General features: G+C 41.2%; 9 protein-coding genes and 2 long non-coding RNA genes across 16 annotated transcripts; 4 read left to right on the top strand and 7 right to left on the bottom strand.

Moving 5' to 3' along the window:
- Positions 1 to 14011: 14011 nt before the first annotated feature.
- LOC124118686 (serine/threonine-protein phosphatase 6 regulatory ankyrin repeat subunit A-like) lies at positions 14012 to 36938 on the bottom strand. 2 transcript variants are annotated; one of them, XM_048394931.1, is made up of 9 exons: positions 36707 to 36938; positions 26052 to 26111; positions 22460 to 22744; positions 21354 to 21465; positions 21033 to 21089; positions 20733 to 20746; positions 19650 to 19688; positions 18962 to 19021; positions 14012 to 18688 (listed from the first exon to the last, which is right to left on the bottom strand). In XM_048394931.1, exons 2-9 carry the CDS (start codon positions 26080 to 26082, stop codon positions 14769 to 14771), a joined length of 4518 nt encoding a protein of 1505 aa, XP_048250888.1. In that variant the 5' UTR covers positions 26083 to 26111; positions 36707 to 36938; the 3' UTR covers positions 14012 to 14768. The 2 variants fall into 2 exon arrangements, with proteins under 2 accessions (XP_048250888.1, XP_048250887.1); XM_048394930.1 differs by lacking the exon at positions 36707 to 36938 and adding an exon at positions 30944 to 31131.
- A 3185-nt stretch (positions 36939 to 40123) lies between these two features.
- LOC125378957 (extensin-like) lies at positions 40124 to 43788 on the bottom strand. Its single transcript, XM_048394948.1, has 3 exons — positions 43758 to 43788; positions 40915 to 41551; positions 40124 to 40775 (listed from the first exon to the last, which is right to left on the bottom strand). The coding sequence occupies exons 1-3, from the start codon at positions 43786 to 43788 to the stop codon at positions 40124 to 40126; spliced, it is 1320 nt and encodes a 439-aa protein (XP_048250905.1).
- Positions 43789 to 46221: 2433 nt separating this feature from the next.
- On the top strand, positions 46222 to 63924 carry LOC124118685 (multiple epidermal growth factor-like domains protein 10). 2 transcript variants are annotated; one of them, XM_046480902.2, is made up of 8 exons: positions 46222 to 46324; positions 53914 to 53973; positions 54613 to 54897; positions 56440 to 56608; positions 56902 to 56940; positions 57213 to 57226; positions 58426 to 58461; positions 59138 to 63924. In XM_046480902.2, the coding sequence occupies exons 1-8, from the start codon at positions 46252 to 46254 to the stop codon at positions 59257 to 59259; spliced, it is 798 nt and encodes a 265-aa protein (XP_046336858.2). In that variant the 5' UTR covers positions 46222 to 46251; the 3' UTR covers positions 59260 to 63924. The 2 variants fall into 2 exon arrangements, with proteins under 2 accessions (XP_046336858.2, XP_046336859.2); XM_046480903.2 differs by having other exon boundaries at positions 56433 to 56608; positions 59138 to 59276.
- Positions 59273 to 63082, top strand: LOC124118689 (ankyrin repeat and KH domain-containing protein mask-like). The gene is made up of 4 exons (XM_046480908.2): positions 59273 to 59550; positions 59942 to 60063; positions 60943 to 62246; positions 62471 to 63082. The coding sequence occupies exons 1-4, from the start codon at positions 59273 to 59275 to the stop codon at positions 63080 to 63082; spliced, it is 2316 nt and encodes a 771-aa protein (XP_046336864.2).
- A 4133-nt stretch (positions 63925 to 68057) lies between the features above and the next one.
- Positions 68058 to 92136, top strand: LOC124118703 (ankyrin-3-like). 2 transcript variants are annotated; one of them, XM_046480938.2, is made up of 11 exons: positions 68058 to 68183; positions 82117 to 82178; positions 83167 to 83451; positions 84136 to 84171; positions 84314 to 84349; positions 84446 to 84542; positions 85827 to 85916; positions 86104 to 86117; positions 87341 to 87379; positions 87760 to 87819; positions 88096 to 92136. In XM_046480938.2, exons 2-11 carry the CDS (start codon positions 82145 to 82147, stop codon positions 91821 to 91823), a joined length of 4419 nt encoding a protein of 1472 aa, XP_046336894.2. In that variant the 5' UTR covers positions 68058 to 68183; positions 82117 to 82144; the 3' UTR covers positions 91824 to 92136. The 2 variants fall into 2 exon arrangements, with proteins under 2 accessions (XP_046336894.2, XP_046336893.2); XM_046480937.2 differs by lacking the exon at positions 68058 to 68183 and adding an exon at positions 77300 to 77325.
- LOC125378950 lies at positions 69072 to 70239 on the bottom strand. Of its 2 annotated transcripts, none has more exons than XR_007220542.1 (3): positions 70202 to 70239; positions 69967 to 70016; positions 69072 to 69096 (listed from the first exon to the last, which is right to left on the bottom strand). It is a non-coding gene; the product is annotated as an uncharacterized LOC125378950 (long non-coding RNA). The 2 variants fall into 2 exon arrangements; XR_007220541.1 differs by lacking the exon at positions 69072 to 69096 and adding an exon at positions 69573 to 69596.
- On the bottom strand, positions 71676 to 72180 carry LOC125378949. The gene is made up of 2 exons (XR_007220540.1): positions 72084 to 72180; positions 71676 to 71778 (listed from the first exon to the last, which is right to left on the bottom strand). It is a non-coding gene; the product is annotated as an uncharacterized LOC125378949 (long non-coding RNA).
- Positions 92137 to 95271: 3135 nt separating the features above from the next.
- On the bottom strand, positions 95272 to 98317 carry LOC125378951. Its single transcript, XM_048394933.1, has 3 exons — positions 97810 to 98317; positions 97022 to 97185; positions 95272 to 96869 (listed from the first exon to the last, which is right to left on the bottom strand). The coding sequence occupies exons 1-3, from the start codon at positions 98313 to 98315 to the stop codon at positions 96775 to 96777; spliced, it is 765 nt and encodes a 254-aa protein (XP_048250890.1). The 5' UTR covers positions 98316 to 98317; the 3' UTR covers positions 95272 to 96774.
- Positions 98318 to 114414: 16097 nt separating this feature from the next.
- LOC124118710 lies at positions 114415 to 117892 on the bottom strand. The gene is made up of 3 exons (XM_048394932.1): positions 117381 to 117892; positions 116311 to 116474; positions 114415 to 116177 (listed from the first exon to the last, which is right to left on the bottom strand). Exons 1-3 carry the CDS (start codon positions 117884 to 117886, stop codon positions 115621 to 115623), a joined length of 1227 nt encoding a protein of 408 aa, XP_048250889.1. The 5' UTR covers positions 117887 to 117892; the 3' UTR covers positions 114415 to 115620.
- A 6605-nt stretch (positions 117893 to 124497) lies between these two features.
- LOC124118704 lies at positions 124498 to 127690 on the bottom strand. 2 transcript variants are annotated; one of them, XM_046480939.2, is made up of 2 exons: positions 127537 to 127690; positions 124498 to 125570 (listed from the first exon to the last, which is right to left on the bottom strand). In XM_046480939.2, exon 2 carries the CDS (start codon positions 125529 to 125531, stop codon positions 124854 to 124856), a length of 678 nt encoding a protein of 225 aa, XP_046336895.2. In that variant the 5' UTR covers positions 125532 to 125570; positions 127537 to 127690; the 3' UTR covers positions 124498 to 124853. The 2 variants fall into 2 exon arrangements, with proteins under 2 accessions (XP_046336895.2, XP_046336897.2); XM_046480941.2 differs by lacking the exon at positions 127537 to 127690 and adding an exon at positions 127087 to 127183.
- Positions 127691 to 130371: 2681 nt separating this feature from the next.
- LOC124118683 lies at positions 130372 to 135265 on the top strand. Its single transcript, XM_048394949.1, has 5 exons — positions 130372 to 130546; positions 131553 to 131639; positions 132166 to 132332; positions 134423 to 134509; positions 135053 to 135265. The coding sequence occupies exons 1-5, from the start codon at positions 130372 to 130374 to the stop codon at positions 135263 to 135265; spliced, it is 729 nt and encodes a 242-aa protein (XP_048250906.1).
- The last annotated feature ends 8914 nt before the right edge of the window (positions 135266 to 144179 follow it).

Consider the following 144179-nt stretch of genomic DNA (forward strand, 5'->3'; position numbering starts at 1 on the left):
TTGGTTGGTTGTTTAACGCCGCACTCAGCAATATTCCAGCTATATAAAGGTGATCTGAAATAATCGAGTCTGGACCAAACAATCCAGTGATTAATATCATGAGCATCAATCCACGTAATTGGGATTGATGTCGTGCATCAACAAAGTCAGCGAGCCTGACCACCCGATCCCGTTAGTCGGCTTTTACGACAAGCATGGGTTGCTGAAGACCTATTCTACCCCGGAATCTTCACGGGTTCTACGTAATTGGGATACGATGAATTGCATCAACCTTGTCAGTGAGCGTGACCACCCGATCGTAGAGAAAGTGACATTATGAGTAACGATCCGTCGGTTTTTTTTTTAAAGGCAATCAACCAACCCAACTGGTCGCCTCGTACTGCCAGCACAGCGTGATTGGGGCCAATGATAACCCAGACATTCCCAACTGGTCGCCTCGTACTGCCAGCACAGCGTGCTTAGGACCAATGATAACCCAGACATTCCCAACTGGTCGCCTCGTACTGCCAGCACAGCGTGCTTAGGACCAATGATAACCCAGCATTTCCCAACTGGTCGCCTCGTACTGCCAGCACAGCATGCTTGGGGCCAATGATAACCCAGACATTCCCAACTGGTCGCCTCGGAATGCCAGCACAGCGTGCTTAAGACCAATGATAACCAAGACATTCCGAACTGGTCGCCTCGTACTGGCAGCACAGCGTGCTTAGGACCAATGATAGCCCAGCCTTTCCCAACTGGTCGCCTCGTACTGCCAGCAAAGCGTGCTTGGGGCCTATGATAACCCAGACATTCCCAACTGGTCGCCTCGTACTGCCAGCACAGCGTGCTTAGGACCAATGATAACAAAGACATTCCGAACTGGTCACCTCGTACTTGCAGCACTGCGTGCTTAGGACCAATGATAACCCAGCCTTTCCCAAAGGGTCGCCTCGTACTGCCAGCACAGCATGCTTGGGGCCAATGATAACCCAGACATTCCCTACTGGTCGCCTCGTACTGCCAGCACAGCGTGCTTAGGATCAATGATAACCAAGACATTCCGAACTGGTCGCCTCGTACTGGCAGCACAGCGTGCTGAGGACTGATAACCCAACCTTTCCCAACCGGTCGCCTCGTACTGCCAGCACAGCGTGCTTAGGACCGATGATAACCCAGACTTTCCCAATTATGTCGTCTCTTTCTAAAACCAAGTTCTACTCTTACTCCTCACGCGTGACCACCCTGAAGACGACGAATGATTTTTTTTTTCCCAACATGGCCACTAGCAGCCATATTTGATTCCATGACGCCTTGCGGCTCCACATAACAAAATGACCATCCCGTCCCCCATGTTTTAGGCATCAGGCTATTTAAGTTTTGAGAAGAAGATTTATTATGTATGTTTTTAAATCAAAGATGGCTCCCTGGACGCAATATCGAAATTCCAAGGTGAGGTGAATTGGTTATAATAAAGGTAATAGGCAACTTATAAGGTTGATGTACTCACATTAAGTACTATACAGCTTGACTTGTGCATCAATCCTAAAGCAATACAGAACATATACACTTGAAATATAAAACCTGCTCGCGCATAAATATTTAAGCACACACAATGTGACATTATTGATCTTACATTTCGTGTAGAAACAATGAAAGGTTTGGCAATGAAAAAAAACCTATGTTGATCTTTTAGATCCTGAATAGCCGAAGGCAAACTGTTTACTTGTGCAGGTACAAAGTAAAATGAAACTGAACCGTTTTCGAGTTTTGTTTGTTTGTTGCGTAACACCGCACTCAGCAATATACCAGCTATATGACGGCGGTCTGTAAACCTGGACCAGACAATCCAGTGATTGATCTGAGCATCGATATACGCAATTGGGATACGATGACATTCAGCAACCAAGTCAGCAAGCCTGATCACCCGTTCCCGTTTGTCGCCTGTTTGGCCAAGCAGTGGTTGCTTTAGACCTATCATCACCCGGATATTCATGGGTTTTATGAGTTATGTTCCAGAAATCAAATCTACCTAAATTTGAACGAAGTCGAGCTTTTCTTTAAAAGGATTTAACGAAGTGGGAATCACAGCTCTTTGGAAAGTGGTGTGTTTGCGCCTAAAATTAACAAAAACAATATGAATACAGATGATTCATTCGGGTCATATTTGTTGTTACATGTCACACGATGTTTCAGTTCTATGTTTTCCCCGTATACATTGGCGCACAAAATAAAACAGGCGAACCTTGATGCCAAACGTCACACCCAGCAAAACTCATGCCATGAGACATCGGTATGTACTCGTAAATAAAAAGAACAAAAACCCGTTTCATAATAACACACATTGTACCCATTTCGGAAATCGAACCCTTTGTCATCGGTGTGACGAGCGAACGCTTTAACCACTAGGCTACCCGACCGCCCTCATGATAATGATAAATCTCTGCCAAAAGCAGAATCGATTTACAATTCCATGAATCGCGTGGTGTGCTCTCTGAATTATCAACAACTCAGAACAAACAGCATTCGTCATCTGTATCCTAATCTGTGGCTGACAATTATAGTAAGCTTGTGTGACTTGTCTGCATGCATGTCCACAGTCGCTATGCAGATAATGTGCTATGTGTCTTGTGTTTCAGATGTGATGATGCTACAGTTATTCGTAAAAGGTGAGTGTAAACTTAAGTTGGTTGGTTTGTTGTTTTACGCCGTATCCAGCAATAGTTCAGCAATATCTAGTGATCAATATCACGAGCATCGATCCACGCAATTGTGATCGATGACATGCATCAACCAAGTCAGCGAGCCTCACCATCCGATCCCGTTAGTTGCCTTTTACGACAAGCATAGTTGCCGGGTCAAGCATTGGTTGCTGAAGACCTACTCTAACCCGGATCTTCACTAGTAAAGTGTTCCGAAGGAGAACTATTTTGAAATACAACTAGATTTTAAACCATTAGCTCTTCGTCTCCATGAAAATTCCATGTAAAAAACACAGATCAGTGTGACACCTGACAGTTTCAGGAATGTTCCTGTGCAATTTTTTTCAGTTTTATATGAAATGCTATTGGAGTTGAAAGCATTCGTAAGTCCTCTGCAAACCTCCATACGTAAATGGCTTGACAACAAACAGTAAAAGAAGAGGAATAAAAGCTGAGAAATATTTCCGTGCACATCCTTAATGTTGCGAAATCACAAAGCCAAGTTGAGACAAACCTGACCTGTGCTCATTTTGTGACGACCGCCTCCGTGGTCTAGAGGTAGAGCGTCCGCCTGGAGAGCGGAAGGTCCGGGGTTCCATCCCCGACCGCGTCATACCAAAAGACGTTAAAAGATGGTACTTGGCATTAAGGGGCTAAAACAAGGACTGTTCGGCTCGGAGTCAGTGTACTGTGTCTGAGTTGGGTCTTCATGTTAAACTGCGGCATGGTATCTCAGTGTGCTAGCACAATACATCGGCATCAGTCAAGACTAGTAGAAACAGCCACACACACACGTGCATGCTCGTCACGTGCATGCTTTCACCTCACCTGATTTTGTGAAACTGATACTGAATCCTTACTTCATGTATATTGGGATTGTGAACATGTCAAATAGTTTTGGAAGCTGAATGTTTTCTGAATGCAAAATGTTCAAAACAATTTACATTTACCAAATGCTCTGTTTTTCTTGGGTACAAATCTAACATTGTGTTAACCACATCATAGTGTCATGCAAAAAAATATATACACTTTTCTAGTATTAAGAAAAATAAATTGTATCTTGAAAGGTTTATATTATTATATATGTCGGATAGAGAAACCATTTGCACAAAAAAAACAATGCAATAAGACAGTTTGAAAGAAAATGGCAAAAAAAATGGCAAATGAATTGTCTAGTTAATACGTCTCTATTTTTTTAACATGAACAATTTCATATAATGTCATGTAAGGATTTAACTTCACAATTAGTCAATAAACACGGCAAATGTAGCCTGCCCGTTTCACCATTTGTAAACATCGGTGGACACATGTAGCCAACATAAATTTGCAGTCTGCTGTATAGGTATGTAACCTACACCTAATAAGTATACCACATGACGTGCTACTCTATGTATAACTCTGTAATATCATGTACTGAATTGAATAAAAAAGGTCGAGACGTACATGTAACAAAATAAACGTCAATCCAAAAACACTTTGTATCTAAGATCATTTCCTTCACACCCGCGTCCAAGTTGCGGAGCATGCTTCAACAGATAAAGGGGGAAAGATCCAAATCTGGAGTTCACCATCTCAAAGATGGTAATACACTTGTAACTACTAAATCCGAAATTGCCAACAAACTTGGCGACACATTGGCAAAACGTTCCTCATCATCAAACTATAATCCTCAATTTCAGAGGTTTCAAAAACAGCAGGAAAGGAAAAAAAGTCAATTTTAACTTATCCCTCTACATATATCTGATTACTGTGTGGTGGACGCTCTGGAGACTGATATGAGGTTATTAAAAATTGGATGTATAATTTGATATCGTTTGACGTCTGTAAAATGTTCACGACTGATTGTTTTGTTCACCTAAATTTGTGAGAATTGATCCTCCTGATGAGGGCCGTAAGAGGCGACTAACGGGATCGGGTGGCGTTGACGTGTTCGATGCATGTCATCGATCCCAATGAGTGGATCGATTCACATGATGTCAATCACTGGATTGTCTGATCAAGACTGACCGCCGCCATATAGCTGGAATATTGCTGAGTGCGGCGTTAAACAACAGATAAACAAACAAACAAACAACGAAGGCCGAGATGACACCTCTCAGGGAGTTGAACCAAATAATTTGGAATATATTTTTTTACAACAGGGTACAATGTTCAAGGCCTCAGTAAATCTTTAAAACAGATTTAGGGTAGACATGGAGAGAGCAATTCCGTATTTCGACTTGTACCATATGTTCTCGTAGGGGTTATTTCAGCTGAACAATTGACTTGCCTTTGCATGTGTTTGTGACGGGTGCAACCGATGGGGCATGATGCGCTAACCTTTTTGCAAACACGGGGTATCATCGCTATTCATAGTGATTCCTAAACCTGGCTCTTGATAAAGTCGGAATCGAACAAGCGACTCTGATTTTAGCTGAGAAATTCTGGTGGCAATGTGAATCGATTTTTCGCTTTTATTTGCAGCTGGGGAGACCGATATGGCCACATTTGCAAGAATTTAAAATCAACGTAAGACCTAACATGAGCACCTCGATCATAATGAAAAATACAATGTTCGGTTATGTATATACAGGATTGTCCTATTCCTTTGAAATTGCTGGAATGTGCGTCTGGTTCTCTACACAGAAGAAACCAGTCCACAGGGCGGAGGAAGCCTGCAAATATATGAATGGAAAGTTGGTCCAGCTTGACGACCAAGAGGTGTTCGAGATAACCACGGACAAGATTCTCAAGACCAAGCATCAATTCTGGGTTGGTCTGACCTTAGGTAGGGAGGGAGAAAAAGAGTACGTACATTTCATTGTTTATATCTAAGTTTGTTTCTTGTTTAACGTGGAACTAAGCAATATTCTAGCTATACGACAAGGGTCTGGAAATAATCGAATCTGGACCAGAAAATCCAGTGATTGACATCATGAGCATCGATCCACGCAGTTGGGATGCGATGACAGTGCCCCTGACCACCCGACCCCGTTAGTCGCCGACGAGCGTAGTCGCCTTTTACGGCAAGCATGGGTTGCAGAAGACCTATTCTACCCGGGATCTTCACTGCTTTAGAAGTTGAAAAGCACAGGCCGATAAATCAGGGGCAAAACTCAGTCCTCATAGCAATTCAAATTTAGAATCGGTTGCCAGGCAACATGCTAGTCCGGGGTCGCGATTGATGACTTCGTTGACTGGGTACATAGTATATGAATATTTAGGCATTCAGTTATCAAGTTTAGGATCAAGGAATATTGCACAAAAGGATTTTAGCGCTGCAGGGCTAAAGAGATAATGTCATGTTGTAAGCTGGAATCAACTTCCTGTTCAGGTTTTACAACATAATTTTGACTAAAAATACTTCCTGTTTTGATATACCGTGCAGACACATGCGGATTTCCGTCATCACCAAATATCATGCTTGCACAGGAAATAAATCGTAAGGAAGATTATCTACAAACCAGTTACCCAGAACGACAGTTGTTGCTCTTGCTTCGCCATGTTCGTCCCATGGGTGACGCTATATCATGCCTCAAGTAGTGGATTCGTTTATTTATTTGTTTGTTGTTTAACGCCGCACATTGGCACAGTAAACATATGTAATAATGTAGAAAGTGAAACTGTTTTGTCTTTAAAGTCGGCCTCCATCACAGTAAACAAATGTAATAATGTAGAAAGTGAAACTGTTTTGTCTTTAAAGTCGGCCTCCGTCACAGTAAACAAATGTAATAATGTAGGAAGTGAAACTGTTTTGTCTTTAAAGTCGGCCTCCATTAACCATTCAAAATAAACAAATCCAATCAACTGACGTCAAGAAGAAGTTTGGACTAGAGTTACCAGATGATCATGTCTCTTAACTAATAAACTAGCCTGGCAATAAATGTAGCTTAACGAGAATGATTTTGTCACTTTGTATTATGCAATCCAGTGATTGACATCATGAGCATCGATCTACGCACTTGGGATCGATGGCATGTATCAACCAAGTCAGCGCGCCTGACCACCTGATCCCTTTAGTCGCCTTTTACGACAAGCATGGTCGCCTCCCTCATTGTGAGTAACCCGCCAGCAAACCGAAAGTGAGACGAACTTGACAGTCCCCACAGCATGCTTAATCGGTTAAATAGTGAATGAATAATACCTTTCACAGTAAAGGCATATCATCACTGTACATGGATCCTTCTACCAATGCATCCTTTCAGCTTTCAGATGGGGCAACAACGCTTCGACCAACAAAACAAACTGGCTACCCAAGGAGCCGAATTATACTGGTGGCTGTGTGCGCCTGTGTCGAACATATGGAGAAAGGCAATTCGAAAGACATGGTTTGGCCGATCAATCATGTAAAGAAAAATACCATTTCATTTGCCAGAAACGGTATGAATTTGGTAAGCGGGACATTTACTGTATTTCCTCGCCATCTTGAGCAGCGTTGGCGTTGATCACATTTGATTTCAGATAATGATCATGATGTTTAAACACTGGATCGTCTGGTCAGTCACAGGCCGTCATCATATAGCTGGACTATTGCGGAGTGTATCGTTAAACAACAGACAAGTCAATAATCCTGGAATTATAAAACATGTTCTTCTGAAATCACTTGACAGACGCCACATATGCATAAAAGTGGCATGCGTGTGTATTCTGTAAATGTGTATACACGTCAATGGCTATAAGTAGTCCAATACTTCGTCATTAACGACACACAGCATGATACCCTAATAGATTAAGTTTGGCTTTGCAGAATATTCAACATAGATCGTTATCACCATAAGAACACTGAATATTTTTTATTTATTACATGTTAAACAAATAAATAAAACACGTACAATTTGAATAGATGTAAGCAGCATGCAAATGAAAGGACAAGGTCATTGGGGATGTATATACTCATTGTAAGAGAATAACCAGTTTAGATTATACTCCGAAACAGATTCCATTTGGCGTAAAGGGCAAAATAGCTGTCAAAATTATTTGAGTGGAGACCGAATTATTGATTGCCAGGTGCGTGTGCTTAGTTCTCAATTCGGAAATTACAAACTGGAACAGTTTATGAATCTCTCATTTCCTAACCTGTATATTATATATGTTTTTTTGAGCCATAAACGAAAATTGAAGATTAAAGATTGATATGCATTGTAGGAATTGAGTGACTTGTTATACCCCGACCTAAAAGAGCGGAGTTGTATAGTCATACTAATGAATTCCGCCTGTCCTTCCGCCCTTCTGAGGGCATTTTGTTGGGCGACCTAAAACTCAAAGCTATATATATATATATATATACTTTTCAAACTTTGTGAACACTTTCTATTCCAATGGGAATATTTGGATTTTGGATAGCTGCAACTATGTTTCACTCAGAACTGTTTCACTTAAACAATTGTGCGACTTATAACTTGAAAACTACTGCGTTGATTCTTTTCAAATTTAGAATTTGTTTTTGAAACTAATAGAAGAGGTCCTGTGCAAAAATTAATTTCGGTCTGTGGAATTTCTGAGAAAAAATGATGTTTTACATGTTTTGAACTTAGTAATTCGTGCGACCTCTAACTTAAGAACTACTGCACAGATTGCTTTCAATTTAAAGAAACAATTTATGTTCTAAAAGGAGGGATGCAGGCGTTTTAGTGACCTAGCTCACCTTTTGTCTTGTTTCATATTTGCCAATTAGTCCTCGAAAACTATTCAGCAAGATTTTGAATTTCAATGATGTGGGCAAATCTTTGTCTGCTTACCCTTTAAACTGTTTCCTACTGCGGCATGGTTCTAATTGTATACTGTTGAAACACTACATTCACGGGCATCTGCAGGGTGATATGTTCTGCGGATAACATAGGGACAAATATTCTGTTTCATACCCATGATCGTAGATTTCAGGAAAGTGGTAAACATCTAATTTTTTCATCATTTCGGACGTTCCTCCACGTCATGCTGACACGCTGTGATGTAACTAATATAGCTGATAGGGGCGTTGAACCAAACTCTGTCACCTTAAGTAGAATAGGTCTTCAGCAACCCATGCTTGCCGTAAAAAAGGCGACTATGCTTGTCGTAAGAAGTGACCAACGGGATCGGGTGGTCAGGCTCGCGGACTTGCTTGACGCTTGTCATCGTATCCCAATTGTGTGGATCGATGTTCATGATGTCAATCACTGGACTGTCTGGTCCAGACTCGACTGTTTACAGACCACCGTCATATATCTGGAATATTGCTGAGTGCGGCGTTAAACAACAAACAAACAAAACAGTCTCCTTAATTTACATTTTGAATTATTTTAGGTGAGTTTAGCATCGCAAGGGGAACACAGCAGGCTGCCAATGAATCCCATCACTGTCCCTTGACGTCAGTTCGTCTTGATGGTAGTCGACTGAGGTGCGCTGAAGCTAGCATTAGGAAACCGACATGTGTGGGGTTTGTCTACAACAAAACGATGTCTTCCTGCACGATGTTCACGGTGTCTCAAAGCTGTCTTGATAACAGGACAGGAATCGCAGTCACGGCCGTAGAACGACAGTGTTCCTGGAACGCAGAAACCTGACTGATACATGTATATATTACACTGCAGGAGTAGTCCATCGATGTGGGTTGTGTTCGTATTAGATGATGACTCTTTACTGGGAGAAACCATCCGAAACGTAACTGAAGAATATATGTTGTGTCAAATAATGTGTGTTTTAACTGTTGCTGAGCGATTTCAATTAATCCATAAGATATGGCACGTATTGATGCTTAGATAGTGATATAATGGGTTTTCAGCAACCAACGTTCGTCGAAAGAGACCCGTGAAGATCCGGGGTGGAATAAGTCTTCAGCAACCCATGCTTGCCATAAAAGGCAACTATGCCTGTCGTAAAAGGCAACTAACGGGATCAGATGGTCAGGCTCGCTGACTTGGTTGATGCATGTCATTGATCCCAATTGCTAGGATCGATACTCATGATATCAATCACTGGGTTGTCTGGTCTAGACTTGATTATTTACAGACCGCTGTCATGTAATTGGAATATTGCTGAGTGCGGCGTAAAACAACAAACCAACCAACCGACCGAAAGAGGAGACTTACGGGATCGGGTGGCTGGTCTTCGTTGATGCATTTCGTGGTATGCAACCTTCGTAGATCAACGCTCATGATACGAATCACTGACATGTCTGATTCAATTTCCATTATTTACAAGCAACCCCCATGTAGCTGGAGTAATGTTGAGTGTGGCGTTAAACAACAAACAACATTTAGCATAGCAAATTTATTATTCACACGTGGTTTTAACAATACAGATTATACGCAAAAGACTTGTTGATATTAATTACGCTTTATTATATGACCGTGTATTTTATTGTTTGACAATGATTGTAACTGTGTTGCATTGTTTCTCTGGAATTCGGTAGACGCTCGTTGCATTGTGTTTCGACAGTTATCTGTCGTCACGAAGCTACTATATTAAGATGCTAGTGTGGTGTGAAAACTCCCGGTCCAGTATACCACGGACGGTGATGGTATGTTATGGATACTTCATAAATAGTCCAGTGCCCATGGACTGGTGAAGGCACTTTACAGTGGCTGGGTAGGTTGTATTTTAGGGGACAAGAACGCGTTTACGATCCCTCACGCACTTTATCGCTTTGGAACCAGCTTCCATGTGAGGATCGCTCATCATCCCTGATTCCCCAGCCCATTTTGGAAGCTTGACCTCTGTCGCCCGCTGGGTGAATATATATTATTATCACTAACTTTTATTCTCACCATAGTATTTTTGTATCTGATACTGATCTCTGCCATCACAATATACTATCACTATATTGTGTAATGCCATTGTGATTGCTGTGCAGTAATTTGAATTGATTTGTAAACCTTGTTAATTTTTTGTAATATATTTATTGATTGTACACCACGTGTTGTGTGTTTGTTGGTTTCACACAAGGTTATTTTAAGTACAGATTTCTTTGTTAACATATGGTTTAAATTTTGGAACTTAACAGCTTTAAAGATTAGATTTCGTAAAACCAACTTGTAAATATCCACGTTAGAATAATTTTTAAGCAACCCCAGCTTGCCCTGAAAGGCGTCCATGCTTGTCGTAAGAGGCGACTAACAGAATCAGGTGGTGAGACTGACTAATCGAGTGAATCAATGCTCATGATGTCAATCACTAGAATATTTACTGACTGACGTCATGCAGCTGGAATATTGCAGAGAACGACGTTAAACAACAAGCAAACAAACGTAAAACCAATGATTTGAAGTTCATGTTTTGTTTGAAAAACAGAAACACTAAAACCGTTAGCAAAGCGTTCATAAAATGTATTGAGAGAGTTAACTTATTAATAACGTTTAAATGTCTCGGAGGGGAATCACATTGATGCATGATTTTTAAAAAAAAGATCATACTCATCTTTTTGTGTTTTTCACCTCAACCTCAATTAGCAGAAGAGCGGGGAGGCGACCTAATGTTTGTTACAAAAACTGGTTAACACTGACATATTGAGGTTTAGAACACTGAAAAGTGATGTATGGCACTATTGGGTGAGAGTGTGGGTTGGCATCCCGCACGGATCTCGAGAACAAAAGTACTGTATTGTAATTGTAATCCCAAACTTAACAAAATGTTACATTGTCACACCTTTCAATGTCCTTGTATGTACGGCAAACTAAATTACCTTCAGTGCATGCAGAGGGACCGGGAAAGTCTTCTCATGAAGAGGCCATTTGAACACATGTTGATATTATTTGGTGAATTCAATGGGCTCAATATATACAGTACTAATGTAGATAAAAGGGGCAAAATCCAAAGTGATATATTTCTATAACTTTATAAATCAACCCACCATCCCCCGATACTAATAAAGCCCTTGGCTAAAACACGATCAAATAAAAGCAACACAACCCTTCATATCTTGTCAATAAATCTCTGCTGGAAGCAGAGTCAAATGGACGATTTTGATTCTATCATGAGCATGTGTCTGTAGATCACTATCAAATAGTGATGATACCAGGAGTGATCATCCGAAACAAACAGAGGGAGATATATGGCCCAAGTCAAAATAGAATTGCATCGGACATGGTATTTGTCAATGCTGCATCAAATCTTGAATTTCCTCCACACGTCTACACGTTTTTGAAAGCTTTACTGAAGCCTTGAATGTTGTAACCTTGACCAAACAAGTATTCAGAAGGAGTCGTTTGATTTTGTTTGAAATTGTGTTGGAAAGACATTGCTCGATTGCACTTCCAAAGTTGGGATATGTTGGCACGAAAGATCTGCTGGAAAATGCTCGACATCAAGTTATCTTGTGGAGAGTTTTCTGTCACTCTGAACTGTATAGAGCTAAGTATGAAACAGACAATGCGGTCGACCTCATTGGTCTTCTTTATTTCTGGTTCACTTCAGTATATCAGTCGTGGGCATTGGTTGTTTGATGGCTATAAGACGTATAAGATCATTGATATACCTGAAGCTTAAATTAAACTTCTTGATCAAAATATCTTGTTTTCAATATGACTCCGCAAATAACAGAAATATGAGAACAAAAGCTTATGAATATATGTATCTTAAATAAACGGTTACAGTCTTGAGTGGGCGATATCTTGATGCCTTGACGGTCGCCCGACAACTGGACGAGAAGGCAACTGGCTGTCAAAGGGTGTCTCGGTTCACCATCGGTCTTCACTTCCGACTGTGGAGCAGCCTAAACGTACGTTTGATCAGCTGGACTATTCCTGCTTGTTAGCAACCAGAGTCCTGGTGCATTAGGAAAAACGTTTTCCTCGTGGAATACGCTGCACCTTCACCAGCCTTCACATGATATGAGCGAGGTGTGTTGACATAACATTTGGTATCCAATTTTCTCCTTGTCTCACTCATACATCATGCGTATTTGAGGCATTCCTTGGATGTGGTTACCTGTCATAGTAATGCATAGTAATGCCTTAGATTCAGTTTTAGAATCCACCAATACTTTCACAACTGGTGATTGCTGGGTAAGTCAGTCCTGGGACGTCTAAATCCCTTGAAAGGTTGGTTGGTTGGTTGGTTTGTTGTTTAACGCCGTACTCAGCAATATTCCAGCTATATGACGGCGGTCTGTAAATAATCGAGTCTGGACCAGACAATCCAGTGATCAATATCATGAGCATCTATCCACGCAATTTGGATCGATGACATGCATCAACCAAGTCAGTGAGCCTGACCACCTGATCCCGTTAGTCGCCTTTGTGTCACCTTTTACGGCAAGCATGGGTTGCTGAAGACCTATTCTACCCCGGAATCTTCACGGGGCCCCTTGAAGGAGAAGATCCAATGTCACTTAATGGATCTTTGTGCACTGAATGGATCTGTGTGATAAGCAAGTGGAGGCCAATCGGAATTATCGCCACTCTGCTTATCCCTAAGCATGTGTACAGACATTAGCTTGTTGATATAAGGATGAGAAGTTATATGTTCAGTGTTGCACTTTTGAAGAATTCGTACTGAGGCATATTGCGGCCAATTATCAGAGACACCTTGTGGGGTACATCATATCGATTGTTGGCTGATATGACAGAACTTTACATTGTATCCAAAATGAAAGATCAGGGAGTCTATGTCAGATATTTACAACCCGCAGAAACAATGAAACCACTCAAACAAACACATACCTGTTTTCGTTCGAGGGTATGTTAGACGACGCCATTCAAAGTAGTTTTATTTCTACACATTTTTAATAATATAATATGTGTTCATTTAAGTTTGGCTACATTTGGCTAAAATCGCCGACAAATTAAGGGATGTAAATCCGCCTAGGGTCCATGCATGTAGCAAACGTACTGTAAGTCCCCATGGTAATCTACTTCAGCTGCTGGCGATCTATAACCCGTTTTTATATTGTGTTTTGATATTGTATTGTATATTGTATTGATAATGTATTATTTTAGAATCTGTGATATTCTCATTAGTGTACTGTCCATCGATGAAAAGATTCTATTTAGTCTAAATATATGTATTTTTGGCCTTAATGTATGTATTATCAAAGGATAACTTCTCGTCACGATATGGCTGAAATATTGCCGATGTGACGTTAAATATTAACTCACTCACTTACGACGTTTGGGAACAACAATGTTCCTCACTGGACAGCAGTAGCAGGTTTTGTAGGTGATAGTTATTTAACGCAGCCTGTGATTTGACGCCATGATGTATCATATTATTAGTTGTGTCATATATCACAACAATTTCATAACACAGAGAAGGTTGCCAGCAGGAAGTTATACAAATCGTAGGTCCTTTGGCAGGACTCACGGAATAATTTACATTAAGAACTTCATTTCTACTCAGAAGATGCTACAGCATAAAAACACTTCACAAACAATGTGTTAAGTTCACACACTGTTTATTAAACAATACTAACAATATCCATGAAATAATGTAATTCAATGTACATCTACAAGTCTTTACAATTACAAGGATGTATTTCATCACAGGTAAATAAGTAAGAACAAATTCAAAATTTGATGAAGGGATTTGATGACAGATGAAGGGCAAAATTATTGATGACAGATATTGTCCAATACATTAATGACCAAAAACATTCCATATCTTCTCTTTCATGGGTGTTTTCATATGGTAATACCAAAGACATCAGTAGATTCAAGTATTGTTTGACAATGACACATACACACAATCGGGTGAATACATAATTTTGATATTTAATAACACTGATAACTGTCAAATCTAAAATAATACAATTGGAATGTTAAGCAGGATTCTAAACTTATTCACTTTTTAAGAGATTTGAAATACCCAACAAGTCCTAATTTTTTTTTTATCTATCACTATTGCTAATACAGTTTTCAAATTTGTTAAAGTTTTCTGTCAAGAGTGTTTCTATGTGCACACATGTTCTATCCTATGCATCAATCGTATGCATGTATCTGCTTGCAACAAAGCAGTCACTGGTGTTGCTTCTTCCAGATAGTTTATTGACATCTTCTCCTGAACAAGGTTATGACTCTTCGACTGTAGGTCTTCAGGCAACTTACTTGCTCCGTTATCAGGAACATTGTCAGTTCGTTTGTCATTTTCTTGGCTTGTTTTATTCCTGGCTGTTTTATGATTTTACTGCTTCCGAGTTTAAGATCTGTTTGCCTTGTACATGTTCAGATGATACACGTCTGACCTCACAATTGAAGTCATTATATCATGCCATGGCATGATGTTCCTGTCTGACTCTCCACCGGATGACAGTTTTTCTATGATTTGTTTGCAGTCCACTTTAAGGGCAAGATCTAAGGCGTCATCCCCTGTGTTGTCAACTAGTTTCAAATCTGCGCCTCTACTTTGCAGGTATTCAAATACTGCAACTTTACCATGCAGTACTGATGTCATTATGCATGTTAAACCAGCCTTGTCTTTAGTGTTTATATCAAACCTGTCTGAGATGTGTTTCACAACATCGAGGTGACCATATTTACAAGCAAGATGTAGAAGGGTGAGCCCATCATTGTCCACCAGAGTATGGTTAGCTGAACGAGACATCAGGAACTTCAGCACACTAATGTGGCCTCCAATAACAGCCCTCATCAGAGGTGTGGAACCATTCCTTCCCCTGGTGTTGATGTCAAATAGGTCAATGACCTTCTTCATGATTGCTATGGTACCACCCTGACTTGCTGCATGAAGAACATTATCATTCTTTGGAGTAATCAATGATACAATACCCCCATTTGATGCAATCAGATCATAAGCATCTTTGTTTCCACTGAGAGCTGCCATCATTATTGGCGTCCACCCGTCTTCACCCGGACTGTTGATGTCAAACAGTGGCAGGAGGTACTCTACGATGAACGCATTCCCACCCTGACACGCAAGATGCAGTAAATTGTTCCTGTGATGATCAAGCAGTGTCAAGTCAGCATTTTGTGACACCAGCAGGTTGAACACATTCTTTTGTCCTGCCCAAGCTGCAAGCATCAATGGAGTGAAGCCGTTCCGTCCTTTAATATTAACGTCAAACATCTTCAGGAGATATGCCACAATTGCTGTGTCCCCTCCTTGACATGCAAAATGTAGAACATTATCATTGTAGTCATCAATCAGATTCAGGTCAGCTTCCTTTGACACAAGAAGGTCAAATACATTTCTTCTGGCTGCCAAAGCTGCCTCCATCAATGCTGATCTCTTGTTGTATCCCAGACAATTGATATCACTCTGTTGCAGGAGATGTTCTACAATAGAATTATTTCCACCAAGACAAGCTAAATGAAATACAGAGTTGTTGTAATCATCTTTCAGTGACATGTCAGCGCCATTTGAGACAAGCAGGTCAAACACACTCTTCAGTCCATTGACAGCTGCATACATCACAGCCGTCATTCCATCTTGTCCCCGACTGTTGATGTCAAACAGTGGAAGCAGATGCTCTATGCTCAACCTGTTTCCTCCCTGACATGCAAGGTGAAGAATGTTGTTATTGTAGTCGTCTGTCAGGGTGAGATCCACATCTTTTGAAACGAGCAAGATGAAAAGGTCTCTGTTTCCACACCGAGCTGCAACCATGACTGGGGTCCTGCCATTCCTTCCACGAATATTAAGGTCAACTGTTGGCAGAAGATGTTCCACAATGGCTGCGTCTCCTCCCTCACAGGCAAAATGGAGCACAGTGTCCTTATAGTCGTCAGCCAATTCCAGATCCACATTCTGTGACTCAAGAAATTTGAAAATATGACTTTGTCCTGACCAGGCAGCATTCATAACTGCAGTTCTCCCGTGGTCACCCCGACTGTTGATGTCAGAATGTGGTAGCAGATCCTCCACAATAGATATATTTCCACCTACACTTGCGACATGAAACAGGGAACTGTTGTTGTCATCCTTCAGGGATAAATCAGCCCCCTCTGCTACAAGGAAGTCAAACACCCTCTTCATTCCATTGGCTGCAGCGTACATCACTGGCGTCCATCCATTATTTCCACGACCGTTGATCTCAAACCTTGTCAGTAGATACTTCACAATGGAGGCATGTCCACCATGGCATGCGAGATGAAGGATATTGTTGTTGTTGTCATCTTTCGGGTAAAGTTCAGCCTTTGCCTCCACAAGCAGGTGAAATGCATGTGCTGCTCCATTGACAGCTGCCTTCATTACAGGTGTCCAACCATGACTTCCTGGAACATCGATGTCAAAGTCTGTAAGTAGAATTTGGGGTATATCATCAAGGAGGCAGGCCAAGTGAAGGAGGCTGTTGTTGTCCCCATCAGTCAAAGAGATGTCTGCATTGTGTGACATGAGAAGGTTGAATATGTCCCTCCTCCCAGACAATAGTGCACTCATTATAGGTGTCATGCCATTTTCCCCATGACAATCTCTATCTGTTAATGGCAACAACGAATTAACAATGGACTCATTTGCATACATACATGCCAGATGAAGAACAGTGTTGTTGTTCCTATCTCGTAATGTTAAATCAGTTGTCTTCTTTTTTAGAAGAAAGTTTAAGAGACCATTCTTGCCTGAGCAAACTGCACACATAATTGGTGTCCATTTATTCATCCCTCGACTGTTGACATGCCAAGCAGTACTTTGTTTCAGCAGCCTTTCCATACATTCCACAATAGGAATATTCCCATATTGACAAGCCAAATGAAATAGGTCGTTGTTCATAGTGTCACGTAATGTGATATCAGCTTGATGCTTTACGAGAAGTTTCAAGGTATTCTTCTGTCCACCAGTAACAGCGAACATAGCTGGCGTCCAGCCATTCACAGCACGTCTATTGATGTCACAGTGAGGGAGAAATCTTTCAATGATGTCATTGTTCCCAGAGAAACAGGCAAAATGGAGAACGCTGTGCTTAGAATCAGAAGACATAGTGCCTACTTCTTTAAGCATTTGGTACACTTTATCTTCTATGTCTTTCCTTTTCCAAATGGGATGCATGATGTACCTACTGAAAGTGCCAGCAACAACAGCTTCAGCCAGCCTGGCAGCAATGGTGTCACTGTAGGCATCTGAGAAATGCATGGCATTCTGTTCTACATGAGCAGTGTTGTGTTGCTGATCATGTACATGCTCACAAATGAACTTTATACTGCAGTTATGAAGGACAAGCTCTGGCTTAGTATTCAATTGGACAGACATGAAGGTATTGTGTATGAAAGGATGGGAAAATGAGACAAGCGCTAAAACATCCTTCAGGTGTGCATCGAGTTCTGGGTTGTCAGATTCAGTCTGCAGTTGTCTGAGTTTTTGTTCACCATCACACAGTGACTTCAGCAGGAGTTTCAATGATTGGTCTTTCAATTGACTCGTGTTCATACCAAGGTCGCGCTTAAGAAAGAAAAGAGGTTTTTCGAAAAACGATTCTTTGACTTTATGAAAAGGGGTGTGCATTGAGAAAAGTTTGCATACCAGGGGAAAACCAACAGTTTCATCATATGCAATAATTTTGTTCACGTCGACGTCAGTTTCACATTTATAGTGAGTTTTGTGTTTCAACCATATCGCCTTCTTCTCTTCACTTCTCTTTGATTTTGTCAAGTCTACCACTGAAGCTTTTTGGAAAAGAATATGACCTCTAAGTTTTGACATTGCATATTCAAGGTTGTTGGTGTCTGTGGTGAATATGATGTTCAGGTTTGGCTGGTCGCTGCTTCTTTGTTCTGCTCCTGGTGTCTTCTGCAGGATGTGGTACCTTGTTTCTAACATGGTTCTCCACTGTTCCAGGTGCCCATGGAGCTCATAGAGAACTTGTCTCAGGCGATGTACATCCATAGATCCAACGTTCTGAAATATGTCATCGAATATGACACACACGTCCTTGCCCTGACCTAGGCAATCAGACAACTGAACAGTACCAACATCCTCAACCAGTACCAGCTCATACCCCTGCTTCCTGTATTCAGCTCCAAGCATCAGGGCCATTGATGTTTTACCTTCTCCTGGAGCACCGCTTATTGTCACATGGCCAAACGTCTTCAGCTTCTCTTTCACTAAGTTAAAACTCTCAGTTTCAACAAACAGGTCATTGATATCCTCTGTGTGGTTTGGCCGATCTGTGAAGTTTGAACAAATATCACACATGCAAAGTGAGAAGCAGTAGCTCAGGGAATTATAGATTCTTGAGAAAAAGATTTATCGTTAGGGACACATATTTCCTGAAGATAATTGTCTACTTTTGAAATATATCCAAATGTAATAACTAAATGGAATAATGTTAAATCTTAAGATTTGTTGATTACCCACATTGCAAATGTAAGACTGGTATGTACAAATGCGTTCATGCAATGTATACTGATACTGTTACAAAAACCAAAAGGAGCTAATACCTGTGGGTAGTTTATCTCTGTAGGAATGACTTTTGCGAGTATCCTCATCCTTTGGTGATGCTGTCAGGATAACAAACTCAATGGATTCACTGAACATATCTAAAGCTTGTGCATTACAACATTACTCATTTGTTCAAAGTCTAGAAGATAATTTCTGTGTTGAACATTACCCTGTTATGTTTTATTACAAAGCTAAGTATTTGAAGAATTTGAAACAACTTTACGTCTGATGAACCTAACAACGTTTACAAGAGATCAACTTTGTCACTTGACAATTTTTTATATGCATAAACCTCAACCACCCTGCTACTTTCAGAGGTATCAACCACCACACAATCAGGGTCGGTCGGGTAGCCTAGTGGTTAAAGCGTTCGCTCGTTGCGCCGAGGACCAGGTTTCGATTCCTGACATCGGTACAACGTGTGAAGCCCATTTCTGGTGCCCCCCGCCGTGATATTGCTGGAATATTGCTAATAGCGGGGTAAAACCTTACTCAGCCACTCACAATCAGGCACCCGAAGGCCATCTATACTCACTCACTCACAATCAGGCACCTGAAGGCCATCTATACTCACTCACTTACAATCAGGCACCCGAAGGCCATCTATACTCACTCACAATCAGCCACCTGAAGGCCATCTATACTCACTCACTCACAATCAGGCACCCGGAGGCCATCTATACTCACAGAACTGCCAGGCCTCAGGCTGCTCCTCAATCAAGGAAACTGAAACATATTGTTTGAGGTCCAATCAAGCACATCAAATAAGCCACATGTTTTGACAAAAATATTCGTTCTATATCTCCACCGACCTCTTTATTGTTGAAGCATGTTGATCTTCATTTCCACAATTGGCATTGACGTATGCTTTTGAATAAACATGTGACCGAAGTACCCGATTTATGTGTAAACACATCACCATAAATATATATATATATATATATATATATATATATATATATATATATAGTCCTCCAACTCAAAAGAAGATGCAAACAACATTAATTCAATACTGTAAAACCTGGATATACCGAACTCGAAGGGGTCTCGAAAAGCAGTTTGTTATATCCGTGGTTCGTGAATCACAAAAGAACAGATTCTGTCTACCGCCTTGAAGTGAAAAAGTGAAAAGAAATCGCGTGAAATCTCAGATTCCTTCAAATAACCCAACACTGCTTATGTTATTCACAGCTAATTTGAGGCGAGTAATGTTAATTGCAGGTAACACTGAGTTTTTTCCAGATCACTTTATTTAGCATTAATTAGGGGTATTTGAGTCCAAGGGAGATTAACATTGTTCTCCCTGCTTCCAGCAGAGTTGGCCTAACATTTAGATATGCTGCTGCCACATATTTGACCCATTGTCTTACATTTGTGATTGTAAACCTAATCCTTTGTATTTCAATTTCGTTTGCTGATTGTTCATTTACATTTTGTGGTGACTGACTGATTTCACAAAATTAGTGTATAGAGTTAACGTTTGTTCTTCAGTTTGGGAATCAACATGTAACACATTCCTCATTTTCAGTGATCCATTCATACAATGTTCGTCACCGTTAAATTATGATTATCCTCTAGAATTGATGTGTCATATATACAGAACCTTATTTGTGGCAAAGGGAAATAAACTGGCAGGTTAGTGGTCATATGAAACAAACCAGTATGTAGCAAGAGGCTTATGTTTTACGTTCATCAACATATTCTAGAAGTATTTACCATGGCAAATTTCACCAACTAAATTTTAAATGCTTTTGAATTATGTATACTTACGGGCTTCATCAGAACTGCAAAGGAAAGTATACATTTGATATACAAAGTGTGTTGTACTCAGTTGTATTTCATTGGCGTTAGACACACTAATAGCATGGAGCAACACTAAAGTACGATTTGCTCATTTATCAATCCTGTTCCTTTACCCAAATCATTTAGTTGAGGAAGCTGCACTGTCACATAATTAAACTTTGACAACAATGCACTCCTTTATAATTCATATATTTTGTGTGTCTTTAATCCTAATGGAATATGTTTCGGTGGATAATGGGACTACTTATTCTGTGGTTATATATTTACCTGATATACGGATAAGTATGCCCTCTTTTCGAGTTTGTTCTCGATTTGGTCTTCCTTCTGTAACAGAATCAGAAGCAAAGACAAAGTATTTTAACTATTGTTTATGAGCACAAACACAAGGTTTTCTATATTTACTGGTTCACATGAAATGGTAAGAAAGCAAACTTGGTTGCATTAGTACTTGACCATGGCGTCTTTCCTGATATTATCTATACACAACGATATACCTTTAATCGTTCACATGATATAGTGTGACAGCATTTGTTATACTTGAATATAACTTTGAAGTATGTATACTTATTGAGTAAAATATACACTTGCCGTCTGAGTATCGACACAGCAAGGATGATAGCGACGACGATGATAGCGAGGAACACAGGGACAAGAATCGCAGCAAGATTCGTCGGTTTTGTTGTGGTAGACTCAATGGGACCTATCGTGGAAAGAGAAAATATGTTTTTAAAAATAACGACCATCAATGATGTACCCGACTACAGCTCATTCTACAGCATGATAAACAATTTTGATTATTGCATATAATGTGAATATATGTCTGATTTTGGAGACTTTTTTTTGTAAACCCAGACTGTGTTTAGGGAATATTGTCTTGTATATTAGCCTAATGTAAAAGAATCCCAAACAATACCAAAGCCAATGTCGAGTGTACATAATGGGTAAATAGCGAATTGAATCAAGTAAAAATACTCCATGCTTATCCCTATAATTGCAACGTTAGGGAAAGCAGAAGCTTATATTTCTTAAAATGTACGTGTCTTTTCGGTTGTTGCCACACGATATACAAGGGATTGTCTGATACAGGTAATCGAGTCGGGCCATGTTCCCGACATGGGATAATGTGTGAAGCCCATTTCTTGTGTCCCCCGCCGTGATATTGCTGGACTATTGCTAAAAGCGGCGTAAAGCCATACCCACACTCTGTTCCACTGACATGTCACATTTGTACAAGGCGGAAGAAAAACGTTGATGTTTGATTATTTTATGCTTGAAACACCTGTCACATTTTCAGAAGTTTACATAGTAATCATTTATTTTGATTGTATGTCCTATTGTTCGTCCTGTACAAAATGGATGTAGTTTCATGAACACTAGGATATTGCAAAGCGAATTGATCAGTGAAACTGCCGGCACGGTGGAAGGAGCTGTAGCACCATCATTATGTACTCATTGACGTCTCCAACCTTTTAAATTTGTAACCTCGTAAACGATTATTAACTGACAATTATTTGGCATATGTTGTAGCATGTTCTGCAAGTTTCAGTCTATGTGTACCGGCATTGGGGCATGTATGTCTTTCTACCATTTCAAGAGAGGCCATTGGAAGTAAACATTTATGGTTCTTTTATATAGTTTCAAGCATGTTTAAGGATGACTTATTTTAAAATATGTCCTGCATGAGACTACTATACCTGAAGTGATGTTGCAATAATCCCCGCTGTAGGAACTTTTGCAACCAAATGTACACTGTCCATTTCCTTGATTGCAGGTTTTCTCCAGACAGCGTCCGCTACAAAATCTATTACATTGATCCCCATGATGTCTAGGAACGCATCCCTCAGAACACTTCCCAGTGTACTTATGACAGTGCCGGAGGTTTCCCACACGGTCGGTGTTGCAGGTCAAAGGGCAGCCCTTGTCGCAATTCTCGCCGTATGTTCCCCATGGACATTGGTCCTCACAGAGCACTTGTGATGCTGGAATAGAATAATAAGTGCCATATTAAAATAGAAAAATACTAAGTTAATTTCATTTGAAATTTCAAGATTTGAAGTCATAGTGTGGCGGCTGTAAAATTTCCGAGTCCTGTGATGGGATTCGAACCACGGACCTTCTGATCCGAGGTCGGACGAGGTGGCTGAGTGAGTTAGATCGCTGACTTTGTGTGCTGGCTATAAGGTGCCTCACTCTGGCAAGTGCGGCTCGAATCCTGGACGGGACTCATTTGTTACATGTCATGCATTGTTTATGATGTAGCGGCAATTTATAATGTCATGCATTGTTCATGATGTAGCAGAAGATTATAAAGTCATCCATTGTTCATGATGTAGCAGAATATTATAATCTCATCCATTGTTCATGATGTAGCAGAAGGTTATAATAGCATGCATTGTTCATGATGTAGCAGAAAATTATAATGTCATGCATTGTTCATGATGTAGCAAAATATTATGTCATCCATTGTTCATGATGTAGCAGAAGATTATAATGTCATACATTGTTCATGATGTAGCAGATTATAATGTATTGCATTGTTCATGATGTAGCATAATATTATAATGTCATGCATTCTTCATGATGTAGCAGAAGATTATAATGTCATGCATTCTTCATGATGTAGCAGAATATTATAATGTCATGCATTCTTCATGATGTAGCAGAATATTATTATGTCATGCATTATTCATGATGTAGCAAAATATTATAATGTCATGCATTCTTCATGGTGTAGCAGAATATTATAATGTCATGCATTATTCATGATGTAGCAGAAGATACTAGATTTTAAATGGTCAGCAAGAGCTTTCAGATCAAAATAACGACTCAAAACAGTTAACTTGATGACCCCACCAACGCGGAAGCTATTGTTCTCCATTATAAAAATACTACCTTTTCTTAATCATTGTAAGAATTCACTTTGACATTATGATATGTGCTGGTGTCAATTATCCATGGTAAACTATGACAGGGTATGTCGGTGGTCTATCACTTTAAAATTATCATTAGTCCGAACATGTCCAAGCAGCCACAGACGCATCACAATGCCATCCAAGTCGCTCTATAAGTTCAATAATCAATAACATGATGAAAGTCGATCATGGGGGAATATGCCAGGTTTCAGGGACAAACACTTCACAATAAGGCACATGTATCATCATACCTACGATTTGCTTACTTTTTCAAATTTAAATCAACGCGGTAAATCTACAGGTAGCCAACCTAGCTCCTACATAATTTAAAGATGCAATGTTCTTGACTTCACAAAACTTAGATTTGAGGTGCAATAAAATAATGCTGTTTTTGTTGTTTGTTTTGCTTTCTGGAAAACAATATTTCAGTTATATCAACGAGTGTCAGCCGGTACCTGGGGCGCTCTCACATAGAGGACCCTCCACCCGTGGATACCCGGGAGAAAGGAGACTACAACCCTCCACCCGTGGATACCCGGGAGAAAGGAGACTACAACCCTCCACCCGTGGATACCCGGGAGAAAGGAGACTAGAACCCTCCACCCGTGGATACCCGGGAGAAAGGAGATTACAACCCTCCACATCAACACTGGTAGTTCAAGTATGTACGCATCATAATCTTAATATCACTTAAGATCCGGGATAGAATAGGTCTTCAGCAACCAATGCATATCGTAAAAGGCGACTATGCTCGATTATATACAGACCGTCGTCATACAGCTGGAAAATTGCCGAGTGCGGCGTTAAACAACAAACAAACAAACATAATATCACTTAATCCCATTATTCCAAGATTGTGCAGACACAAAGCCTTTTTACCCAAACAATCCTTCTGTGAATCCACTCTTGAGATCAAATGGAGTGACATTGATCCCACTCTACTATCAATGACTTTTCATGGAACACCTTCTTGGCCAGAGAGAGGTGATAGCTAAATACGTTTATTTATTGGATATCCTTGTGTCTGTTATCGCGAGCATATATTCATATTGGGATTTTCATTTTTCTCTCCAGAATTGTAAATGCCGAGAGAGGGGAAGCCACTCAATTGTATGATCTCAATATGACCGATTTCAATGGTCATTGTTTCCGGTCGGTGGTCGCTTGAGGAGGAGAAAAACATAATGAATGCACGTTTGTATCACAAGAGCCAAGAATGGCATTGAAGATATTAATTTGAAGAACAGTCTAACCCACCTTTATGCAAACACACACGATCTGTGCTAACATCAATTCTCAAATACAAAGTCATTCTACTTGATATTGACAGCCTAGATCACCCCAAACGTATATATAATTCAGATGGAAGCATCTCATATGACATGATTGCACAAAGAATTAAACCAGGAAAGGAACTACTCAATTTTGATTTAGAGGTTTCAAAGCTAGATTTGATTTGCTGTTATATTTTATTTGAAACCTCTCACTTCCTTGCTAACATCTAGCTTACCTCTCGACATTCGAATAGTCATTTGTTTTTACCTATATTTATACAAAAATACTTGTGTACTTGTGTCTGAAGTATAAAACATGAAATGTGAGCAATCAAAATATGTGTTGCGTGTCATTTTCTGTATTTCTAATGCTTGACTTGTGTTTTTCTGCATAGTTACATATCATAAATGGATATTATATATTATTTCATTTAATTGTAAGTGGGGGCACGGGTGGCCCAGTCGCCTTAGGCACCGCGATTCGCTGTGCAGAGTTGCGTCCCTTGGGCACGCCAGAAACATGCAATCCTGGTTCGCCCCAATTATGTTTCTAGGTTTGTCAGCACCATACCCATGCTCGTGGGTTTCACCGAAGTGGTAAACGTCCGAGACCTGCATCACTTGGGGCTTTCCTCCCACATTAAGCTGACACGCCGTGATATAACTGGAATACTGTTAAAAGCGGTGTTAATCCCAATTTACTCACTCACTCACTTTAAATGTAAGTCTACCAGACATGTCTAATTCCCTGTGATTTTTATACTAACATATCATAAACGAACATTATTCTACTACAAGATACATTCTTTCTTTGAATTCATGTCGTCTATATACTTCCACAATAGGGGGCGGTCGGATAGCCTAGTGGTTAAAACTTTCGCTCGTCACGCCGAAGACCCGGGTTCGATTCCGGACATGGGTACAATGAGTGAAGCCCATTTCTGGAGTCCCCCGCCGTAATGTTCCTGGAATATTGCTTAAAGCGGCGTAAAAACCATACTAACTCACTTCCACAATAGTACAGCAGGCTCGACGAGCCATAATAAGAAACTGTAAAGATGATTGGGAAGGTCTGTTATGCGTTTAAGGCATGTACTCACTGATTAACAGCAGGACTATTTGCGGCCACATAGCTGAAAGTTGTCTGGTTGTTACCGAACCTGTTGAGAAACAAAACAATTGATAGTTACTGCAAACAAATGCAGCAGTTGACAATTCCAATAACCAGGCGTGACTGTTGTGCAGAGGACACATGTAACATTTTGAATGTGGTAGGAGAACGTTTCATTTATAAAAAAAACCAAAAAACAGTGTGGACGTTCTATAATTCGTGGGGGCACGGGTGGCCTAGTCGTCAAAGGCGTCGCGATTCGCTGTGTACAGTTGTGTCCCTTGGGCACGCCAGAAACCTATGATTGTGGGTTGGAATCCCGGTTCGCCCCGATTATGTTTCTAGGTTTGTCAGCACCATACCCGTGCTCGTGGGTTTCACCGAAGTGGTAAACGTCTGAGACCTGCATCACTTTGGGCTTTCCTCCCACATAAAGCTGACACGCCGTGATATAACTGGAATACTGTTAAAAGCGGCGTTAGGCCCAACTCACTCACTCACTCACTATAATTCGTAGTGTAGTGACGGACATCTACATCAAATCAGGCGTTATTCAAGAACAGCTGAATTGACATGCCGTTAGACATGTACCCATCATATAATGCCAATTTGTGTTTGTTTTGTAACAGCACACTCAGCAATAATCAGGCCGTTTGATCGTGGCTTGTAAATAATTAAAGCTAGACCAGACAAGCCAGTATTTTGTGTTTTGCGTTGTGTTTAACGCCACACTCTGCAATATTTCGGTTAGATGACGGTCTGAAAAATAGAAGAAGTCTCGACCAGATCCACGCAATTGGGATACGATGACATGCATCAACCTAGTCAGCGAGCCTGACCACCCTATCCCGTTAGTCGACACTAACGACAAGCATAGTCGCCTTTCATATGGGTTGCTGAATACTTCTTCTAGCCCGGATCTTCACGGGTCGCTTAACATTATAAACACATATTCATGTCGTCAGCGGACGGTGACACGCAGTTAACTTACACATAATGACAACTTAAAGGTTATTAAATAATGGTTAGCGGTGAGATCTAGGGCGCTCAAAGTTCGCTATTCATCAATAATGTTGTGTGTGTATACGCATAGTATCGTTAAGCAAAGCGACAGCATAGAGGCACAACGTTCACCTCGACTTGTATTATACATTCAGACAACATAAGGATACTAGCTGTGTTCTCTATCGAGTTACCTATTTTAACCTTATATCCCTCGGTTAAGATTTTGGTTTTGGTTTGTTGTTTTATGCCGCACTCAGCAATATTCCAGCTATATGACGGCGGTCTGTAAATAATTCAGTCTGGACCAGACAGTCCAGTGATTAACATCATGAACATCAATCTAAGCAATTGAAATCGATGACATGCATCAACCAAGTCAGCGAGCCTGACCACCCGATCCCGTTAGTCGCCTTTTACAACAAGCTTGGTCGCCTTTTACAGTAAGCATGGGTTGCTGAAGACCTGTTGTGATACCTAAACGTAGCCTCAAAAGGATGTTTATAATATTTTGTAATCACCCGTCTCTCAAAACTGCAAATAAACAACATACTAATGTGTGTTTTATTTTGTCAATGCCAGGAGACTTCCTGGGCTGAGATTGTTAGTGGCTGCATACTCGAAGAGGGTTGAATTAAAATTACTGTCCTCCTATGAGGATATCGCAAGTCGATGTCATTCAAAGACTAGATATGCCTACTGCTCTTTTAAAAGTAGAAAATTTGTAATTTTATTTGTTGCTGATATTGGTTGCAATCGCCAGCGACTGAAGGGATGGTGTTTATCCTGCTTGTGTCCATGCAGGTAGCAACAATGATCCCGAGTATGGTGATCTACCTTCAGTGGCTGGCGACCTGTAGCACTTTTTATATTGTATTGCTGCATATAGAGTGATATTTTTATGGTTCTATGCTAGTTTTAAATATTAATCTGTGATGTTCTCGTTAGTTTACTGTCCTTCATTGACGGGCTTTTACTATGTTAAAGTGTATGTTACGTATACCTCTTGATCGTCTGAAATAATGCTGATGTGACCATGAATCTTACCTGACTGACTGACTGACTGACTGACTGACTGACTGACTGATTGACTGACTCACTGACTCACTAACTGACTCACTCACTCACTCACTCACTCACTTCGGCAGCATATCACATGACTCATGATCATTCGCATGACTGGTATCATCACATCCCCGCGGATGTCATATATTTTTTCACCACTATTTTGCCGTTTCCGCCCTGTGGAAACTGTGTCGTCTACAGGGACGTTTCACATTTTGATTTTGATTTTTCCCCATCACGAGATAGGAGAAACATGCTATTTCACTCGACACATGGAATATCCTATTTATTATATGCTTTTTGTGTAGTTATTTACCGCAAAAATTAAATTATTTCATTGCAAACCTTAAAAAACGTAAATTCTCCATACCTAACAAGTGTTTGCAAAATCATAACAAATATAAACAAACGTTATAAAACATATTTAGCCTCTCTAAAATTTTGTATCATACATATAAATATGATTATATATAAAATCAACTTTAACAAAAACATATTCCTCGACACCGTTGTGGAAAGCGAAAGAATACACGTTGTTCAAGTAACAAAAATGGCGCTTTGAGAAACGAACGGTCTCGATTGACGAGATGACGGAACATTTTCAAGAGAAAAACACATCCTACACCTATCCAGCTCTATCCCACCCCTTCCCGCCATACCCACACCTACCCAGCTCTATCGCCCCTGTCCCCGTCATACCAACACCTACCCAGCTCTAGCCCTCGCCTCCACGCCTCCCCACCACATCCCACACCTACCCAGCTCTATCCCTCCCGTCCCCACCATTCCCACACCTACCCAGCTCGATCCCTTCCTTCCCATCATTCCCACACCTACCCAGCTCTATCCCTCCCGTCCCCGCCATACCCACACCTACCCAGCTCTATCCCTCCCCTCCCCGCCATACCCACACCTACCCAGCTCTATCCCTCACCCCCACCCCCACCCGCCATACCCACACCTACCCAGCTCTATCCCTCCCGTCCCCACCATTCCCACACCTACCCAGCTCGATCCCTCCCCTTCCCATCATTCCCACACATACCCAGCTCTATCCCTCCCGTCCCCGCCATACCCACACCTACCCAGCTCTATCCCTCCCCTCCCCGCCATACCCACACCTACCCAGCTCTATCCCTCACCCCCACCCCCACCCGCCATACCCACACCTACCCAGCTCTATCCCTCCCGTCTCCGCCATACCCACACCTACCCAGCTCTATCCCTCCCGTCCCCACCATGCCCACACCTACCCAGCTCTATCCCTCCCGTCCCCACCATGCCCACATCTACCCAGCTCTATCCCTCCCCTCCCCGCCATGCCCACACCTAAACCAGCACTATCCCTCCCGTCCCCATCATACCTACACCTACCCAGCTCTATCCCTCCCCTCCCCGCCATAACCACACCTACCCAGCTCTATCCCTCCCCTCCCCTTCCCGCGATATCCAACATCTACCCAGCTCTAGCCTTCACCTCCCCACCATATCCAAAAATGAATTCAGGCAAGTACGTACACTTACATGATATGATGTCAAAATGTACACACAATTTACAAACGTTACACTGATGTAAGTATGTGTTTATTCACATGTGGTACATGCGTTCAGGGTTCCTCTTCTGGCCCCAAATCCCAAGCGGCCTACATGTAAACCCACATAGACCCGAACAAAACGTTACATAAAACTAAACTGCTTCCCACTCAAGTTATCAAAGCTTCCCCTACAAACAGTTTTGCCAGTACTGTTTCCTGTTGCACTTTCAATGTTATCGAAACATAGTGTTTTATGTTTCCTGTTTTGTAATAGCCTAAACAACGAAAATAATTCACATATCATTTATGTTTTGATACTAAAGGAGTTTTGATATATTTGATATCAAAAGACACGCGTTGAGATTTTATTTATCATCCAACATCATTCTTCCAACTTTTTCAGTAATAAGCAGAGTCTTAAATGTAAAAAATACTTCTAACAGCTTCAGTAGCAGAGCCAATATTGATGTCATTTGATTACGACGTCATGGTAATCAATGGCGTCAAAATGGTCTGCAAAGCCTTGTGATGCAATTTCATTGCACCAATATCTACAATGTAGATATCACTTGATCTTACGTAAGTAATATATCTTGTGGGAGCCAGTTTTGGATGAAAAAATATGTAAACAAATAAGCTATAGAGTGTATTATTGTATTAAGCCTTGTGTAATCCCTGCAGTAAACAAATCTGATCAAGTTGGTAATATGATTCGATAAACATGCAAACGAGGCCGCCCACCAGGAACTATTTTCAGGGTCCATGCATCAATGCGAAGCCTTCTTTCTCAATAAACTATTGACTAACGTCCCCATTATGCTAAGATAGTTGTTTTGTCCAAACACGGTGACGAACATCGCTGCTTGTCATTTGGCGCTATATGATAAATTAGGCGGTTCACTAAAAACGTATGTTCATACACAATTTCTTTTGCTTCTTCATTGAGTGAAATTATGTCTTAACAGCTGTTATTTTAAAAATGACATATGAAACAGATAGTATTATCCACGTGTGTTTCCGTGTCGTAAATACAATATATTAGGAATAAAACGACTCGCGTAATACATTTTCAATTTCTATTATAAGATATACGACAACACACTTGACTAATAATCCATGAAGAAATAAGTGACTGTCACAGCAGGCACAACGAAACATTGTTGTGGGTTCATGTTTGTAGAGACAAACATTACGGTCGAAGAGAAGATTTTCCTGCAGCCATGATCAGCGAATCACATGATGTTACAGCCACAACAGTTATGAATATAATAATAATTACCTCGCGTTGAGTCACATCAGTTGACATTTGCAAGCAGCAGTCCTCGTGTCCAAACACAACTCCCTCAAGTTGGTACACACACCAGTTATCAAATGCAAGCAGCGGTCCTCATATATACACACAACTACATGAATTTGTAGGTAACTTTCCAGACAGTACCACACTTCTCCCTCTGACACCTGTACTGCGTGATATGGGACACATTCAATCACTTGATATGAATACCGTTAAACGAAGGTCACTTTGTTCAAGATCAATGCAAGTGAATAATCCCCGCCTTTGTCACGGCGACCCAGTCGTCCGCGCCGTCAAGGTGTACTATTCCTTTCATATACAACCTTACCACTATCAATACCTTAAGTATTTGTTCTGTATAGAGAGACTATCTTCTGACAGCAGGTTAACGACGTTTCATTGAAAGTCAATCATGGTGTATTGGTTTCGTGAATAGTCATGCTGACATAGTTACATTGATATATTAACCTAAAATCTCTCTCGGGTGACATTTTCCTTGTGAGACGTTGAATAAAAATAATATAATCCGTTTAGGACGAGGGATTTAAGGCATGGGGTAGCAGATGAAGGAATGGATAAGCTAAAACTAGCTCACTACTTTAACATATTGAAGAAAAGATATATGGGGACCCATATAGAAATAATCAATAACACTTTATAAAATCATAAAGTACTTTAAATTGTCTGCTTCAAATGTGCAGTTTAGTTAGAAGTTATTGTTAGATGGATTAGAAACACACAGGACAACAGACACATGTGAATACCTAGTTTCTTGTAAGGGAACTATTTCTGTAGCCACGAATGTTTTTACAAAGGAGAGGGTCTGATCGATTTTAAGTTCCCAATCAAAGGAAGTGATAACTGGTACATTTTCACCTGGACGGTAGAACAAACTACATGTGTGTGTGTGTATATGTATGTATATATATGTATATATATGTATATGTATGTATACATGTGTGTTTAGGAATACTTAATGCCTATCTCATTGTGTCATGCCAAAACGACACATAGTGGGTGAGTGAGTGAGTTAGTATGGTTTTACGCCAGCTTAAGCAATATTCCAGCCATATCAAGGCTCGAGACACCAGAAATGGGCGTCACACATTGTACCCATGTAAGGACTCGACGAGCGAACGCTTTAACCACTAGGCTACCCGGACAACCCCGACAACCCCGACACATAGTGGAAATGAACAGGAGTCTCACACTAGGCTACCCGGCCGCCCCCGACACATTGTGGAAATGAACAGGAGTCTCACACTAGGCTACCCGGCCGCCCCCGACACATAGTGGAAATGAAGAGGAGTCTCACACTAGGCTACCCGGCCGCCCCCGACACATAGTGGAAATGAAGAGGAGTCTCACACTAGGCTACCCGGCCGTCCCCGACACATAGTGGAAATGAACATGAGTCTCACACAAGGCTACCCGGCCGCCCCCGACACAAAGTGGAAATGAACAGGACTCTCACACTAGGCTAGCTGACCCCCGAGACATAGTGGAAATGAACAGGTGTCTCACACTAGGCTACCCGGCCGCCCCCGACACATAGTGGAAATGAACGGGGGTCTCACACAAGGCTACCCGGCCGCCCCCGACACATAGTGGAAATGAAGAGGAGTCTCACACTAGGCTACCCGGCCGTCCCCGACACATAGTGGAAATGAACATGAGTCTCACACAAGGCTACCCGGCCGCCCCCGACACAAAGTGGAAATGAACAGGACTCTCACACTAGGCTAGCTGACCCCCGAGACATAGTGGAAATGAACAGGTGTCTCACACTAGGCTACCCGGCCGCCCCCGACACATAGTGGAAATGAACGGGGGTCTCACACTAGGCTACCCGGCCGCCCCCGACACATAGTGGAAATGAACAGGAGTCTAACACAAGGCTACCCGGCCTTCCCCGACACATAGTGGAAATGAACAGGAGTCTCACACTAGGCTACCCGGCCGCCCCCGTCACATAGTGGAAATGAACAGGGGTCTCACACTAGGCTACCCGGACGCCCTAGACACATAGTGGAAATGAAGAGGAGTCTCACACTAGGCTACCCGGCCAACCCCGACACATAGTGGAAATGAACAGGGATCTCACACTAGGCTACCCGGCCGCCCCCGACACATAGTGGAAATGAACAGGAGTCTCACACTAGGCTAGCTGACCCCCGAGACATAGTGGAAATGAACAGGTGTCTCACACTAGGCTACCCGGCCGCCCCCGACACATAGTGGAAATGAACGGGGGTCTCACACTAGGCTACCCGGCCGCCCCCGACACATAGTGGAAATGAACAGGAGTCTCACACTAGGCTACCCGGCCGTCCCCGACACATAGTGGAAATGAACATGAGTCTCACACAAGGCTACCCGGCCGCCCCCGACACAAAGTGGAAATGAACAGGACTCTCACACTAGGCTAGCTGACCCCCGAGACATAGTGGAAATGAACAGGTGTCTCAAACTAGGCTACCCGGCCGCCCCCGACACATAGTGGAAATGAACGGGGGTCTCACACTAGGCTACCCGGCCGCCCCCGACACAAAGTGGAAATGAACAGGACTCTCACACTAGGCTAGCTGACCCCCGAGACATAGTGGAAATGAACAGGTGTCTCAAACTAGGCTACCCGGCCGCCCCCGACACATAGTGGAAATGAACGGGGGTCTCACACTAGGCTACCCGGCCGCCCCCGACACATAGTGGAAATGAACAGGAGTCTCACACTAGGCTACCCGGCCGTCCCCGACACATAGTGGAAATGAACATGAGTCTCACACTAGGCTAGCTGACCCCCGAGACATAGTGGAAATGAACAGGTGTCTCACACTAGGCTACCCGGCCGCCCCCGACACATAGTGGAAATGAACGGGGGTCTCACACTAGGCTACCCGGCCGCCCCCGACACATAGTGGAAATGAACAGGAGTCTCACACAAGGCTACCCGGCCTTCCCCGACACATAGTGGAAATGAACAGGAGTCTCACACTAGGCTACCCGGCCGCCCCCGACACATGGTGGAAATGAACAGGAGTCTCACACTAGGCTACCCGGCCGCCCCCGACACATAGTGGAAATGAACAGGAGTCTTATACGACGCCACGTGATCCTCATTTACTAGACTAGCAGAGGCTGCAACATTTGAGTACTTGTATTTATCCATAAAATAAATAGACAACTTCCACATAGAATCTGCCTTCTGCCAACCTGTAAAGATCCGGGGTAGAACAGGTTTTCAGCAACTCATGCTTGCCGTAAGAGGCAACGAAGGGGATCGGGTGGCAGGCGCGCTGACTTTGTTGATTTTTCATTTTTTTTAAATTTGTTGATGCATGTCATCGATCCCAATTGCGTGGATCGATGCTCATGATGTCAATCACTAGATTGTCTCGTCTAGACTCGATTATTTACAGACCACCATCATATAGCTGGAATATTGCTGAGTGCGGCGTTAAACAACAAACATTATAAAACCCTAGCACGATTATTTAGAGCTAGGAAATCCTTGTCGAAACAGATTTCCTGTGTTAATTTCAAATATTGACAAACATTTGCTTGTTAAAAATGGGGCAACAGAAATCGCGTCACCAATCTCTTGAGTTGATATTTACGCTTCACTGTACGTGCCATATGTTGTGATATATTGACTTGTCAAATCTGTTGAGGTGACCTGGTTTCCCGGTAAAGAGATCGTTACCCAGGGCCTTATCAGCTCATAACTGTGTGACATGCGATCTGAGAGGCTGTGCCTGGTAACACGACAATGTTAAACTCATACATAATATGAGCAGCGTTTGGAAGAGATTCAGGCAGCATAGATTAAGTCGAGGGCCATGTTATCAATGGCACTTGTGGCTGCATACACGAATGCTCAGCTAGATGTTTACTTATGTCCATTAAGCATATCAAACATGTATGTTGTACTGTAAGTCAATCGATGACGACTACATAATAGATTGCATATACATAACAACTGTGAGTCATACGTAGAGGACTTGTCACCAATGTTTAAAAAAGCCTAAATCGGACATATTTATGTCACGATATGGTGAAGAATTTAAAGGAAACACCAGAAGATAAAGTCACCAATACACCGTTTAAATATGTGCATAAAATCACAATTATAAGTACATACCATTAAAGGTGAATTCTACAAATTCTGATTGATTACTGAACAAAATGATACCTACTATTCGGTAAACACTGTATGTACATTCCAATGACAGGAATTGATAATGATACCTTTCAGAAGACTAGTCTTTTGCCACCGGTGGGACAGGATACGTTCATCTTTTCGCGAACACCTGGTGTCGTTACTTTTTTGATAAAAAATCATAAACACATACTTACGATATCATCAGAATTGTACAGGCGACTCTACTTTATGCTTTATGTGAAATGTCAGTAATATATTTTGTGCTCTGTTTGCCCGCGGTTTGCCGAATTAAAGCGAATGTAACGGTGTATGTACCACCACAAATGATGAACATGAACAGAGTGTCAGTGGGGGTTAGATTAGGATGGGAAGAGAAGGTCTCGAAAGACTGCTGTCACGCAAGATCGATGTGTACGTAACATTTCTGTACTAGGACTGAGGGACAACTTCATGATTGTTACAGGAATCCGACTTTAGACATCAACGATATGAAACAGGTAGAAAACTGCGGATCTGGAATCAAGACGTCCTACTAAAGGGTTGCGTCTGACTGGCACACACGAGCCCCAGACATCAATGGGTACAACAGGTTGGAGACATTTAAGTTTAATTGATGTCAAGTAGTCCGAGAAGACTGTCTGCATCGATGCTCACGCTCAAGGACCAGATATTGACTTTACTAGAAAGACTGAATTCCACAACGTCATTTTTTTTACACTTCATATCTGATTAAATCTAGGGGGACCCTCAAATATTGCTCTTAGAATATTTTCTTTTTTATGCAAATCACACATGGACAGGCACTGAGCTGCATACAGAAAGCCTTCTGTTTCACTTTTCAGGCCAGTTGACTTCAACCAAGAGGTGGTCACTGCAGGGTTGCTCATTTCTCATCACACTGAACATAAACTCGATGAAGTGAGAGAGCCTGACCTTCAATCAGTGCTGATATCTCCTCTGAAATTACAAGTCCAAATTCATTCCAACTCTCAACAAATGGTGTGAGGACGTCGTACGTGATATATGTCTTTCGACTTGTCCGAAAAAGTTTCCTTGAAGGGGTTTATATTGGATACAACATATCATCTCCATTTCTAAAATTTATTTCGTAAGGTTGCCTTGGAAACCAAACTTGCGTTGTAGGGAGCTGCTTGTAACAACAGTGAATGACACTATCAATGAGATTGTTCGTGAGCAGACTGTGAACTGTACACATAACCGTGAAGGAGAAAAACTGCACAGCAAGTTTCAGTTGGACGGACGGGGGACGTTCAGTTCAGGCATTTCTACGTACATGTATGTGGGATGTAACCCTGGACGTGGCAATGCCAATGACCTAGAATGTAGATCAATGACCTAGAGTGTACATCAATGACCTAGAGTGTAGATAAGGGAGCTGCAGCCTCCTGTCAGACAATTCAGAAGGTACTTGACCCTTACACTCGTGAAAATCCTGCCCAGAACCCTTCTTCGCAACAGTTACATTTTATTGTTGCAATACAAGTTCTATATATGTGTTCTGGGGAATGCTATATGTTTAAAACAACATTTAGTATTTGTGTCGGACGTTCCACGTTTTTACTAACCAGAATAACACGAAGAAAGCTGGTTCCGACACCGTCACCTACACATCACCTTTACACAAAGCATCCAGTTGGTCTGTAGCAATTCCCACTCTTTCTGTTGCTGCACTACCCAATTGACCAAGGTGACTCGTGCTAGAATACTTCAAATATGATTTGGCATGGTCACCATGTTAAGGTCATAGTGAACTGGGGTGGTGTCTCATGCACTACACGCCACTTTCCCCTAAACGCAATAAACTAGAGCCCAGACAGTTCAATAATGATCAGATCTGCTGTCGTGATATTGACACAAGCGCGAGTCAGTGATAAGGTTGTTTGTCTTCGTCCCGCACTCACTGTGTGGCTGACAGGGGTAGAGTTTAGTTAACAATACACTTTGAGTTGTATTACGGTAAGCCAGCTTTATGGGGGTGCATTTTGAGGAAGTTTACACCTTTGTGAAACATATGAGCTGACACTGCAAGGACCATGACAATCTGACAACGCCACAGCCCTATGTCCCTCCTCACCATCATACCCACAATGCATCTCTTCATCTTACATCCACATCTAAACACCACTACTCTATCCCTTCATCCTTACATCCACGTCTTAACAACACTTCTCTATCCGTTCATCCTTACATCCACATCTGTACATCCGTACATCCACATCTGTCCATCCGTACATCCACATCTGCCCACCCATACATCCCCATCTGCCCACCCGTACATCCACATCTGCCCACCCGTACATCCACATCTACCCACCCGTACATCCACATCTGCCCACCCATACATCCACATCTGCCCACCCCTACATCCACATCTGCCCACCCGTACATCCACATCTGCCCACCCATATATCCACACCTGCCCACCCGTATATCCACACCTGCCCACCCGTATATCCACATCTGCCAACACGTATATCCACATCTGCCCACCCATACATCCCCATCTGCCCACCCATACATCCCCATCTGCCCACCCGTACATCCACATCTGCCAACACGTATATCCACATCTGCCCACCCATACATCACCATCTGCCCACCCATACATCCCCATCTGCCCACCCGTACATCCACATCTGCCCCCCCCGTACATCCACATCTGCCCACCCGTACATCCACATCTGCCCATCCGTACATCCACATCTGCCCACCCGTACATCCATATCTACCCACCCGTACATCCACATGTGCCCCCCCGTACATCCACATCTGCCCACCCGTACATCCACATCTGCCGATCCGTACATCCACATCTGCCCACCCGTACATCCACATCTACCCACCCGTACATCCACATCTGCCCACCCCTACATCCACATCTGCCTACCTGTACATCCACATCTGCCAACCCATATATCCACACCTGCCCACCCGTATATCCACACCTGCCCACCCGTATATCCACATCTGCCAACACGTATATCCACATCTGCCCACCCATATATCCACATCTGCCCACCCATATATCCACACCTGCCCACCCATATATCCACACCTGCCCACCCGTATATCCACAACTGCCCACCTTACATCCACATCTGTCCATCCGTTCATCCACATCTGCCCACCCATATATCCACACCTGCCCACCCGTATATCCACATCTTCCCACCAGTACATCCACATCTGCCCACCCATATATCCACACCTGCCCACCCATATATCCACATCTGCTAACCCGTACATCCACATCTGCCAACCCGTATATCCACATCTGCCCACCCATATATGCACACCTGCCCACCCGTATATCCACACCTGCCCACCCGTACATCCACATCTGCCAACCTGTACATCCACATCTGCCCACCTTACATCCACATATGTCCATCCGTACATCCACATCTTCCCACCCATACATCCACATCTGCCCACCCGTACATCCACATCTGCCCACCCATATATCCACACCTGCCCACCCGTATATCCACACCTGCCCACCCGTATATCCACATCTGCCAACACGTATATCCACATCTCCCCACCCATATATCCACATCTGCCCAACCATATATCCACACCTGCCCACCCGTATATCCAAAACTGCCCACCTTACATCCACATCTGTCCATCCGTTCATCCACATCTGCCCACCCATATATCCACATCTTCCCACCCGTACATCCACATCTGCCCACCCATATATCCACATCTGCCCACCCATACATCCACATCTGCCAACCCGTACATCCACATCTGCCCACCCGTATATCCACACCTGCCCACCCATATATCCACACCCGCCCACCCATATATCCACATCTTCCCACCCGTACATCCACATCTGCCCACCCATATATCCACATCTGCCCACCCATATATCCACATCTGCCAACCCGTACATCCACATCTGCCAACCCATATATCCACATCTGCCAACCCGTACATCCACATCTGTCCATCCGTACATCCACATCTTCCCACCCATATATCCACATCTGCCAACCCGTACATCCACATCTGTCCATCCGTACATCCACATCTTCCCACCCATATATCCACATCTGCCAACCCGTACATCCACATCTGCCCACCCGTACATCCACATCTGCCAACCCGTACATCCACACCTGCCCACCTTACATCCACATATGTCCATCCGTACATACACATCTTCCCACCCATACATCCACATCTGCCCATCCGTACATCCACATCTGTCCATCTCTACATCAACATCTGCCCACCCATATTTCCACATCTGCCCACCCGTATACCCACATCTGTCCACCCGTACATCCACATCTTCCAGCCAGTTCATCCCAATCTATCCACCATTACATCCCATCTGCCCACCCGTACATCTACATCTGCCAACCCGTTCATCCACGGTTCAATTTATCACAGAGTATGTTTGTTGTTTGTTGTTTAACGCTGCACTCAGCAATATTCTAGCTACTTGACGACTGTCTGTAAATCATCGAGTCTGGACCAGACAATCTAGTGATTGACATCACGAGCATCGATCCATGCAATTGGGATACGATGACATGAATCAACCAAGTCAGCGAGCCTGACCACCCGATCCCGTTAGTTGCCTTTTCAGCAAGCATAGTCGCCTTTTACGGCAAGCGTGGATTGCTGAAGTATCACAGAGTACAACAAAGTTATCCAGAAAAAAGAAAAAGACCCTATCAGAAGCATAACAGGTCAGGGCCCGGTTCCACAAAGCAATTGTAGCGTTATGATGACCGTAACTCCCCTACTTAAACAAAGGCTTACGACTATGATCGCTTTGTGAAACAGGGCCCAGGTGGCCTTCCTGCATCACACTCGCGAGGCCCATCAAGTAGGGCAAACAGAGTTGTCTCCCATTATACAGTCAGTTTCAAGCGTGGCATACGAACAAGTGTGAGTATATTCTCAGTGCTCAGATCAGCGTGTGGGCGTTGTGGCTCAGATCAGTGTGTGGGCGTTGTGGCTCAGATCAGTGTGTGGGCGTTGTGGTGATGGGGGGGCTGGGTGGGCGTTGTGATGATGGGGAGGCTGGTTGGGTGTTGTGGTGATGGGGAGGCTGGGTGGGCGTTGTGGTGATCGGGAGGCTGGGTGGGTGCTGTGGTGATGGGGAGGCTGGGTGGGCGTTGTGGTGATGGGGAGGCTGGGTTGGCGTTGTGGTGATGGGGAGGCTGGGTGGGCGTTGTGGTGATGGGGAGACTGGGTGGGCGTTGTGGTGATGAGGAGGCTGAGTGGGCGTTGTGGTGATGGGGAGGCTGGGTGGGCGTTGTGGTGATGGGGAGGCTGGGTGGGTGCTGTGGTGATGGGGAGGCTGGGTGGGCGTTGTGGTGATGGGGAGGCTGGGTTGGCGTTGTGGTGATGGGGAGGCTGGGTGGGCGTTGTGGTGATGGGGAGGCTGGGTGGGCGTTGTGGTGATGAGGAGGCTGGGTGGGTGTTGTGGTGATGGGGAGGCTGGGTGGGCGTTGTGGTGATGGGGAGGCTGGGTGGGCGTTGTAGTGATGGGGAGGCTGGGTGGGCGTTGTGGTGATGGGGAGACTGGGTGGGCGTTGTGGTGATGGGGAGGCTGGTCGGGCGTTGTAGTGATGGGGAGACTGGTCGGGCGTTGTGGTGATTGGGAGACTGGGTGGACGTTATGGTGATGGGGAGGCTGGGTGGGTGTTGTGTGATGGGGAGACTGGGTGGACGTTATGGTGATGGTGAGGCTGGGTGGGTGTTGTGTGATGGGGAGGCTGGGTGGGCGTTGTAGTGATGGGGAGGCTGGTCGGGCGTTGTGGTGATGGGGAGGCTGGGTGGGTGTTGTGGTGATGGGGAGGCTGGGTGGGCGTTGTAGTGATGGGGAGGCTGGTCGGGCGTTGTGGTGATGGGGAGGCTGGGTGGGCGTTGTGGTGATGGGGAGACTGGGTGGACGTTATGGTGATGGGGAGGCTGGGTGGGTGCTGTGGTGATGGGGAGGCTGGGTGGGTGTTGTGGTGATGGGGAGGCTGGGTAGACGTTATGGTGATGGGGAGACTGAGTGGGCGTTGTGGTGATGGGGAGGCTGGGTGGACGTTGTAGTGATGGGGAGGCTGGTCGGGCGTTGTGGTGATGGGGAGGCTGGGTGGGCGTTGTGGTGATGGGGAGGCTGGGTGGGCGTTGTGGTGATGGGGAGGCTTGGTGGGCGTTGTGGTGATGGGGAGGCTCGATGGGCGTTGTGGTGATGGGGAGGCTGGGTGGGCGTTGTGGTGATGGGGAGGCTGGGTGGGTGTTGTGGTGATGGGGAGGCTGGGTGGATGTTGTGGTGATGGGGAGGCTGGATGGGCGTTGTAGTGATTGGGAGGCTGGGTCGGTGGGTCTACTTGCAATGTGTTGTTTGATGTTTAACGTCACACTCAGAAGTCCAGCACCAGGATGGAGGACTGTCAATGTTCAGCCAGACAGTATACATAATGAACTCTGCGTTATTTGTGTTAATAACAAATACAACACAGGGCACTGGACGAACATGGTTAAAAACAAAGCATTTATAGAAACTCCAAACTCGTAAAGAGAAGACTTTAGATCAGTGAGTCCTCATATCTTCTGGTAAAAGATACGAATTCAATAAGCCCATGTCACACTTCAATTTCAAATAGACGTAAACAACAGATAGTTCACGACTATAGGGAATAGGTTTAAAATAGACGTAAACAACAGATCTATTCTACAGTTCACGACTATAGGGAACAACAGATCTATTCTACAGTTCACGACTCTATGGAATAGGTTTAGACGTAAACAACAGATCAATTCTACAGTTAACGACTATAGGGAATAGGTTTAGACGTAAACAACAGATCAATTCTACAGTTCACGACTATAGGGAATAGGTTTCAAATTACAGGAATGTCCACAGTGTGATATACACAGATGTTTTCTTTAGGTAGGCCATGGTGCTATGATCGTGGGTTCGAATCCCAGATCATTATTCTTATTCGCCCACCTTATTGTAGTTGGTTCGTCTGACCCTACCCTGGCGATGAGTTTAACGAGTCAGGTACGATTCATCTCAGTATTTTCCGTTTTCAAGGGGGCACGGGTGGCCCAGTCGTCTAAGGCGCCACGATTCGCTGTGCAGAGTTGCGTCCCTTGGGCACGCCAAAAACCTATGATTGTGGGTTCGAATCCCAGTTCGCCCCGATTATGTTTCTAGGTTTGTCAGCACCATGCCCGTGCTCGTGGGTTTCACCGAAGTGGTAAACGTCTGAGACATGCATCACTTCGGCCTTTCCTCCCACATTAAGCTGACACGCTGTGATATGACTGTAAAACTGTTAAAAGCGCCGTTAAACCCAACTCACTCACTCCTTTTTCAAGTACTCATTCTGCACTATAAGTTGAAAAAAATACAATACAATTTACAGCCTATCCACGACTAGCTACATTCACCAAATAACATTTATTGACAGTGTAACTGACAAAACGCGGAAACAAGTTAAATGTAGGACACTTAATAAGAGAGTGAAACAATCTCCTTTATTATATGCTTTTTGTGTAATGTCTGTCGGAAAATTAAATTATTTCCCTTCATTTGTAAAACCTTGAAACGTAAATTGTTCCTACCTAACACGCAGGGATGTTTCAGCACCTCTAGTAATTGCGTTATAAAAAGTAGTTCCGTGTATTCACAAAAGTAACAAAAAACATATTTGAGGTCAATAAAGTTAGTTATCATACAATTGCATATGATTATATACAACATCAGATTCAGCGATATTAACTCCATAAATGTCCTGTGTCATTATTTTGTGTTGTTAATGCGGAACTAACGTAAACATGAAGTTAACAGTTTTTGGAGGGGCATTAACGATAAGGGGGATATACTAGTACTTTGCGGGAAGGTAAGTCGTGCATGACAATAGTTCCGTGAAAGTGTTGTGTTCACTGCAGTGAATGTCAAGTGTAGGAAATCAAAATGTCACTTTTCTCAACATCAGAAAATTCAGTCTTTAACACTAATGATTATGATGATGTATATGCACACAGACTGTATTGATGCCAACAAGTCACATCTACGTAATTTCACTGACCAGAATAGGAGTACAACCGTATTGCAATAAGTAACACCCCACATATTGATTACATATCCACATTAAACTTTAGTTGTGTTAACATAATATGCGAGTATATAATGTACTCCAAGGTGAGCTGTCTCGTATCTTCACATGACCTTTTTGTTTGGTGTGACACAATGTTAATATGGTTACGTGACGTAATGCGAATATTTGTCTGCCGTTAATATGGTTTATATTTGCTGAAAAGCCTGTTGTAAACAAGTAACATCAAACGTCCCGATAGTGTGTTGCAGTTTCCTCAACTTCCTTACCTTAACACAAGCAAGGAGGAGACAGTTTTAACTTCCACGTTGCTTGTGGATTGAATAATACAATTACTACTCGCCGGGTGGTTTGTCAAGCTTGCAATCGTCCAAGGCCTTGGTGTCGCTGATTTCTTGTCAATCTTGGCATGTGGTAGCAATTCAATAACGAATGAATGTTATCCGATCTGGGTGGATTTTTATAGGGCAAGAAATTGGGGAACGCATGTGCTTTTCAATTTGCATGGACCCCACGCACAACAGGTTACCATGGCCGTTGTCGTTATGCGTTTGGGCCATCGGTTTTAAGGTAATGTTAGATTTTAGAAACTTTGACAAAAATTACCAAGATATTTAATTACAACTTTTCAAGCAATGCTACATCGGGTGAAGTTGCTTTTGCGGTTCAGTATATAAAATTGCTAACTTATATCTACGCTTTTATTTCTATATTAACATAAACTTCATAAATTCTGTCTAATGTTGTTTCACTATCTTTAAAATGCTAATATTTCGCACGTATGGTGATGATGTCGTCATGTTGCCAAATTACTGATAAAATCAGGCTAAATAAATAATTTAAATGATTCTCATGTTTCTTTTTATTTGTGTGTGTGGATGTTTATTGACTGTATGTGGATTTTCATATGTATATTGTTTGTTAGCATTCAGTGTTATGCTTTAATACTATAATTGTATTATATTCCACATTTATTCCATATATATAGTACATTGCATATATATAGGAGTATGGTTATTGCTGCTTCAAAACAAGGGGGCTGCCTTGAGAGGATTAACACCCCGGGGTCACCCACAGGGTGCTGCTAATTTACATGTCTGTCACGTCTCTAAAAAAATAAATGAAGTAGAGATTATGATCAGATATGTAATTAATATAATAGTAACCAGAAGGCAGTAATTGTTCTTGTAATAGAAATAGGACTTGACAACAATGCACCATGTTTATAATGTAACTTAATATTAGGATCGAGTTATCGCCCCTTGGTGAAATATTTCTTTTCTTTATGGCTAGGATAATACCGTCATACATCACTGATAATGAATTTCACCTTTGTGTGTGGAATATGGACATATGCTTAAATGAAACAAGTGCTTGCTTTGCATTGTATGAATATGTCTGTATATGGAACCTGTGTACTGTGTTCTTTTAATGTTATTATGTTGTACATAACAGTGTGTCATTATCTGTTCTACTATGTTTGTTTGTTTGTTGTTTTACGCTGCACTCAGCAATATTCCAGCTATATGACGGCAGTCTATAAATAATCGAATCTGGACCAGACAATCCAGTGATTCATATCATGAGCATCGATCCACGCAATTGGGATCGATAACCTGCATCAACCAAGTCAGCGAGCCTGACCACCCGATCCCGTTAGTCACCTTTTACGGCAAGCATAGTCGCCTTTTCGGCAAGCATTGGTTGCTGAAGACCTATTCTACCCCAGATCTTCACGGGTCTGTTCTGCTATGTCCCTGTCACATTTCCCTTTCTCCATCCTCCTTGCTCTCGGTTCTCTTCACGCCTGGTAGTGCTTCTATACACGTGTGTGCCATTACATCCTATGTTCTGTGTGTCCTGTTGAATCACAAGTTTCTGATAACCAATAACATTAACTGGGGGTGTTTTTTTATCACATCCCTTTTGTATTCGTATTCTTTAGTGTGACAAAACACTAATGGTTAAAGCGTTCGCTCGTAACGCTGAAGACCCGGGTACGATTCCCGACATGGATACAATGTGTAAAGCCCATTTCTGGTGTCCCCCGCCGTTATTTTGCTGGAATATTGCTCAAAGCGGCGCAAAACTATAGTCACTCACTCACTTTAGCATAAACGTGTTTTGATCTGTTCGGATAAACTAGTAAGCGTATCATGGGAATTAACGATGTTGCATTTTGTTCGTCATCCACATGGAGAAGTTTGTGAAGCGGGGGCACGGGTGGCCCAGTCGACAAAGGCGCCGCGATTTGCTGAGCCTAGTTGCGTCCCTTGGACACGCCAGAAACCTATGATTGCAGGTTCTATTCCCAGTGTGCCTGAATTATGTTTCTAGGTTTGTCAGCACCATACCCGTGCTCGTGGATTTCACCGAAGTGGTAAACGTCTGAGACCTGCATCACTTCGGGCCTTTCTCCCACATTAAGCTGGCACGCTGTGATATAACTGGAATACTGTTAAAAGCGGCGTTAAACCCAACTGACTCAATTTTGTGAAGCATATCAACAATATCTGCCACATCGTACACACCAATGGAAATCTAAGGTGCGATCTCAAACTTGCAGATAAGCCAGTTATACTTCACGAAATTAACACATTCAATGCACATTACACAGTTTGAATGTACTTCGAGCTAACAACACTGATAGCCGACTCCACATATAGTAGGCACGACCACGTTTCGAGGAAAGAGGCTCGACAATGACGTGCAGATCTGTTACTTCCTGGTTGGACATGGCGAGCTACGTTCCCTTCTATTGTTCACACAGCTCACCTGGAAACTAAAAGTGAAGCAACACGGCGTAACTGCATAGGCCGTATTACAAATCACGGAACAATAATGCACCACAGTTGACAAAAAGGAACATGGTCGCCCTAAAAAATTATCAATAGCGTTTTATCATTCAGGGTATTAATAGTTGAATAGATCCTGTATAATGAAGCCAGATTTGACTAGAGAATCATAAATCATAAATCTCCCCTTGACGTGTGCACCGGGCTAGAACCAACTGTACCCGTAGCATGTTGTGTCATATCTCCGGCAGTGTGAAGGAAAAGGGGCGGACATCATCAACGGCAGTGAAGCATATATCCGGTAAGTACAGTATATAATCATTACTTTGACACACAAACGTTACTTCATCACGTCTCGTCTTCTAACACAGGGCTTGGGACATGTACAGGAACAGGGATGTACTGGAAAAGCAGGGATCAGCACTGTTTATAATGTGCTTAATGAACTTACGACTGCTCTCGATCGGTCGATCTTCATGGCACGGTGTCCTCCGTAATATATTTATTGAAATGTATTGGGTTTTTTCCGCTTTGACCCCACCTTGAGTGTATTAGCGCATTCGGGGTGATGCATATCAGCGCTGGATTTGAGTTTATGCTGCAAATGATACACCTCAAAACATCGACATATTCAAGCAAAAACAAAATCCCGTGAACCATAAACAATCACATTAAATTAATTTTGCCATTTGGTTTTCAGAATCATGCATGGTAAACATTTCCCATGATTACCCACATTCATCACATCTACAGTACACGTGGGAGTCAATATATAAACCAGGAGAAAATAGTTGAAATGTTTTAAGTGTGAAAAGCATCTTAGTGGAGGGCCAAATCTGAGCGGTCAGTCCTCATCACAGATGAGCCCAGATTTCATATTGGCAGCATTTGGTGGTCTTCAGCGTCTTTGTAGGCGTCAGATGGGGAGTGTTAAGTAATCAATTTGACAGTTAAACAATACAAATGTTACGCGACCGAAAGAGTGGTCACACTTTTTTTCATAAATTAGCCCCCTTGTCCTGTAACCTGAAATTGACCAACATTGTTTTATAGGAATATACAGTAAATTACGGCTAAAGCGAACTCAAAGGGACCACAAATTTTAGTTCGTTTTAACTGTAGTTCGTAATAAGCATATATACAACATATATACAGCAAATGGCAGGGACCTAAAAAACAGTTCGTTATATCCGCCAGATCGTTATAAGCATGTTCGTTATACACCTAGTTTAATGTATAAACAAGTGCCCGCGTCTGTCTATGGCCTTTTGTGTTGTTCGTACATTTACAGTGAGTGAGTTGTGTTTCACGCAGCGTGTCAGCTTAATGTGGGAGAAAAGTCCGAAGTAATGCAGGTCTTCGACGTTTACCACTTCGGTGAAACCCACGAGCACGGGTATGGTGCTGACAAACCTAGAAACATAATCGGGGCGAACCGGGACTCGAACCCACATTCATAGGTTTCTGGCGTGCCCAAGGGGCGCAACTCGGCACAGCGAATCACGGCGCCTTAGACGACTGGGCCACCCGTGCCCCCGTACATTTACAATGTGTTACCCGTTTGACCTCTCATAATGTATAATATGGTAACTGATATTAATAATAGCTACTGCCATTTTTTATCTCTAACGGGTTACATTTGGAATTATGCCAATGTATTAAAATCGCTTTCAGCAACAGTAAAGTTATCAAACTGCAAAATACTATGTAGGAAATAGAGTGTCCTATAAAATACATCCTCTCTGTTTGAACTTTGTCCTTCTGAATGAATAATACATAACATATTGTCAGTGCACGTCGATTCAAGTATAGCATTTCGCGACTCTGATAACACTCTCCGTTATTAAGAGCAAGTGATTTCAAAGATCACAATGGGTCACTGGAAAAGTCATGTCACCTGACTTTGCATATCATGCCGCCTGAAAACTCGGAACGAGTAGACTCGCCCAGAGGGGTAGAAGGTTTTAAGCAATAAACGAAAAAATATAGAAACACAAACGATTGTAATTCATATATATTTGTTTATTAATATCCATTATTTCTATAACCAGCCTGTAATATTGATAATGGTATTTGTGACAGTACCCGATCTTGTTCCCTGACTGCAGCTACCCGTGAACCCCACACACAGTAGGCTACGACCACACAGTATTCTCGGGGAATACGCCCGACGCGGAAAACCGAGAAGTTTCGCAACACTGTGACGGTGTGCTTTGTTGTTGAAATACTGATGTGATAGGTTTTGGTTCTTGTTGAGGAAGTGCAGCGTCAGCATTCGACGATATGAATTTGAGCTGGATAATGAGGGAGGGAGGTGGGCAGGTGCGCAGTTGGGTGGTGTGAGGTGTGGTGGGGTGTGGTGGGGTGGGGTGGCGTCGGATAGGGTGGGGTGGCGTCGGATGGTGTCCGGTGGAGGCCAAGGAGTGCTTTGATGAGGTAGAGAGGTGCGGGGTTGAAAGAGGAGGTGTATGGGATTTATTGTGATGTAGCTTATTGAGAGGAAGGGTGGTAAGTGGGATTGATTGTGGTGTTGCTGATCGAGAGGGAGGGTGTTAAGTGGGATTGATTGTGGTGTTGCTGATTGAGAGGGAGGGTGGCAAGTAGGATTGATTGTGGTGTAGCTTATTGAGAGGGAGGGTGGTAAGTGGGATTGATTGTGGTGTTGCTGATTGAGAGGGAGGGTGGCAAGTGGGATTGAATGTGGTGTTGCTGATTGAGAGGGAGGGTGGCAAGTGGGATTGAATGTGGAGTTGTTGATTGAGAGGGAGGGTGGTAAGTGGGATTGATTGTGAGTGTTGCTGATTCAGAGGGAGGGTGGTAAGTGGGATTGAATGTGGTGTTGCTGACTGTCACACATGTCACCATGTAAAAATAGTAAATTTTTTAAATGTGTGTTGATGGGTCACTTTTTGGGGATAATTTTAACAATTCTTGTGAAAATATGCATGTGATATAAACTATGTCTTAACCTCACTCACTCACTCACTCACTCACTCACTCACTCACTCACTCACTCACTCACTCACTCACTCATACAAACTATTATGTCCCAAGGCCTTATCAACAACACAATATAAACATGTCTGTCATCTAGTGTATCCCATCAGCGATAATGCGAGACAGGGAAACATTTACTTTGCCGTGTGAGAGTAGGTCAAGTAGAGTGAAGGTCAACAGAATACTGCTTGCGTGTTGTACAATGTCATCATACACCAACAAACGAACTCACTACACACTACAAAGGACCATCACCTGAATGTTGTCTGTTGTGGTCCGCGCTATTTGTATGATCGTGAAAAGGTATGAAAGACGTCAGGGTGTTTACAGCACTTGTTACCAAAATGTATTGATGCGTAATATGTATGGGTAATCGAAACTTGAAATATTCCAAAAGTTAAATTCATGTGTGATGTACTATTTTCAGCAATGGTGTCTATGACAATTTGATCACAAATCTATATTAAGGATGCTGATCATATCCGAGGGTACATTAATACAAGTGACAAGGAACGTATGCACGTCTCCTGTAGTTGATGGGGTTGACGTGATGGCTCGGAATGATTCCGAATATAATTGTCACACTCTCACAATTATGCTGAATAACACACGTCACTTTGGTATCAGTGGGCCCGTGAAGATGCGGGGTAGAATAGGTCTTCAGCAACCCATGCTTGCCGTAAAAGGCGACTATGCTTGTCGTTAGAGGCAACTCACAGGATCGGGGGTCAGGCTCACTGACTTGGTTGATGCATGTCATCGTATCCCAATTGTGTTTCTGGATTGTCTGGTCCAGACTCGATTATTTACATACCGCCGTCATATAGCTGGAATATTCCTGAACAACAAACAAACAAATGATATCAGTGACATTTTGAAGGCGTCTGTAGTGACAATGAAGACGATATTGACTGATTTATTAAACACATCTTATTCGTTCAACGTACCATGTCAGTACCGATACTAGTACTTTTCTCAAACATAAGATCAACAAATGGGAGATCAATAAAACTGGTATCAAATGCATGTAGAACACATTTCGTGTGAGTGTTCCTGAACAAGGAGAACTGTACGGTTGCTGTAAACATTTCCTGTCCACTGTCACTTAACTGGTGATATGTAGTTGACAGCTATTCCGGGGTCATCACGCACTGGACGGGCGTGTGGTGGACCTCCTGGAACGTGACCTGCGGCAGGGAAACAGTCTGCCAAAACAGGCATTGCAGAATCCCTTCCTTGTCCTCGGTTGATGGTTGGTGGTTCGCTTCTGTTGATGTCGTCCGCCAGAATTTCACAATACCCGTGGTACTCAACTGCATGACTGTCTTTGTATCCACGCACAATTTTTACGACAGGGTTGTCTGCCTGGACGCCCCTGCTGTGAGAATATATAGTATAAATACTTACAGCATGTGGACCATACAGGAATGTCACGCGCAAAGTAATGTTTACAAGATGAACCAATTCGTTTGTAATATTTTCGTATTAATCCTGATCAGTTGCCATATCGCACACAATGATTGTGAGACTTCTTTATCAGAAGCTAGATTCATTTATCAAACCACCGTAACATTTTACATTTATAAAAAAAATGTTAATTTACCAATATTTTTATTGTACAATCGTAGTTTGTAGAAGTCATAGCGCTGAAGTTAACATCCATTTAGAAACTTTGGAAAAAAACAACATGTTGTACATTTCCATTTCAGATATTTCCTTAAACATCTTAACCAATATTATATAAAGTAATTTAAGTTCATTCAGATTTAATTCAGTGCCAGTTGAATGTGTTAATAGTCAATGCCGTAATATATTGCCTGCTTTAGTCCAGTGATCTTATCTGTAATATCCCAAACAAGTTGAACACATTTATTGTTACAATAATATCTGTTGTTTATGTTTTGACAATATTTAACAGGGACGCTATTGTTTTACAATCGGCGTTTTGGGCACTACAAACACTACATGGGGACAGGGACAATGGGATAAGCCTTGGAACACAGAGCTATCTCATTGCTTCTGTAATGATCTTACCGTTCAATTCCCAAGGATTTCCGAAAGTGATAGCACACTGCCAGTAAGATCATTAATACTAGAAGTGATAGCGCTGTTGGTAGTCCTATTTTCATAGCATCAGTGACTTGCGTTTTCCCATCTGAAAGATATAAATGCCCGTGCGTTTCTTTACCAACATGATTTTCAAATTTCAATTTGAACAAATGAAAACCAGCATAGAACATTGCTATTCTTTTGATCGTTCTCGAGTTTTGGGAATATATGTATATGACATATCCAAAACCTAGATTCATCTATGAACATTAAACTGTCCCACGGTTGCCTTCTAAACCCCTGATGCTGCCTAATGGTGACGTGGTAACAAAATTTGGTGTATCGCTAGACAGTGGGGCGGGATGTTGTGCTACCTAAACCGTTTAAGGGACCGTTTGCTGTTCACATTACCAAACTGCGCCCAACAAACACGTACTCATCCAAATTGTGTGGCGTGCAGTAAAATGCATGTGCAAATTGGGAATGACGACCTTATAGCCGATGTGAATGACATCATGAATATGTATTGAATGTATTGCTTAAGTTAAGAATACATGTATTTTTTGGAACTTCATTTGAAGCACTGTTTTTTTCCCACGATATTATGTTGAAATGAAGAAATATCCCATCAATTTATTATAATGTTAATCCAAAATGCCATATTTGATCCGGTCCATGGGACAATTCTTCTTCTGTTAACAATGTGTCAATCACTGGATCAGTGTACATCAATTACTTGATGAGTTGCGCCCGCAGACTGTTTGATAATAAAACAATTGACAATGGTGACAACAAATTTAGACTTACCCTTATGGGAGCATTGTGAACCAAACCAGCCTTCTTTACATCCATAGATGCAGTATCCAGTCTTCTCGTTGCATTCAGAGATATCAGATGTTTGGTTGACATGAGTGTGGTTTGCCCGACAGTTTTTACTGCAATTCTTACTACAGAACATGCCATGAAATCCAGGTACACATCCATGGAGACATCCAAAGTCACATGGTTCCTTGCAGCGATCACATGAATACTCACAGTTCAGGCCAAAATATGGCGGATGACACTCCGTACATGTTCCTGATCTCTTGTTGCATGATCTACATCTACCTGAACACGTCTTGCAGTCAGTGCCGTAGTATCCATCAATGCATCCAGACACACAGGAGAAGCTCAGCTGACAATATCCTCCATTACAACCAGGATGACAAGACGTACATTCACTGACTGAACTGTCACATGGTATGAGGCATCTACTTCCTTGGTATCCAGGTGCACATCCATTGGTACAGACGCCAATGCCAATTGTTGATGTGTGACACATGCCATTTTTGCACTCCTTGCTGCAAACGGAGCTGCACTTCAGGTCGAAATATCCAAGGTCACACTCTTTGAGGCAATGTCCCGTCTTGTTATCACAGTCAGAGCAGTGCTGCCCTTCTCCGCAAGGTGCAGCTGGAAGAGATTTGTCAATAAAAATTGTACATATGTACCTGTGATAGTTATGTCAATAGCCGTGATGTAAGGTAAACAATAGCATAAACTAATAACATTGTTATGCAACACTGGATAGTGCATTAACTGGATTTACCTTGTATGGACATAACAATGCCAGCGATTGCCAACAGCTCCAAAACCACCATTATTTTCTTCTATGTGCAATAAACACAAACCAAACGCACAGGGGAATAAGGTAGCCTATAAACAATGTGCAACTGGACACACGAACATCAGTGAAGTGACCTAATATCTGAGTTCAGTTTCAAGAAATACGGGTTTTAATTTTGTGCCGACTTTCATATTCCATGTCACCAGGAAAACACAACACAGCTTGTTTCGGTGATCATTCTAGTGCAGAAGGAAACATTTACTTTTAGTAATTTGTGAACATAACTTGAGTGAAAAGCTGTTTTGTTTTGACGTATGCATAGTTTCAGTTGAGACTAAATAAAGTCCCCAAGTAAAAACAATAAACAAAAACAACAGACGGTTTATATGGTTATTCTGTTCAAAGGCTATCCGATAATTGAGCAAACAACAGTTCACTGACTGGAATGCGGATAAGGTGCCAACAAACTTGAAGGCAGATGACAAGACAACGGCTGTAGATCTGCGGAGTGTGATGAAGCCTATCAGTGTGTGCAGGGTTGTGTTGGCTTTTACGACGTGTTGCGTTGGTGGCGTCTGTCTGGACTGCTGGGATGGTCAATGATGCCCTGTTTGACACGAGTGGTTAGAACTCTTAACCCCAGCAGTGATAACTCACGGGATGCCTATTGTGTAATTGCTATTCTTTGAATGACATCGTTATTCACTTGTCGTAAATGCTGCTTAGTAAACCCTGTTTATGTTTATATCCAAGTTGGTATTTCCGCTATTCAAAGAGCGCAGCGAGGCACTTATTGTTCACGCTCACGTTAATTCTAAGATTTACTGTTTTGGAAGACGTTATTTTTTAGATCGGTTCGCAGATATACCCAGTGGCCGAACGATCGCATCAAAAAGTAGGATATACATGACAATTGGTAACAGGGGAAAAGCTACAGATAATCGGCCTGAGGATCTTTAGAATGTACGGGAAATACCATATTTAAAATAGACTTGTCCGACTTTTCCGAGGTCGGATTCTATTCAGGGAGTCATTGTTATTACAATATTTTAAAAATATTGCAGGTTGTTGTTTATGTTACTAGTACTGAACAGATTGCAGAAAGAACGACATGACTTTTTTGTAGGACATAGTAACATAGTATTACATTATTCATCAAAATCACACATTTAATCGTGATTGTCAATTTCTGCACAGCTCCATGTTTTTGAAGTTTCTGTAAATTTATTTTCTAACAGGTATTGTTACAGCCAGACAACTCTCAAAGATGTGGCCACAAATACTTCTGTTGTTGATCAGTGAGTACATTTACAATTTGTTATGACCTGTCAATGATTGGGCAATTAGTCAATGATGACTGACTCTTGGAATCGGCACTGGTTCATGAACAACTTCGGAAATCTCACCTGTCAAGGCCATTTTTGACGTCAACTTATTGGTGTACATGTAGTATGACGTGCTGTCACTTGAACTAACTTACTGATACAGTGATTTAAGAGGCCTTTTTCATTAAATGGTACTAGGAACTAGGAAAACGTGTTGGTTGGTTGGTAGGTTGTTGTATGTCTGTCAATGTGAACATGAAATGACATATACTTTACGAAACTGTGTAATACGTACATCGAGGTATACACTGGTGATATAAACAATTATAAGCATTTATAGAGGGTATAAAATATTGCTGGTGTGTCTTTAAATATTCACTCACTCACTCACTCACTCACTCACTCATTCACTCACTCACTCACTCACTCACTCACTCACTCACTCACTCACTCACTCACTCACTCACTCACTCGGTAAAACATTGTATGAGTTCTGACGTTCACGGTTTGGCCACCACTCTCTGAAGGTCCATACTGCAATGGACTCACACAAAGTAAAAGTACATTCTTCGTTGTCTGATATATACTATGTCAAGTATAATCCTATTCCAGCATCACCAGCCTATGGCGGCCAGCAATGTCCCTGGGGAATATATGGCGAGAACTGCGACAAGAACTGCCCTTTGACCTGTAACACTGATCCTGTAAGAAACCTCCGGCACTGTCAAAAGTACACTGGGAAGTGTTCTGAGGGATGCGTGCCAGGCCATCATGGCGATCAGTGTAATATGCTTTGCAGCGGAGGCTGTCTGCACAAAACCTGCAATCAGGGAAACGGACAATGCACAATAGGCTGCAGTGGTACATACAGCGGGGATTATTGCAACATCACTTCAGGTATGGTTGTAGTGGAGTGCTTAAATTTGATAAGATAATCGTCATACTTTGAAATACAAGAAACATAATACATTATTTCACAAAGCCAAAGTTAGAAATACGTGGTACACTCGATTATGCAGATTTCATATTTTAAGCTCCAAACCAGTTCCGAGTGCATGATTCTAAAATGTCAAGGCAGGACAGTATTGGTAGATGCAAGTGGAAATATTGACAGTAGCGGGAGACCTCGGCCAGGCGAACACTAACAAGGTGACTGTCATTCATTTACCGATGAAAGTAAGTATGTCACGTGCTTACGTTGTCAATCGAGCGGAGACATACAGAACAACTTTAGGAGAATTCCCCAATTTATAAAAAAAATAACATTAAAAATGATAGGGGAAACTGAGCGCGACATCGATTCAGACTATGAATGATGCAGGCTTTGAAGCCAGACAGATCATGTGCATGTCGGGTCACCCGAATGAAGCATCCATTCGAAGCTATAACAGAGAATGGTCGACCTACCAAAAGAAATCACCGAGCACCACACTGTCGTGTATTGCTTCTGGAAATTCAACCACGCCGCCTCAAGCAGTAATCCCCGTCATAAGCAGCAGTAGTATGACTCAAACACACAACCAAAGATCACGGGATTATCAATCCATGTTCAGCATCTGCCGGTTCTGGATTTCTTTCCAACGCAAACTTTACTTGGTGCAACTTTTAATTCAAGCGAAGGACATTGTCGTAGCCTTTTTCCGCCGTTTGTAAAACTAAGGGATGTCACTCCAAATGGAATGTTTGGGACGAATGATGTCACGACTCTCCGCGTTGATATAGTTAGGGCATCATGGAATTAGCTCACGTGAGGCACTGGCTTCATCAGCTGATGAACAATATACCACTTCAATCCTTAATTAATTACTGGTGTATTCACACAAATAACTCCAAGGGTGTGCTTGAATTTTATTGAAATACTAAAAAAGCGTCAACATATGAGACATAGCTAAATCACATCGGGGCTTTCTTCCCACATTAAGCTGACACGCCGTGATATAACTGGAATACTGTTCAAAGCAGCGTTTAGCCATACTCAATCGCCATCTGAAACTGCCATGGTGATAGTTTAACTGGTCAAGTGTCTTTGCAGTTATGTGTTTGAATGTATGTTGGGGTTAACAAATAGTGTTAGCTACAGACTGATGCATTTTAAGATTCTTGTGAACTATCCATTACCTGTTTATTGTATTATGACATAGTAATGTTTTAGTTGTGCTCAATCTGCTCAAATAGCTCATGGCTTCGGTTCTATTTTAAACGCTTTCTATTTAAATAACCACTCACAAGGATAATGGGTTATATTTCATGAATGAATGCATTCGACAGTTAATTCTATAAAATGGACTACAATCAACACAATATGCATAGCCACCGAAACATATATTCTGTGAGAAGAATAACTTGTTTGGCTTTTTTTCAGAGACAATGTCTGGAAGTAAACAGACAAACATATTCCAAGACTTATTTGGTTTTGCTTTTGCTTGTGTTAGCCAATAGTGGTGAAGGCACATACAATGTCATGGACAGAGACATCTACATCAGGGGCGTCTGCCACAGAGAAACCTACGGATCTCGTTGCAATTATTGTCCCCATCATCATCATCATCATCATCATCATCATCATCATCATCTGCCTGGTCACAGTCGCAGTGGTGGCATTCATAGTGTAAGTCTACAGCTGAATGAATAAGGCATCTATCAATATAGGAACCAATAGCGTTATGTCTATTCACGAGGAACACTTTACCCTTAGTTTCAGGGTCGAGATTTCATTCCCATCTGTTGGTATTATACCAAATATATTTTTCATTAATGAATTGAATATTCCGTGTTCCTAGCTTTATCTTTTAATAATACCAGTAAGAACCAGTAAGTACGAGGAATTATATTAATTATTAAGATACTCGTCATAGTTTAAAATTGAATTTCAACCACTCTAATAATTGTGATTTTTTGCAGAAGAAAACGGAAAAAGAGAAGAAAAAACGGCCATGGCAGGTAATATCAAGACCAATGATTATGCAAAGATATCACGTCACGACGGCTAATATGTCTCGTGAAATATTACCACTAAAGAGCCTGCCTTTCTTTACTTTCATATCTCCATATTTTTTAATTTCTGATCTAACATACATCGTTCATGGTATGCACCATCGGAATATGAAGCTGGGATAAGAGACCAGTATTCCCTGATATTATGTTGTACATATTGTATGTTTAACACAAGAGTCATCCATCCATTGTAATTGTGCTCCTGTTTTTGTTTACAGGTCCCCGGAAGACAGTTAGTATATGAAATTAACTTGACTATTGCTCAGCGCAGATTAACTCGTAACGTTGATATTATATTGATGTCATAAGACACTCTAAGTTGATCTGATCCTTTAACAGTGGGTATGTATATTGGGACGAGATGCACCTTGTGTATTAGGGTTAGTTGGTAGCATCAAGCCAAACTTGCATACCATAGACTGATGCTGTCAAAACATATTCTGAGCCATATGCAAACACGTTTTAGCAGATGTAGTTGTATTAGACACCGGTATCATTCGATCTTTTCAAAGTTATGAACTGTTTTCCTTGGCATTAATTTCCTACGCATTACTTTGTTTCACGTTGGTGAATATAAGTGAAGTGCTACTTTTTTACGTGTACACTGATACACTCTTTCAGTTTTGGTGAATACAAGGAAAACACTACTTTTATTGGTACTCTGATTCTTGTTGTGTCACATTGGTCAAGGGGCGGTCGGGTAGCCTAGAGGTTAAAGCATTCGCTCGTCACGCCGAAGACCCGTGTTCGATTTCCGACATGGGTACAATGTGAGAAGCCCATTTCTGATGTCCACCGTCTTGATATTGCTGGAATATTGCTTAAAGCGGTGTAAAACCATACTCACTCACTCACTCACATGGTCAATGTAAGTGATAGTGGCACTTGTACATGCTTACTGTAAATTAAAATGATAGCTCTGGTTTATTTATGTCCACTGATGCCTTTTGAGGTGAGATGAAATTGGGATTGAAGGTCGCGTTTTAGATTGTTGCACTTATATAGCGACGTACATTCACGTGCGTTCTTACGTTGGTTGGTTGGTTTGTTTGTTTGTTTGTTGTTTAACGCCGCGTTCAGCAATATTCGAGCTTTATGACGGCGGTCTGTAAATAATCGAGTCTGGACCAGACAATCCAGTGATTAATATCATGAGCATCGATCCACGCAATCGGGGTCGATGACATGGATGAACCAAGTCAGCGAGCCTGACCACCCCATCCCGTTATTCGCCTTTTACGGTGCAGTTTTAACATGAATACAATATTCAGGTGGAGTATACTGCTCCGAGCCGACCGGTCCTTGTTTTGTGCCCTTAGTGTCTAGTGCCAGGCAGAGTAACGCAAGTACCAACTTATAACACAGTTTGGTTATGACTAGGACAGGGATCGTACCATTATTTATCTGATCCGGACATATTCTATGTTTTAGTTCCCTTAATGGAAAGGAGTGCAACAGACTTTGGCAGTGAGTATAAACCCCCATTTGTAGGTAGCATACGTGTCACCCTGAAATTAATCACTTGCTTGATAAAGGTAGCAGAATCTTCATATAATCATAAAAAAGAAGGTTATACATAGAACGTGTCTTAACGTCTGCCAGATTGCAGAATGCCATTCCCTTAGACTCACCGCAGGTTGCAGACGCCGTGTCACTAGTTCATACACACACAATGATTAAACCAAGTAGACCGCAACTGTACTTTGGGCAGACATAATAATATCGACAGACATAATGGTTCACGGAGTTTAAACGATCTCCTTGAAAGTGTCAAAATCAAGCGTATCGCTACTGTGTGGACAGGTGCAGGCAATCGGATGTGTTTTGGTGTTAAGTTTTACATAAACGTGGGATGTTTGTCATCAACACTTTTGTTTTCTTCTAATACTTGGTATTACTATCTATATTTAATGGTCCTCTGTTGCTTGGACATTCTACATAACCACATTCGTGTGTTTATAGAAGCTATACATTAATGATGAATTACGACAATTGTATTGAACAATGTACATATATCCAAATCAAATGTTATCAATACTGAAATGACAATATATATTATATATATATAATAATATCACTAATTTGAAGTCTATTATTTACATTTTGATATTTTCTTTACAAAAACATGTTTCTACCTGTACAGATCCAATTGACCGAGAGATAAACAATACACGAACATTGTTTGTGGAAACTGAAAACTTTAAGAAAGTGAGAGAAAATGTTGGCGACGTTCCATCATGTGACCATCAGTGGTGCTCCGGGTGAAGGTAAAACATCCATGGCCCTGATGCTGGGAGATGAATACAGGACGCAGGGGTATGAGCTGGTACTGGTTGATGATCTTTCACAAGTAAACTTGTCTGACTGGCAAGACCGTGATGTATGTGTGATAGTTGATGACATATTTCAGAAGGCTCGATCACATATGGATGTGCCTCGTCTTACACACATTCTGTATGACCTCCATCTGTACCTCGCAAAGTGCAAGGACAGGTCTGAGAGACGATATGAGAGTATGCAGCAGGAGTCGGGAGAGGAAGAAAGAAGAGACAATCAGTCAGACATGTACCTCATATTCACCACAGAAACCTCCGCCCTAGAACATTCAATGTTAAAACTTGAAGGTCATCCAATCTGTTTTTTTAAGTAACTCTACAGTAGCATCATTGTCTTACACACCGGAGGAGAAGAAAGGAATATGGATGAAACATAAACACCATTACAAATGCAAAGCAAACGTCGATGAGATCGAACTTGGTGCATGCGATAAACAAACTGTTGGATTTCCTCTTGTATGCAAATTGTTCTCCAGTTATGCTGCCTTTCAAGAACACGATGAAACGTTTTGGGGAAATTCTGTATTCTATCTTAAACGTGAACTTGATACGGTGATTAATAGAAGGGATAACCACTCAGCTGCCCTAATCCTGGTGCTCCTGTGTGACAGGCAGCTGAACCTCAGTCAGCTTGAGACTGAATCTGACAACCCAGACCTGGATGCCCACATCAAGACAGCTCTGTCCTTTGTGAAGACGTCAACCAGACAAGATGTAGCTGAGGCTATCAGAGGTTTATGTCGTTCTCTTTTGAAAGAAGGAAACTTAATATCATTTTCCCATTTGATGATTTATGATGTCTGTGCTTCTGTCTTGTTCAGTATTGATCCAGAGTATTCCCGTAAACATTGCGACATTAGGTTTCTCTTTGAACATGTACAGGATCAGCAAGCAGACATTGCTACCTTCAATGAACACCAGCTCAGCATTCCTTTCTTAGCGGCCTACAGTGAAACCATTGTTGACAGAATGGCTGATTATATTGCCAATGGTTCTTTGAGTGAATACATCATGCATCCTATATGTAGAAGAAAGGAAATAGTTGACAGATTATCTCAAATGATAAAAGATCTAGCTTCTCTGTCTCATGATGTCATCCACAACATCTTCCATTACGCCTGCTTCACTGGGAACACGACAATCCTGGAGCAACTTGTTCATCACTGTGACATCAATAGACGTGGCTTGAATGGCTGGACGCCAGTTATGTACGCAGTTGTCTCTTGACACGTGGGTAGTCTGAAACTCCTGGTGAAACACAACGCTGATGTAGGACTATGTGACAACAATAACAACAGCTTATTACATCTGGCAGTTGAGAATGGAACAAGGTCCAGTGTAGAGTATCTTCTTAAAGAATTGAAATGTGACATCAACACTCGAGGAATGCATGGCTGGACACCACTTGTGTGTGCAGTGTTTGCTGGAAAGAAGGATGCTTTGGATGTTCTTTTGAAACACAAAGCTGACAATAGATTAAGAGATAAAAATACCAGGAATGCACTTCATCTAGCATGTGAGTGTGGGGTTAATTGTATTGTGGAACGCCTGCTGCAATTAACGGGTGTGAATGCCACTGGTAAACATGGTCAGACACCAATAATGTGTTCAGTATCATCTGGAAAGAAGAACACGTTCGACCTTCTTTTGTCAAGAAATGCGGACATCAACCTGACTGATGATGGCAACAACAGCCTGCTTCATGTGGCTTGCCAGTCGGACGATACATCTATTTTAGAGTATCTACTTACACGGCTTGACATCAACAGGCTGGGAAAACATGGCTGGACACCAGTTATGAAGGCAGCTGTGAATGGAAGGAAGGACGTATTTGACCTGCTTGTGAAAGAGAAAGCAAATCTTGAACTGATTGACGACAGTAGTAACAATCTCCTCCATCTTGCATGTCACGGCGGAAATGCCTCCATTGTGAAATACTTACTCCCACAGTTTAACATCAACAGTCGTGGAGGCAATGGCTGGACGCCAGTGATGTATGCTGCTGTCAATGGAGACAGTGATGTGTTCCGCCTGCTTGTGTCAAAGGATGCTGATCTCTCCCTGGAAGATGACTACAACAACTCGGCATTTCATTTGGGATGTATCGGAGGAAACAGAACCATAGTGAAAGATCTACTGCTAAAAGCTGATAAGAACAGTCAGGGAAACCTTGGGAGAACAGGAATCATGAAGTCTGCTTGGGCAGGCAATGCTGATGTTTTCAAACTCCTTGTGTCAAAGAAAGTTGATCTCAAAACAGTTGATGATAACAATGATACTATACTTCACCTTGCCAGTCAGGGAGGAAACTGCTCCATTGTTGAATATTTGATAGAGAAACAGTTTGACATAAATTGTCGTGGAAAAAACGATTTGACAACAGTGATGTATGCAGCATTGTCTGGAAAGAAAGATGCATTTGAACTACTTTCTTCAAAACAAGATGCAATGTCCGCATACAATGTATATCGTGACACAATACTTCACTTGGCATGTGAAGGCGGGACTATATCCATTGTACAATCACTTCTTTTGATAATAGATGTAAACATTCGGGGAAAGAATGACCGGACTCCAGTCATGGCTGCAGCTGTGGCAGGGAAGAAGGATGTGTTTGACTTTCTGATTTCAAAGAAAGCTGATCTCACACCGACTGATGACAACAAAAACAACATTCTTCATCTTGCATGCCGGGGTGGAAATACATTCATCATAGGGCATCTCATACCACTGTTTGACATGAACAGTCCTGGAGAAGATGGATTGACACCATTAATGATGGGAGCTCTCAGTGGGAAGAAGGAAGCTTATGATCTGATTGCAAGAAAAGGGGGTAATCAATCATTAACTGCCTCTGAAAATGATATTGTTCTTCATGCAGCCTGTCTTGGGGGTAATCTAGCCACTGTAAAGGAGGTAATTGACAGCTTTTACATCAACACCAGGGGAAGGAATCGCGAGACTCCTCTAATGCGAGCAGTCTGTGGAGGTCACATTGCTGTATACAAATACTTGATGTCCTGTGGTGCTGACCCTACTCTGGTGGACAAAGACAGACACACTCTACTTCATCTTGCATGTCATCACGGACAGCTTGCAATGTTGAAACATATCATAGCTGATTTGATGTCAACTCAAAGGACAATATGGGCCTCACACCTGTCATGACGGGTGTACTGCACAGAAAAGCTGCCGTTGTCAAATACCTGACAAACAGAGGCACGGATCTGACTTTAGTTGACAACACGGGAGACGATGCTCTTACTCTCGCCCTGAAACACGGTAACAGACAAATCATAAAACAACTCCACAGAAAACAAGTCCAGCAAGTGGCACCGTGGAGTGAGCTAATGAAGTCCCTGGTCAGGGGGGAAGTAGTTTTCCTGAAGACCTACAGTCGAGGGAGTGCTGACCTGGTTCAGACAGATCAGGATGGAGACAGTTTACTACATCTTGCCTGTCGAGGAGGCAACAGATGGTGTGTGGAGTATCTGCTCCCATCCTATGACGTCAATGTCCGTGGTCGCTATGGCTGGACACCGGTGATGATGGCGGCTGCGTGTGGACATGATGAAGTGATCCATCTACTGGTGTCTCACGATGCAGATCTCACTCTGGTCTCTGACACTGGAGAAACTATTCTCAGCCTTGCTCAGCGGGGAGAGTGCAGTGTTGCAATCACAATTCTAAAACGGAATGCCTTGCCATCCCATTCACTGAGAGTAGAAGTGTGGGAAGGAACCCCCGTTTAATCGGATGCACATTTCTCCACAGGTGATCATTCAGCATGTAGGTTGACACATGCATTTGATATTATAGAGGTGCAACTGTCCACTCATTGTTATAACGTTCCTCATTGAATGTGTTTGGGCTGTTAATGGGTTAACGACCAATTGATTCAATAGCAATCAATTCCCTACGTTTTAAGTCTGTTCATATAGAACTGTTGTGATTATGATATACAATGTTGTGTGAAATAAAACATGCACTATAGTGTTGTAGTCTTGTGTTGCAATAGGTGAAAAGTGGTGGTGATAAATTGATCATAATTACCTTATACATAACCATATTGTATGTACAATTATATGTGTCAGTGTCATTTATTTTAAACAATATTGTAATTGTGTTACATTGTTTCTGTTGAGATTCCGTGGAAGTCCATAGCATTGTGTTTTGACAATAAATTGTTGTAAGGAATGTAATACTATCTAATGTTAGCAGTGATGTGAAAGTAATATTTAGATGCTTTTGGAGTCAAGTGTAATCTCGAACAGCTCAACTTATCCAGCACTGTCTAGAAATGCTGGGATATATATAGACTATTCAAGGGATGCAAGAGTATGCCTCTCTCATCTCACATTACATCAACACCAACTTTTGTGTGAAGATCATTGTGTTCCCCCTCGATGCCCATTCTAGGCATATTTTGAGAGCTTGACAACTGTTGCTGCAAGGTGAATGTTATTATGTCTGACTGTCTTGCTATTACCCCTGTTATTGTATTGTATACTGCCACTGCATTTTGTAATGCCATTGTAATAACTGTTGCATGATAGGGAACTTAGCTGATGAAATAATACATTTGTCAATTGGATAACTTTTTTTGTTGTTTGTTGGTTTCATACTGAATTTTGTTATGTATAAAATTATTGGTTAACTTATTGGTTCAATTTGCAAGTCGACACATAAGAATAAGTAAAAAACAGATAGTTAATATTTGACCGATTACTTTGATTGATATCTTTTTATTAAAGTTTAACATTATTATGCAGTGGTACATGTGTTAACATGCGCTACCTTTCTGCTTGATAAGATATATCTGGAGAGCTGTTTTAGAGGTCACATATAGTTTTAATTCAACTTCTTAAACATTGATGTTCGTTTTGACTAGTTTGATTACTTTTTGTCAATGGCATCATCATTTAAAACGAAACAATCTGACATCTGCCTGATGACTAACTAACATCGAAGCACAATCAAAAAGGGTGATGTTTCGAGCCTAGCTAACATTTACATTTCCTTTTTGAACACTATGCACTCACAAACGCCGAAACAGCCACTAAATTGTTACAAAACTAGGCTCAGTGAACTTCGTGGTAACTAGATGACAGTGGAGTTGGACACTTATCTGAGCCAGATTGGTGAGAGAACGGACATAGTGTGTCATGGAGAACAAGATCAGTTATGTAGAGGTGAGAGTATGGGTTTTGGACAGGCGAGTGGAGGTGAAGATAAATGGCGTTTAACTTTTTTCGCGACGTGCATGCACGTGTTTGTGTGTGTTTGTACTAGTCGGGATAAATGCTGATTTTATGGTGCTAGCCCACTGAGATTCCATGCCGCAGTTTAACATGAATACCCCACTCAGACACACTATACTGACTCCGAATCGACTAGTCCTTGTTTTAGTCTATTAATGCCGATCACCAGGCAGGGTAACAACAAGTACCAACTTTTAACGTATTTTGTAAAAAGGTGGCTGGGGATAAACCCCTCCACCTGTTATCCGGACAGAAGCTTTATCCACTAGACCATAGAGTTTTAAGCTCTGGAAAGCAGAAAGATCAGAACGTAGTTGGCCCCTCGATGTACGCTATTGACTTGAGCTTCGGCGTTATTTAGCTTTCCTGCTGCCACTACCACGCCACACCACGGTAGCCCCAACACAGTGATTTGTTTCGATGACAGCAAAATGTGTGAACTACTGAACTTTGTTCATTATCTGTGATTTATGCCATGTTGAAGAACGCATTACCAATAGAACACGGAGGTGGTCCAACAAGTGAGGCAATGCTACATCAACTGCAAACCTACAGTCACTTCCCAGCTGTCCAGCAATTCTAAGCAAAAAACCTTCAATCACAGTTCCAAAATGCATCATATTTTAGTCAATTTATACCATAACAACAAAATAAACGTGAATATGTTGGTTAATATATAAATAATTACTCATATTCTAGATATATTAGATTGTGTTGATGCACAAACGAACATACTGGTATGTTGTCTGTACCGACGCTCATGAACGCATCACATGTGACTCGAGATGCACTATTTTTCTCGTGCAGGATAAGTGTGTAAAGTTTGGAAATCACCAGCAGCATATCCTGATTAGAATAAAAGCACTCTGTAGTAACACTTGACTGAGTGTTAGCTTTGTCTTTAATTGATACACATTGGGAACATATCTTCTTAACGTACATCCTCCTCTATATGTTTCTATGCTTAGTGTTTCTTTTGGCGGTGAGCATGCATTCAAAACTCTAAATTCAACTTGTCAGTACGGTATATTAGCCACATTGTAAGTATTGTTTAAATAGGTAGTAATTAAACATGCAACCATTACATGACCACTAAGAACGTCGGTGTTAGAACCATTTCTGTTTTGAGGACACGTGTCATCTGTGGGGGCTACGATTGATCATCTATTTCAGTCATGTTTAAGGCAAGATCAAGTTCCTATCCTTGAATAATTTTTTTGGATATTGTGTTGTTAGGTATCTTATTAAATAATGACATAAAATATTCTACACCCTCGTTTGACTAGCCTGTCCTATCGTTCCTGATTCCACAGAAATTAATTATAATTAAAGGCAACAGTAATGGTCAACATTCCTCCACACATCCCACTTGTTAAACCACGCTGTCATTAATCACTTTCGAAGCACATGTTCCTTTCCAAACAGATTAAAGCAAGCCCAAGTCTTTCATGTCAACAACAGCAAATAAAAACACAACAGTATAGGCCTTATAGAATCTTACATTTTACATAAAAAAGATGGTTTTAAACTGTAGCGCCCGGTTCAATGTAAACAAAGGAGTATCGCAAGCCTTTATTTTAGGCCTTGTTTTATTCAATACGTTTATATGTCTTACTCCCACTTGGTGTCAGACAAAATCATTTCTGTCCTCCAAAAAGACTGTAACACCACAATAAGATGGTTTGAGGACAATACAATGAAGGCTAACCCATAGAAGTTTCAGGTAATACGTCTGGGAAAATTAGGTCGCTCTGCTTTACTTTTGGGAGCACTGCAAACGGTTTGTGACTTTGCAAACTGTGTGGTTACTAAATTTGCTCACAACAAGTGTGCCATGCCATTATGAATTCTTCCATACTTAAGAACTCGTCTCCAGTAGAACACTTAGGTGGTGGAGCTAGCAGTTTTCTCCGTGTCAATATAGAGGGACGTAACTTGAATTCAACTAACTGTCGGGTAAAGGTGGTTGGTGTGGTGGTGTAGGAACAAGCTGTCTCCGTTATTTTGGTGAGTAAAACACGGAACGTCCAACATACATGCTATGTCCCCCTTTAAGCATAAACAACAAGCCTTATGATAGATGTGGAATTTGCGGAACAACTTCTAAATGTAACTGTAGCGACAAAAAAGGTCTTGGTGTGACTTTGAACAGGGTCAAGTACATTTTTAATAGACCGCATAAGAACAAAAAGCCATAAGTATCTACTGTAAATATTGAAATTAATGCGTCTCCAAATCAAAACGAATGCTGACCCCATGCTGTTTGTTCAGAATGACAAGAAAGGTAAACTTTCAAAACCCATGGTAAACTCCTCAACAAAAATATGTCACATCTGACCAGATTTCAGCTCGAGGCTTGATTACATTTGCATAAGGACTGACACACACACGCACACACACGTGCCGCCCTTACACACAACGCTGACTTCGCCAAATCTATGGCTCACATACTGCCACACTCTAACCCCCACCCCACCCCTACCACCCCATCCCACCCAACACACCTGGAGCATACCCCAAAAACAATTTCATATTTATTCAGGAACCTTTGTATACACATCGGACATGCGACAAAACGGTGCCTTTCTGGATGTTGTATCAAATATAGATAGTGTTTCGCTTCCAGGGCAACACTTTGGACTTAGGGTAAATTTTTAGAACCAATCTTATAAACGGTTGAATATTACGCCATGACACTTGATAAACATCAGTTATAATCTGAACTGATGCCATCCCTGCATGTTCATATGAGTAATGTGTATTGCCTTATTTATTGAAATTATCAACCTCGTCTTCTTTTAGCTCTGAGTGACAGTCATCTTTTCTGCCAGATGGATAGAAAAGGTGTTTGTGTATACCATGGTTTCCTGGAAGTATACACCTTTGACCAATGTAGATACTAATAGCATGAAAGAGAAAACACGATACAATCTTGTTTGTTTCCTGGTTAAAACTTCTTAGATGTCATCTACTTACTCAGCTTACCGTTCCCGTTCCCGTCAGAGACTGTCAGGCGTATGTTTCTTTTATACTCTCTTGCATCGTTAAGGTAAAACGGCCTTCTAATACTTGTTCATTCGGTGCAAATTCTTATTTAATGATAGCAAATTAATTAATGTTTATAAGCTACTCAGTTGACATCCTATGCTGATACGTTTTGATACATGAAGCTGTACCTTTAATTTCAGTTCGCGTTAAACACATCGACTACTATCCATTCACACCAAGTTATGTTGTCACCGGTTGGAGTATCAGCGCATTGCAGACAGGAAAATGATAGGGCAATGCATTATCTATGATAAATATGTCTGATAAGGGTATACCTACATGATACATGATGACACAAAGTAACCTGATGCAATAGCGATATTCAACGGTAGAGGGGCGTATCCGGATTTCGTCGAAATGGTGGCGTGCAGGTCAGTGTAGTCTCTGTGTGTGATTGGTGAGTGATATGTGTTGTGTACGAGATATACTAATGAATAATCACAAAGGGCGCCACTAGAATGTGTTTTAACTGCAAAGAGTCAGTTATCATTGATACATAGAAGGTTGTGTGGTTCAAGAAATGAAGGATTATCACATATATAAGGTAATACATAATGTGTTGCCACAAGATGGTATATGACGGTCTGTCCTTTAATATATTTAATTACCGAATTCCACACATCATTTCATGTTGGATGATTACAGGACGTGATTGGTTAGTCTGTGTTGTGGCCATCGTCACTTCTCACTGGTCCCTCAGTACCTACCTGGCCCTCGTCACACACGCACGCACGCAGGCACGCAAGCACGCACGCACGTTGTTGCCTTTTTGCTTGTTTAACGCCGCACTCAGCAATATTCCAGCTATATGACGGCGGTCTGTACATAATCGAGTCTTGACCAGGCAAGCTAGTGATGGGCATCCTGAGCATCGATCCTCGGAATTGGGACACGATTACATTCACCAACCAAGTCATTGAGCCTGACCCCCGATCCAGTTAGCCACATCTTACGACAAGCATAGAAACCTTTTAGGTAAGCATGGGTTGACCTATTCTACCTCGGATCAACAATCAAACAAACAAACAGAACTTTACCTCACACCTCCCATAGCTCTACCCAGGCCTCACACCTCCTCAAATTTCACCTCACACCTCACTGGCTCTACCTCCCGACTCCCACAGCTCTATCCAGGCCTCACACCTCCAATAGTTTCACCTCACACCTCACTGGCCCTACCTCACACCTCCTATAGTTTCACCTCACACCTCACTGGCTCTACCTCCCACCTCCCACAGCTCTATCCAGGCCTCACAACTCCAATAGTTTCACCTCACGACTCACTGGCCCTACCTCACACCTCCAATAGTTTCACCTCACACGTCACTGGCTTCACCTCACACCTCCCATAGCTCTATCCAGGCCTCACACCTCCAATAGTTTCACCTGACACCTCACTGGCTCTACCTCACACCTCCCACAGCTCTATCCAGGCCTCGCACCTCCCACAGCTCTACCTCCCAACTCCCATAGCTCTACCCAGGTCTCACACCTGCTATAGTGTCACCTCACTACTCCAACAGCTCTACCCAGGCCTCACAGCTCCTACAGCTCTACCTCCCAACTCCCATAGCTCTACCCAGGCCTCACACCTCCCACAGCTCTACCTCACAACTCAAATAGCTCTACCCAGGCCTCGCACCTCCCACAGCGCTACCTCCCAACTCCCATAGCTCTACCCAGGCCTCACACCTCCTACAGCTCTACCTCCCAACTCTCATAGCTCTACCCAGGCCTCACACCTCCTATAGTGTCACCTCACTACTCCAACAGCTCTACTCAGGCCTCACAGCTCCTACAGCTCTACCTCCCAACTCCCATAGCTCTACCCAGGCCTCACACCTCCCACAGCTCTACCTCACAACTCCCATAGCTCTACCCAGGCCTAACACCTCCTACAGCTCTACCTCACAACTCCCATAGCTCTACCCAGGCCTCACACCTCCCACAGCTCTACCTCACAACTCCCACAGCTCTATCCAGGCCTCACACCTCCAAGAGTTTCACCTCACACCTCACTGGCCCTACCTCACACCTCCTATAGTTTCACCTCACACCTCACTGGCTCTACATCCCACCTCCCACAGCTCTATCCAGGCCTCACACCTCCAATAGTTTCACCTGACACCTCACTGGCTCTACCTCCCACCCCCCACAGCTCTATCCAGGCCTCACAACTCCAATAGTTTCACCTCACGACTCACTGGCCCTACCTCACACCTCCAATAGTTTCACCTCACACGTCACTGGCTCCACCTCAGACCTCCCACAGCTCTATCCAGGCCTCACACCTCCAATAGTTTCACCTGACACCTCACTGGTTCTACCTCCCAACTCCCATAGCTCTACCCAGGCCTCACACCTCCCACAGCTCTACCTCACAACTCCCACAGCTCTATCCAGGCCTCACACCTCCAAGAGTTTCACCTCACACCTCACTGGCCCTACCTCACACCTCCTATAGTTTCACCTCACACCTCACTGGCTCTACATCCCACCTCCCACAGCTCTATCCAGGCCTCACACCTCCAATAGTTTCACCTGACACCTCACTGGCTCTACCTCCCAACTCCCATAGCTCTACCCAGGCCTCACACCTCCCACAGCTCTACCTCACAACTCCCACAGCTCTATCCAGGCCTCACACCTCCAAGAGTTTCACCTCACACGTCACTGGCTCCACCTCAGACCTCCCACAGCTCTATCCAGGCCTCACACCTCCAATAGTTTCACCTGACACCTCACTGGCTCTACCTCACACCTCCCACAGCTCTATCCAGGCCTCGCACCTCCTACAGCTCTACCTCCCAACTCCCATAGCTCTACCCACCCAGCTAACAATTTCACGTTGTGACAACGTCGTGACAACGTTGTGTTTACGTTGTGGCAACGTTGCGGATGTTACGTCCATATAACGTTATTCTGTGGACTCCCATTTATGTTGTCACAACGTCATGGCCTAACGTTGTGTTACGTCATATTCACGTCGTCACAACGTTGTGATGACGTTGTATTTTACGTTTTGGGAACGTTGTGATAACGTCGTGTTTACGTTGTGGTAACGTTGCGGATGTTACGTCCATATAACGTTATTCTGTGGACTCCCATTTATGTTGTCACAACGTCATGATCTAACGTTGTGTTACGTCATATTCACGTCTTCACAACGTTGTGATCACGTTGTATTAGACGTTGTTGGAACGTTGTATTTTTACGTTGAGGGAACGTTGTATTTGACGTTGTGGTTATGTTGTATTTTACGTTGTGGCAATGTTATAATAATGCGTCCCTACAACGTTATTCTGTGTACTACCATGGACGTTGTCACAACGACGTGAAATAACTTTGTGTTACAAGGATGAAATACGGTTGTGACCATTCCACACTAAAATGTTGTAAAAACAACCCCAAAACTTGTTCCGGAAATGTTTTAGAATATGCTTTAGTCACGTGAATGTGTATGATTCGAGATACCTTTTACCAATATTTTAAAACCAGGGCGTCGAATAGCCTGGTTAAGAGTGAGTTAGATCGTGTTTTGCTAACAATGTTCAAAATGTAAAAACACCACTCAGCTGTTAACTAGATACATGATTTGACTATAACAAAGTCAGACACCATTACCCTTTAGGCTTGTACTGAAAGAAATAAAAAAAAAGAATGGCAGACATTGTAAGGGGTTGACCATGTGATATTTTCTGGGGAGGGTCGGGTCCTGGAATGTTATCGAAAAAAAATATTGTCACCGAAAATTCTTGACAAAAATATTTACGGTTCAGACTGGTGAAAAAAATGCCTGCCACAAAAAAATGACATAGATCTAGATGCAAGGTGCTTATCTTCAGGCTCATAGAGTTAAAGAAAATCATATATCTGCTTTTGTAGCTGTGACCGAAAACATTTGTAATCTCCATAGAAAAGTTCCAGGTCCCCACCTCCTTGAATATTAAATGGTCGGTCTCTAATCAAGTTCATATTGTAAACTTCAACTTTCAGTCATGCGAAGTCACCATTCAACAAAGAACTCCAAGACACATTTGCGTTGACATTTTATTATTTTTAGATTATAGAAAATGTATACACTTTTCGAAATTATTGAATGCCAGAATCTTCTTTCTTTGGTGTTCACTTCCACTTCCCTGAAATATAAACAGCTTAATAAATCTCGAGCAGGTATATGAAAGATTTCATATGACGAGAAACATTCATTTGGAGATAAGGTTTTATCAATATTCAAACTATAATGTATAATTCAAGTGACTGATGGAAACAAATTTTAACATTCATTAAGAGACATCAAGAATCAGGTTGAATACAAAACGTGGTACGAGCATAGATTTATATAAATAGATCTACATTCTTAGCATTCATTTCAAGCAAAAAAAACCCCACCAATTAACATGGATATAGACAATGGAATGTAACCGTAAACAATTGTACTTACGTTAACATAATTCACAGCCCAGGGTTTATTTGGTGTGTTCCTCAATGATTCAACATTCTTGATTTTATCTCCTGGAATGGTCGTGTAACATTTTCCCCATTGCTGCAACGAAAACATATTAAAAAAGTCAAAACTAAAACTATATTCAATAAGCATACATTTAGATCTGTAGTCTAAACGAAAAGATAACATACATTGTATAATTGCCTAAAATTTAGGAAAACTGTAAATCTAAAGTCTTCATGTATAAGGTCCGATCGGAAATAAACTCAGGCTACAGATATAAGTAACAAAATTATGAGTACCATCATAAAAAAAACACCTAATGTAATTTGGTTTTACATATACACTGGTCTGACAAACCAGTGATTGTTATAGTGAGCCACGTCTCACAACCTCTGTCAGAGTACAATGACACACAATCATGTTAGTACAAACATGGTTTGTTGGGGACCTTTTCTAAACCGGAATCCAAACGGGAACAGATATATTTGACAGGCATTGTAGCTAATTACGACTCACATCTTCATCGCAGCGCTGTTTATATAGATCTAGCTACAGTACGATTTCGTAGCTAGCACTTGAACTTACTCGTTCAGTTTTCGATCACCATTTTATTCTCTCTCATTGCCAAAACGTTTCAGAGAACCAAGTATCATATACTTACTACGTTTATTAACATAATACAGTTCAATATCGTTAAATATAATTCTGTAGTATGGTAGCCTACCTTGCAACATACGGAGATCGAAAACCGAACGAATATGGTTGCTATAAATTCCATTGTATTTTTCATTGGTGCACATTGACTAGATCTACACCTATCTCACCTTAATAATCAACAAACGATGACCAAATCACTGACAATGTATGGTGATATTCAACTTTTGATTATCGACTAGCTTATCATCACCAGCGAGAACAATACCGCAAACACCCCGTTATAGCGCGCGACGAGACTTGTTTTACGTTTGCTCGTTTTCATTAGAAGGGAGTCGGACATAGATCTAGTTATCGGAAAATGATGAATTGATTCTATTTTTTGGAAATATTAAAAATACACATGATAAGCGCCTTGCTCAAAAACTTTATAGACAGCACAAACAACCAGATGATCCACATTTAGGCTACTTCAGTCAGTGCTAATTAGGCCTTTTCGGGAACAACAAGTATGTTTCTGTCTCTTCCCGAAAATACAATTTTTCATAACATCATTGAGCGCTTTAGACTAGGGCTATAACTAGCAGCCTACAGAGAGTCGATCTGAAAATACTTCCATTGTTTTGATTCCCTCTCTTCGCTGTATAAGAGAAATCTACTCAACCTTTCCCATGGCCTGAATGAGCCACATTGTTTCACAAAAATCAAAGTCAGAATATTAGTACATGTAAACTTTCAGATTTCCGAAATAACACGGAAGAAATGGCGAAAACTATCAGTGGTCAGTAGGCGATGCATACGTTAGGCCTATTTAGGCCTACAGACCTTATACACTTACGATCGAAACCCGAACATAATATGACGACCACAAAACGCCGCCAGACTGAATTCTGGTCAAACATATACCTACTGCTTGCCCTTGGTAATTACCCTTGGTATCCATAACATAATAATATGGTAAAAAGTCATGGGCTTCCTTCACCTCTATATACATCACGTTCTGTGTATCAAATATTACTATCAACACTGACGCTCAGCTCAGTGAAAGTGACCGGCAAACTGCATTCTAAACCCCGCCACTTCTGAATAATACGATACATTGAAATCATTTAACTATCTGCATGTACAGAAACATATCAACAAGCGGAGACTGCTTTTGAAAAATAACTTACCTTATCCGAATTCACAGATCATCTGTCCAGTTCCCGTTGCTGCACAATCACTTGGTTGTAATATATCCAGAGTGAGTTTGAACTAAGATGGCTGGTGACAACAAATCTTCGGCGACAATGTGACGTCATTTTGACGTCACTTCACGAGGCAACAGGCTAAACTTTTCAGCAGTCGCTCTCACGCCGCAAAAAATGCGCGCCAATGTGTTTTTAACTGTAATTTTGCTTTAGACAACATTTAGTAGACAGATAACTTCGTTCATAGATATATATGTTTAAAAAAAATAAAACTACGAGATGGTAGATCTACAAGTGATTTCCTAAACATCATTTACAAAAAGTGTTGTAATGTCCAAGGCATAACGTTATCACAACGTTAATTTGCAACGTTGTTGTTACGTTGTGGAATAACGTTACAATGTAACGTAACACTAACGTTGTAATAGAGATACGCAATTACGTTCTGGAAATTTTAGTATTAAGAGATGAAAATTCAAATGCCGAATATACAGAAAGGTAATGCATTACTGCCTTGGTATTCTGACAAATTCATGTTGATTTTGATAAAGCAGTTCTATTCCTTTATGACTATCAAGAAGCAAACTTCATAACGTTTCACCGACGTTTCAGAAACGTAGTTACAAAACGTTGTGCGATGTCCGATGCACAACGTTTTCACAACGTGAATGTGCAACATTGTTATAACGTTGTGAAATAACGTTGCACGTTGACGTTATAATAACGTTGTGACAACGTTATTTCACGACGTTACCAATCCACAACCTTTCCACAACGTTGTGACAACGTCGTGTGTTAGCTGGGCAGGCCTCACACCTCCCACAGCTCTACCTCCCAACTCCCATAGCTCTACCCAGGCCTCACACCTGCTATAGTGTCACCTCACTACTCCAACAGCTCTACCCAGGCCTCACAGCTCCTACAGCTCTACCTCCCAACTCCCATAGCTCTACCCAGGCCTCACACCTCCCACAGCTCTACCTCGCAACTCAAATAGCTCTACCCAGGCCTCGCACCCCCCACAGCTCTACCTCCCAACTCCCATAGCTCTACCCAGGCCTCACACCTCCTACAGCTCTACCTCCCAACTCCCATAGCTCTACCCAGGCCTCACACCTCCTATAGTGTCACCTCACTACTCCAACAGCTCTACCCAGGCCTCACAGCTCCTACAGCTCTACCTCCCAACTCCCATAGCTCTACCCAGGCCTAACACCTCCCACAGCTCTACCTCACAACTCCCATAGCTCTACCTCACAACTCAAATAGCTCTACCCAGGCCTCACACCTCCCACAGCTCTACCTCCCAACTCCCATAGCTCTACCCAGGCCTCACAGCTCCTACAGCTCTACCTCCCAACTCCCATAGCTCTACCCAGGTCTCACAGCTCCCACAGCTCTACCTCAAAACTCAAATAGCTCTACCCAGGCCTCGCACCTCCCACAGCTCTACCTCCCAACTCCCATAGCTCTACCCAGGCCTCACACCTCCTACAGCTCTACCTCCCAACTCCCATAGCTCTACCCAGGCCTCACACCTCCTATAGTGTCACCTCACTACGCCAACAGCTCTACCCAGGCCTCACAGCTCCTACAGCTCTACCTCCCAACTCCCATAGCTCTACCCAGGCCTCACACCTCCTATAGTGTCACCTCACTACGCCAACAGCTCTACCCAGGCCTCACAGCTCCTACAGCTCTACCTCCCAACTCCCATAGCTCTACCCAGGCCTCACACCTCCAACAGCTCTACCTCACAACTCCAACAGCTCTATCCAGGCCTCACACCTCCAAGAGTTTCACCTCACACCTCACTGGCCCTACCTCACACCTCCTATAGTTTCACCTCACATCTCACTGGCTCTACCTCCCACCCCCCACAGCTCTACCCAGGCCTCACAACTCCAATAGTTTCACCTCACGACTCACTGACCCTACCTCACACCTCCAATAGTTTCACCTCACACGTCACTGGCTCCACCTCACACCTCCCACAGCTCTATCCAGGCCTCACACCTCCAATAGTTTCACCTGACACCTCACTGGCTCTACCTATCACCTCCCACTGCTCTATCCCGGCCTCGCACCTCCTACAGCTCTACCTCCCAACTCCCATAGCTCTACCTAGGCCTCACAGCTCCTACAGCTCTACCTCCCAACTCTCATAGCTCTACCCAGGCCTCACACCTCCCACAGCTCTACCTCACAACTCCCATAGCTCTACCCAGGCCTAACAGCTCATACAGCTCTACCTCCCAACTCCCATAGCTCTAACCAGGCCTCACACCTCCTACAGCTCTACCTCCCAACTCCCATAGCTCTACCCAGGACTCACACCTCCTATAGTGTCACCTCACTACTCCAACAGCTCTACCCAGGCCTCACAGCTCCTACAGCTCTACCTCCCAACTCCCATAGCTCTACCCAGGCCTCACACCTCCAACAGCTCTACCTCACAACTCCAACAGCTCTATCCAGGCCTCACACCTCCAAGAGTTTCACCTCACACCTCACTGGCCCTACCTCACACCTCCTATAGTTTCACCTCACATCTCACTGGCTCTACCTCCCACCCCCCACAGCTCTACCCAGGCCTCACAACTCCAATAGTTTCACCTCACGACTCACTGACCCTACCTCACACCTCCAATAGTTTCACCTCACACGTCACTGGCTCCACCTCACACCTCCCACAGCTCTATCCAGGCCTCACACCTCCAATAGTTTCACCTGACACCTCACTGGCTCTACCTATCACCTCCCACTGCTCTATCCCGGCCTCGCACCTCCTACAGCTCTACCTCCCAACTCCCATAGCTCTACCTAGGCCTCACAGCTCCTACAGCTCTACCTCCCAACTCTCATAGCTCTACCCAGGCCTCACACCTCCCACAGCTCTACCTCACAACTCCCATAGCTCTACCCAGGCCTAACAGCTCATACAGCTCTACCTCCCAACTCCCATAGCTCTAACCAGGCCTCACACCTCCTACAGCTCTACCTCCCAACTCCCATAGCTCTACCCAGGACTCACACCTCCTATAGTGTCACCTCACTACTCCAACAGCTCTACCCAGGCCTCACAGCTCCTACAGCTCTACCTCCCAACTCCCATAGCTCTACCCAGGCCTCACACCTCCCACAGCTCTACCTCCCAACTCCCACAGCTCTACCCAGGCCTCACACCTCCATTATCCATTCACACCAAGTTATGTTTACACCGGTTGTAGTATCAGCGTATTACAGGCAGGAAAATGACAGAGCAATGCATTATCTATGATAAATATGTCTGATAAGGGTATACATACATAATAACACACTGTCAACTGGTTAAATATAGCCCAACATAACCTGAGGGCGTATCATGAATTTGGCGAAATGATGGCGTGCAGGTCAGTGTAGACTCCTCACCTCACACCTGACCAAGCTGTAATTGACACCTGACCACCTCCACCTCACACACCCCTAGCTCTACCTCACACCTCACACAACTTTAACTCGAACCTGACCACCTCCACCTCACACCTCCCTAGCTCTACCTCACACCTCCCTAGATCTACCTCACACCTCACACAACTTTAACTCACACCTGACCACCTCCACCTCACAACTCCCTAGCTCTACTTTACACCTCCCTAGTTCTACCTCACACTTCACAAAGCTTAAACTCACACCTGACCATCTCCACCTCACACCTCCCTAGCTTCACCTCACACCTCATAGAGCTGTAACTCACACCTGACCACCTCACACCTCCCTAACTCTACCTCACACTTCAAATAACTTTAACTCACACCTGACCACCTCCACCTCACACCGCCCTAGCTTCACCTCACACCTCCCTAGTTCTACCTCACACCCCCAGTTCTACCTCACACCTCCCTAGCTCACCTCACACTTCACATAACTTCAACTCACACCTGACCACCTCCACTTCACAACTCCCTAGATCCACGTCACACCTCCCTAGTTCTACCTCACACCTCTCATAACTTTAACTCACACCTGACCACCTCCACCTCACACCTCCCTAGATTCACCTCACACCTCCCTAGCTCCACCTCACACCTCCCTAGTTCTACCTCACACTTCACATAACTTTAACTCACACCTGACCACCTCCACTTCACACCTCCCTAGCTCTACCTCACACCTCACATAACTTTAACTCACACCTGACCACCTCCACCTCACACCTTCCTAGCTCTACCTTACACCTCACATAACTTTAACTCACACCTGACCACCTCCACTTCACACCTCCCTAGCTCCACCTCACACCTCACATAACTTCAACTCACACCTGACCACCTCCACCTCACAACTCCCTAGCTCTACTTTACACCTCCCTAGTTCTACCTCACACTTCACAAAGCTTTAACTCACACCTGACCATCTCCACCTCACACCTCCCTAGCTTCACCTCACACCTCATAGAGCTGTAACTCACACCTGACCACCTCACACCTCCCTAACTCTACCTCACACTTCAAATAACTTTAACTCACACCTGACCACCTCCACCTCACACCGCCCTAGCTTCACCTCACACCTCCCTAGTTCTACCTCACACCCCCAGTTCTACCTCACACCTCCCTAGCTCACCTCACACTTCACATAACTTCAACTCACACCTGACCACCTCCACTTCACAACTCCCTAGATCCACGTCACACCTCCCTAGTTCTACCTCACACCTCTCATAACTTTAACTCACACCTGACCACCTCCACCTCACACCTCCCTAGATTCACCTCACACCTCCCTAGCTCCACCTCACACCTCCCTAGTTCTACCTCACACTTCACATAACTTTAACTCACACCTGACCACCTCCACTTCACACCTCCCTAGCTCTACCTCACACCTCACATAACTTTAACTCACACCTGACCACCTCCACCTCACACCTTCCTAGCTCTACCTTACACCTCACATAACTTTAACTCACACCTGACCACCTCCACTTCACACCTCCCTAGCTCCACCTCACACCTCACATAACTTTAACTCACACCTGACCACCTCCACCTCACACCTTCCTAGCTCTACCTTACTTCCCCTTGCTCTACCTCACACCTCCCTAGCTCTACCTCAAACCTCACATAGCTTTAACTCATACCTGACCACCTCCACCTCACACCTCCCTAGCTCTACCTCACACCTCCCTAACTCTACCTCACACTTCAGATAACTTTAACTCACACCTGACCACCTCCACCTCACACCGCCCTAGCTTCACCTCACACCTCCCTAGTTCTACCTCACACCTCCCTAGTTCTACCTCACACCTCCCTAGCTCACCTCACACTTCACATAACTTTAACTCACACCTGACCACCTCCACCTCACACCTCCCTAGATTCACCTCACACCTTCCTAGCTCCACCTCACACCTCCCTAGTTCTACCTCACACCTCACATAACTTTAACTCACACCTGACCACCTCCACTTCACACCTCCCTAGCTCTACCTCACACCTCACATAACTTTAAGTCACTCCTGACCACCTCCACCTCACACCTCCTTAGATCTACCTCACACCTCCCTAGCTCTACCTCACACCCCACATAACTTTAAGTCACACCTCCACCTCCACCTCACACCTCCCTAGATCTACCTCCCATCTCCCTAGATCTACCTCACACTTCACACAACTTTAACTCACACCTGACCACCTCCACCTCACACCTCCCTAGCTCTACCTAACACCTCCCTAGCTCTACCTCACACCTCCCTAACTCTACCTTACACTTCAGATAACTTTAACTCACACCTGACCACCTCCACCTCACACCTCCTTAGATCTACCTCACACCTCCCTAGCTCTACCTCACACCCCACATAACTTTAACTCACACCTCCACCTCCACCTCACACCTCCCTAGATCTACCTCCCATCTCCCTAGATCTACCTCACACTTCACACAACTTTAACTCACACCTGACCACCTCCACCTCACACCTCCCTAGCTCTACCTCACACCTCCCTAGCTCTACCTCACACCTCCCTAACTCTACCTTACACTTCAGATAACTTTAACTCACACCTGACCACCTCCACCTCACACCTCCTTAGATCTACCTCACACCTCCCTAGCTCTACCTCACACCTCACAAAACTTTAACTCACACCTGACCACCTCAACCTCACACCTCCCTAGCTTCACCTCACACCTCCCTAGCTCCACCTCACACCTCCCTAGTTATACCTCACACCTGACATAACTTTAACTCACACCTGACCACCTCCACCTCACACCTCCCTAGATCTACCTCACACCTTACATAGCTTAACCTCACACCAGACCACCACATCCTTAGGTGGCCTCGCTTTGGTAACTGGTGGCCTATAGCCCATGTTTTAAAACTGTATACAATATATTGTTATGCTTAAATTTGTTTCATTCATTATTTTTATACATAACATGATTGTGTCCATGAATGAATAGTGTATATATTAACTTATTCTTGCTGCAAAATGGCTGAAATAATGCTGATGCGAGGTTACATTTTAACTCACTCACTCACTGCTTGTAATAGGCGACGTAATAGGACGGAAGGCCTGGATCCTTGACTTGGTTTATGGCCTGTCAACATAATCCAATGACGTGGATTGTTGCTCTCAATATCAATCATTGGAGTGTATGGTCTAAAACATCGACAATCCTAAACCGATGCTTCACTCTCTATATCACTACTTTGAAACTGTCCAAGTTCAACAGGGGCGAAGCGGTGGCCTAGTGGTTAAAGCTTTCGCTCATCATGCCGAAGACCCAGCTTCGATTTTCCCGTCGTGATAGTTCAGAAAAAATGCAAACACCGGCGTAAAACCACACTCACTCACTCTCAGCTCTACACCACAGTTCTCAAATTCAAGCCCGCAAACCATGCGCTGCGATAAGCGTTAACCTCATAGATATGCCAAAGCTTTATCTGAGGCCAGCCAAATTCTCGGGAATACAATGTGGGTGTGATTGCTATGTGTTAGTTCAGCTAAGGACAGACTGGCTTATATCTCAGAAATTACCTACAGCCTGAGGTAACATTGACATCATGAATATCTATTCGGAATATGTGTATATTGAATGGCCTTTAGTTCTGTTTGTATTGTGTCCACTACCTTTACCTCTTGTCGGTTTACTTTACACATTTCAAGGAATTGACGACTGACCTGTGCGAGGTGTAATCTGTCCTTTATACAAACACATCTGCAGTTTCGGGATCAATAAAACCCTGTACTGAGAAAGACGTGTATTTGTGATCCACTTGACCCAGATACGCTCATCCAACAGGTAGTCATACCCCACTCCTCTTAGCCACCTTGTTAGTACAGGCCAGGTATCCTGTCGTGGTTATCATTATTGCGTATTAAAACCGGTAGTATATATATATCTTACTCCGAATGTTCTTGGGATAAATATTCCCTCAATATGGGTTTAAATGTATTTTTGTTATAATCTCCATGGGACACTTTTAAGGTGACTTTCTCCTCATCTCTTGTGGGGTCGAATGTGTTTCCTGTGATAGAAGGAAGGGGTGATTATATTGGGTGATTATTAGTTAATATAATTTCTGTAAATAATCATTGGGGTGTGTTCAGTAATACACACATGATTTTTTTTATCTTTATGGGTGTTATCATCACATCTCGAATATCATTTGGATTATTGTTAATTCTAATAAGTACATTTTATACACTATTTTCGACTGCACTGCCTGGGCACCAACATCACAAGCCATAACACGTGTTGGCAATATTGACGTTAGTTTAATGCCAGGATGTACTTATGTTCCTACGTTTTATAATTCGAATGTTGATTTTGTTTTAGCCGGAATTTGCAGCCTGTAATGTTTACTTCAATGCTGTATTTTTGAGTTGTGTCCTCTTTGTTTTTATGAACCTCTTGTGTAACTGTGGTGATTTCGCAGGTTATATACTGTTCAACAAATGGTGTCAATTTCACTCTTATAATTTACCAGACACTGCTATAAGTTCACAATATGTTACACATCCGCGACGTGTCTAATCTCTCTAAAACCACACACAGTTAGTGCAAGTGTACCCAGAGAAAAAAAACATCCCACGGTGCTGACTGACTTAACAGTTGCCAAGAAATAATTGATGCCAAGCGCACATTGTATTATAATCTAAAACCAATTAACAGCCTATTTTTTGCAGGCTCTACAGTGTCGAGTCCGCCCAAACCATGCAGATACATTACCTAGCTCTGCTGATACTCAGTGAGTATTTGGAGACTAATATTGTTTTGTAGTTATAATATTTTAATATCACCCTTACAATGTCACAATTTCGGACGCTTACATGTTTGCATTGACAATCAAATGTAAGACGACTTGCTGACTATTCTTGAATTTGTGAAACCAAGCACACCTGGCAAGTTCATTCCCTATCGTCATAATATGACCCTCCTCCTGGTAACATTAACAGTTCAGTGGGGACATCATGTGTGTGAGTGTAGGCTCTTCATTGACTTTCCTCAAGGACCTTTTACTTCAAGAAGTGGTTGACATTTACAATGTATTCCACTCTGAGCTTCTCCCTTTACGAGGCCAACAGTTGAGTTATAACTGACATATTCTGAACAGCCACGACAGGCCTAACAACACTTTCACATAGCATACATGTATTGATTATGTCGACTTGTTTTGTGTATGTATCTTAATACCCGTCGTCTGAATCCGATTACATCTCAAACCAAATGAACATAACGTACTAACTATAGTGGTTTTCAATTGGGCTTAATGACACATGAAAAGCGACATTCAGTCGTATATTCATGCATTCCTAGTTCTAATTGTATAACTATTATAGCAATATAGATGTTTGAATTGTTTGCTCGTTTAGGGAATCAAAATGAAAAAAGAAAATATCAGGGAACCATTTGATAAAACCATGATCAATATATGGGTAGAAACACATGAATGCACAGACAGTACCCTCCTGCAACAATATTCACTCAGTGTAGAGGCATCATGTTCCCTAACTTAAAATAACAGAAGAAACTGATTTATTGATTTCATCACATTTCAGTATGATGTAAGGTAGAGCAAATATAAATATGCAATACACAGTTTATATTATAAGTGCCAAGCTGTAGTTTTATTTTACCATTATGTTTCCTTAAAATGAGGCTTAGTGATACAATAACACGCCTTTGGAGGATCCCGTTTGACCACATTCAATAAATTGTTTCTATTCAACATTTAGTAGTTGAAGCATACGGAGAAGACAGCTGTGGATGGGGGAAATATGGAGACAAGTGCGACAAAGATTGCCCTTTGACCTGCATCTCTGACCCAGTACGAAACCTCAGACACTGCCACAAGGAGACAGGGAAGTGCTCGGAGGGGTGTGTGCCGGGGTGGTTTGAGGATCTCTGTGACCACGCTTGTACCAGGAACTGCTTGAGAAACACCTGTAATCGCCAAAATGGCATCTGCACGTTTGGATGTAGTGGAAACTACACAGGGGACTTCTGTAACATTATTCCAGGTTTGACAACAAATTGATTCAAATCTGTAATAGTTTCTGCTGATCTGTGTTATCAACGTTCTGTTTCTGTTTTGGGATATTATTGCCACATTTAAACTGAAAACATCTGATTCAATATTGACCATGTCATAGGTATTCTTAAGATGTTTAACATTCTCACCATATTATTTGTGATTGTCTCTGAACAAAGATAACTTATTGAACCGAACCTTGGGTAGATATTATGTAAATATACGGTTGAATGTTATCACAAAAGCATGCAATTAGTATAAATTGCAATGGATACAAACTTGTTGATTTGTTGGATGTTACCTGAGAAATATCATATGACCAAATATGAAGTCTAGCTTGTATCCTTACTCGAATGTGTAATCCTTATTTATTCGCATTAATTTGTTTCTGATGTCATTATCAGAATGTAAACTGATCAGATCAGGTACGACCTCCAAACAATGGTATATTTGCCACAGAATTATATATCCTACTGTGATATGTCAGATGAAGTTAATGTTGCGTACAGTCATGTGTCATAAATGTTTTTAAGTACCTTTATTGTATCAAACGATGAATATGCGAATGTAATAATATGAAACGGAAAGAAGGTTATCTGTTCAAAGGGGTGTATAGAATAGCTGTGAATAAAAGACATGAATAACGATGATTTAAAAAAATGCATCTGCACAGGCACTTCGAGGACACCTCCCAGGGAATACAGCACACGTGAGTACAAAACGCAAACTAAGACTTGGGTATGAAAAGATAATGTTGACAATATCTTATATGATAGTTATTGCTTCATCTTTTTTGTGTTTCTTGCATAAGCTGTAAATGAGTAACACTGAATGTATTTGTGTCTGCACAGGCACGTCGGCAACACCTCCCAGGGAACACAGCACACGTGAGTACAACACACAAACTAAGACTCAACATAATGTTGAGAATCATATTTGCTTGATATTACTGATTTTATATTTGCGTCTCTATTTTGTAACAGACACAACGCCGACAGAGAAAACACTGGACCTCGCTGCGATACTTGTCCCTGTGTTCCTCATCCTGGTTGCTGTCCTCGCTGTGGTGGTGTTCATACTGTAAGTGTGTACCTGACTCCAGGTGTTAAAGTTTCTGGTTATTAATCAATGTACATGAAGATATGTATATAACACTGTTTTCTTTGCCAACATAATCACTTAAGTAAACAAAGATGACACTACTCAGGTCAGGTCAGGTCAGGTCAACTGGCAACTAATGATTTCTGACATCTATGAAGTGTGTGAACACTTAGGACGGGGTTGATAAATCGTCAAAAGCTCCTGCTTAGGACCAGACTGTCAGGAACCATCTTTGCGAGGGTGGAATCCGACCTAGATGGCCATTTATCGTCCCTGTTTTGCAACAGATCCATCAACAGTGACGCTTGCATTGGTGCCATACCTTACAGACTTTTTTTTAGAAAGTGGAGACATGTGTGGTTTAGCGATGAATCACGAATTCTTCGGCAGTGGCCAGATGGAAGACAACGTGTTTATCGTCGTCGAAATGAGGGTTTTTCTCAACATTGTGTAGGCGAGTTCGACAATTTCAGTGTCGGCAGTGTCATAGTGTGGGAGGCCTGACTTGGTGGGCAATTTGACAGCATATCGCTAAATGAATTAAATTATTCAACTTCACCTTCTTCCAATCTTTGACCGCCAGAGGGATCTGTTTCCACAGGACAACGCTTCATAATGCCAACATCAACGTTTTGCCCTGGCCGTCGAAATCTCCAATCTGAGCCCAATCGAACAACTTGAGTATGAACTCCATCTCGATCGACGTGTCAACGTCAGAACACGCCGCAGACACTCCCACAACTTTCCAATGCGTTACAAGCAGAATTCCACAGGACAGAATTCGTGCACTTATCCAGTCATTGCTGAGGAGATGCAGAGCCGTGATTGTTGCAAGGGGCGGTCACACGATATATTGAGTTCAACACAACCTTGTGGCCTGTTGTTACATGACAATGAACAGTTTTCAATGCCTTTGTTACACGACAAGATGAGACGACCGAGCTCCAAAAGTCTTATGGGACATGACAATGAATAGTTTTCAGTGCCTTTGTACAAAGACAACATGTGAATATCGAGCTCCAAAATTTCATATTTGTGTATGATATTAAATTAAATATATCGAATTTTTTAGGTACATAATTCTGCAAAATATATCGTATGATATCGTGGTATGGAGGATTATATAGTTGGGTTACATAAAGAATTGTATTATCTTTGGGTTTCTTCAAGGACTTCTAAACATTGAGCTGCAATGTGACACAGTTTTGATTTTACAGTTAGTAAGTAACTATAGCTGCATTTGTATTTGATGATCTGTTAAAGGCGAAAACGAAAAAAGCGAAAAACCAGACGAATTCGCGATGCACTGGCAGCTATAATTCCACGCTGGAGAAGAACTAATACAGCTAGCAGGTAACACAAAAATATAACGTGTGTCATCATCATTAAGTACGCCCATGTGCAGTTAAGCAATTATCAAAATAAAACATAATGCAAATATGATGTCATATTCGCTTCATTGCTTGGTCTATTGAGTATCAGCTGATTCATACATTTGATGTAATTGCTTCCAATGTATATTTTTTTGTTTCATTCATAGTGCTGATGAAGAAGGTAAGTAAACACATTTGTCATCTTATATTCAACGAAAAGCCACACTATTTTCATATTTGTCTGAATATATGAGAATTGCCCAAGTCAAACAAAGAAAAAAATATGATTGCACCGGCTTTTTGGATCATCCAGTCTTTTTCTCAGATAGGCTGTGTTCATAGTAGGCATTTTACAGACCACAATAAACGTTGTTTGACACACACTGAGACTTTCATCAGTAAGGCAGGCAGTTTCCTTCAGTAAAAGGCCTAAGGACCCAACTTGATACCTATAAAAGAATGATTATGCATGCACATTTCATATCCATTTACAATTGGGTGATCCTTATGTACTTAACTAATATGGAACTAAACATTGTTTTTACCTTGAATGATAGAAATACAGTGTTGTGATGTATGACATTTACTAGGATACTTTACAATGAATTTCGTCCTCGATTCAGAGTACGAATCACAGACATGAACATTATGCAATTCGTTGTCAAGAGCAAATTATCATTTATCATCCAAAACTGGCTCCCATGCGAGATATCATTGGGTGAGATCTACACTGTAAATACCGCTGCAATGAAATTGCATCACAATTTTTACATACCACTGTGGTGTCATTGGTTACGATGATGTCACAATCAAATGACATCGCTAATGGCGCTGCTACTGAAACTGTTAGCAGTACTTTTTTTACGATGAGACAGTGCTTATTGCTGTCTACAAACTGAAAAAGTTGGAAGAATGATGTTCTGCTAATCAAATATATCAAATATATCAACAGTCGGGGATAAAAGTGACAAAACTCATCTGCAAGCCTCGGAGTTTTCCCACTTTTATCAACTCATGTTGAGATTATCTGTTTGAGCTGGTATTACCATACTCCATATTTCATTATAGTGTTTCATAACAGCCAGCTTGAAATTACAACAGATAAACGGTCACATGTGCTCATACAATTCTTAACTTTATTATTTAATTTGAAATTTAGTTATTTGGATACATACTATCAATTCGAATAGTGGGTACATATTGTGTGTGAATAAGGGTAACTCGTGTTGGCAATATTGACGTTAGTTTAATGCCAGGGTGTACTTATGCCCGTACGTTTTATAATTCGAATGCTGCTGATATAATAATTACCTTTCTGCGTTACAGGAAAGTTTACAAAACAGATTTGACAGTCCAAAGTAGTTAATTATTCTTGATCTGACGATCATATATTCTATGTTTTAGAGCCGTTCTTTACAGAGCGAGGTGGAGAAGCCTTTGCCAGTGAGTGTGAAATATATAACAGTGTATGTGATGAAAAGGAGATAATCAATACAATCACTGTACATACAGACAGTACTATTTGACAGGAATAATTATGTATAGATCATAAGTTCCGTAATATGTGTATGGCAACCCAATACACTGAACAGCCACAATGTATACGATATATTAAGAACTTCGTAAGTGTTATCTTTGAATATTGGTCATTGCATTTAAGTGAAGTGATATTATTTTCAGCAAGCATTAATGTTGCAATGTATAACTTTTCTAAATTCGCCTAGATCAGTGAGTCGTGCAGTCAATCATCAATCTGCGTACGTATTGCAATGTGTTTTACTGTGAATAATCTTTTAACACAATTGTTTTAACTATTTGATCAGCATCCAAAAGAGACGATGATTCCATCTGCAGTTTTGTGGACGATGTAAACCTGTTATCTGGTAAGAACATAATAGTTGTTCTCGCAATTGGTATATGTATGAGAAATATGTTTTCATGTATATCCTTCATGCTTGCGTGTGCACGAGCATGCAGTACATTTGTACCCAGGGGAGTCTGGTGAATTAAATTAAACTGATTACATATAACTGTCTTTTAAATATGTGTCTTGTAGATGTAGGTATAAAAAAACATATTTATCGGGCATAACAATGGAACATAGATAACTGGTGATGATGAACTTATCATTGTTTAAACAAGTTTATGTACCTTATCAGATGATCAAGAAGAGGTGATAAAGGATATCAAAAAGGCATATGTTGAAACTGAGACTTTCAAGAAGGTGAAAGAAAAACTGGAGACGTTTGGCCATGTGACAATAAGCGGCGCTCCAGGATCTGGTAAAACATCCATGGCCCTGATGCTGGGAGATGAATACAGGTGGCAGGGGTATGAGCTGGTGCTGGTTGAGGATGTTGATAAAGTACAGTTGTCTGATTATATGGATAAAGATGAAGACGTGTGTGTCATATTTGATGACATGTTTAAGGCAGTCAGATCATACACGGATCTGTTCAGTCTTAAGCACTTATTGTATGACCTTCAAGTGCTCCTGGAACAGTGTGGTGGAAGGGCTGAAAGACGGTACGAGTGCCTGCAACAAGAACCAAGTGAGGACCAGAGAAAAGTCAGTCAACGAAACATATTGCTCATATTCACTGCAGAAACCGACAGTCTTGAGTGGGCAATGTCAAAACTGGAAGACCAACGTGTTTTCCAAAGCTCATCACATGTCAGACTAGGTTTTACACGTGAGGAAAAGGAAGCTTTGTGGCGGAAATACAGATGTCTGTATACAAGTAGAGCAGAAGTTGATGTGAACAAAATTATTTCATGCGAAGAAACAACTGTCGGTTTTCCTCTTGTATGCAAACTTTTTGCAAGATATTCTGGCTTTCACACACATCATGAACTGTTTTTCGAGGACCCTGTTGTTTGTATAAAACATCAACTTCTTACGATTATGAGCCTATTGGATCAAAAGTCAGCAGCTCTCATCCTGCTGTTACTGTGTGACGGCCATCTGGACATCCGCCAGCTGGAGACTGAATGTGACCCAAAACTAGAGGCCCACTTCAAAGACGTTACACGTATTGTGAAGACATCAGCAAGACAAGATGTTGTGAAGTCTATCAGGAGTTTTTGTGGTACATTTTTGACAGGAGGAAACATGGCAACATTTTCCCATTCTGTAATTTATGATGTTTGCGCTTCTGTCTTATTCAGTATTGCACCAGAGTTTACACTAACACATTGCAGTATTAAGTTCCTCTTAGATCATGTGCAAGTTCAGCAAGCCAACGTTTCTTTCTCAGGAACACTTGTTGCCAGAATGGCTGCAGCTGTTTTCGGTGGTGCTTTCAGTACATACATGTGGCACCCCATATGGAAAAGGCAAGATACAGCTGACATATTATCACAGATGATCACGGATCGAGCTACCTTGTCTGATGATGCCAAGGACAACATTCTCCTTTACGCCTGTTTCACTGGGAAGAAGTATATCCTAGAGCGACTTCTTCCTCACTGTGACATCAATAGGCGTGGGTTGAGTGGCTGGACACCAGTGATGTATGCAGTTGTGTCTGGACAGATAGACTGTTTGGACATCCTTGTGAAACACAAAGCTGACATTACTTTATGTGATATCAGCAACTACAATGTATTGCATTTGGCGTGTCAACATGGACATGGGCCCACTGTAAAACGTGTAAACAGGGAAGTAAGGACACTTCATGCTGATTTGGTTAATGCTCGAGGAATACATAATTATTGGACGCCAATTATGTGTGCAGTGGTCTTTGGGGATGAAGTTGCCTTAGACTATCTTATCAAAGAAAAGAAGAAGTTTGAGATCATGAAAAGACACAAACTAGATTTAACCTTAAGAGATAGCAACAACGACACTGTGCTTCATCTTGCATGTCGCTTTGGAACCATGTCCACTGTAGACGGTCTGCTCCCCCACACAGTTATAAATAGTCGGGGCAACAATGGACAGACCCCAGTAATGTCTGCAGTATTGTCTGGAAAGAAGGCAACGTTCGACCTTCTTGTGTCAAACAAAGCTGACACCACACTGACTGATCATGACAACAACAGTGTCCTTCATTTGGCTTGCCACGTTGATGATGTATCCCTCATAGAGCAAATCGTGCCAATGTTTGACATCAATAGTCGGGGAAAACATGACTTGACACCAGTGATGAAGGCATCTGTAAATGGAAAGATAGATGCATTCAACATCCTGAATACCCTGGAGGCGGACCTCACACTTACTGATGACAACAACAACAATCTCCTCCATCTTGCATGTCATGGGGGAAATGTCTCCATTGTTCAACTGTTACTGCCAAAGTTTGACATCAACAGTCGGGGAAACAACGGATGGACGCCAGTGATGTGTGCAGCTGCCAGTGGAGTAGAGGGTGTGTTCCACCTGCTTGTGTCACGGGGGGCTAATCTCACACTGAGGGATGACTACAACAATTATGTATTCCATTTAGCATGTATAGGTGGAAATATTTCCATTGTGAAACATCTATTGTCAGGGACAGACATCAATTGTCTGGGAAACCATGGGAGAACAGCTATAATGATTGCAGCTTTGCTTTCAAAACCAGCTCTTTTCAAACTACTGTTGACAAAGAAGGCCGATATCACACTGACTGATGATTATAAAGACACAGTCTTGCACCTTGCGTGTCAGGGTGGGAATCGTTCCATTGTGAAATATCTGATGCCAAAGTTTGACAGCAATGCTCCTGGAAGACATGGGTGGACAACACTTATGAATGCAGCTTGGGCTGGGAAGATAGAAGTGTTCAACCTACTTTTCTCAGAGAAAGATGATGTGCCACTGTCCAAAGACAATCTTGACAATGTCCTGCATTTGGCATGTCATGGTGGAAATACCGCCATGGTGGAATGTTTGCTGTTGATGTGTGACATTAACAGTAAGGGAAACAAAGGGCGGACACCAGTTATGGTTGCAGCATGGGCGGGACAGAGGGATGTGTTCGATTTGCTTGTGAGGAAGAAGGCTGATCTCACTTTGATTGATGACAACACAGACAATGCTCTACATCTGGCATGTCGAGGAGGGAACACAGCCATTGTGGAATCACTTCTGAAGATATTGGACATTAATACGAAGGGACAGAAAGGCTTGACACCAGTGATGTATGCAGCTAGGTCTGGACAGAGGCATGTGTTCAATTTGCTTGTGTCACAAAAAGCTATGCTAAAACTGCTTGATGATTCTGGGAACAATTTACTGCATCTTGGTTGTCAGGGTGGAAATCAGTTCATCATAAAGTATCTCCTGACCAAGTTTGACATTAAAAATTCGCGAAAAGACGGATGGACGACAATAATGATGGCAGCTGTCGGTGGAAAGAAAGATGCTTATGACCTGATTGCAACAAGAGGAGGTAATCCATCACTGACTGCCCCTGATAATGATACTGTTCTTCATGCAGCCTGTCAAGGTGGTAATGTAGCCATTGTCAAGGCGGTGATTGGCAAATTTGACATCAACACCAGAGGCAGAAATGATCAGACTCCACTGATGAGGGCAGTGTGTGGAGGCCATGTTGTTGTGTACAAATTCCTGGTATCTCATAAAGCTGACCAAACTCTGGTAGACAAGGATGGACACACTCTTCTTCATCTTGCTACTCAGCATGGTCAGCTTCATATAGTGAAATACATCATAGACTCTGTTGACATCAACACTAAAGACAAGGCTGGCTTGACACCTGTCATGACGTCAGCAGTATACAACAAAGATACAGTGTTTGAATATCTCAGAAGAAGAGGCGCAGACTTGTCACTGGTTGACAACGCAGGGAATGATGTGTTGGGTCTCGCTCGTGAAGCAGGAAGCAGACAAATCATAGAACACATGGATCAACTGGAACCAGCCAGGATGGCCAAGCCATAGACTCGAATGACGAAATCATGTTTTGGCAAAGTGTTTACTCCCACTAAGATATTGCCTATGTGACGTTAAATCTTAACTCACTCATTCACTCTTCCACTAAGAAGATCAGATTGTTACACCACTGAAACAACTCAGGAGTCACTACTGCCCAAATGCCCAAGCTGAAAACATAGAACAGAAAGTATCCTGACCTGAACCACGGGTGTCACATAACATCTAGCTTCTTGTACCGTATGGCTGTACATGGCTATCAAAGTGATGATGGCTACATGTGTCTCCGAAGGGTGTCACATAACATCAAGCTTCTTGTACCGTATGGCTGTACATGGCTATGAAAGTGATGATGGCTACGTGTGTCTGTGACGGGAGATATCTCTCTGGTCTTACACATAGTATGATGTGTCCTTACTCTGGCTCGATGGGACAACAGCAAGTAGATGACCATGATCAAAGAAAGAAGAAATAAAAATATTGTATGAATATTAAATTTCAGTTACATGTATGTCGAAGACATTTCAATCATGAATGTGAATATTATGAAATAATGTTTAACCTCTTACACAATGGGCGTACGAAAATGTCCGATCTGTGTGTAAATACATGTTGTTGTAATATATGTAAATTAGCCCTCAGAATGTGCAGAACCTACGAACATAAATATACATATTCCCTGGATATGTTCTCTTCACTTTCATGGTTTTACAGTGTTATTGTTTCAATCACATTGCTTGTTGCATATGTGATGTGAAATATTCCTAACATACAGTCAATGACATATACATATTTTAAATATATATTAAATGTTTCATTGTTTTACTTTTTGTATGGCCCTGTTCCTCGCATATGTCAGATGAATGTGTTGATCAGATGTTGAGATAATATTTAGATAATTCAATATGATACAATGAAATTTATTGTTTACTAAAATATTATTTTCACGAGGACATTGTGCTACGTGTGTTTCGATTTCAAAGAGAACTGTTTCAATTCAATTTATGTTATGTAAACGTAATCTATCACCCAATATGGACTTGATTCAGCAAAACACTTTAACTGTTTTGGGAGCATATGCAATACTACGATTTGTAGATGGGACAGTTTTGAATTAAACAAATAAAAGAAATGTCTTGTTTGAACGATGTTTATAGTGTCTACAATTAATACACTCCATCAAACAACTGTATGTAATTCATATGATTAACCGTTTTACCACATATTGCCCACACCACTGTCTGAAAATAATCATCCAAACACCAGATACAGAAATCGCAGCACAAATACCAGATGAGGCAGAACAAGCATTCCGTTTCTCATAAACCTTTCAGTGTATATCCAGACACTGTCTATTAAATATATATGCACAGGATCCGTTTTGACTTGTCAGACCTCAATCTTTGGCAATGTTTTGCAGTTTCGTGTTGTTAAGATCATTTCTTGAGGATCCAGGTTTCATGAAGGACAATTCTTTAATGTGTTGTGGCAATTAAAGGCTTGTTTTGTTATATTCCTTCACTGACCTGATGAAGCAGAAAGGACACACTCGTTGGCTGCCTGCCCATAATAACGGTGCATGCATTCACAAAACCTGATCATGCGTCGCATCAAAAGTATTAGTTGTTTAAACGTGATTATGCTTCATTTAAACGAATCACCAAGAACTACATAGGAACCCGTTTAAATGTGGCATCCTAGATGATGTGAAGCAAAATGGGGTCCAACGTTGCCTTCAAGTTTATCGCACATGTGTGTGGGGAAGTTTGTGGCTGCTTGTGTTACGCGCAGCTCACTAAGTTGCTATGCCTCAGATTAATATAGACATCCCACTCAGACACGGTATACCCACTCCGAGCAAACAAGTCCATGTTTCATCCTCGTAATGCCGAGCGCCAGGCGTCTGTTTGTTATGAGGTGGCTGTGGACCAGGCAAGTGTTGCCTTGCCCCGACGAGTCAATATATTACGGACGCTTCTCTTTCTATCTCAGCCATCATGTCTTATTTTTTTTTTCATACTTCCGGAAAAAGAACATGTTTGAAATCAGAGGTTTCTACGCCTACTAAAAGGTCGTTTTACCATAACTCAAGTGCTGACATGAACAGGTTTTTTACCCTTTTATACTACGAGTTTATGACGATTAAAGAAATAAATACAAACATATTTTCGAAGTCGTCATAATTAGAATGAGATGCATAATCGTCAAAAAACGAGTAGTAAGTCAATTAACAGTGAATCTTCTGATTCAGTTTTTGGTTTCAAAATTGTTCTATCACACTCGGTCATAAACGTTCATATATTATACATCAGGTTACATGCCATCTTAAGCATATTAATGTTGGCACGCATCTTGAAATGTGTCGTCTTATTCCCCTCCTCTTATCCCACCCCAAAGTATTTGTATAAACTAGTTCCTTAAAAATAGATAATCTACACTATCAAACAAGCAATGCTCCCTAATTTACTATCTTCTTTGTTTCTTAAGAAGATTCTGTGTACCTGTCAATTACTTTGTAAAGAGCTGATGTTTTGGTCCAAAGTTCCAGGTTATATGTCATTTTAAAACTGATACCTTTTAATGTTCTCCATCTCAGAAAGTGGTCCATTTCTGTCAAAACATTTCCTTCCTCAAATGTGCCCCTCGCTATCACACGCGATAAACAATTACACGAGGGGGTCATATACAGTAATGTTCTATCATTATCATTTTAGGTCAGTTTGTCATGAATGAAAATAAAGTAATATAAGTTATCGCACCTCCACATAGAAAAAAACCAAAACGTGTACGATTCTGGCCTTTCTTATTGCTAACATGTCTGCCATGTTTTGGTCTGGTGCATTTAGGCACAAAGTAGGGACACCAATAGGCACTAAATGTCCCTCTAATCTATTTTTGATCCTTATACATACGCGTCGCCAAATTTGGCCAAGAAGTGTAACTTAAGCATCAGATATATAGGTGATCCTATATCATTTCATAAAATGTAATAGTTGAATAATCCTCTCACACCTTAGCTTGGAATAAAAGCGACCAGTGAAACCACCTTTTCTGTTGCATATTTAGATCTATGCATGTATGCATATATATATCATTACCATCTGTTGTGTTTTGGGAAATTTGCATGGAACTGTTTACAACATTCGAAACATTGTTGTCCTGTAGCTTCATATCAATGAGATTATGACACTGCATGATCATAGTGTTTATTTCTCTCAGACAGACAAACCATTGGTACAAACTAAATATGTATAACATCAGGGGCACGGGTAGCCCAATCGTTTCAGGCGCTACGATTCGCTGTGCAGTGTTGCGTCCCTTTGGCACGCCAGAAACCTATGATTGTGGGTTCGAATCCCTGTGCGTCCGGATTATGTTCCTAGGTTTGTCAGCACCATACCCGTGCTCTTGGGTTTCATCAAATTTGTAAACGTCTGAGACTTGCATCACTTCTGGCTTTCCTCCGACATTAAGCTGATATGCCGTGATATAACTGGAATACCCTTAAAAAAACTCACTCACTCACTAAATATATGAAATAGCTAATTACATGCAATCACCAAATGTATAAAACTACATGATATAACTGGAATAATATTAAAAGCGGCTTTAAACCCAACTCACTCACTCATAACGTGTCGTACGTTTCTTGAACAAAGTCAATACACATGTGTAAGATCAAGTGACCAGTTTGAGTATGAAATGTTATTCCAAGAGAGAAAAGTGGATTAAGGGCCCTGCCGGAAGGAGGATTTGGGAGGATACGGCGTGGGTCCACTGAACATATTAAGCAGAATTTCCGTCCAATTTGGAAACATTGAAACATCTGGGTATTTTGAATTGCATGATATAATCAAGGAACGACATGGCATTGGACACCTGACATTGGTTTCCCACCTGCACCTGATTAACTTGGAACTGTTGCATTGTGCCCATGTGATGACTTCAAGTGTACACAAATTACAACGAATGTGGACACTGCCAGTGACTATAAATATGGTGTCGTAAAGCTGCGAAACAAAGGACTGATAGGTAGGCAAGTACACAGACCAAACTTACTACACATTTAACACAAATATGTCATTAACTTAAAAGGGTCAATGAGTGAGTAACTGAGTATGGTTTTACACAGCTTTTAGCAATATTACAGCAATATCACACCGGGGGTTTCACACATTGTACCCATGTTGGGAATCGAACCTGGGTTTTCGACGTGATGAGCGAACGCTTTAACCAACCTAAAGGGTCAGTGGTGTCATACCGTTACAAAATAATTCCACGTGACCGACTGATTGTTTATCATTCTGCACTTAGCAAATAACATCATGTCAGACTTGAATAATACAAAAACTGACAAACCAGATTAGTGGTAGAGCACCACTCAATCAAGCAGATAAAGGCATCCAGTCTACAGTGTAGGCTCTTCCAGCGAGTATGGAATACACTGAGTGTCCCTTTTGCCACGGGACGCTAAGCTGAAACTATTCCTAAAACATATGTCATTTCCACGTCCCTTGTCGTTTTAACTCCAATATATAATTCAAGAATATCTGAGCTTTAACAAAGTTGACCCCGGGGCCATAGTGCGTGCCATCCACACTCCTCACTCCTTTAGTCATGTTGAAGGTATCAAACACGGGTACATTGAACGCTCCCACCAGGTCCTCCATATAGCTGTTGAAGGGTTCAACGTGAGCATTATCAGATGTTGGTACAACATGTCTATGCCAGAGTCCGAAAGAATGAAAGCCTGACCATATCAATTGTGGCCACAATCGACTGTTGCCCTGAAGTAAGCTGATTACAGCCAAGGCATATATTTTCGTGTCCAACCTATCAAAATGCTGCCATACGCCAGCTCCGAAGAAGATGATAGATTTTGGTTGTCCCAGAATTTCCTTGACATCTCGCCTCATCATTGGAACGTCCTGACTCTGTGGATAATGTCGGAACACCACTGTTACTGTCCCGTTGCAGAGTGTCGGGGAATAGTCCAAAAACGCTCGACAGTTCCGTGTTGGAAACATGACATCCCAGAACATGCTTTTTTAATATCTGTAACAAAATATGACGTGTGCACATTGACTTAAGTTCAATTTTTAAACAAATGTATCAACCAGAAATTGGATTTAACCATGATGTAAACAAGCATTCGTTTCTCGTTATTTTTTTGTTGTAAAATTGAGTAAGACCAGTTAGATACATACCTATAGGTGCATCGGGTCGAAGTCCTCCGTATTGCTTATCTCCCTTGAGTATGATGATGAGGGCGAGAAACACCATTCTGACAATGGAGTCCCCATAGAAGTGATAGGTGCCTCCCCGGAGGAGCTCGCAGGCAGCGCTGGGCGAAAATGTTTTCACTTGACATCTGACGACATTAAAACAAGGCATTTTACTTCAAAAAGGAGCTAACTGGAGCATTGGGCAAGAATGTTTGCAATCGAAAAACTATAATTAACTATGACATCATAAGTGCAAAGGAGTTTGAGGAACAGAATGGACAAAATGAACATGGATGATCTGGTCTTTATGGGGTTTTTTCCAAATTTGACCAAAGCTATGCACCATTCAATTCCTTATTTTGACTTTACCATATGTTATTGTGTTTGTTTGGATGGAATCATGACTTGTCGTTGCATCTGTTTATGACGGAAGCCACCGGTAGACCAGGTATCTGGTGGCATAATCACGAATTGATGGTGATTCCTAAACACATGCTTTTGACATCATCGGAATCGGACAACTGACCCTGAATAGTCGGTCTTGGTTGATTTCATCAAGACAATTACGACTGGCATATTTCCTTCTATGCACAGCTTCCACCCCCAGACAAGTATGATTAATAACATCAAACACAAAACCCTTTCGACATCCCATGGAAATATCTGCGGAACGCAGAGTCGATTTACAATTACCGTGTTCTTCATCCATGTTGTTTTCTTGTAGTGCGAATACTTTTTAAATTTGCTGTAACAATGTTTCATATTTTTACCTGGCATCGTCGGGTCTCCATTTTGAATATTCAGCATGTATCTGAGGTCGAAGGTCATAGCAGTTTTTACACATGCATTCCTTAATTGTTTTCATCTGACACTTGTTGTCATCGCAACACGGGTTACTTCCTCTAGGGGCACACATAACCCGGGTCCAGCTTGCCATTTCGTCTTGAGACATCACTGGGTAGTACCCTACGTTCCCGCATCGTTTATCTGGCAATTCGAAATGATCGCTACCATTTACAGCGTAGAGACCTTGCAGTAAAAATGCCTCAATCTCATCTTCCTCTTTCTTGATCAGACGTCGTGTCGCCCATGAACCACTCAGCATGTGTTTTAATACACTGGGACAAGTATCATGTTCTGAGTGTGTCTGTATTCCTGCCAGATAAACTGTCCTTGGTTGGTAACTCATGTACACTATCACTAAGGTAATAGCTCCAACAGGGCTCAGCAAGAGGAGTTTACGTTGTAACGTGACGCTCGAGGAACCCTCTTTCATGGTGATCATAATCTGAAGCAAATACATAACCTATAAAAAGGATGGATGAATTAAAGGAAACAAGACCCTTTCTAGTATCAACATCATCATGTACAATTATGTGTATTGAGATTACAAAAAATAAAATGTATTGTTGTAAAGCATTACTATTTGTGAACAATATTGTTTACATACATCTCTTTGTATGACGTATAATAACTGTAAGTAACTGACTTGCAATCTTGTTCTGGTAAATGCCCATTTCCATTGAATAACAAATTGAGATCAGCTCGTGTATTGTACTGTCAGTGCTCTGTGCACCAGGTGTGATAGATCATATATACCGAGAGACTATCGCCAAGTTTCAAACCTGCCATTTATTTCAAAGGTGATCGAACATGCGGTAGCATCACGTCTTCATGACCATATGCATGCAAATAGCCTAGGTGAAATTATGCAGTCAGCCTACAAGACTGGTTACAGCACGGAAACAGCCTTGTTGAGTGTGCAGAATGACTTACTTCATGCTGTCGATTATCAGGGAGCTGCAGTTATTGTGCTCTTGGACCTATCAGCAGCTTTCGGCACCATAGACCATTCCATTCTACTGACAACACTCGAATCACGAGTTGGCATTACTGGAGATGCCTTATCTTGGATTGCTTCATATCTCTCAGCATGCTATCAATCAGTTATCATTAATGGGGTAAAATCAAAGAAGTATAAACTAAAGTTTGGAGTGCCTCAAGGCTCTGTCCTTGGCCCAATACTTTTCACAATCTACACCCTACCAGAAGGAGGTATAGCAAGATCTCAGAATCTAAACTTCCATGTGTATGCTGATGATACACAATTGTATCTAGGATTCAGACCGTTGACTACATCATCAGTCAGCACTACCTTTAAAGCAATCTCAAGCTGCATAAATGACATCAGATGCTGGATGAGAAGCAACTCTCTCAAACTTAATGATGACAAAACTGAGCTCTTGATTATCAGCTCTAAACAGATGCAGTCCAAATTACGATTTCCAAGTTTGAAAATTGGGGACTGTACGGTTAAGCAAACCTCTTGTGCCCGAAATCTAGGCGTGATCATTGACTCAAGTACTTTCACATCAGGAGGATCAGACAGGTAGCAAGATACGTAGACACAGCATCAGTCAAGTGCCTAGTCCATGCATTTGTAACATCAAGACTTGACTATTGTAATAGTCTACTGTATGGTATCCAGCAACATCATCTGGATAGACTACGGTGTGTGCAAAACACTACTGCAAGACTCATCACACGGAAGTCAATGCGTGAACACATTACACCCGTCCTGAAAGAGCTGCAATGGCTACCTGTGAGACTCAGGATCGTGTTCAAGCTGATCATGTTTGTCTACAAATCGATCCATGGGCTATCCCCAGTATATATCAAGGAACTCACTGCCCTTTACCAACCTGCACGAACACTGAGATCTGCAAACAAACTACAGCTTACTGTTCCATCAACCAGCAGAACAACATATGGTGACAGAACCTTCCGAAAAGCAGGTGCAACTCTATGGAATGCACTGTCCATTGTTGTCAGGGGATCTGAAGATGTCAACACCTTTAGATCAAAACTCAAGACCATCCTCTTCAAAAGAGCATACGATTGAGCGCTCTTGAACAGGCAGTATGTCTTGATAGGTAGCGCTATATAAATGCGTAATTTGTATTGAATTAATTTGACACGGGTGGGACTGGCCATATGCTCTGACGGAATAATACTCGACAGGAAGTAACAAGTGCATGCCATTCACAGCTACAAATGCAATTGAGTGTTTTATCTAATCTCTAACTGCATGTAGCCGCAAATTATATGATATTGCAAACTGTACGTAATCTTGAATTGTTCATAATCACTCATTCTGTGTAATCACTAATTCCATGTAATCATTTATCGCCTGTAATAACTAATTGTAAGTAATATATGATTGTATGTAATCCAGAAATTTGTGCAATCACTAGATGTATGGCATCATTAATTGTATGTAATCATTGTATTTGTATGTAATCAATAATTGTATGTTATCACATAATGTATGGAATCGCTTATTATAGGCAATTACTAAATGTTTGAAATCAATAACTGTATGTTATCACATAGTGTATAGAATCGCTATTTATAGGCAATTACTAAATGTATGTAATCAATAATTGTATGTTACCACATAATGTATAGAATCGCTATTTAAAGGCAATTACTAAATGTATGTGATCAATAATTGTATGTTATCACATAGTGTATATAATCGCTATTTATAGGCAATTACTAAATGTATGTAATCAATAGTTGTATGTTCTCCCACAACAGGGCTTGATCTCCAATCCCGAGCAGTGGTTTATTCGCAGTGGTTTATTTTAATTCACCCAATCTGTTTGGCTGTCTGAGAGTGGCGAGCTGTGTCATCGCGTTTTGACTTGCTGGCTAAAAAAATTGTCGGCACTATCTTCGGATCTGGGATACCTTATGTCGTCTAGTACAGGAAATCCCCCATCTGTCAAAACATTACTGTAGTGATGATGTTTCCATCTCCGAAAGTTGGTGACCGAGAGTAATTTTTGGGGGGAGGAAGGTGTGTGATAAGTGGAGATATATCAGAGAATTTCAGCTTCCCAATGTACGAGATTCAGTTGGAGGAAGACGGTGACCCAAGCGAGATACCGCATCGATATTATGGGACCAGGAGAGCCACTCTGGTACATTCTTTACACAGCGTTTTTTCAAGACTAATATAACAGCTTAAGAAACAGTTAATTAATTCACGTAAAAATACTGATGAAATAGTGAAACAAACCGTATTGTTTTTTGTTATTTTTAAAATAAATCACCAACAAGCACATAAGAATTTGCACGTTATAACGCAGTGTTGATCTTGAGCCGATCAAAAAGTTCATAGTTATCATAGTTATATTAAAATAATCGAGACTTAAATTTCATATTTTAAGAATATAAACACTCAAATCATTGGGATCTAAAGCAATATTCAATTTTGATGCAAGAAATGATCAATCTTTGCCGGACGAAACCTTACATCTCAAGACCAAGATGTTTTGCAACCACAGCAGTTGTTTCCCCTTTCAACAGGTGGAGTTTATCCGGATCAAAATAATGTATTTATTTTAGCCTTTAATTATTTGGTGGTTTTATTTTAACATCAATAAACTTTAATTGTTTAAACATACTGTCAGGACAATTTAGAAACTCATATTTTATCACCATGTTTAAACTTGAATGTATTTAGTTATACCTAGATCTATGTATACTCAAGAATGTAATATATAGAGGTTATCACGCGAGTGTGTTTGGGGATGGTAAATATCCTGCATTAGGAATAAACATTGTATTTAGCGAGCCTTGGCGAGCTAAATACATAGTGTTTATTCCTAATACAGGATATTTATCATCCCCAAACACACAAGCGTGATAACCTCTTTATCATATAATGTCATTCTTTAATTCTGTGCTTCAAAATCGCTTTCCCTCTCTCACAAACATTACCGAAACATTGCGAGTTTTCCTGGAATGCACGCATTAATATTTATTACGTCACAGGGTCAGTGATGTGTCAGTCGGACAGTGACAGTAGCCAATATAGTTCCTACTGAAATCTGTTTCTTATACAGTGGCGAAGCAACATATACGCAAAACAACAATTGTTTTTAATTGCCTTTCGCGGCAATCAATCGGTCTGTTCGCTAGAGTAACTGCCCTTTCTCAAAGGGAAGCTACTCTAACCCTTGTCTATGAGACGTCACGGCCACGGTCAGACGTTGTTGACAGTCGGTCTGTCCTGTCATTACAATAAGAAGTGTAGTCAGATGTACACACAGCGACAAAACGAAACAAGGTAACAATTCAAACATATTTCCGCCAAATCCACCTCTTTTAATTTGTGGAGGAGGTTTCAAGCCGCAGAGGTCTACAAGCACAGATATGGCTACTGATCCCGCTTGGCTAGGCCTCGTGCCCTCGCCAAATTGTTTCGAAATTTATATCTCCAAAGTTGACAAAACTTATAAAATGCCTTAGCTACGTCATAGTTAAAAACAGATTTTCAGTATATTAGACTGTTCTTTTGATAATGATAGCAACTATCCCTGTAGTTTATCCAGATTCCCGATGGTTAATTCTGATTCGATCGCCGAATGACAAGGGCGACGCCATGTTTGTTTATAAACAGTGAAAGTAGTCCCTACTTGACCTTTGATATTTGCATTTGACCCCAACGGATATCGTTTTTATCCGTTGGCTTTATCCTGCCGAGAAACCTACCCATTATATGATAAATGTTTTATATTCTCCTTAACTATTTTTTTTTCAAATAGGTAGCAGACAAACTGATGAAGATAAAGATGGTGGGCACCAATCAACCTTATTAGCCAATCTTTTTAAAAACAATATTTTGTTCATTAATGATTTACGTGTATGCACCATCTTAAAATATATTTTGTATTTTAGATAGGATGAAATAATCTCAAAATTAATTTCATATTAATTTCATATTTTTTCTATATAACAAAAACACATATGCTCACCATGTTCAGAAACAAAACACAAATATTTTTTTTAGATTTGTATGCACTGTAAAAAAAATAAATATTACAATTAATTTACCTAGCAGTAATCGGCTGATCAGTTGCCGGAGTTGTTATTTATATAATCTTGCCTGATCAATCCTGCTGAAAGTTCCTATTGCCCTTGTTTTTCGTTAACAACTTTTCACAATATTTAAGACAATATATTTTTCGTTAATAATCTTTTTATTTAGGGTTCAAAATACATTTTTCACGATATAATGCATATTAATACATTAACTGTTTGCACATCATTTGTAATGTAATGATTGATATTACCAATTCTAATAAATGATTTACTAAAACATTTACATGTAAAAACTCTGAGGGACAGCCACGTGTGACAGATCCGTCCATATATCAGGAACATTACTTGAAGACTGTGTGATATGTTTTATCTGAATTTTGTTCAAGCATTAACAAGGGGATTGAGTGCTGCCTTTTGCTATTTAGGGATCGGGGGGGGGGGGGGGGAGGTATTGTTTCTGGAGCTGAATTCAAACACCGTTTAACATTTTTCATTTATACTTGGTAGACGTAATCGGTGGATAAAGTGGTGCCTTTTGTTTTTTTCTAGACTATTATTATTTGTCTGTTTCCATGGCAACAAGTTTTACTTTGACTCTGTTTATGGTGGTTTGTTTGTGCAGACCATATCTCTGAAACTAATAGGTACTCTTTCTTAAAACTGTGGACACACAAAGACCAGGATGTCAACAAGTGCCGTTTTCTAATAGGCCTTTTTAATTTTTTTTATAATATTTTATGTTTCCATGGCAACAAGTTTGTTTTTGGCCCATAGTGATGTGTACCTGATACAGAAATACAACGTTCCGAATCCCAATTCCATTTTATTGCTTTGATAGCACAATAACTACTTTTTTTATACAGACAGACACATTAAATAGAAACAGATGATTTGTTCTTTCAAATTTGTCATCTTCTGATGGTTATGCTAGTCAGAAATCGTTTCTGTTCAGGTCTGACTGATAAACTTGATGTTGATGTATTGTGGAAATACAAATGCTTGACGACATGCTTTTGTTGTCTCTGGGTGCAGATGTTCAGGACGAAGTTGATTATGATACTTCGGAATACATGATACTGTCTCTTTGAATTTTAGAGAAACACCTTATATGTATTTGTATGTACTAGACACATACGCTCTTCTGCTCCCAATGTGTAATATAGATAATGTATTGTAAAGAGTGTATTTGCTTATCTATCATCTTCACTTTCAAATCTGTAAGAATACAGAAATGTAGAAACAAAAGTCTTTTTCGAAATCAACTAATAAGAGCATCCCTGGAATCTTATGTTTTTCAGTATAAAATAGAAAGCCATATGATAACCTGGTATTATCACCAGTGTATCTATTAGCCATGCAACCAGTTTGTTCAGAATGAATCAAATTTGGAAGAACAGTTTTTATTCTTTCTGCAATACATGAAGAAACCAACTTATATGAAACATTAAGAAGCAAGATTGGTCTCCATGTTTTTAGGATTTTGTTCGGTCTGTTCTCTTTGGGTAGGCCGGTAATCATACGTTGTATTTTTAGTTACAGATAACTCCCCCTTATTAAAGCCTAAACTGGTGGATCTGAGCAAAAGGTACCCCATGTCTTTCCAGAATTTCTTTTTTAAAAACTCTGCAGAAAAGACATCCCATCCTGGACTTTTGTTATTTTCATTGATTTCAAAGACTTCAGTAGCTCGTCGTAGGTCAGAGGATTTTCCAAGGTATTGGACATAGTCTCATCTAGAGTAGGAATATCAATGTCACCTTCGCTTAGCAAGCTTTCTACGTCAAAATTAACAATATCATTCTCCTGTGAATTATATACATTTTGATAAAACATCCGTGTTTCTTTTATAATTTCCTTATGATCAATCAATATTTCACCATTATGTCTCTCAATCTGGGTCATTATCTTACTGACAAAATTACTGTTATCAAGGCCACAAACATATTTCGAAATTTTCTCTCCCTCTTCTATCCATTTAGATCTGGATCTTATGTACACTCCTTCCATTTTAATTCTTCTTTTCTTTTTTGCTCCAAAAAACAGTGGTAAATGTCAATGTTATGTTCTATATTTTCTATAGTTTCTGTCAACTCCTTTTCCTTCTTAAGTCTCTCCTTTTTTTAATGTAGCATAGGATATTGTTTTCCCTCTAATTTCCATTCCAGTATTTTAGTAATACTTCTAAAAACATTTGATCATCAATTAGTAGCTGTATATCAGAGTTTGGCAACTTATCAAGATTTTGCTTGTCATACACCTGAACTTCATACTGCTTTTTAACATCTGCTATTCCTGAGTGTACTACATGTATGCATGCTGTGTCACTCAGCACAGATTTGTTAAAATTGCAATAAGTTTCCGTAGCTTTTTGCTGGCCCAACTGAAAGCATAAGTCTATCAGTAAATGGTCTGTCCTTTAGCCAGCATTAATCTTAACTCTACAAACTGACGAGTACAATTTTTCAGAAATAAGAAAAAAGTATAATCTGGCTTGTTTTACAGGTTTCTTCCTTCTCCATGTGAACTGTTAAACAATTGGGTTTTCTTCACGCCACACATCAATGAGCTCCAACTCCCCCATTAATTCTAATACTTGCTACCTTGCTGGAGGGTTATTTACATGTACATAACTATGAGTATCGTCTGAATGATTTAGCACTTAATTCCAATCTCCAACTGTCACTACCGATTTATTGTTAAATGATTTGATTTTATTAAGAAGTAGCTTATAAAACTCTGGATCTTCACTGTTGGGTCCATACAAGTTATCTGTTGTCATCCTTACACCTTCCCGTTCCTGTCCTTGAACACTTTATGTATCTTGTAGTCAAAATTAGTGTTGATCATAATTGCTACTCCCCTAGAGTTTCCGCTAAAGGAATTAAATATACAGTCAAATCCCCATTCTGCTCGAGTACATTTCTCACTGTTCTCTACAAAATGAGTGCCCTCTAGCTTATACAGAGCATGTTGAGAAAATAAAAAACATCTTTTCTTTTCTTTAATTCATTATTGCCTCAACAATTCATAGAACCAATACCGAAGTTTTCATACATTATCATGATAATAATACATACAAAAGGTCTGACTTAAAAATATACTCTGATTCAGTAATGAAATAATTCTGGTATGGAATGTATACATATGGAATAAAATGCAATGCAAAAAAGGAAATACAAATGTTTCAAAGTTTTCAAATTCTGGAAGTTTTAATTGGGATGCCTCCAAAAAACACTCATATACAATCATTCTGCTTCATGATAGATCATGATACTACGACCGCCACGCTACCAGTTTCAAACTCAAAACAACCTAATAAACTGAAGACAACCTCTCCTTGAGAATAACGAGACACAATTACTCACTGGGACAACAAACCCAAAACAGTAAACAAAGTGAAAAGTTAACATGTCACATGTCTGTGTCACGTGACTTAAACTGAACCCTCCAAAATATTCCTTGTGGAAGAGTATTTAAGTTCAAACGACTGCTGTTATTATGCAAGTCAGCATGTTGCAATCAATTAAACAGAACATCATGCATTTACTGCCCTAATATAAACACATCAGTCTTCTTTACAGTCACGAAAAGTGCACATGATAGCTCACGTGAACATTCAACATCGTTCCCCACGTGGTTGCGAAGCAACACACACACACACACACATTTATCCAAGAGATTAGATCTGTTGCATAGAAAAATACATATTTTTTAAAAATATCAGTAATATATAAATCTACAGTCTGATATGTTGGTAGGTTTTGGTGTTTTGTGTAGATATCATATGACCAAACAGTCATGTAGTGCAGCACAGTGGTTAAAACCACAAAGATCTTAGACTTAGTAATTAGTATATATGACAGTAAAATGACAGACAGTAAAAAGTGTTTGCGAAATAATGACGACTGACCTGTCAAAGGACGTACAGAAGTGAGCTTGGTCCAAAAAACTTACTAATCCGTCCAATGAATGCTTTGTTAATTCCAGCCGACCACACACCATGTACAGTACACACCATGAACAAGGGGCACTTTGAGATAAAATCCAGAATGAACTCCTTAACGACAGAAAGTTGACAGCTCCATTTCTGCTTTCAGGATACATAGATATAATCCTTAGAGTGTTAAACGTTTATATTTTAACAAACACACCTGGGAAACACTCGATCCTGTAGGCTCGATATATACAGAAACACTAGCTGGGTAGTCAGGTAGTCCAAAGAAACAGAAAATAAGCATGTCCTGCTTTTCAAAACAAAGTTTGTGAATGTAGATTTGTGTTGTTAGAAAAACACATTTGGGACAAATCCCCACAACTGGCCTCACACACACGCCTTGATTTAGGCCAAACTGCCTGCTGCACACTATAACCATTGTTATACGTTCGCACATTCAGTCAAAAACGGGGGTTTCATTCAAATCCGATGTTTTCGAGGCCATCTCTGTTGATTTTCGATACTGTACTGACACACGTGTCCCTCTCTCCAGTACTCGGGTCTGGTGTCGGTGCTCCTTGTGAAGCAGGTAAGCTTAGCTTCAACTTTAGCCCTGCCTTGCTTCAATTCTGTAGGTAAATCCTTTCTGAAGACAAACTTTTCCTTCGTCAAATCTTCAGGAACTTGAAATGTGTCTGCATAACAAGGTCTCTATCTTGTTGACAAACGAATTGATAATAACCGTGTCTGGGCTCTGTATCTTTTTGTACTGTGCTGGAAAACGATGAATGTTCACAAATTTCATATTCCTCACAATTTCAGAATATTTGTAGTATCCGCACAGAAATGTCCTTCACAGCGTCTGTAAGGTCTTATGTGGAATGAGGCATTCCATATATGAGAATATTAGCTTTTCGTGAGTATATCTCTGACAACAGAACTTTCTGTTTCATGTTTTCAAGTTCTTTCGCCATGTCGTCTATCAGTGCCATTTTCGTCTCGAAAATGTTGATTCGCTTGGAATTGAATTCCACACTTTTTTCTTGGCAAAGTCTAGTTCTAATCGTGACAGATTAATCACTCGTGTGTAATTTTTTCGGTAACGACCAAATACAGTGCAATTACAGGCAATTACTAAATGTATGTAATCAATAATTGTATGTTATCACATATTGTATGGAATTGCTTGTTATAGGTAATCACTATGTATGTCATCAATAATTGTATGTTATCACATGATGCATGGAATTGCTAATTATAGGCAATCACTAAATGTATGTAATCAATAATTGTATGTTATCAGATAATATATGGAATCGCTAATTGTAGGCAATTACTAAATGTATGTAATCAATAATTGTATGTTATCATATAATGTATGGAATCGCTAATTATAGGCAATTACTAAATGTATGTAGTCAATAATTGTATGTTATCAGATAATATATGGAATCGCTAATTATAGGCAATTACTAAATTTATGTAATCAATAATTGTATGTTATCATTTAATGTATGGAATCGCTAATTATAGGCAATTACTAAATGTATGTAATCAATAGTTGTATGTTATCAAATAATGTATAGAATCGCTAATTATAGGCAATTACTAAATGTATGTAATCAATAATTGTATGTTATCACATAATGTATGGAATCGCTAATGATAGGCAATTACTAAATGTATGTAATCAACAATTGTATGTAATCACTAATTATATCTAATAACTAAATGTATGAACTCACTAATTACATCTAATAACTAAATATATGAACAAGCTAATTACCTGTAATCACTCAATGTAAAAGACTTCTCATTATGTAATCTATGATCGAAGGAAATCTCAAATTGCAATCATTAATTGTATGTAATCATTTATTGTATGTCATCGATATGCATATCTAATCACTAATGTTATGTAATTACTAAAGGTATGTAATCACTAAGTGTATGTAATCAATTATTGTATGTAATCACTAATTGTATGTTATCAATGTGTACATGTAATCATTAATTGTATGTAATTACCAATTGTATGGAATCACTCATTATGTAATCTATGATCGAAGGTAATCTTGAACTGTACAACCTAATTACATGTTATCACTAATTGTATGTAAACACTTATTGTATGTACTGGCCAATTGTACTTTATCATTAATTGTGTGTCCATTTTCTAGCTAAAGAGCTTATTTCACCTGACCACATACATCCGATATTTAACACAGCATTTCACTCGTTTCAACAGCATCAATTTATCGACAAATTAAGCTTTATAACTTAGAATTTTCGTCTTGAAAGCCTGTGGTGTAAAAGCATTGTGATTCATGTATAATAGAACTTGGCAATATTGTTCACATACAATTCAAACACGTGCAGTAAAAACTGTTCAACAATTGTTTTGTGTGGACATTGTTGTGACAATGTCATGAGTTCTCATCACCACGAAACAAATACCAAAGCCATAAAATTGTCGCTTACCCATGTGCGTTTTGATCACAGAGCCGTTTAAACTGTTAAAACTGGCTGTATGATGTTCACTACTCTTCCAACGAAATGGCCGTCAATCTTCACAAAATCGTTAGATGAAACAACTATGACATTTCAACGCCAGATACATAACGGTACGATTGGTTGATGAAGAAGTAACGTCACACTAAACAAAGACCTGTCAAGCACAGCACCTATTGTTGACACGGGATGGTGAAATAACTGGGGAAGCCCGCGCTTAACGTTTTTACATTTAAATACTAGGTGGATAAATAGCTCCATGTAAATATTAACTAGTGTTTTAGAAATGATACATAAACTATGTGTTTCATACATTCATTCAACCAATACAGACTCGATAGTGTACACACATGCTCTATCAAACTAGGTCGCCTAGCACCGAATAACAGTCGTCTGTGTAAACATTGGTGCGTCAAACCAGGTCTCTATAGCGTGTCTCAGCACGTCTGGTTAAAATGTTCCAATAAGTGTTGACCTGAATTGATCGGTAAAGGCGAGTCTGTTATTTTGAGGATAATTCATTCATAATACCGCCAAGGGTCAGTCTAAAATGTTGAACGAGATCTCACCTATCACCCCTCGCATGGTTGTGATGGAAAATAGCATATGTTTATATGTAAACGTATGTCATCTGCTAAAAATGAACTAATCCCTTGGAATCCTATATCAAGGAAGAACATGATTTAAATCTAATTCTGTTTCACACCATCAGCCAAGGCAGACGTTCTGACAGCCTACACTTGTCAGTTTATCCTGTCTACCCTGCGTGTTGTATTGACCAAGGTAATTGAATTCAAGAACACACTCCTGTCCTAAAAGGATCTTTCACTCAGCACTTATATTGTAACAAATGAAAGTATTGGATATGTTTCTTCTTTTATGCGCTCAGATCATTCTTTATTGTGTAAAATGTCCCGAATATTATCAGCTAGATATAAAGTATATAGGTTCAGAGTATCATATAAATTTAAGATTTTCGGGTTAAAAACTGTATGACAAATTATCAATTAAGCAATAAGAGTAATATATTGCTATGACTTGTGAGAACTTCTACAGGTATTTCCATTTTATCTATTTAGAATGGATTACAAACAAGAATTTTTAACCAATGTGAAAACACTCTCCGACTTAGAGACATGGGCTGCTGCTAAAAACTGTACAGATGATCCAGAAGTCAATCTCAAACGCACAAAATAAATTATTGACATCTAGAGTGACAAAGTCTGCTTAGACACGTCTGTACTGTTCATGGAAATAATAAAATCACATGTGAACAGTGTAAACATACATTTACGAGACAGAACACCTTTGACAGTCACCGCTGTAACCTAAAAATGAAAAATTAACGGAGAGTGCTCCTGAACTGAAACGCCCGTCTTCAGCCGCGAGATCTCGATGACAACAATAGCCCCCGCCACAACTTGCGCCTTGCAACTGGTGTTGACATTACAAGTGTCTATTACCAGGCAAACACTTCTGTCAACAATGCTTCACATATGGTCGTGAATGTCTCCATTGTCATCACCCCGGGCCTGAGCGTTTCTACGGCCAACGTGTAGATCGATGCGATAGCTGTATACGCAGGGGAGAAAGATATGATGTCAGGCTTAATCAGGTCGGTGTAGGTCAGAGGTCAGCTCTCGAGGGTAGTGTGTCAACCACAACATTAACTCCAAATGATTCTAACAGTGTGGACATTCTCCAGTTTCTCCCAGATGAACAGACAAACATTGAATCAACCTTGAACGAAAATAGCTATGAAATGGTTTCTAACACTGAAACTCAAATTTATAATGTACAATGGAAAAAAAAACAATGAGAGTATTTTAGCGGAGCCTATCCTTAGAACGATCAACTTTTGGACCACAAACTTTTTCTGAAATTGAGCTGTTAGCAGAGGCTTACCAAAAGTTGTATACATCAACACAAGAGTTCCAGGCGAAAGGGAGTGGATGGGTGCTAGACCATATTATTTATTTGGAAATCAACACCGTGGAATATGCACCCATGGCAGCAAGTTCCTACATTCCTCTGCCTGAGTATTTGGCCAACAAGAAAGGTATTTTAAATATCCAAAATGATGATCAAAAATCTTTCATGTGGTCAATACTCACTGCCTTGCATTCAACCCAATTTAAAATTCATGCGAATAGAGTCAGCAAATATTTTCCCTTTCAGTCAGAGCTCAATCTAGAGGGTATTGTACTGTACCCCTAGCCCAAATTCCAAAATTTGAAACACAAAAAGCCATTTCTGTCAATGTATTTGTTTATGAGGGAGATGATGGTCTGTTCCCTTTACACGTCAGTTCAAATGGTTTCAAGACAACAGTAGATTTGCTGCTTTTAAGCCAGGGAGACAAGAGACAATTTTGTCTAATTCGCAGTTTCAGTCAACTGATGGGGGGGATAGGACCAGGCATGACGGTAAAACATTTTTTTTGTAGACGATGTCTGCATGGATTTATGAGGTCAGATTTATTGAAATATCATAGCCTTTACTGCTCCAGTCACTCTATTCAGAAGCTAGGGTTACCTCAAACTGAGGAGCAAATATGGGTGAAGTTTAAAAGCATAGAAAAACATCCGAGAGTCCCTTATGTGGTATTTGCTGATTTTGAGTCCATAACGGAAACAGTCTGTGGATGTCAACCAAATCCTGAGGTATCTCATACATCTACATATCACAAATATAAACCTTCCGGTTTTTGCTATATAGTTGTAAGTACTGACTCTCGGTATCATAGCAAGCCTGCAGTGGTCTACAGAGAACCACAAGTTATTTCTCACTTTATTGACAACCTGCTGGAGGAACAATGACACAGACAAAGCTCTACATTTGGCATGTCAAGGAGGGAACACAGCCATTGTGGAAGATATTGGACATTAATACGAAGGCACAGAAAGGCTTGACACCAGTGATGTATGCAGCTAGGTATGGACAGAGGCATGTGTTCAATTTGTTTGTGTCACAAAAAGCTATGCTGAAATGGCTTGATGATACTGGAAACAGTGAGTGAGTGAGTACGGTTTTACGCCGCTTTTAGCAATATTCCAGCAATATCACGGCGGGGGACACCAGAAATGGGCTTCACACATTGTACCCATGTTGGGAATCGAACCCGGGTCTTCGGCATGACGAGCGAACGCTTTAACCACTAGGCTACCCGACCGCGCCGATACTGGAAACAATTTACTGCATCTTGGTTGTCAGGGTGCAAATCAGTTCATCATAAAGTATCTCCTGACCAAGTTTGCAAAAAAAACGGGTGGACGACAATAATGATGGCAGCTGTCAGTGGAAAGAAGGATGTGTATGACTTGATTGCAACAAAGGGAGGTAATCCATCACTGACTGCCCCTGAGAATGATACTACGGCCTGTTGGTAGTGTAGCAATTGTCAAGGCGGTGATTGGCAGCGAGTTGTTTGAACTACATTGGAACCTGTTTAAATGTGACATCCTAGATGATGTGAAATAACTTGGGGTCAAACGTCGCGTTCAAGATTATTGCACTTGGGTGTGTGTTGGGAAGTCTGTGGCTGCTTGTATTACGCTCAGCTCACTAAGTTGCTATGCCTGAGATTAACACCGATATCCCACTCAGACATGGTATACCGACTCTGAGCAGACAAGTCCTTGTTTCATCCGTTCAGTGCCGAGCGCCAGGCGTCTGTTTGGTATGAGGTGGCCGTGGACCAGGCAAATGCTCTGTCTACCGGACATGCATATATGCTGAGCAATTAGTATCTTGCCCCTGCGAGGCTATATTTTACGGACGCTTCTCTTTCTATCTAAATCAATTAGAGTTATCTTTTCTTAACTTTTTTTCATACTTCCAGAAAAAAAAACACCTCAGGGGTTGAAATCAGTGGTTTCTACGACAACTAAATGGTAACTCACATGCTGACATGAACATATTTTTTACTCTTTTCGAAGTCGTCATAATAAGAATGAGATGCATAATCGTCAAAAAACGAGTAGTAAGTCAATCAACAGTGAATCTACTGATTCAGTTTTTGGTTTCAAAATTGTTTTATCAAACTCGGTCATAAACGTTCATATAGAATACATCAGGTTACAAGTCATCTTAAGCATATTGATGTGGGCATGCAGCTTGAAATGTGTCATCTTATTCCCCTCCTCTTATCCCATCCCGTAGTATTCGTACACACTATTTCCTTAAACATAGATAATCTACACTTTTAAACAAGCAATGTTCCCTTATTTACTATCTTCTTTGTTTCCTAAGAAGATTTTGTGTATTACATTACATTGTAAAGAGCCGATGTTTTGGTCCAAAGTTCCAGGTTTTATGTCATTTTAAAACTTATATCTTTGAATGTTCACCATGTCAGAAATTTGTCCGTTGCTGTCAAAACATTTCCTTCCTCAACTGTGCCCCTCGCTATCACACGCGATAAACAATTACACGAGGGGGTCATATACAGCAACGTTCCATCATTAACATTTTAGGTCAGTTTGTCATGAATGAAAATAAAGTAATATAAGTTATCAGACCTCTACTTAGAAAAAAAACGTGTACGATTCTGGCCTTTCTTATTGCTAACATGTCTGCCATGTTTTGGTCTGGTGCATTTAGCCACAAAGTAGGCACACCAATAGGCACTAAATGTCGCTCTTATCTATTTTTGGTCCTTATACATACGCGTCGCCAAATTTGGCCAAGAAGTGTAACTTAAGCATCAGATATATCGATGATCCTATATCATTTCATAAAATTTAATGGTTGAATAATCCTCTCACACCTTAGCTTGGAATAAAAGCGACCACTGAAACCACCTTTTCTGTTGCATATGTAGTCTATGCATGTATGCATATATATATATATATATCATTACCATCTGTTTCTTTTATCATTTGCATGGAACTGTTTACAACATTCGAAACATGTTTGTCCTGTAGCTTCATATCAATGAGATTATGACACTGCATCATCATAGTGTTTATTTCTCTCAGACAAACAAACCATTGGTACCAACTAAATATTTCTAATATCAGGGGCACGGGTAGCCCAGTCGTCTCAGGCTCTACGATTCACTGTGCAGTGTTGCGTCCCTTTGGCACTCCAGAAACCTATGATTTTGGGTTCGAATCCCTGTGCGTCCAGAATATGTTCCTAGGATCGTCAGCACCATACCCGTGCTCTTGGATTTCACCAAAGTTGTAAACTTCTGGTTTTCCTCCCACATTAAGCTGACACGCCGTGATATAACTGGAATACTGTTAAAAAAACTCACTCACTCACTAAATATATGAAATTGCAAATGACATGTTATCACCAAAAGTATGAAACTACATGATATAACTGGAATAATATTAAAAGCGGCTTTAAACCCAACCCACTCACTCATAACGTGCCGTACGTTTCTTGAACAAAGTCCATACAAATATGTAAGATCAAGTGACCAGTTTGAGTATGAACTGTCATTCCAAGAGAGAAAAGTGGATTTAGGGCCCTGTCGGAAGGAGGATTTGGGAGGAGACAGCGTGGGTCCACTGAACATATTAAGCAGAATTTCCGTCCAATTTGTAAACATTGAAACATCTTGGTATTTTGAATTGCATGATATAATCAAGGAACGACATGGCGTTGGACACCTGACATTGGTTTCCCACCTTCACCTGATTAACTTGGAACTGTTGCAGTGTGCCTATGTGATGACTTCAAGTGTACACAAATTACAACGAATGTGGACACTGCCAGTGACTATAAATATGGTGTCGTAAGGTTGCGAAACAAAGGACTGATAGGTAGGCAAGTACACAGACCAAACGTACTACACATTTAACACAAATATGTCATGAACTATAAAGGGTTAATGAGTGAGTAACAGAGTATGGTTTTACTCAGCTTTTAGCAATATTACAGCAATATCATGACGGGGGCTTTACACATTGTACCAAGTTGGGAATCGAACCCGGGTTTTCGATGTGGTGAGCCAATGCTTTCACCAACCTGACCACCCTAAAGGGTCAGTGGTGTCATACCGTCACAACATAATTCCACGTGACCGACTGATTGTTTATCCTTCTACACTTAGCAAATGACATCACGTCAGATTTAAATAATAAAATCTGACAAACCAGATTAGTGGTAGAGCACCACACAATCAAGCAGATAAAGGCATCCAGTCTAAACTTTATGCTTTTCCAGCGAGTATGGAATACACTGAGTGTCCCTTTGCCACGGGACGCTAAGCTGAAACTACTTATGTCACATGTCATTTCCACTTTCCTTGTCGTTTTAACTCTAATATATAATTCAAGTATATCTGAGCTTTAACAAAGTTGACCCCAGGGCCATAGTGCGTGCCATCCACGCTCCTCACTCCTTTAGTCATGTTGAAGGTATCAAACACGGGTACATTGAATGCTCCCACCAGGTCCTCCATATATCTGTTGAAGGGTTCAACGTGAGCATTATCAGATGTTGGTACAATATGTCTATGCCAGAGTCCGAAAGAATGAAAGCCTGACCATATCAATTGTGGCCACAATCGACTGTTGCCCTGAAGTAAGCTGATTACAGCCAAGGCATATATCTTCATGTCCAACCTATCAAAATGCTGCCATGCGCCAGCTCCGAAGAAGATGATAGATTTTGGTTGTTCTAGAATTTCCTTGACATCTCGCCTCATCTTTGGAACGTCCTGACTCCTTGGATAATGTCGGAACACCACTGTTACTGTCCCGTTACAGAGTGTCGGGGAATAGTCCAAAAACGCTCGACAGTTCCGCGTTGGAAACACGTACATCCCAGAACATGTTTTTTTAATATCTGTAACAATATATGACGTGTGCACATTAAGTTAAGTTCAATATTTAAACAAATGTATCAACCACTAAATACGCACTCGTCTCTCGTTAAGGGCTTTTGTAAAATTGAAAAAAAAGACCAGTTAGATACATACCTATAGGTGCATCGGGTCGAAGTCCGCCATATTGATTGTCTCCCTTGAGTATGATGATGAGGGCGAGAAACACCATTCTGACAATGGAGTCCCCATAGAAGTGATAGGTGCCTTCCCGGAGGAGCTCGCAGGCAGCGTTGGGTGAAAATGTTTTCACTTGACATCTGACGACATTAAAACATGCTTTTTACTTCAAGAAGGAGCTAACAGGGAGCATTGGGCAAGAATGTTTGCAATCGAAAAATATATTCCTCAGCCATTTCTTGTCATATGCTAATGTAAAAAAAAAACACAACTATAATTAACCATGACATCATAAGTGCAAAGGAGTTTGAGGAACAGAATTGACAAAATGAACATGGATGATCTGGTCTTTATGTCTTTTTTCCAAATTTGACCAAATCAATGTACCATGTACTTCCTTATTTTGACTTTACCATATGTTCTTGTGTTTGTTTGGATGGAATCATGACTTGTCGTTGCATGTGTTTATGACGGAAGCCACCGGTAGACCAGGTATCTCGTGGCATAATCACGAATTGATGGTGATTCCTACACGCATGCTTTTGACATCATCAGAATCGCACAACTGACCCTGAATAGTCGGTCTTTGTTGATTTCACCAAGACAATTACGACTGGCATATTTCCTTCTATGCACAGCTTCCACCCCCAAACAAGTATGATTAATAACATCTAAAACAAAACCCTTTCCATATCCCATAGAAATCTCTACATAACGCAGAGTCGATTTACAACTCGATTTACGGCTCTTTCATAAAGCTGTGTTTATGAATCATTATTAAATAGTAATGGTACCAGGTGTTCGCAAACAGGTGAGCGTATCCTGCCCCACCGGTGGCACCCGCGACAAACATTTGCAAAAACATGGGAACATATGGTACAAGTCAAAATGAAGAATTGCATCGGACATGTGTCCATGATACATTGTTTTAGTCATCATCCTTGTTGTTTTCTTGTAGTGTGAATACTTTTTAAATGAAAAGCATCAGTCATTCGGCAAACATTTGTTCTGTGTCTGTTTCATGTTATATTTCCGCAAATGTTTACCTGGCATCGTCGGGACTCCATTTTGAATATTCGGCATGTATCTGAGGTCGAAGGTCATAGCAGTTGCTGCACATGCATTCCTTAATTGTTTTCATCTGACACTTGTTTTCATAGCAACACGGGCTACTTCCTCTAGGGTCACACATAACCCGGGTCCAGCTTGCCATTTCGTCTTGAGACATCACTGGGTAGTACCCTAGGTTCCCGCATCGTTTATCTGGCAATTCGAAATAATCGCTTCCATTTACAGCGTAGAGACCTTGCAGTAAAAATGCCTCAATCTCATCTTCCTCGTTCTTGACCAGACGTCGTGTGGCCCATGAACCACTCAGCATATGTTTTAATACACTGGGACAAGTATCATGTTCTGAGTGTGTCTGTATTCCTGGCAGATAAACTGTCCTTGGTTGGTAACTCATGTACACTATCACTAAGGTGATAGCTCCAACAGGGCTCAGCAAGAGGAGTTTACGTTGTAACGTAACGCTCGTGGAACCCTCTTTCATGCTGATCACAATCTGAAGCAAATACATAACCTGTGAAAAAAATCCATGGATGAATTAAAAGAAACAAAACCCTTTCTAGGATCAGCATCATTATGTATAATTATGTGCATAGAGATTACAAAATGTACAATGTATTGTTATAACGTATCACTGTTTGTTTGTTAGTTTTACACAGATGTATGTTGCTGTTACAGAGTTTAGACGATTAGCTCACATTTTCTATATGTCACTTTTAAAGAACAAATTCAATTTGTTCAGATTTGTTTGTGTGGTAATAGTGTTGGTATTTTTATCTCGTTTCGTCAATTTATGTGTGTATGTAAGTATGTATGTGTGTGTGTGTGTGTGTGTGTGTGTGTGTGTCGGCATGCGTGCATGTGCGTGCGTATGTGTGTGTGTGTGTGTGTGTCGGCATGCGTGCGTGTGCGTGTGTGTGTGTGTGCTACACAACTGTTGCGAATTCACATATTAATACTGTCAGTGTTATGTTGTTTGATAGGCATGACTTAGAGGCTGACGGATGACAAAGAAGAAATGATTTCTGGAGAACAACTTCTTTATTTCAAATGTAATCGAGTGTTTAATCTAATCTGTAACTGTATGTAGCCGCATATTATATGTTATTGCAAACTGTACGTAATCTCGAATTGTACATAATCACTAATTCTATGTAATCACTAATTCTATGTAATCATTAAGTGTCTGTAATAATGAATTGTAAGTAATCTATGATTATATATAATCCCGAAATCTGTTTTATCACTAGATGTATGACATCATTAATTGTATGTAATCATTTCAGTTGTATGACATCGCTAATTGTTTGTTATCACATAATATATGGAATTGCTAAATATAGGCAATCACTAAATATATGAAAGGCACCGCGATTCGCTGTGCAGAATTGCGTCCCTTGGACACGCCAGAAATCCCGATTATGTTACTAGGTTTTTCAGCGCCATACCCGTGCTCGTGGGTTTCACCGAAGTGGTAAACGTCTGAGACCTGCATCACTTCGGCCTTTCCTCCCACATCAAGCTGACACGCCGTGATGTGACTGGAATACTGATAAAAGCGGCGTTAAACCCAACTCACTCACTCACTCACTAAATATATGAAATATACATATTATACATATGTCACAATGCAAAGTTTCCAAGTCTTTTAATTGTACAGAAACATATATGTAGATTTGTACACAAATAGCTAGTAACATCAGCTATAGCTAGTATAGTCAAGAACACGCTCCGACAAATATTGTCTGACAACGAAGAGTCAAATAATTGATGCCTAATGGTATTTTTCAGAAAAATCTGGGTTTTTTGTTTGTTGTTAACGATGCACTCAGCAATATTCCAGCTATATGACGGCAGTCTGACATCAAATATATCAACACTCGTTAGGGTAGCCCACTCGTCTGAGGCGCCGCGATTCGTTGTGCAGAGTTGCTCCCCTATGATTGTGGGTTCGAATCCCGGTTCGCCCCGATTATGGTTCTAGGTTTGGCAGCACCATACCCGTGCTCGTGGGTTTCACCGAAGTGGTAAACGTCTGAGACCTGGATCACTTCGGGCTTTCCTCCCACATTAAGCTGACACGCCGTGATATGATAGGAATACTGTTAAAAGCGCGGTTTAACCCAACTCACTCACTCACTCTATCACATCTGCAGGAGAATGCACGACAACACGAAGCGACGTGACACGTCGTCGCACTCACATCGCGTCGTGACATCGTGATCTTGATTTTATTATGTTTTCATTCTGTCATCTTCCGTTAGAATGTAAGACTGACCATGTGAATGCAACGAAAATATGATTTGAAATCTGTGCGAAGTCCCCTCCCACGTAATATGACTCCTCACCCACGATATCCCCCGCCCCAATCCTTACACACGTATGCCCAGGGGACAATGGGACGACATGAGTGTTGCTGGGAGAGGGTATACGAGTGTTTTTAAATATACTTGTACAGTAGGGATGCGAAGGCGATACTTATATTTCTTGGGAACGAATTGGAGTGGATAGATAGGCGAGCGTTTGTATCGGATGTCGAGGACGAAGATAATACATCTGCTTAATATAATGGATTCCATTTATCCCATACCAACTCACCCCAGATGAAACTGTGAGTTAATTATTCAAAACATGTACAAATTATACAATCAATACACTTGTTCTGTACAACGGGGTATTTGATGATACAAGTCAATCAGGGATAGGTCCTGATTGATTTGTACTGAATACAATGTACAAATAATATAATGTTTCGGGAAAAATACAGATGTACAATTCAATGATTTATTGTATGAAGTCACAATGGCACCTTTACGTTAAGGCATGGCTCTGACTTTAGCCAAGAAGTTGGAGCCGTTTTAATCTGCAATTTGGCGTGTATGTAATTCAGAATTGTCGGCCTCGTTCATGCTTACAGAACCGAGTGATGGCTCTGACTTAAATCGTGTTATGGATGTATGTTGTCTCTTTAAATATTCATAATGACATACAAATGCGACAGTTTGGCGAAAACGTTCAGCATGCCCAGTGAATGACTGGCTCAGAATCAACTACAAGAACAACAGTGTGACGTCATCCCAATGGGTTAATATGCATGGATCAGTGAACGAGTGAGGGAGAAAGGTTCACGCCGGTTGTAACAATATTCCAGTCAGAGTTTGGTCTTAAGCGGGACAAACAAACACACAGTTTAACCACCGTTCTGCTCTATCAGTTTTCAATGGACTTTTGTCTGCCCTTCAATGCGTGACTGAAAGGAGATTTAGCATGTCAAACGCCGTGCACAACTCACCGACCCAAGCTGAGATTATCTGATAGTCTTGGCTGCCACAAATATCAACGTATCTCTAAATACAGATTATGACTAGTTATTAGTCACAGTTGATCGCATGTCCAGTCAACTTTTAAACAGTTTATGCACATTTAATTTTCCATTTTATGAGCTTTAGATAGATGGTGAACGTGTAAGTGAGAATGGTTTTAAGCCGCTTTAAGTAATATTCCAGCAATATCACGGCAGGGGACACAATAAATGGGCTTCACACATTGTGCCCATTTTGAGAATCGAACCCGGGTATTCGACGCGACGACCGAACGCTTTAACCACAAGTCTATCCTACAGCCCCGGATGATATATGAAGTCACGCGTGGTTGGGGTGAATGAGAGAATGACTTGATTTTCACGCTCAACAGCCATCAGACTTTGCTTGAATAAACTTTAAACTTGGAACAACCACCAACCTTTATTCACTCTAGGTGACCACCAGCGTTGGTAGATTTACAATTCGTTAAAATATAAGGTTATCAAATAAAACCTATGATTGTGGGTTCGAATCCCGGTTCACCCCGATTATGTTTCTAGGTTTGGCAGCACCATACCCGTGCCCGTGGGTTTCACTGAAGTGGTAAACGTCTGAGACCTGCATCACTTCGGGCTTTCCTCCCACATTAAGCTAACACGCCGCGATATAACTGGAATAATGTTAAAAGCGGCGTTAAACCCAACTCACTCACTCACTATTTTAATCATAATAACATATATTACTATATATAACATGACACAGCAATATGACAAGTGAGTGAGTGAGTATGGTTTTACGCCGCTTTTAGCAATATTCCAGCAATATCACGGCGGGGGACATCAGAGATGGGCTTCACACATTGTACCCATGTCGGGATTCGAACGCGGGTCTTCGGCGTGACGAGCGAACGCTTTAACCACTAGGCTACCCGACCGCTCAAAATATGACAAGTACATAAACACAATGATTGAATTAATTATTGTTATTATTGTTATTCTTTGTGGATAAAGTGTAACGCTGTGGAGAATATTTTTCGGAAAAAAACAATGAGCTCTACAGATGATACAAATAGTACCGTAATAAGCGCCCAGGGCGCTCTCAAAATTGGAAATGGGGGGCTCTTATTAGAATATTATTTTGGTAAAAAAAAACAGAGTTGAAAGATAAATTTCGTGGTTTATGCTGACAGCCTGAAATGTTTATGTACGACAGATATATTTTTCCAGAATTTAATTGCCCATGATTGAGGGTGCATATAACACACGGGTGCGTATAATACGCGAAAATTAAGTCGTGTGTACATTGATAAATCGGAAGGGGTGCCAATTGGGATTGTTCACTAGCCAATATACTATAATTAGCAAATATCGCCGTGGGCGCTTATTAGAGCGGGGCGCTTATTACGTCGAATGCGGTATTACATTTCTATTCAGAAAATGTATTATGCAGTAGCAATAAGTGACATTGTAGGTGATCATTTCATATGTTTGAAAACTAATAAAGACAAGTGTATTTTTTAATATTATTTTTAGTTATTTACTTATTTATTTTAATTTTAACGGGTCGACCTATTTGTTTTCTTGATCGACCAGTCTATACCACACACACACACACACTAGGATTGGTGTTATGTAGACTGTATTGCTTGAAAATATCCGTGTAGTCCTGATGTTATACGTTACAATTTTTCATAGCAGTCCTATTACTGGAAATGAATTAGTCTCAATCATTTCATACGTGTTATAAACTTATAGACTTTATACAGAACAAGGCGCCAGAATAAGATACATTGTTGAATAATAATAGATGTCTTTCAAGTCGTATCATTTTGATCAAATCCAGCAATTGAATTAGGTTCTCAAATATACTTAAACGTCAGGTATATTTTTTAGTATATTTTAAAGATATTTTGTTTTGATAACCTTATTCCATTGGTGAAGCCGATTGTAACAAATTCGTTGGTTCTCTTAATGTGATGATGCAGAGATATAATAACGTTCAGATTGCCTCTGGTAGGTGTATCAGGATCTGCTGGCGTTTGTTGCATGACATCGCACCCAGCAGTGACCCGGCTATATGACTTTAAATAATCCAATCTGAACCAGACAATCCAATGATTGATATTATTATCATATGTTATTTAACGCCACACTCAAAGACATTTCAGCTTGTGACGGCGGCCTGGAAATAATCGTGTCTGTACAAGACAACCCAATGATTGATATTGTGAGCGAACGTTATTTAACGCCTCACTCAGAGAAATTTCAGCTATATGACGGCGGCCTGGAAATAATCGTGTCTGGACCAGACAAAGCAATGATCGATGCTATGAACAATTGACTATTGTTTTATGCCACACTAGGAATATTCCAGCTGTACGGCGGCGTCTTGTTAATGTCCGTGTCTGGACCAGATAATCGAGTGATTGGTATCACGAGAACGGTTCACGCTGTCTGGGTACGTCAACACTGACGGCTCACCCTGACAACCCGGTGATTTAAATCGCATCTTACAATCAGACAAGCTCTGACCCGGAATCACCACGAATTCCTCGCAGTCCAATCAGACACAGCATCGTTACAGACGAGGACGCACATAGAGCACACATCACATAGTTGGTTTGTTTTACGCCGCACTCAGCAATATTCCAGCTATATTACGGCGGTCTGTAAATAATCGAGTCAGGACCAGCCGATCCAGTTATTAATATCATGAGAATACGATCCACGCAATTGGGATCAATGACATGCATCAACCAAGTCAGCAAGCCTGACCACCTGATCCTGTTAGTCGCCTCCTACAACATACATAGTCGCCTGTAACGGCAAGCATGGGTTGTTGAAGACCAATTCTACCCCCGGATCTTCACGTGCCAACATCACATATATGTGGGGGAATCGTGTATAGGTCTTCAGCATGTTTGCTCGAGAAGGCAACCCTCTGGCCCATGGTCGAAACATAGGCGCGGGGAAAAGGAATTTAGACATGCCATTCTGCACCATTACCCATGAAGGAAACTCTACAATAGCATTGCAACATTGGATAAAATATACACAGATTGTAAGTGCAAGAGTGTAACCAGTCTAGATTATATTTTATCCATCGAAACAGATTGAAATTCGAAGTAAAGGTAAAGTAGCTGTTTAAAATATACGAAGGGACCTCTTAAAATCAGCGGGACACCAGGTGTTCGCGAAAAAGGTAAACACGTCATAACATACCGCAAGCACCGCCATTCACTCAAGAAAATCATTAAACCATATATTTGTAAAATATATTTTTTTACGCTAAGATTCGACCATTCACTCAAGTCAGTCCTATATTGAAGATTCTACCATTCAAGCAAGGCAGTCCTATATTGTAGCAAGCAATAGTGTATGCAAGGCATATTTTGTCCCGATTCTGCTACTGCCTCTATTGTTTTATGGTTGCTTATAATGTATGAACAGAGCTATTCAACTGAATAGGAAATGTAACAGCCAGTAGGACTTACTTTTAGGTAACGTACTGGCATTCCCTGTTGGAACTTGTCTTTCCAGTGTACCCTTAACATAATTGTCACAGCGTGTTTGCCCTTCACGCCAAATGGAATCTGTTTCGGCGTATAATCAAGACTGGTTACTCTCTTGCATTGACGTTTTAAATTTACTTTGACTGGGTCCATGTTTTTGATAATTTACATATCGACGTCATATGGCAGGAATGTTGCAACGTTCAACAAAAAAACAAAGACATTTCGGTAACCATTCTTTATTTCAAAATATGATATAAAAAAAAACAATGAGTCAGTGAAGAAACTTATAAAATTAATTTTTACACAAACAAAACCATAGATGAAGCAGAATACATGCTGAACAGCAATCAAATTAACCGGTCATGTTTACATTGTGTAACTGTGTGACCTTGCCCATCAAATTAAAAGCACAGTCGGAAACACTGCAAGGATTGCTCTGGACCAAGTCTGAATTTTTTCAGATGGAAGTTTCTGTTTGTGTCTTTGTTGTTTAACACTGCACTCAGCAATATTCCAGGTCTTCAGAACCATAGAATCCAGAGATTGACGCCATGAGCATGAGTGCTCTCACGAAGGGTTCACCCAACAACGAACATTGGATTTGTTTGCTGGGTATACCTTTGATCTCGCCCGACCTATATATTCAGCACCAGCAGTGCGGCAATTAATATCTTGATACTATTAGTCCCAGCTCTGAAGACACCTTCACCGCCACTCTGGCAGGCCGGGGTGCCACAGAACCGCGGCACACACTTGTTGTTCCAAGTACACTTTGACGGGTTTTTCTTGTAGCAGCAGTCGACTGGGCAGTTGTCGGTAGTTTCTCCTGCATCACATACTCCGTTGTAACAGGTGTCCGGCATCCTTGAGACATCTAATGCGAAGTTTAACTCATTCACTCTGTATCGTTCTTCGCAGTAGTCCGTGAAACACTTAGTGAACACCCAACACGTTCCTACAACATCCAGTATAGGTGGAGGTTTGCATTTCACAGCTACCTGGGTCTGGCCATCACACCCTCCACAACGGTAGGAATCACGTTGTTTACCGTTCCCGCCGTCATACCCACCAGGTTTACAGTACGATTCCGTGGATGCTCGCTGGTAAGTACGCCCATCGCAGTAGGGTTGAGGACCTTCATCCAAGTTGTTGCAACAGGTGTAAAAGTGGACCTTAGAAATTCCACCCAACCAGAAGTTCGAGCACTCTCCTTCCGGTGGATGATCTCCAGGCCTCCTCTTGACCCGTACATGGCGAGGAGCTGATTGAACGCTGACCAGTACTGCAAGGACGATAACCCCTAATCCGACCATTGCTAAATGATAATTTGGTACCAGGAATTGTCCTGTGAACTGAAGGATAATAACATTGTTTCATACATAATAAAAGTAACCAGATATTATGGCAATGATAATAATAATAATAATAACAACAGCAGCAACAGCAACAGCAGCAGCAGCAACAACAACACCGACACCACCATCGACGACGACGATGACGATGACGACGATGATGATGATGATGGTGATAATAACGTTAAACGTCTAAGTCCTGCAACACTTGATTGTCCACATGAAGCTGACATTACGTTTTGATGTAACTGGAATAGTGTTAAACCCATCCCGCTCACTCAACATTAGGTGTGACATCTTCACTTGGAATGTTGAGTTGTAATTGGAACACGGTGTTGATTATTTACGGTAATGCTAGCTAGAAGGAAAGGACCACTTGTCTCTGGTTATTAAACACGGATGTTTGCCACCATTAAGGTTGAACCTGGAAATTGATAAGACCTTGAGAGAAGCCCAGACGTTATTGTGAAAGAGCGTTGATGATACGAAAGTGAAAGAAGGAAGATTTAAAAACAGGCCATGATATGCCATATCTTTATAGTGTGCCTAGTTACACTACCCAATCATATTTCAATACATAACTGAAAGAACGAACGAACGAACGAACGAACGAACGAACGAACGAACGAACGAACGAACGAACGGACGGACGGCGGACGGACGGACTCAAAACAATATATTGTCAGAATCCGGTCATGGTTAAAGTTAAGGGCACTGATGCATGCAAATATATTTACAGAAGGTGAGTGAGTGAATGAGTATAGTTGCACACAGCGGTAAGCAATTTCCCCGCGATATGCGGGTGGGGACAAGAAGTGGCCTTCTCACATGGCGCTCGTTTACCTTCGTCATCCCTCTCCTCAAGATGACAACAGTCAGTCAGGCTGACAAACTAGGTTTTTGAAATGTGTACTAAGATCGACGAGGAGGCCATACACTGATGCTCACGTTGAGTGAATATACAATACAGTGTGACCTACGAGACTTCAGAATTTAGTTGAAATACTTACACACACGTACATATATTAATAGGACCGCCTCCGTGGTCTAGTGAGAGAACGTCCGCTAAAACAAGGACAGGTTGGCTCGGAGTCAGTACACTGTGTCTGAGTGGTGTATTCATGTTAAACTGCGGCATGGTATCTCAGTGTGCTACCACTATAAATCAGCATCAGTACGGACGAGTACCAGCACACACACAAGCACACGCACGCACACACACACACACACACACTCGCACGCACGCACGCACGCACGCACGCACGCACGCACACACACACGCACACGCACACGCACACACACACACACGTACAAGCACTTATATAATTTTGGACGCGACGTTACACCTCATCTCAAACATGCCTTTCCCATGTCAAACTGAACTTCCTTGTTTATGTCACAGAACACCCCCCGATATAAAACACATTGAAATGTTCGCGTTGATTTACCACACGACAGAGTAAATATTAAACACAGTGTGACCCACGAGACTTTAAAATTTAATTGAAATACTTACATACAGGTATGTATGTTAATAGGACCGCCTCCGTGGTCTTGCGAGAGAACGTCCGCTAAAACAAGGACAGGTCGGCTCTGTGTCTGAGTGGGATATTCATGTTAAACTGCGGCATGGTCACTCAGTGTGCTAGCACTATAAATTGGCATCAGTCCGGACTAGTACAAGCAGCCACCCACAGCACGCAGGCACACACGCAGGCACGCACGAAGGCACGCAGGCACGCAGGCACGCAGGCACGCAGGCACGCACGCACCCACGCACGCACGCACGCACACACACACACACACACACTCACTCAGTCACTCACTCATATAATTTTGGACGCGACGTTACACCTCATCTCACATATGCTCATCCCGTGTCAAACTGAACTTCCTTGTTTATGTCACAGAACACACCCCGATATAAAACACACAATGTCGTCTTTTACAAGAGTGTAATACTTACATGATAATATGTTACCCTTCAACAATGTATTGTCCGTGGCGATGTGTGTGTGTTCAATACATACTGATCACACAGTCCACGTAACTGCCGCTCCTCCCAGGGAGAAACACATCCGGAGAGTACACATATGACCTGAATCTAGTCAAGTACAGGACTGTTATAACTTCCGTGTGTTATTTATGAGTTGTGAAATGAGGACACGTCAGGCGTTAAATATTACATTCATCATATTCGTTATAACAGGAGCACATTGCAGATGTTTACGAGTCTAGGAGCTCAGTTTATACAATAAAAACAGGATTAGTGAAGTTTATTCAGCAAAATGGGCATGTAGGCATGTTATCAGTGTTATCCTATAAGGCATTTCCTCCTGGTTCCATCACTTCTTTCTAATTAATTTATACATGTATTGAAGACGTTTTAACATTCTATATGCAACAAGTATTCACTTGGTGCATCTCCAGGCTCTATCTGTTTGGCCTTGGATCTAAGAACGGAGCCACATGTTTCACTCTATTCAAAATCTCCCAGATCATGTTTAGCGTCATTGATAGTCTTTAATATATCACTCCTTATATGTTTCCTATTTTACTTGATATTTTATTTAAGAGAAGGATGCTGTGGCAATTCCCCCCCCCCCCCCCCCCCCCACACACACACACACGATGTTGTGACAATCCACTTCAGTCCTCTCACTACCACTAACAATCTCAGTTGTTACATTTATTCTACCAATAAAAAAAACCCGTCTTTATTTAATACAAAACATATCAATTAAATTATAGGTAGCAATTCAAATTACTTTCAAAATATTAATTTAGCACTGAAATAAAAAAAAATATAAAAAACCTTTATGAATGAGAAGCATTTTTTTATGTTGGTCTGTGTGCCATGATGAATGTCATGGAAGTGTGTTTATACAGTCAACTACACTTATAACGAACTGACGGATAAAACGAACCATTTCTTGGTCCCGTCCATTTGCTGTATGTTAGCTGAGCATACGCTTATAACGAACAACCTATATAACGAATTAAAATAAGTGGTCCTTTTGTTAAAACCATAGTTTACTATAGTAAGACATTCGTGTTATTTGACACATGTCCAGTGACTGAATGTGCGTGTTTCACATTCAGTCACTGGACATGTGTCAAATTTGCAGTTTGTCAGTTTGAACTTGAACTCTGTAAATAACCGAGTCCGGGCCAGATAATCCAGTGATTGATCTCCCGAGCATACAGTTACGCTATTGGGATCACCGATCCATGCAGCAACGCAGCTAGTAGACGCACAGCTCACCGATCCATGCAGCAACGCAGCTGGTAGACGTGCAGCTTACCGATCCATGCAGCAACGCAGCTGGTAGACGTGCAGCTTACCGATCCATGCAGCAACGCAGCTTGTAGACGTGCAGCTTACCGATCCATGCAGCAACACAGCTAGTAGACGTGCAGCTCACCGATCCATGCAGCAACGCAGCTAGTAGACGGGCAGCTCACCGATCCATGCAGCAACGCAGCTAGTAGACGTGCAGCCTACGATCCATGCAGCAACGCAGCTGGTAGACGGGCAGCTCACCGATCCATGCAGCAACGCAGCTGGTAGACGCGCAGCTTACCGATCCATGCAGCAACGCAGCTAGTAGACGTGCAGCTTACCGATCCATGCAGCAACGCAGCTGGTAGACGTGCAGCTTAACGAAACCATGAAGCAACGCAACTGGTAGACCTGCAGCTTACCGATCCATGCAGCAACGCAGCTAGTAGACGTGCAGCTTACCGATCCATGCAGCAACGCAGCTAGTAGACGTGCAGCTTACCGATCCATGCAGCAACGCAACTAGTAGATGTGCAGCTTACCGATTCATGCAGCAAGGCAGCAAGTAGACGCGCAGCTTACCGATCCATGCAGTAACGCAACTGGTAGACACAAACACATGCAAAGGCAAATCAATTGTTCACCTAAGAAAAACAAGGGGGCATATGGTAAAATTAAAAATAGGGAATTGCATCGGACATCATTTGTATCACCAATGCATCAAATTTGGAAATGTCCTCACACTTTTTTTTTTGAAAGCTATACTGCCTCCCGTCCTCCGCCGACACAGGGGTTGCAAGCCACGGCAAAATGGGTTGCCAAATTCGGTAGCCTATTACGACCAACAATAGGGTGCTGGGGACACATTCTATCCCGGGTCTCAACGGGGATTCTATAGAGTAACAGTGATAGACGGTGTTTAACGCTGCTCTGAACGGTTTTCCAATTATATCACAATGTGTCAGCTTCATGTGGAAGAAAGGCCCGAGGTAATACAGATCTCAGACATTTACTTTTTTGGTTAAACACATGGGTATGGGTCTGGTGCTGACACACCTGAAAACGTAAAAGGGGCGAACCAAGATTAAAACCCATGGGACATAACTCGGTTTAGACAAGTTGGCTATCCGTGCCGCTAATACATAAATAAATGCCAATTTGTATTAAGAAAAATAATAATTTCATCAATTTACCTTTATCAAACCATCCTAAACAACAACAAAAACAAAAAAACAAGAAAGATTAAATCCATTTATCTTAAACAAAAACATGTCCGTCAAATCACTTAAAAAACCCAAAAAAACCAACACCTTTATAAATTAATTAACAAGTGCCATTTATAGTATAGAATCAATTGTGTGAGGAAAAAAATTAGTTCTCAATAACAGTTTGCACGGATCATGATAGTTTCTCACACTTGTATGTTCTCTCCTTTGTGCGATGAAGCTCCTCGGTGTTGGGGGTATTTGGCGCATCTGCGTCTTTTGGACAGTTTACGTTCGCAGCAGTGTTGATCAAATGTCTTATAAATGCAGAAAACATGATGTGAACAACAATGTGCAAACAGAACCATTATACTCCGTTCTTGACAGTAACCTGGTGGCATGTGCCGTGAGCTGTTACAGAAATAACAGCTGTTTGTATTTTGTGTACATCAGCCACAACAAGCGATGCGATGGTTACGAGGAAAATCGTAAGTAGATAGGGGAGTAGGGGAATGTCAACACTTCAGGAAATGAGCAGTTCAGAATAGTAATGAAAAGCTTTAATCGTCATATTTTATCTCCAAAACTGACCAATAGCCTCCAAAATATATTAATCTAGTAGAGTGTGATAGTATAATTATGTTGGCCTACGCCTTTAACATTATTCCAGTTATATCACGGCGTGTCAGCTTAATGTGAAAGGAAAGCCCGAAGTGATGCAGGTCACAGATGTTTACCACAGACAAATGGCTACAAGAATTGCTGGTCAAAATTAATGGTTTGTTTGTGTCATGGATTGTTGTAGTATCTGAAATGAAAGGAGTACTCACACATCTACTGAATAAAGTTGAGTGCATAATGAGTGAGTGAGTGAGTGAATTGGGTTTAACGCCGCTTTTAACAGTATTCCAGTTATATCACGGCGTGTCAGCTTAATGTGGGAGGAAAGCCCGAAGTGATGAAAGTCTCAGACGTTTACCACTTCGGTGAAACCCACGAGCACGGGTATGGTGCTGCCAAACCTAGAAACATAAACGGGGCGAACCGGGATTCGAACCCATAATCATAGGTTTCTGGCGTACCCAAGGGACGCAACTCTGCACAGCGAATCGCGGCGCCTTAGACGACTTGGCCACCCGTGCCCCCGTGTATAATGAGAACAACTTGACTGTTTATAAACTAATATATATATTTCAAGTTGCTACCTTCCATGATGCACTTTACTTTGCTCCTCATATGTGATAGAATGTAATGTTACCTGAAAGTCAGCAATATTCCGACTGTGTCGTGACGGCCTGTGACAACACTGAGTGCGGGCCAGACAAACCAGAGGTGGATGTTTTCAGGAGTGTCCTGCTAAAGGGTAGTACAATTACATGCAATCAGCAATGACACCGAACTAGACCACCACATCCGAAAATCTATTCTTACACATGCATACTACTGGGAATGTCATGCTGCTCTATTGATCGTTCACACTAAATTCATTTGAAGGTTGTGACGTTGGGGAGGATGATGGAACAGCGGGTATGAGCGTTGGAAGCCTGGGGTACAAACACACGTGCAAGAAGAGATGCGAAAGTAAGTATACTGTTTGATATCAATGATGTGATATTTTAGTGGATGGGAAAATACATATCAAATATGCACATCATCCATACATACTAGTGTATAATAAACAACATCTCATCAACAAGAGACACATGTCTGAGAAAAAAGTAGACACGCAAACACTCGCTACGCTCAAAGATAGAAGAAACATACTGAATGTCATGCCCTCTGATATGTGACCATGGTGGTAGAGCATCGTCATATAATTAAGTAAATATAACAAAAACCTTTTAGGTTCAAATCCTGATCAGTATATTGTTGATTTGAGTGAACAGTTTCATTGAAACGTGTGGGTATGTTCTTTATATAAGACACTATTCTCACTTGGCACATGCTTTAACGTGACACCTCTATTCCCGAGAAACATATATGTATGCTTAATACTTACGTGGAAAATACGGGGAGAATACGGGGAGAATACGGGAGTATTCCAAAACTGATCGAAAATAGATTTACGCTGTTGGTAGTTGAACCCTATGTCTTTTCTTAAACACAGAGCGAAAAGCAAAGTACAATGTGCACCTCAAGACTGGACGGGAACGAAATGCTGGTTCGAAAGCAGACTTAGTGTTAACCCTCGAAGGATGGTGTGGACAAGTTAGAAAGGAACTGACAAATGGCAAAGACATCAGACTAAGAAAAGGACGCGTAGGTACACTCAAGGTAACCTAACTTGTCCGAATGGAATGTAGTTGAAGAACGGAGACGCACAAACAAGGTAACAAACTGTTCCCGACTGGAATGTAGCTGAAAGACGGCGAAGCATACATAAGGTAAGTTAACTGTTTCTAGATGGAATGTAGCTGATGCACACACAAGGTAAGTTAACTGTTTCTAAATGGAATGTAGCTGATGCACACACAAGGTAAGTTAACGGTTTCTAAATGGAATGTAGCTGATGCACACACAAGGTAAGTTAACTGTTTCTAAACGGAATGTAGCTGATGCAAACACAAGGTAATATAACTGTTTCTAAATGGAATGTAGCTGATGCACACACATGGTAAGTTAACTGTTTCTAAATGGAATGTAGCTGATGCACACACAAGGTAAGTTAACTGTTTCTAAATGGAATGTAGCTGATGCACACACAAGGTAAGTTAACTGTTTCTAAATGGAATGTAGCTGATGCACACACAAGGTAAGTTAACTGTTTCTAAATGGAATGTAGCTAATGCACACACAAGGTAAGTTAACTGTTTCTAAATGGAATGTAGCTGATGCACACACGAGGTAAGTTAACTGTTTCTAAACGGAATGTAGCTGATGCACACACAAGATAAGTTAACTGTTTCTAAATGGAATGTAGCTGATGCACACACAAGGTAATTTTAACTGTTTCTAAATGGAATGTAGCTGATGCACACACAAGGTAAGTTAACTGTTTCTAAATGGAATGTAGCTGATGCACACATAAGGTAAGTAAACTGTTTCTAAAAGGAATGTAGCTGATGCACACACAAGGTAAGTTAACTGTTTCTAAACGGAATGTAGCTGATGCACACACAAGATAAGTTAACTGTTTCTAAATGGAATGTAGCTGATGCACACACAAGGTAATTTTAACTGTTTCTAAATGGAATGTAGCTGATGCACACACAAGGTAAGTTAACTGTTTCTAAATGGAATGTAGCTGATGCACACATAAGGTAAGTAAACTGTTTCTAAAAGGAATGTAGCTGATGCACACACAAGGTAAGTTAACTGTTTCTAAATGGAATGTAGCTGATGCACACACAAGATAAGTTAACTGTTTCTAAATGGAATGTAGCTGATGCACACACAAGGTTAGTTAACTGTTTCTAAATGGAATGTAGCTGATGCACACACAAGGTAAGTTAACTGTTTCTAAATGGAATGTAGCTGACGCACACACAAGGTAAGTTAACTGTTTCTAAAAGGAATGTAGCTGATGCACACACAAGGTAAGTTAACTGTTTCTAAATGGAATGTAGCTGATGCACACATAAGGTAAGTAAACTGTTTCTAAAAGGAATGTAGCTGATGCACACACAAGGTAAGTTAACTGTTTCTAAATGGAATGTAGCTGATGCACACACAAGGTAAGTAAACTGTTTCTAAATGGAATGTAGCTGATGCACACACAAGGTTAGTTAACTGTTTCTAAATGGAATGTAGCTGATGCACACACAAGGTAAGTTAACTGTTTCTAAATGGAATGTAGCTGATGCACACACAAGGTAGCAGAACTGCTCCCGACTGGAATTTTGCCGAAGGACGCCAAAGCACACACAAGGTAGTGTACGTTTTCCCAACTGGACACGAAATGCAGGTTCTAAAGCTGACTTAATGCTCTGTAAATTGCTTCATGCCAGTCATTTTATCAGCGTCAGAGGCGTTGGGTCACCGGGTGGGCCGAAAAACAGTAAGTGACATACATTATTCCAGCATGGTGATGCACATCAGCACACATTCCCCCGCTGGGTATCTGAGGGTTGACCGGGAGTGATATGGTCAGGCCATGAGCCACAATTATGCAGGGATCACCATAAACCGTTGCCTTATAACAACAGAGAGTACTGTAAGTGGGCCACCAAGATCCTGACTTCAATGAACATTTTCAGTTATCTCAAATTTCCTATAAGAATTGAACATCTCCTTTGAACATTATGAACTTATTAGCATATTCGCATCCTTATTCGATTGTGATTTCTGTGGAATGTCCTACTACATTAGTTTAATTACTCAAAGAAAACTATAATGGTATGTATTTGTATAATCGATCCTTTCAGTTTATTGCCGATTCTGTCTGCGGGGTGAAAACAATTGGTGTTGCCTTTTCTGATCCATGTCACAAAGATGATTGGCTCATGGAATACGTGAGTTACCACGCTTGTCAATATATAACAGTCAATACTGCCTCAGTGTGTGTGTGAATGATGTTAGAGAGCATAATTATTGTATTGTCCGAAAGGATAAAAACATATTTGGGAACAATGAGCTTTAATCGTGAAGATTACGTACTCTCATTTCAGCATACCAGTAAACCCAATGCCCCACTGTGAACTGTATTATTTATATCCAGTACCAAGTATTTTAATTATGCAACGGCACCTGATGGACTATGCATCATTGTGGGGGCGATGCAGGTTTAGAATCCATATCCACTATCCAAGGTAAAAGGGGAGTGATCATGCACGTTTTGGGTCAGCCATGTTGAATGTTATCAGTTATTATTAGTCATAAACATCATTTGTTGATTTCACATAAACGATATTTATGCCATCCCTGTGATTATGAATGCAAAGATTTATTTCAAGAATCAAGTAGAATGAAATATTGACGTACACCATCGTGGCCTATGACTGAGAGTGTCATCGATGTTATGACTTGTGAATTCCAGGGGGTTTGTTGAGTTTCAGGTTGAAGTGGTCACTGTAGAGATGGCGACACGCAATAGAGACAGAAAGACGTTGCAGACGAACTACTGGCTCAGTGCACATGGTGATGATGAGGAGGAGGAGGATGATGAGCATACCACCGGAATAAAATGTGTCAATGTTCAGTTTCCGGGTTTCATCTCCATTATTAAAAAACAATATGCTACCTGCAGGTCTTACCAGATATGTGGGTAGTGATGAGAACGGAAATATTTGTGTCCTAATTGTGACAATGGTAGGTTTTGTTGATATTGAACCTGTAAGACTGTCACAGTATTGATTTTTACAGCCCTGTGCATGCTGTGTCACTCAACTATGGGGATATAATAAAGCCTGCAGTGATCATCATCTTATCTGTCGTATCTTATGCTTGCCTCTGGAAAATCTGAATTTACTAGATGCCAGTAAACAATCTTGTCTTCCTATTGACACTACTGGTTACAGTACATCAAATCATACCTCGCTTCTTTTCCCGTGGAGAATCCATGTCTGGTTGGCATTAGAACATCAACTTGTCTCCCCGTGAAGAATACGGGCCAAGTACACCAACCATATCTGGTTGATCTAAGAGCTTCTAACTTGTCTCTAGGCTTGATACGCCCAATCTTGTTTTGTGTGTTTTCCGTGAAACGTCTGGAAGGGCAGAGTACCCTAGGTTGTTTCCTGATGGCGATCCAGTTATAACAGACCCAAACACACCGGCTTGTCTTCCAGTGGACGGTCGTGGTCATACCTTGAGATCTCGTTGGAAATGAAGGTCTGGTAGGTCCCAACACGTCCGCCTCCCCGTCACGTGTAGTCGAGAGAGCATCCCCAGACTGTTTTCAGGTCTGTTACCAAGGGTTAACGTCAGCAGTAGCGTCCAGCTTATCCACACTTTGATCAATCCAGATGAAAGGTCTTCTGATCACGGGAATGAAAAAATAATAATAAATAAACAAAAACTTCAAAAGCAGTCATGCAAATTGCAGAACAGAACAAAATTAACATTTCTTGCTTTGTCCTCAGATTTCAACCATATACTGAACAATATTAATTTATGTCTGCGATTTGTCAATGTTTAAAGGTTATTTATACAATCACACATACCTGATTAAGTTGCTTCACAAAGGAAACAGGTTCATTAGCATGCTTGCCAAAGAGAGGATGTAGACAATGATGGTGACAATCAGTTTGTTTCACGAACCTGGACAGAGAAACATTTCTTCTTACACTTTATATTCTTTGAAACGTGTCACAGTGAAAATTGGTGTTTGTGTGTTTTTCATAATGAGAAGTAGTTTTCAGAAAGTGATGCATTCCAGAAAGATGTTCTCAACAGCATGCATTTTACCAATTTACTTTGTTATTACGGAAATAGTATCCCTTGATTTCAGGGGAGCTTCATGTCCTTAAGGGGCTAAAACAAGGACTGGCTGGCTCGGAGTATACTGCGTCTGAGTGGGGTATTAATTTAAAAAGTGACATGGTATCAAGCCACACACACACACATGCATGCACGTCGTTACATAAGTGCAATACTCTCGGACGCGATGTTAAACCCCATTTCACCGTACCTCATGTCCTTACACACACTAGCAAAGCTATGTCTCACTTTCTAGCCTCTCATTCACAAAATTAGTATGGTCACATAAAGAGCCTGTCTCAAATATGTTTGAGTTCTTGAGCAAATCAAATGTGAGCTTCCGGTCCTAAAATCATTCTGCTTATTGTTTGTTTTTGTTTTTTACTTTCTTGATGCTGAGAGTTACCAGATATTCACGCAAGGGAACACATTATAACTAAGTATGTGGTTTAAATTATACAATGTTTGACTAATTTCATGTGAGGCTAATGTAGAATATCAACTCGAAGGCAGCTGGTTCTTTGATTGTCTTCGATGTTGACAAACCACGAATCAGGATACACATCTCATAGGATTGACACTCATTTGGTTTATTGGTACTATAGACACGTCATCGGTACAATGCGTTGTGGAATGAGAGAGAGGAAGGTCGGTCGTACCATCCCATCCTCAGCTCCCTCATTCCAAAACACGTTAAAACATGGGTCTTGTTGCTACCCTGGCTGGTACTGAACAAGAACAAGAACTCACTTGCTCGAAGTCAGTATGCTGTTTCTGAGTGGGGTATTCGTGTTTAACCTGCGATATTGTATCTCAGTTGGCTGGACAAAAATGGCATTATATTCAGGATGTGAACCAACAGACCCACAAGTACACGCGCACCAACACACGTAAAGGTGTGATTGTAGAGAGGTGTGGGGTAGCCTTGTGGTTAAAGCGTTGGTTTGTCACGCCGAAGACCCGGGTTCGATTTCTCACATGGGTACAATGTGTGAAGCCCATTTTCCGGTGAAGCCCATTATCAGCCGTGGTGATGCTGGAATATTGCTACAAGTGGCCTAAAACCGTACTCATCACTCAGTACACAAATAAAATTCATTTTGATAATTATTTAATAACTTAATAGTGAATTTTGCTAATGTTCTGTTGTATGATATGCGTCACATACTCATGCATGCTTCGCGGACTGTTCCATATGTGTCCTCAGTGGCGATGTTTCATCAATGTACACAGACATATGATATAAAGATAACAAATAACTACTGGCCTGTGTTCGGTCAGACCTTATGTGACATTGACACAATTTATAACTGTGTGTGATAGTTCACTGGCCAAAGCCAAGCTACATTCACCGGGACAACATGGATGATATAGAAATGAAGGTAAAGAAATGTTCAATGAAAAACCTGCATTATTAACATTTATGAAGTGTTCTATCGATTATGTTTATATTGAAATGCAAAATATAATACATAGAAGCATTTGTGAAATCCCTTAACCAACCCGGACAGGTATGTGCAATAAGTTAATCCAAGTTGAGAGTCATTGCCTTGTCGTGCTTACACCAGTCTGAGTCGCATGATAACCTTCATCAGGACACATTTGGTTAAACTATTCCTCAGCTTAGGTGCTATTTGATAAATGCTTGAAGTGCTCAGAATAATTTACTTTCAAATGTATCACAAAAAGAACATATAGAACAATGTGGGTTCACCTGGACAAATTGTCCTCTTGTCAACATAGGTGATACAGAAATGTAGAATGTAGAATGCTCTAAAATGTTCAGTGAAACAACCTGAAATATATATAGTAACAATCATTGAGAAAATAGATTATCAACTTTTTTGTATTCACTATAGTATTATTACCCACAAAGAAGATTTATGGATGTCAGTTTCTTTATTATGAGGAACACAACGTTTCGGAGTGAGCATTTACATCCATAAATCATCTTCCCTATGTATATCACTTCCAAATGCCTTTCAAAGACTGGTTATAATTATCAAATTACAAGATCGGAATCGCCAATCTGCAATATCAACATATTGTCTTATTTGTTTCCGTTTTACCATGTTGTGAGAAGAGAGACCTTTGGGAATTCTGGGGGTTGAGTCTGTCCCCAACTGCATATGTGAAGGTTCTCTAAGTACAGACTTGCCTGAACTGGATCAATTTGTCAGGCTCTTTCCCAGACGTGGTAATTGTAGCATACGCTTTCGCCCTGTGCACGCTAAAGAACCCACTCATCATAGTTGACCAGATGGAAACATGAACACGTGCATACACCCGAAACACAAGTGTCAAAACGTGTGGTATCACCCTGCGCAAGTGACTTATTTCAACCGCGCCTCTGTTCACCTAACCCAATACATGAGGTGGATGTAAAAACCCTCTAGCGCCCGTAGGCAACTTGGGTTATCTACTATCCTGGGGCTGGAGAATGATAACTGGAATGCAAAGGGATCCGCTGGTCGGGGCACAAATAAACCGCATTTGAGCAGATACTAGTACCTGAATAAGTGCAGCGTAATATAGTTATATAACATTCAGACCCTAATTCAGGCACTAATTCAGACACTAGTTTGTCTGGTCAAAAGACGATTTGTTTACCGATCGTCGTGATATACTGACATATAATGTATCACGGCAAACGAACAATCAATTCACTTCACTTATTCTTAAGAAGAGATAAACAAATATGTTGCATCAGTGGATTCATTAAAGCATCAAACGTGAAAACAAAACCAAAGCAAACAACATAAAATAACTTACATTATGTTTAGTGAACCCCAAATCTCAATATAGGACAATATAACATTGTGTCCATGGCTAATGTATGATTGGAATTGTGTGAGCAATTCGTAGATACATATTGTTGGACTACTATTCTGTTTCTGACAGACAGACAGACAGGCTGTGCAATACTCTCAAACATAAATAAATGCCAGTATCTAAAATACATCTTCAATCAAATCATCTAATTTGTTTTTATTTCAGATTTCAACATGAACGTAACTTAACTGTCGCCTGTGACACGTCTAGAATGGATTCTGTAAGGAAGAGTATAAGTTCCTGAAAGCAATTTGCATGAATCGTGATATTTTCTCCCTCTTTGTACAGGCAATGATACGGAATTAAGCCATCGAGTAAAATGACAAATTACTTTTTAAACTGGTATGAATAAAGGTTCTTTGAAGGGTGAGGTCTTACATTTCCTCTCAGGGGGACAGTAATGTAACACATTTTGATATTTGTAACATCGGATATGGTTTGGTACTTAAACCTCCATCCCAATATTTACATACCCAGCTGTGACCGAATCAGCAATTTTCGAAAGTGAAACGGTAGAGATATAGAGATCTTCATCATGTTATTATCCTGTTTTCTTGTGAATAGTTTGACAAGTATAAAGTGGTTCTGCTCCCCACCCACCATAGAGTGTCAACATGGACGGCAAAATAAGAATTAGAAGTATTACGCACAGGGAGTGGCGTGACAAGCCAACTGATAGAACCGAGCCCATTACTCCACCCGTCTAGGTGAAGTTAGGGTCAAAATGGTCCGTTGGGCAAAGGAACACAGTTCCAGGAACCAGTACCCTCAACCACCAGACTCCTCTCTTCCACTGACACAGGGGCGCAACCCACGGCAAACAAGGTTGCCCAATTCGGTCGCCTCTCACAACCAGCAGTGGGATGCTGAGGACAGATTCTATTCTACCCCGGGTCCCCAGGGGGGTACAAAGTTGCAATGTCAAATATTTGATATAATTGAACTTTACTCTTTTCTGAATTTGCACGAATTCAAGCAAATGAAAACGTTTTTTGAAAATCTTCATTATATTAATTTATGTTGTATCAAATACTTTCAATAAATATATATATAGTAACAAATGTTATATTTCTCAGTAAAGTACAGATTATAGTACTATTTTGGGGTTGAGTCCTGTCCGGGATTCGAACCCACACTGCCAGATTGAGGCAACTAATTGCCAGCACACACTCAGCCACTGATGCTTCCACAAACAAATGAAAGTGCGACAAGTGGTAGCCCAGATCACATTTTTTGTGTACCCCTCTTGCATGTGTAAATTCCCATGCACAAAAGCTATGAACACACAAAGCCATTTAAAGTGATGCAATGTAACAAATGTTACATATGGGATAACACTTTCTGAGTAAAATACAGATTCGACAAGAACGTCCTCACTCGATTGTTTTTAATGTAAGTATTGTTGGTCATCTTTGACACAGGGATTAGTGATACATTTGCTGGACAGTTGAAATATAGAACCTATTCAGAATACATTCTGTTACCCATCAATAATTACTAAATTATTTAAGTTATATCAAGCCATGCCACATTTACGTTAAACCCCAGTGTAAGAGGATCGGTCATCAATTTCACATCTATTTATTGATCAGTGACTCCACTGGATGAGTGGCTATATAGTATACGAAATAGGAAAGATGCATAACATATAACATCATGTATCATATATTGGAATTTGTGAAGACTGTTTAAATGATCCAGGTAGTTAGAATCAGAGAATCGTGAGACTGCAAATCATCGATCAATGTTTTATCTGGTCCAGATTGGGGGGCACGGGTGGCCCAATCGTCCTTAGCGCCGCGATTCGCTGTGCAGAGTTGCGTCTTTTGGGCACGCAAGAAACCTATTTTTATTGGCCGGGGATTTTTTCTGGAGATGATATTTTTTTTTTTTTCAGTTAGAGCTGAAAGTTCAGATTTTTTTAAAAATCAAAACTATGAGGCTGCATATTTTTTGGCTAAGAAAAATAACTTGTAACAATGTATTTTTGGTGACAGACAATTTCAGTTTGAAGCATAAGTATTTGTTTAATAAACTCAAATCTCAACCCAAACATACACTCTACACACATCCCGTCGCACCCCCACACATCAAATGGGCGGTCCCTTCTCCCAAGATGGTGGTCAATGTAGTGCCGTGTCCACGTCGATTTGAATCGCACCATTAACATGATCAGTTTGTATTTGTATTCAAAATTCATTAGTATGCTTACAGTGTTCGTGTGTTACTGCTATAAATATTAAGTTTGAGGTCAGCTTGAATATTAATAAACCATATTTCCCAAACCATGTTCATGTCAATTTCAAGCGCACCAATTAACTCAATTCTCATTTGTTTTCAATATTCATTGTTCACGGTTTTGTCAGTACGTTTTTGTTGCTGTTGTTTTTAATTTGTCCAGTGACTGTGATGTATTTTTTTGTACTGTCCTGTAGAAGTTGTAGTTACCTGAAATATAGCTTAAAAGTCATTATATTGAAGAAACTATTGAAATGATAACAAACAATCACTGAATGAATGTATTCATACAACATTTATATGATATTTATTTTACCATCGAAAGTGATCACACAAGTCCGTGGGGATCCCGTGGTACACCTTGTGACCAGTAATCTGTACCTTGACTATGGAAGGAGAGTCTGTGGGGATCCATGTGGTACACCTTGTGACCAGTAATCTGTACCTTGACTATGAGAGGAGAGTCCGTGGGGATCCCATGGTACACCTTGTGACCAGTAATCTGTACCTTGACTATGAGAGGAGAGTCCGTGGGGATCCCGTGGTACACCTTGTGACCAGTAATCTGTACCTTGACTATGGGAGGAGAGTCCGTGGGGATCCCATGGTACACCTTGTGACCAGTAATCTGTACCTTGACTATGGGAGGAGAGTCCGTGGGGATCCCGTGGTACACCTTGTGACCAGTAATCTGTACCTTGACTATGAGAGGAGAGTCCGTGGGGATCCCGTGGTACACCTTGTGACCAGTAATCTGTACCTTGACTATGGAAGGAGAGTCCTTGGGGATCCCGTGGTACACCTTGTGACCTGTAATCTGTCTGTCAACGTGTTCGATATGTGCCCCATTCTTGAAGTTTTCAAGACTGATTTGACTCAATTATATACAGGCCACCGTGTCTAGTTTTAGCTCTAATAAATCTGACTGCGACGTTCAACAGTATTCCCTCAATCAAGAGATTAAACTATGTCCATTCATGAAGGCCTTTGTCAATGCCAAAATACGCAAATGTAGCATTATACACTCCAACACAAAACAACTGCTATATTGTTCATTTTACATCTATGCATAAAACATAAATGTCGGACGTGTTAGATATGCGGTCGGAGTAGTATAAGCATTTCTGAGAAAGATAAATCTATTATCACGTTCAGCTCTTAACAGGGGATGTTGAACATGTATATGCCAGAGCAAGGCTAAAGCTCCAAACATGCCAGATGTGATCCTGCACAGTATCCACACCTTTGCTCTGTGTCGACCACTCACAATGATACATGCAGCCCTTGTACCAAAAGCAGTATAGCAACTTGTCAGCTTTGATTCAATTGGATCGGAATCTCGTTAGCACTTTATGATACATGCTGAATAGATCGTCCATTCTCACAGATGGATTGACCAAATATTGTTTGGAAAATATATGCCAATTTGGATTAGGTACTTGAATGAATGGTGTACTATAATAGCGTGTACCTTCCAGGAAAACTAGATACCGTGTGTGAGAAATGAAAATACTTAGCTCAATGCCATTATGTCAAAATCACAGCATTGTCTGGTCCAGATTCGATTATTTACAGATCGTCGCCATATAGCTGGAATATTGCTGAGTGCGAAGTTACAAAACAAACCAACTTAGCTTAGTGATGAATTAAGGATAAGACTGACATTATATGTAAAAAGGTGTGATGCTTGTGCGTTTTTGGGTGTCAAAATCCTGCATTTAAAATCGGCCCTTTTTCATTTAGGTCGCCGAAGCAATGATGATTATTAATATAATGATTATTCTTTATACGTGACAGTTGCCATCCCAAAACACACCCTCGTGATAACCTCTAATAAGTTTTAATCTAGTATAGCCTTATATATTTAATAAAATATATCGTGTGAAGAAACCTATTAGCTACTAATGGCCAACCACACAAAAATATATTTGCGACGATGCTTTGTCACCATTTGTGTTCAAAGCCTGTTACAAACATGAAGCATCAACTTGCCTGGATTATTTGGTGCATATTCATATTTCGGGTAGTTCACGTCCGTAGCAGAAAACAGAAGGACAAAAATGACCCAATATTTTCTGTTCCTGACATTAGCCTTGCCTTGTGTGCTGCGACCTGTTACAAACATAGCAGATGTATGTATTTTGTGTATAACGGAGCTGACAGGAGGTGTGACGGCTACGTGGAATACAGTAAGTATATGTCTGGTACACCAGCCTTTGAAACAAGACGCCCATAGGACCTGTATTGCTCACCTGGATATTTACGCAATCATGAAAAAATATACATTTGCATTGTACATGTATATAATACTGCAACTATTTCGTAATTTTGACTCCGTCAGCATTTAAAATGGGTGGGGGGAAAATTTGACAGCAAGAACGTGTATTTATCTAGCTACAAATGTAGCATAAAATCTGAACCGTTTCCATGTTATGATCCAGGATCTAAGTTTCCAGAGGCTAGGTAGGACCGCAGGGTGAATCCTATTGGCACAAATGTATAAATCTCTTCATAACAAACAAATGTATACAATACGCCGCTTTTAGCAATATTCTAGCAATATCATGGCGGGGGACACCAGAAATGGGCTTCACACATTGTACCCATGTCGGGAATAGAACCCGGGTCTTCGGCGTGACGAGCGAACGCTGTAATCACTAGGCTACCCGACCGCCCCACCCCCTCTCAGTAAAC

This window comes from Haliotis rufescens, unplaced genomic scaffold (genome assembly GCF_023055435.1).
Source record: "Haliotis rufescens isolate VD_foot unplaced genomic scaffold, xgHalRufe1.0.p SCAF_134, whole genome shotgun sequence".
Lineage (NCBI taxonomy): Eukaryota > Metazoa > Mollusca > Gastropoda > Lepetellida > Haliotidae > Haliotis > Haliotis rufescens.

Bases quoted from the DNA above. Each gene is read 5' to 3' on its own strand.
- LOC124118686 (XM_048394931.1), bottom strand. From the start codon at position 26,082: ATGTGGCCGCAAATAGTCCTGCTGTTAATCA. The intron at 19,022-19,649 runs GTGAGTATAGAT...TTATCCTGACAG, and splicing joins GCCTGAGGCCTGGCAGTTCT to CATCACCAAAGGATGAGGAT. The intron at 18,689-18,961 runs GTATTAGCTCCT...CAAACTTCACAG, and splicing joins CAGAGATAAACTACCCACAG to ATCGGCCAAACCACACAGAG.
- LOC125378957 (XM_048394948.1), bottom strand. From the start codon at position 43,788: ATGGCCCAAACGCATAACGACAACGGCCATG. The intron at 41,552-43,757 runs GTAACCTGTTGT...GAACATTGACAG, and splicing joins GCATAACGACAACGGCCATG to TCCTCCATCCTGGTGCTGGA. The intron at 40,776-40,914 runs GCCTCCCCATCA...ACGTCCACCCAG, and splicing joins ATCACCACAACGCCCGACCA to TCTCCCAATCACCACAACGC.
- LOC124118685 (XM_046480902.2), top strand. From the start codon at position 46,252: ATGTTGTGTCATATCTCCGGCAGTGTGAAGGAAAAGGGGCGGACATCA. The intron at 56,609-56,901 runs GTAAGTCTACAG...GATTTTTTGCAG, and splicing joins GCAGTGGTGGCATTCATAGT to AAGAAAACGGAAAAAGAGAA. The intron at 58,462-59,137 runs GTGAGTATAAAC...CTACCTGTACAG, and splicing joins GAGTGCAACAGACTTTGGCA to ATCCAATTGACCGAGAGATA.
- LOC124118689 (XM_046480908.2), top strand. From the start codon at position 59,273: ATGGCCCTGATGCTGGGAGATGAATACAGGACGCAGGGGTATGAGCTG. The intron at 59,551-59,941 runs GTCAGACATGTA...CCTGTGTGACAG, and splicing joins GAAGAAAGAAGAGACAATCA to GCAGCTGAACCTCAGTCAGC. The intron at 60,064-60,942 runs GTTTATGTCGTT...TAATGTGTTCAG, and splicing joins TGTAGCTGAGGCTATCAGAG to TATCATCTGGAAAGAAGAAC.
- LOC124118703 (XM_046480937.2), top strand. The intron at 84,543-85,826 runs GTAAGTGTGTAC...GATCTGTTAAAG, and splicing joins GCTGTGGTGGTGTTCATACT to GCGAAAACGAAAAAAGCGAA. The intron at 87,380-87,759 runs GTGAGTGTGAAA...CTATTTGATCAG, and splicing joins AGGTGGAGAAGCCTTTGCCA to CATCCAAAAGAGACGATGAT.
- LOC125378951 (XM_048394933.1), bottom strand. From the start codon at position 98,315: ATGAAAGAGGGTTCCTCGAGCGTCACGTTACAACGTAAACTCCTCTTG. The intron at 97,186-97,809 runs GTAAAAATATGA...TAATGTCGTCAG, and splicing joins TGGAGACCCGACGATGCCAG to ATGTCAAGTGAAAACATTTT. The intron at 96,870-97,021 runs GTATGTATCTAA...ATTTTGTTACAG, and splicing joins TCGACCCGATGCACCTATAG to ATATTAAAAAAGCATGTTCT.
- LOC124118710 (XM_048394932.1), bottom strand. From the start codon at position 117,886: ATGAAAGAGGGTTCCACGAGCGTTACGTTACAACGTAAACTCCTCTTG. The intron at 116,475-117,380 runs GTAAACATTTGC...TAATGTCGTCAG, and splicing joins TGGAGTCCCGACGATGCCAG to ATGTCAAGTGAAAACATTTT. The intron at 116,178-116,310 runs GTATGTATCTAA...ATATTGTTACAG, and splicing joins TCGACCCGATGCACCTATAG to ATATTAAAAAAACATGTTCT.
- LOC124118704 (XM_046480939.2), bottom strand. From the start codon at position 125,531: ATGGTCGGATTAGGGGTTATCGTCCTTGCAGTACTGGTCAGCGTTCAA.
- LOC124118683 (XM_048394949.1), top strand. From the start codon at position 130,372: ATGTCTTATAAATGCAGAAAACATGATGTGAACAACAATGTGCAAACA. The intron at 130,547-131,552 runs GTAAGTAGATAG...ATTCATTTGAAG, and splicing joins CGATGGTTACGAGGAAAATC to GTTGTGACGTTGGGGAGGAT. The intron at 134,510-135,052 runs GTGAGTTACCAC...GTTGAGTTTCAG, and splicing joins ATGATTGGCTCATGGAATAC to GTTGAAGTGGTCACTGTAGA.